Source organism: Leucoraja erinacea, chromosome 1, assembly GCF_028641065.1.
Source record: "Leucoraja erinacea ecotype New England chromosome 1, Leri_hhj_1, whole genome shotgun sequence".
In the NCBI taxonomy this organism is placed as follows: Eukaryota; Metazoa; Chordata; class Chondrichthyes; order Rajiformes; family Rajidae; genus Leucoraja; species Leucoraja erinaceus.
In genome coordinates this window covers 48827296-48952772 of record NC_073377.1, presented here as the reverse complement: position 1 = coordinate 48952772, position 125477 = coordinate 48827296, and the positions used below count along the sequence as shown (strand labels likewise).

Here is a 125477-nt window from a genome sequence, read left to right as displayed (position 1 = left end):
GGGGCCGGAGAATGGGCTGGTTCTGCCCGTGGGTGCTAGTTATAGTAATTTGTTATAACTCTGGAGTTCCACTAATAAAGGAGCGATTTGATCTCCCCAAAAATAGAAGTTATCTTGTTTACTCAGTGAAAAAACATCTGAATTATCCCACATAACTCTACCTCACCATACTGTCCTACTCTGTTCGTGGATCAATGATTTCCACTGGTAGAAATTAGAATAAAAAAATCGAAATTTGGACCAGACCTCCTCAGTCGTACGGTAGTCAAATTGCCCCTCCTTGTAACCAAAATTGATTCAAATGTGCCCCCCTGTGGGGCGTACCCGCCCCCAGGTGTTTTTTATATTTTTTGTAGGAACCATCTGACTCTATCTATTGATGAAATCCATCAATTTTCACGGCCCAAGTGTAGGAACACGTCACAGACCCGACGCTCCAGGCACGCTTCACACTAGGCTCCTGCCGGAACCTCGCTCATTCGTGATAAGATGTCATACGCAGGAGTACGCGATTCACTCCCCGTCACGTCAGCTGCCCTGCCTTAGTCGATGCCTTATGTTGTTTCTGATCTGGTCGAGCGCTCAAGGCGAACATCAAGTTTATGAGACCCGCTAGTACAATGGTACTCGTGTCCCCCTGTCCACCATTCTCGGCCTGTTCCTCTCCCGCACAGCACAGTTCCAAAGGTAGCGCTAGGGGTTCGCCATGAATTTTACCCGAACGGGTCATCCGTGCGCTATCGTACCTGGGCCACCCCACCCTCAAGCACTACTCCTCCAAGGTCCGTTCACCGGTTGTGTTCTGCGCGGCAGACAAAGCTTTTCAGACACTCAACACCCAGCGGTTTCTTCAGAGAGCACACGTTCGCGGTGGAGGTGGACCCTCAACACAACGTTTGGGGTGGCGTGGCTGTTCTATTCCACCAACCCGGGCTGACGGGGACCAGAAAGCTACTATCACCTCAAGCGCCTTGTGGTTCCGCCCGACGCTGTCCCTGCTCTTGCAGAGGGGCCATTATGGACGTTGGCAACCGAAACTGTTGGCACGGTTAAGTTGGCATGGATGGTATATTGGCGTACACCGGTGGACGGGAACCGCGCACGCTTTCTTCGGTTTGGATGACTTACAAGATACCTTGAATACCTCAGACAGTCAGGCATAGAGGCTCCACAACTCTTGTCCATCGTGCCCCGCTTGGTGCCTCTCTCTCACGAATTTACATGCTGTCCAATTTCGCCCTCTCTACCGACCTGTGCGTCTCGGTCCAGCACACGGATAGCACAGTGATGCCACTCACTCTCGGCAGCTATGTGGAGCTGCAGAGGACGTCCTTGCGTTCTGGCACCAAGACCATCCTTCCTGTCTCGGCGCACAGGGTGCAGTCCCTCACCTGGGCCAACTCGGTTGGAAGGGAGAATGCTCAAGGCGGCCTTGGATGAATTATATATGCCGGGACCCCAGCGCCATGCCCGCATGATCGCCGCGCCTTTGGTGGGTTCTCAGCACTTGCCTCTGCTGCGTCCGACTAGTACCTTACAGTAGGTGCACCACTCAGCTCTCGACTCACCTTCCATTGGATTCAGGCGACCAAGGAGATGGGTGCTACGAAATGGTGGCTCCTGGTGATGGAATCCACCAAATCGGGGAGACAGTTTGTTTTCTGCCCGCTAGCGTGTCCAAATCCCTTATAAATGTCGTGTATTATTTTCATGAGATTCCCTCTCAGCCTTTTAAACCTCCAGAGGTGACAAGTCCAGCTGGTCATTCCTATTCAGCATATGGACAGTCCCGCCATCCCAGGGAATTATGCGCTGAACCCCCCGTCAATAGCAGAAGTTCATTCCGTCAATTAGGAGACCGAAAATGCATCACAATACTCTCCAGTGTGGTCTCACTATGTATCGGTACAACTGCAGAAGGATCTCTTTGCTCCTATATTCGAGTCTTCTGTTATAAAGGCCAACATGCCATTTGCAGTTCTTCAATAGCATAATGTACCTGCATGTTATTACTTTCGAGTAGATGATGTACATAAGGACCCCGAGATCCCGTTGTACTTTCCCCTTTCCCAACTTTACGCCATTTAGTATGTAGGTAATCTGCCTTCTTGGTTTTGTGTACCAAATGGATTAAACTACACATGCTTTAATCCGCATTAATAGTCATTCTGCCCATGTATATGCCATTCCCCAAACCGGTCCAAATGTCAATCTGTGAATCATTCGTAGCCAACATCAGTACCCAGTTCACACGTACCACAAGCTTTTGTGTCATACTGCAAAATTTGCTAATGTTACTTTGAAACATTCATTAACAATCCTTTGATGTATATAGCAAAAACGCAGCACACACCCCCAGTCCGCTAGGGCACTCATGGAAGCCCGCACCTTTGCGTAGCCAACTATTGCACTGCCTGCGCAGTTGCACGTAAAGGGAGAGCCAGTTAATCCATACTCTTTTGTGTCCGGTATCGACGCAAACAATTTCTCTACCAAGGTAACAGCACTCCAATAACATATGCCCTAATTTTGACCCACTAATCTCCTACATGCCGGGATCCTTGATCGTAATTTTTAATTAATTGCTTGTGGTCTGGACGGCGACAAGTCCCTCCCAGGTCCAACCCGACATCGCCACTGGCTATAGTTTCCCGGTTCCCATTTTCCTGAGTTTACATCTTTAAAAAAGGCCAGGGGATTAGTCAGGAATGATTTCCCCTTCCCCTTTGTAAATCCATGCTGAATGGACCGATCCTTGTTATGCCTAATCCCCAATGTTTTGTCTATTTAATCGTGTATAATGACTCCAGCATAGTACCCACACCGATGTCAGGCTAACGTGTCTGTATTCCTTGTTTATTCTCTCCGCCCTTTCTTGAAAAAGTGGGATAACAATTAGCTACAATCCATTCCACAGGAAACTGAACCGAAGTTTATAGTTTATAGAACATTGAAAAAATTATCCACCAATAACCATACATACCATATAACCATATACCAAAGACAGCAGCGAAACAGGCCATCTCGGCCATACAAGTCCGTGCCGAACAACTTTTTTCCCCTTAGTCACACCTGCCTGCACTCATACCATAACCCTCCATTCCCTTCTCATCCATATGCCTCTCCAATATATTTAATTGATGATAACCAACGAACCTGGGCCTCCCCCCACTTCCACTGGAGCTCATTCCACACAACCGCTACCACTCCTCTGAGTAAAGAAGTTCGCCTCATGGTACCCCTAAACTTCATGTCCCCTTAATTTCTGAAGTCATGTTCCTCTTGTGTTAATATTTCCCTATTGCAACAAGCAAAAAGCTTGTCCACATCAACTGCTGTCAGCAGCCCTCTCATCACCTTTTAAAGACCTCTATCAGGTCCCCCCTTAACCTTCTGCGCCTCCAATGCATTCCCACGATTTCTAAAGCCCGGCTTCCTTAAGTAACCCTGGGATGCAAACCATCAGGCCCTGGTGATTTATCAGCCTTCAGTCCATCAGTCTATCCAAACACCATTTCTAAACAAATTGGGATTTCCGTCAGTTCCTCCGGACCCAGATCACTCTGGGCCCACTACTATATCAGGAAGATTGTTTGTCTACTCTTTTGTGAAGAACAGATCCAGGATATTCAGTCTGAGCTATTCAAACCCAAGGTGATAATTTTCTGGATACAAGGGGGGTTCAAGCAAAGTGGAGTAGTGCAGGAAAGATAAATTGAGAATGACAGGGAATTGAGATGAAGATTAAATTGAAGATTTAAATTAACTACAGTTTCGTTTAGAGATTTTTTTTTGTTGTTAAGAGATACCAGCGCGGAAGCAGGACCCTGTTGGCCCATTGTGTCGGTGCCAACCATGCGATCATCGAATATTAACACTATCCTACACATATTAGGGATAATTTTTACATATTTCACCAAAGTCAATTACCTATAAATCTGTACGTCTTTGGAGTGTGGGAGGAAACCGGAAGCACTCAGCAAAAACCAACGCAGGTCCATACAAGAACGTACAAGCTCCGGACAGACAGCACCCTTGGTCAAGATCGCAACCCAGGTCTCTGGCTCTGTGAGGCAGTAGCTCTACAGTGGCACCACCATGTGTCAATGAATGATGGAATGGGATCAAATGGTCAAATGGTTCACTGCTGTCTCCCCGCAACATATAGTCCTGTTTTTTTTATGACTGTATTGCGTTGGGATGGACTTCACTTGCACTATTGTTGTTGTGTGTGGGAAAACTTTGAACCTACATTGCAAACGGTTTCAGTAAAGCAAATGAACATTTAAAACATCATCATGTTATTGAAGAATGCTGTTGCAAAGCTCACTTGTGAAGACCAGTTTTGGTGGGGCACTGGGTGGGTTTCATCATTAATGATACATTCATCTGCAAGATTGAATCTCAAACCACTGGCCAACGGGACATGTGAAAATTCACATGCAGTACATTTCGCAAGGTTGAGATACACTGCAAACCAACTGCTGCAGTTTTCCAAACAAAGGATGATTCATGTTTCCTGATCATCTGCAAATAGACCTGCAATAGTTTGCTAATTTTCTGTTTTTATTGGAAGTCTCCTGCGTTAAATTGTTGAATGCTGAACATAATTTAAATTTGTTGAATAGCATTTGTTTGCTGAACAAGTTTAATGTGTTTAAACTGATTTGGTACGTGGCGGCTTTGACCATGATTAAAATGGTTGGATATAAGGAAAAGCCCCTATATTGGAATCTTGAGCAAAATGTCAAATGACAATCTGAAGAAGAGTTCCCAACCTGAAACATCGCCTGTCCATTTACCGCCATTGTTTTGCTGACTGACCCGCTTGAGTTTCACCAGCATTTTATAATTAAACTAGAACAATTGATACCCGTTGGGTCCCTGTCACAGGCAAACGCTTTGTCCCCCAAGCATGCAAGAGTGCAGGCAGCAAGTCCCAACCTCACAGCACCCAAACAGAGAGCTGGCAGAAGACAGAAAGTCCAACCTCGCAGCACTCCAAGCGAAGGGCAGGCCAGCAAATCAATTTCACAGCATTCAAGCAAGCAGCACACGCATACACTCCCACACATACAGGACACTCACACTTACAGAGACACACACAGACACACATACACACAAACGCATTACACACTCACAACATGTACATCCACTCACACACTCATTCACAGACCACTCACACAGACACTCACAACAGACACAGACACACACAGACATGCTCACTCACTCACTCACCACACACACCACACGCTCACTCACACACACACACACACCACACCACACACGCTCACGACACACACACACCAATACTCAAATGCCAAGTAACCTGGGTGAACAGACAGTGTGGTAAACCAACTGATTTCACATGTTAAAAGCCTCTGTCGAGGCTGCTGCTGAAGCAAAATGTGCTTTAAATAACTCCAACAAACACACTCACCAGCGACAGAGCAGTAAAGCTCTCTTGAATTATTCAACAATGTCTTCACTCCGTGCCTCTGCAGCCAGCGCCATCTTGAGCCACGATCCGGAAATGACGCATCAGCGCCATCTTGTCGCTAAACCAGAAATGAGGTAATCGGCAAAACAAGCTTGCCACTAAGCGGAAGTCATGGAATGAGCGCCACATTTGCAATTAAACACAGTCCTGATCTAAATAAAATGTTTATTCACGTTTAATCCATCCGAAAAATGTTGAAAAGCCTTTTAAAAGCCAAGCCAATTTGGCGAAGACATTGCAAGCAACAAACATATTTTCTGAAAACCACATCGAGGGGACTCACAGTGGAGTAGACATGTGTTGTCAGTGTTTATTCGCAGCTCAGAGAGCCGTTGACCCTCTTGCTTCCTTAGGCTTGCAGAGTCTGAGTGAGGCACAACACTTTCGGGTTTTTATAGTCCTCCCCCTGCCACCAGTGGGGAGCAGTAGAGAGAATGGCGACCTTTTTTAAAACATGAATAATTCCCAGATTTTCATTGATGGGAAAAATCCTCCACTCCAATCCGGTTTTTGGGAGGGGACTCTGAGCGAGGTGTCCAAAAATGACGGTCATAGTGACGATGTTCTCTCGGAATCATGAAACAGAAAGTCGAAAAGGTCAAGATCTTAGTTTTAGTAATATAGAGGGTATATAGTTTGGTCTGCACAACAAACCTTGTTCAAAAATTATAGGGCAGCACCATGGTGTAACGGCAGAGTTGCTGCCTTACACTGCTCACAGTGCCAGAAACCCGGGTTCAATCCCGACTACGGGTGGCTGTCTGTGCGGAGATTGTAAGTTCTCCCCATGGGACTATGTTGGTTTTTGTTGAGATCTTCGGTTTCCTCCCACACTCCAAAGATGTACAACTTTGTAGTTCATTGGCTTGGTATACAGGTAATTGTCCATATTGTGTGTAGGATAGTGTTAATGTGCGGGAAGTCGCTGGGTCGGTGCGGATTCAGTGGGCCAAAGACCTCTTTCCTTTCTGTATCTCTAAACTAAACTAAATCTGTGAGGAAAAACGAAAGCAGAAAGAGCTGAATCCCTGAGAAGGACTGTGCAATCTTATGCACTGCACCATTGCACATGCAATGAAATTGCCACACTGGACCATGCTGCCTACAGTTTCACCTGTAGAACAATGTCACAATATTCTGTGACATGCCAAATTTCTTTTAAACTTCTAAGAAAATAGAGGCATGACTTGCCTTCTTTGGGATTACATTTATGTGGTGAGCCTAGGACAGGGAACTGAGATGTTAAAAGCCAGGGAATGGGAAGCTGCTATTTCTCTCTACCACCCCCCAATGAAAACTGGTATGTAGGGAGGAACTGTTGATGCTGGTTTAAACCAGACAGACACAAAAAGCTGGAGTGACTCAGCGGTCAGGCAGCATCTCTGGAGAAAAGGAATAGGCGATGTTTCAGGTCATGGCCCTTCTTCAGACTCGTCCAGTCACACCTGTTGCATTGTGGGTTAAATTCAGCATTTAGCTCCTTAATCTGTCCCACATTTACCTCCCTCTGCCTTAGGATATCTCTTCTGAGAGTTTTGCGCTCTCTCTCAATCTTCCAATCAGCATTACCACTCACAATTGTTGCCTTTTGACCAAATGTGCCAGCACAATAATCTGGTGGATATAAGGAAAAGCCGATATTTGAATCTTGAGCAAAGTGCAAATGGCAGTCTGAAGAAGAGTTCCAACCTGAAACATCGCCTGTCTATTTATCTCCATAGATGCTGACTGACCCGCTGAGTTCTACCAGCATTTTATAATTAAACTAGACTAAGTGAGACTGGTTTCCAGAGGGCTAGTAGGGACATTGTGGGCCGAATGGATTCTTGGCTGGCTGCTCACTCACACAAGCCTGTTGTGCTGGCAGCTCCTCACTCACAGCTGGTGGATTGGCAGTTGACTCACGGCTATTCTTTGAAATTCAATTTCAAGCAGGGTGTGACCAGTTCAACCAGTTTCCTATCATTTCAAGCAGGGTGCAAGGTCCCCAAATTCAAGTGCAGTTCCATACTTCAAGCAGGGTGCAAGGCCGCTAAAGACAGCGAGTTTTGAACTCTCCCTCCTCCATCTTTTATAGTGCCCTCCCTCCCACCAGAAGGATCATGACCTTCATGGCGTGATTGACAGGAGAGAGAATCTCAACATTTTTAAAACATTAATAATTTTTTTTTTTTTCATCGATGGGAAACATCCTCTTGTCCCGCCTAGCGGAAGTGGGACTCTGGGTAAAATGGCTAAAAATCCCAGCCTGAAATGCTTGCGCTTTTTTTGAAAATCAATATGCTGTGCAAACAGGAAGTGGGCAAGATTAGACTTTTAATTATATAGAAGGCAAGGCAACTTGAATTAGGCAAGGCAACTTTAATTAGGCAAGGCAACTTTAATTAGCCAACACAGCTTTAGCATTTGCAAACCAAAGCAACACAGCTTAGCATTTCCAAACAAAGGCAACACGACTTTAGCATTTCCAAACCAAAGGCAACACAGCTTTAGCATTTCCAAACTATATTTTCAACCACATTAAGGCACTGAAAGGTCAGTAAAACCATTCACAATTTAGTAGACATGTGTTCAGAGTTATTCACAGCTCAGACTGAGAGACATGACCCTATCGCTCCGCCATCTTGCCAAACCTGACTGAGGCACTAACACTTCCGGTTTTATAGTCCTACGCCGGAAGGGGCGTGGCCTTCAGGAGAGAGAAATCTCAACTTTTTTTAAACACTAATAACTCTTTTATTTTTCGTTGATGGGAAAAATCCTCTTGTCCTGCGCAGTGGAGGGGGAATCTGAGTAAGATGGCCAAAATCAATATACAGAACAACAGGAAGTGGTCAAAATCAGACTTTTAGTAATATAGATAAGAGGTCTGTAAAGAGTAGATTTTCCCAGGGTAAGGCAGAGGAACAACTACAGGACTGTTTGGAGTTTGTAGACTGGGCAATGTTCAAGGACTCGCAACGGTCTTGAACGAATACGCCACAATCGTTACAGACTTTCTAATGAAATGTATGGAGGACTGCATCCCTAAAAAAATCTTCCGAGTGTTTCTCAATCAGAAACCTTGGATGAACTTTGAGATCCGCCTCTTCTGAAGACCAGACACCGGGCATTCATGTCTAATGATACAGTGGTCTACAAGAAGTCCAGATGTGACCTTGGTAAGGCCATCAAAAAGACCAAAAGGTATTTCTGCTCCAAACTGGAGGATGAGACAAACGTTCGGCAGCTGTGGCGGGGTCTGAATGCAATCACCTCCTACATGATGAAATCAGGAGGCAGTTCGTATGTCGGCGGAACATCACTCCCTGATGACCTCAATCCATCATCGGAATCAAATGCAACAACCAGGTCAGGAATAACTACTTCCCCACAGCTATCAGGCTATTATATGGAGTTTAAATGCTGATAAGTGTGAGGTGCTACATCTTGGCAGGACAAATCAAAATAGGACGTACATGGTAAATGTTAGGGAATTGAAGAATGTAGGTGAACAGAGGGATCTGGAAATAACTGTGCACAGTTCCCTGAAAGTGGAATCTCATGTAGATAGGGTGGTAAAGAAAGCTTTTGGTGTGCTGGCCTTTATAAATCAGAGCATTGAGTATAGAAGTTGGGATGTAATGTTAAAATTGTACAGGCATTGGTGAGGCCAAATCTGGAGTATGGTGTACAATTTTGGTCGCCTAATTATAGGAAGGATGTCAACAAAATAGAGAGAGTACAGAGGAGATTTATTAGAATGTTGCCTGGGTTTCAGCAACTAAGTTACAGAGAAAGGTTGAACAATTTAGGGCTTTATTCTTTGGAGCGCAGAAGGTTAAGGGGGGACTTGATAGAGGTTTTTAAAATGATGAGAGGGATAGACAGAGTTGACGTGGAAAAGCTTTTCCCACCGAGAGTAGGGAAGATTCAAACAAGGGGACATGACTTGAGAATTAAGGGACTGAAGTTTAGGGGTAACATGAGGGGGAACTTCTTTACTCAGAGAGTGGTGGCTGTGTGGAATGAGCTTCCAGTGAAGGTGGTGGAGGCAGGTTCGTTTTTATCATTTAAAAATAAATTGGATAGTTATATGGACGGGAAGGGAATGGAGGGTTATGGTCTGAGCGCAGGTATATGGGACTAGGAGAGATTATGTGTTCGGCATGGACTAGAAGGGTCGAGATGGCCTGTTTCCGTGCTGTAATTGTTATATGGTTATATGGTTATATGAAGAAAGTTTGTCCTCATCTCAGTCCTAACTGGCCTACCCTTTATTCTTAAATTGTGACTCCTGGTTCTGAACTCCCCCAACATCGGGAACATTTTTCCTGCAGTTACAGTAAGTGAAAATCTAGCAGGCAAGCAGGATGCTTTCTCTAACCACTCCCATTTGAAGGCCACTATCTTCCACCATTTCTACCCAGAGCTTGGTACTTATTTCCAGCAGCCACTGGTTGTCCTCCAGGATGCACCGAGCCGCAGCTTAATCCATGCCGGTCACCTGGGCAAAATCGGCACAGAGACTCTCACGGCAGCGGCGCAATGCTTCCGATGCCTTCGATGGCCTGGTACTCTTGCACTGAGGCTGCTCCATGCCCGGAGCTACAGCAAACACTCACCAGCCCCGGCTCCCTGTCCCCACCGCTGCTTCTGCTTCCATCCCTCCCTCAGCCCGGGCTCGCCAACACCCGCGGACCATGCAGTTGATATAAGTTTTTACATTTTCATTGATTACAAAATTTCCCACGACAGAGCGTGAGAAATTTGTGATCAGCGTGAGAGCGTGAGAATTGGGCAAAATGCGTGATTCTCATGCTCAATGCGTGAGAGTTGGCAGCCCTGATGGGGGTTGGGGCCGGAGGAAAGTAGGTGAGTGGATGGAGGCGAAGCGATGGTCTGGTATGGGGGTGGTGGATTGGTCAGGGAGGAGGGTGAGTTTGAGGACTATAGTGTGGGTGGGGAAGAGCTGGGGTAACATGGTTTGAGGGGGGAGGGGAAGACCCAATGGAACAATCAGTGAGGTTCCCAGTGTGGGGGGGGGGGGGGGTGGGGGGGGGGGGGGGTGGGGGGGGGGGGGGGGGGGGGGAGAGGGGGAACGCAGCACACAGTTAGACCCTGGCAGTTAGATGCAGAGAGTCTGCAGCGTGGAGACTTTAGGCCCGGTGCTGAGCCTGGGGACTCAGGTAGGGCGACGGTTTGCGGCCTGCTGGAGGGCGTTGGAGTGGTGAAGGTCGGGAAAGGCTCAGCATTGTATCCTTGTTCAGTGGAACTGTGGCTAAAAAGAAGTAGCACATGTGTTTTGCCTTTTGAGAATTTAGCATGTTCCAAAGCAACTTAACTTTTTTCTTCAAATAGCACCATTGGTATTTTATGCCTATGTGAGGAGCTAAACTGAGCCAGAGTTTAACCACCTCATGTGAAAGGCGATATCACACCAATGCAGCGCTCATTTGTATTACACAGGTCCCGTTGATGTCGATTACTGACCCTGGGATAATATGGAAGTGAATGAGAAAGATTATATGGACACAGAGAACTGCAGATGCTAGGTATTGCTCAATATGACACAAATTACAGGAGCAACTCAGCAGGTCAGGCAGAATCTCTGAAGTGCATGGATAGGTGACGTTTTGGATCGAGACCCTTCTTCTGACTCATAGATGATATGAAGTGCATTGCATTAGAACTGAAACTGATCTTGTCAACATGGACAGGTTCATTTTAACTAACACACATCAGATCACAGCTGATCCATACACCTTATGGATCATGGATTTTGATGAGTGCTCTCCACAATCTTTTGGCTTTTATGGACAAAAAGCTGCCAGTTTAGTAATGCCATTTCAATTGGACTATTTTCTTTTGAAATTAAGCCACAATAAAGTGGTTTATTGAGTCTATGGTTTCTCAAATTTAATGCTAGTTTTCGGCATCATTTATTATACATTCACGCAGGCTTGAATAAATATGTCCCATGTGCCATCAAGTTATTGGAACGGAATTTCAAGCAACATGTAGCATCTGACACACGGTACTCTCATCAGTGAGATTGCAGTCTTGACCTTCTCTCACCTAATTAGAGACCTTTAACTATCTTTAGTGTTCTTTATCGGACTTTATCTTGCACTAAATGTTGTACCCTTTAGCTGTGCACACTGGACGGCTTGATTATGATCATGCATTGTCTTTTCTTTGACTGGATAGCATGCGAACAAAAGCCTTTTACCTTCCCTCAGTACGTGACAATAATAAGCTAAACTAAACTAAAACTAAAGACCAACCTTTTGTGAACCCCCTAACATTTGATTATATGTTCTGGTTTGCTCTGAGCCTGCCACATGGTTTACAGTGAATACAGATCAGAACATTTGCAAATCCAACCTAACACCAGAATGCAACTAACATAAATTAACCACTCCCCGCTGAGTTTATTATAAATTACGCGAGAACGTTTGGCATCATATAGTGAGTCATTGCAAAAGAAGATGAAACTACTGTACAATCTGTATGTTTTGCTAATTGTCATCTTTCTAAGTCCAGCCTGTAAGTAACAAAATAAGGAATATTTAACCTTATTGTATTCATGTTATAATTTATTTCAATAAAGGTGGTACTTGTAAGTGGTGATGTTCCCATGTTTCTGCTGCACTTGCTTCCTATGTGGTCCAAGTTGCCGCTTAGGAGTGCCGATAACGGGACAGGTATTGCTCATTTCTAACTGCATTTGTGAAGATGGTAGTTGAGACACTTGTTTGAGGTGCTGAAAACATGTGTTGACCTTATTTCTACAGTGCAGAAATGTGTGGATTTAGACCTTGTGAAGAAGTAAGCATGGCAATATATTTGCTAATCCAGGATGGTGTGTGATTTGGAATGAAAATGTAATACTGCTCTTGCTGCATTCATCCTCTTTGCTGATAGAGGTCAGAACTTTCAGAATCTGCTGTTGGAAATAAACGAACTTTGCAAAAGTTACAATCTGCAGGCACAATGAGCCACTGGTGGAGGGAGTGTATATCTGGGGGGTTGGATCGCCTCTGGATCAAGTCTGTTCTTTTCCTGGAAGGTGCCATGGTTTTTGACTGTTGGTGGAACATTTGTGCTCCAAGCAAGTTGAGAGCCTGATAACCCGTTCCCGACTTGTAGATGGCAGAAAGGAACTGGGAGAGTGAGAACTGTGAGGAGGATGCTATGAGAATGCAGGGTGACTTGGACAGGTTGGGTGAGTGGATAAATGTGAGGTTATCCACTTTGGTAGGAAAAACAGGAAGGCAGATTATTATTTAAATGGTGTCTAGTTGGGAAAAGAGGAAGTACAATGGGATCTGGGGCTCCTTGTTCAACAGTCAATGAAAGTAAGCATGCAGGTACAGCAGGCAGTGAAGAAAGCAAACGGCATGTTGGCCTTCATAACAAGAGGAGTTGAGTATAGGAGCAAAGAGGTCCTTCTGCAACTGTACAGGGCCCTAGTGAGACCACACCATATAACCATATAACAATTACAGCACGGAAACAGGCCATCTCGACCCTTCTAGTCCGTGCCGAACACTTAATCTCCCCTAGTCCCATATACCTGCGCTCAGACCATAACCCTCCATTCCCTTCCCATCCATATAACTATCCAATTTATTTTTAAATGATAACAACGAACCTGCCTCCACCACCTTCACTGGAAGCTCATTCCACACAGCTACCACTCTCTGAGTAAAGAAGTTCCCCCTCATGTTACCCCTAAACTTCAGTCCCTTGATTCTCATGTCATGTCCCCTTGTTTGAATCTTCCCTACTCTCAGTGGGAAAAGCTTTTCCACGTCAACTCTGTCTATCCCTCTCATCATTTTAAAAACCTCTATCAAGTCCCCCCTTAACCTTCTGCGCTCCAAAGAATAAAGCCCTAACTTGTTCAACCTTTCTCTGTAACTTAGTTGCTGAAACCCAGGCAACATTCTAGTAAATCTCCTCTGTACTCCCTCTATTTTGTTGACATCCTTCCTATAATTAGGCGACCAAAACTGTACACCATACTCCAGAATTGGCCTCACCAATGCCTTGTACAATTTTAACATTACATCCCAACTTCTATACTCAATGCTCTGATTTATAAAGCCCAGCACACCAAAAGCTTTCTTTACCACCCTATCTACATGAGATTCCACTTTCAGGGAACTGTGCACAGTTATTCTCAGATCCCTCTGTTTACCTACATTCTTCAATTCCCTACCATTTACCATGTACGTCCTATTTTGATTTGTCCTGCCAAGATGTAGCACCTCACACTTATCAGCATTAAACTCCATCTGCCATCTTTCAGCCCACTCTTCCAACTGGCATAAATCTCTCTGTAGACTTTGAAACTCTACTTCATTACCCGCAACCCCACCTATCTTAGTATCATCTGCATACTTACTAATCCAATTTACCACACCATCATCCAGATCATTGATGTACATGACAAACAACAGTGGACCCAACACAGATCCCTGTGGCACCCCACTCGTCACTGGCCTCCAACCTGACAAACAACCATCCACCATTACTCTCTGGCATCTCCCATTCAGCCACTGTTGAATCCATCTTGCTACTCCACCATTAATACCCAACCATTGAACCTTCTTAACCAACCTTCCATGAGGAACCTTGTCAAAGGCCTTACTGAAGTCCATATACACAACATCCACTGCGTTACCCTCATCAATTTCCCGTGTAACATCTTCAAAAAATTCAAGAAGATTAGTTAAACAAGACCTTCCAGGCACAAATGGCATCCCTCCAAAATACCTCACACCTGAAGTATTGTGTGCAGTTTTGGTCCTCTTATTTGAGGAAGGACATTCTTGCTATTGAGAGAGTGCAGCGTAGGTTTACAAGGGGTTAATTCCCGGGATGGTGAGACTATCATAAGCTGAGAGAATGGAGCCGCTGGGCTTGCATACTCTGGAATTTAGAAGGTTAAGAGGGGATCTTATTGTAACATATAAGATTATAAAGGGTTTGGTCACGCTTGAGGCAGGAAACATGTTCCCGATGTCCAGAAACAGTGGCCACAGTTTAAGAATAAGGGATAAGCCATTTAGAACGGAGACGAGAAAACACTTTTTCTCACAGAGGCCGGTTCTCTGGATACTTTCAAGAAAGAGCAAGATAGAGCTCTTAAAGATGGCGGAGTCAGGGGATATGGGGAGAAGACAGGAACGGGGTACTGTTTGGGAATGATTAGCCATGATCACATTGAATGGCGGGTTGGCTCGAAGGGCCAAATGGCCCACTCCTACACCTATTGTCTCTATTTTTTATTAAGTATGATTGAGCTTTTGTAGAGTAAGATTTTTACTGAACTGTATGCAACAAAGACATTTCATTGCACCTAGGTACGTGCGACAATAAAGTACATTTGGACCATTAGTCGGACATTCAGCCTCGGAGCCATACCCTTATAACCATAATATTTACATTTTTTTGTCCAATTTGGTTTCTGGTTCTGCCACTGAATTTCAAAGAGAAACAGTAACGTTCCCTCTTCACAGACTTGGTCATTGCCAAACGTTCATGTGGTGAAATGCAATTTGTCACTTGTCAGTCCAAAGCTGTGTGCTATAAAATTCTTGATGAGTACGAGTACAGACTATGTCATTGCATGAAGAAGGGGAATTAAACTCCACCTTTCTTAATCATCAGTGGATATTGTAATGAAATCTCACTTCAACTCTTTTGGAAAGTTCTACTTATATTATTGTTTACATAACATATTGTTCAATTAATCTTGTAAAGATCTATTTAGAATAATTCATCGAACATTTTATCCGTAATCTTGTTAGGGGTGGACAATAAATGCTGGCTTTGTCAGTTATCTTCAGAGCCTGAATATGAAAAAAAAAGTTAAATATCCTTTATTTGTTCCAGATCATGGAGATGAAATTATTGGAGGGCATGATGCTGTACCTCATTCACGACCCTATATGGCATCCCTCCAAAAGTTTAAGTGGAGGAAATGGCAGTATGTACATGATTGTGGAGGGGTTTTGATCAATCGTAAATGGATTCTAACTGCAGCTCACTGTGAAACGTAAGCTTTTTTTTAAAAATATTTTATTTTATTAGAAGTAAGTACAATCATATGGCACCAAAGTACCTAATATATATTTTCATAATACATTTTATGTACAGCTTCTTATTTTTTTGTTATATTAAAGAAAGATTAGAATAAGAAAAAGAAATTAGATAGTGAAAGATAGAAAAGCGTGAGATATAAAGTGTGTGAAGAAAAAGAAGACGAATGAGTGAAGAAAGTTGAGGAAAAGAAATAGAAAAAAGAGAATAAGACATAAAGAAAAAAAAAGAAAAAAAAAAGGAGATTGTTTACAATCTTGACCAAACCCGCGACCAGTCCTGAAACAGTTAGTTTTTACAATTGTGTTGGACCATATGATTCCAAGAAGACGACGAATGGAGACCAACTCGTTATGAATTGGTCTAATTTAGCCATTAGGAGGAATCGCATTTCCTCTAGATGTGCGGTGTCCAACATATTTGCAATCCACATTTTAAGCGTTGGTATTGATGTATTTTTCCAAAATTTAAGTATTAATTTTTTTGCTATTATTAAACCATAGTTAAAAAATAAATTTTGAGATGTGTTCAATTTATTCCCATTACTCCAAATATAATCATTTCAGTATTAGGTTCCATTCTTATCTTGAATAATTTTATAAATATTTTGAAAATATCACTCCAAAATCTATAAACGTAAGCTCTAATGTGTATGAATGAAAATTTGTGATCAGTTCCTAATCCTAGCCTGTGTGGAATTATCACGTTCCACTGTTTGGTCATGTCTTCATTAATATGTAGATCACCAGGCTAATGCATTTTTTGTGTTAGAAAGACTCAATTTGAATGGTCACTTTTGCAATACCTATTTCAGACCCATGATTTCAGTACTTTAAGGGTATTACTTACTAGCAATTTGTTTTGATTGGTATATTAATGACTTTTAATTAAGAGCAAATCATTAGGTATGGATCACCCCTTTTGCATATTTGGAAGTTGCATATTTGTTAACTACGAAATATGATGTGGTATATATATATATATATATATATATATATATATATATATATATATATATATATATATACCTTATATTTCCATGAACTTCAATATTTAATGGTTGGCTTCCTGATGAATTTCTGAAAATGACCTTTTTTGAAAAAAGTGTGATTATGTTATTTTTTGATTGTTAGTGAAGAAGGCACAATTGGTGGAAAACGGAAGCTTCAAGTGGTTCTTGGTGCACATTCTCTTTCACGAAACGAGTCGAGTAAACAAAAATTTCATATCAAGAGACAGATTCCCCATCCCGAATTCCGTGGTAGTACTATGGAAAATGACATCAAGCTGCTGGAAGTATGAATTTTCTTATTCATCTGTATACAGTGCTCTGAACCCTTAATTTGTTCATTAGCAATGTTTAATTTCACAAAAGAATATGTCTTCGATGTCTTGGGGAATGATTTTTCAGATTACTTACGGTGATATCTAGGATGCCGTTTGGCCCAGGGGAAACCAGACTTAAACTTGTCCTCCTCCTTTAGGCCTGTCAGGAAGTTTTTCAGCAAGGATCATTGGAATGATCATTTGATGGGTTTTCCCCCTACTTTTAGTCTATCGCAACCTGACCAGGTGTAGGATGTAGCACATAGAACAGCATTGCACAGGAACAGGTCGTTTGGTGCCAGACATGGTACTTACTTAAACTAAACCTTTTTAACTGCACATGCTCCATCTCCCTCCAGTCCCTGCATATACATGTGTCTATCTAAAAACACCACTATCATACCTGCATCCACCACCACCCCTTGCACTGTGTTTCAAGCACCCGCCACTTTCTGTGTAAAATAAACTTGTATTAGTCGCAGATGAGATCAGATGTCTCCGTGTGAGTGTGGAGTCTTCTTGGTCAGATGGTGCACTGAACTGATGAGGAAATGTTCCTTTTATAGTTTAGGAAACTTAACATTTCGAATTAAAGAATTGACATGATAGAGGTTCCTGAAGAAAATTTCTGTATCAACATATCCTGATCTTCAAATGAGATCAAGAAATGTTCTGAATTACATATCCTCCTTCTTATCTCTATTGCAAGAAAACACCTCTGGAATAGCCAATTATTTTACCGCAATCAATCAGCAGCATCCCAGCAGGAATATGAGGGGGCAATTTTAAGCAAGCCACCCAGAGAAGAAAGGAACATATTGTATCACTCACATGTTTTACCCTGCCTTATTGTACAGTTCACTTAAGGCATTGGAAAGTAAAATGATACAAAACAGCCATGATTGTTTGAATCAAATTCATTTGATGGAAAATAACTTTTCTTTCCCAGATGAGTTAATTTATAACAAGACCCATAATATGTTACTCAGCAGCTCAAAATGCAAACAAAATGGCGACAAACAAAAATGGTGGCAAACAAAATGCTATTTGAGGAAACAACCTAAAGATAATCAAAGCGACACATAGCAAGATTATAAGTATATTTAAGATCATCCGGTGATAAGGTCATAACTGATAGGAGCAGAATTAGGCCATTCGGCCCATTCAACCCACTCCATTATTCAATCATGGCTGATCTATCTCTCCCTCCTAACCCCATTCTCCTGCCTTCCCCCAGAACCCCGGCAACCCGCACTAATAAAGAATCTATCTATCTCTGCCTTAAAAATATCCATTGATTTGACTCCACAGCCTGTCATAGAAAATAAATGACATGACATTAATGACATTCAATCTATATTATTTCTTAATCATCGTTAAATAAGCATCCAAAAAGTGCTGAAAGATTTGGATTCCCAACTTTATATTTCCATCAATTACTTTGTTCATTTTCAGTCTGATATGATATTTTTAGAGTAAAACAGCCAAAGCTAAGTTTGACTAATTAGAGTTTACTTGTTAACAAAGAAAGATTTAGATAGTGAAGAACCATGCAGGGGTGGCACAATAGCACAGCTGGGAGAGCTGCTGTTCACATCGCCAGAGGCCTGGGTTAAATTCTGACCTCAGGTGCTGTCTTTGTGGAGTTTGCAAGTTTTCCTTGGGACCATGTGGGTTTCATCCAGATAGTTCAGCTGATATTTTAGTTTAGTTTAGTTTAATTTCGAGATACAGCGTAGAAACAGGCCCTTCGGCCCACTGAGTCTGCACCGACCCAGAGATTCCCGCACATTAACACTACACACATTTGGGGACAATTTTACATTTACACCAAGCCAATAACCTACAAATCTGTACATCTTTAGAGTGCGGAAGGAAGCAGAAGATCCCCGATCCCGAAAACCCATGCAGGTCATGGGGAGAATGTAAAAATTCCGTACAGACAAGCATCCATTGTCACGATCGAACCCCAGGTCTCTGACGCTGTAGGGCAGCAGCTTTTACCATTACGCCACCTTGTCGCCAACCCGTTACTTCGTTTTGGGCCTCTGTAAATTGTCTCGAGTGTGTCGGGAGTGGCTGCGAAAGTGGGTTAAAGGTTAAACTAGCGTGAATGGGCGATCGATGTGGACTTGGTGAGCTGAAGAGCATTTCCATGCAGAATCTTGCACTCACTCACTCACTCAGTCGATCAATCGATCAATCAATCGAACGATCATCCGCGACAGTGGCGTAGGGCTTTATGAGCATCAGCCGCCCCCAATATTTTCATGTATCACATGAAGGGTAATTGACATTACATTTTATGGTCAATTTTTCTTGTCTCTTTGATCACCTGGAAAAAAAAAGAAAAAAAAAGAAACATTTAATTCTGCAAAGGACAGAACCTCAGCAAATGAAGTACTTAAATAGTTTGTTAGTTTCCCTATTTAGTCAAGTTAAGTGTATGTAATGAATAAACTTGACTTGACTAAATAGGGAAAATAACAAACCTCTTTTGAATAGAGCAATAGTTTAAGATATTTTTCATTCTTTGAAGAATAAGAATACATTATTATTGTATCACAGCTGGAGAATAATGCAATGATCAACAATGATGTGAATGTGCTCAAACTACCTGGAGGAATGGTCGATGATCTGAAGCCTGGAACTTCCTGCTTAGTGGCAGGATGGGGACAAACAAGTAAAGAATTTACATCTGACACACTTCAAGAGGTGACAATAGAAGTAATAGATCGTAAAACATGCAACAGCGAGGACTATTACAATCACAATCCTGAAGTAACCCAGAACATGATCTGTGCTGGTGACAGTGAAGGCAGAGGAGATTCGTGTGACGTGAGTGTGCTGTGTAGCATTGTTATCAGTAAAATGACCATAAAGCTATCAGAGTGTGTGCAAAAGCCCAAATGATTCACTGGTGCCTTCTATAGATTGAAACATTGAAACAAGTAGCTTGTTTTTGTAATTAAAACAAAAAATAGCTGAACATTACTATCCTCTCAAGGAAATTGTTCCACGTAAAGACTCTTTGTGAATTTGATTAGGCACATATGCTCCATGATGTAAAATCACCATCTCCTCAAACCAGCTGGACACGGGTAATAAATATAGCATTGTGATGTGTTTTCAGACTGAAAGTTGGTGATGTGTTATTTTATCTGACTCTACTGAATTGTCATCTTTATTGTTTTCTCTTCCAGGGTGATTCAGGTGGTCCTTTGCTTTGCAATGGAAAATACGCCGGGATTGTGTCCTTTGGCATAGGATGTGCAGATCCCAAAAAGCCTGGAGTTTACACTTTTGTTTCTAAATACCTTTGTTGGATTTGGAAAACCATTGCCATGCAGGCTTACAATATGACCAATGAAAAGCTGTATTGAGTCATCAGCGTGCTAATTCACTTTGCTTTACTAACTATGATGCTCAATCAATTGGCTTAGATAACCAGCATGCTTCCATCTATATCTGAGTACATTGTGTAACATTTTACCACAAAATGCAATAAAAACTAGAATTGTGAAATCCCCTGTTCTCTGAAGTAAGATTTATGGGTTGTGAAAACGAACTGAATGAATTAATAGTTTATTGTCACATGGGACAAGCCACGGTGAAATTCCTTATTTGCATACCAGAGGTATACAAATAGTTGCCACATAAAGGGCGTTGCCAAAGTTACAAAGTATCCCACGCCAGGTCCTCATTTGTTCTCCCCCCTCCCCCTCATTCCAGGTCTGCCTATGTTCACCCAGGAAACTTTACAATGCCCAAATCCAATCCCAGTTGTGGATTGCACACGCTAAAGGGAAGATAATGAGAAATAAATGAACGTTGGATGACAATATGACTGGGAAATCAGATGGGAGGACACAAGGAGTTAGTACAAGCAGTTGATTAGAATTACCTTGTAGGTCGCTGAGGAGCAGCAACCAGACCAGCGAGTGAGTGGATTGGCTGAAGGAAGCCTTTCTCCAAAGTGAGTATACTTTGGGAGCTTTAATCAGCCCGGGGTAATTACTTGTGTTTAAGAGGGAACTGCAGATGCTGGAGAATCGAAGGTTGCACAGAAAAGCTGGAGAAACTCAGCGGGTGCAGCAGCATCAATGGAGCGAAGGAAATAGGCAACGTTTCGGGCCGAAGAAGGGTTTCGGCCCGAAACGTTGCCTATTTCCTTCGCTCCATAGATGCTGCTGCACCCGCTGAGTTTCTCCAGCTTTTCTGTGCAACCGGGGTAATTACTTTGAAGGTTGCAGAGAAGCAGCAGCCAGACCAGTGGATTGGCTGAGACATCCTAATTAGATGCGTGGATATCAATCAATCAGATTTAATCATCACATACACAATAAAGTGCAGTGAAATGAACTTGCCAGCAGCGATACAATAAAAAAGAACTCACAATCTATCTATATATTAAAACTGTGTGTGTGTGCGTGTCTGCCTGCCTGCGTGTGTTTGTGGGTGCCACATTCGGCCTTTGATTCCATGCCACGCCAGCACTCTGTCATTAAACTCCGTCATGTCGCTAGCTCATTTTTACATTTTACATTCAATTTTGCACTCCTCAAAACATTATTTGTTTTAATTTACCCATTTTTTAATAAAATCCTACACCCCCCCCCCCCACTCACTCACACATTTTGTCGCCTCCTGCTGGCCAGTGAACATAACGGCTGCTGATGCCCGCACTGCCTCTCAGAAGCCGCCATTTTTCACAGCCGCTGCCCATGCCCGCCAGCAGTCTCTCTGTCTCTGCCCTCTCTGTCTCTCTCTCTCTCTCACCAGCGACCATAACGGAAGCCTCCACACGCCTGCCAGCAGTCTCTCTGTCCTCTCTCTCTCTCCCTCGCCCTCTCCGGAGACTGCCGCAGCAGGCAAAGCCCGGTTCGACGACCGCCCGCCCCCCGCCTCGCTCAGGATCCTCAGGTTGATCCCTGGTGGGGAGGCTCCTGCCTGGGTTCGAGCAGAGCCTGGAGCTGGAGTGAGCGCCAAACCCGGGGTTTGGGATAGGGCCTCCCCACGCCAGCCAGCAGTCTCTCTGTCTCTGCCCTTTCTCTGTCTCTGCACTCTCTGTCTCTCTGTCTGTCTGTCTGTCTGTCTCTCTCTGTCTCTCTCTGCCCACACTCTCCACTCCCCCCGACCCAGAAAACAGACCTGGAATTGGAAGAGGCTGAAGATCACTCTGAGGCCGACGGCTGCTGGGCGACCGTACCCTCTCCTTCCTCCCTTCTCCCCTCCCTTCGCTCTTCCCATCCATACCCCCTCACCCCTCCCCCTTCTCACCCCCCTCTCACCCTCTCTCACTCCTCCCCCCTCCTCCCTTCCCCCCCACCTCTCCCCCCTCCATTCCCCCCACCTCTCCCCCTCCCTTCCCCCCACCTCTCCCCTCCCTTCCCCCCACCTCTCCCCCCACCTCTCCCCCTCCATTCCCCCCCCCTCTCCCCCCCTCCCTTCTCCCACCTCTCCCCCTCTCCCCCTTCCCCCGACCTCTCTGCCCCCCCCTCTCTGTCCACCCTCCCTCTCCCCCTCCCTCCCTCCCTCTCTCTCCCCCCCTCTCCCTCCCCCCTCCCCCCCCCCCACCGCACGTTCGGGGAACAGACCCAACGGGTCGGCACTTGGTCTAGTACACAATGAAATTGAACACAAACATCCACAACAGCATTCTTCACTGTGTGAATGGCACAAATTACAGTCGGTTGACTTGATTAGATAAAATTAAGTTCAGGTCCAGGGGAGCGGCCTGTTGAAGGGAAGTTCGTTGTTGAGGCAAAGTGTGAGTCTTTGGCTCAAGAGTCTTCGGCGAGAAGGCTGAGGCAACGAGGCTACACTTGAATCCACTGAAGTAATGGCAGACAAGTTGCTACAGTGTCTCCCTTGCTGGATGTGGGAAGTCAGGGGCACTGCTGGTGCCTCTGACAACTACTTATGTGGTAATTGTGTCCAGGTGCAGCTCCTGAAGGACCGTGTTAGGGGACTGGAGCAGCAGCTGGATGACCTCAGGACCATCCGGGAAGCCGAGAGTTTCCTGGACAAAACCTACGGTGAGATTGTCACACCGAGGATACAAGAAGAGCACAGATTAGATTAGATTAGATAAATTTATTTGGCACATACACCTAGGTGTAGTGAAATGCTTGTTGCCAATGCAGTACATAAAAAAGAATACAAACATGACAATAATAAAGATCTTTAACATAAAAAACATCCCCCCACAATGGTTTCCATTATGAGGGAAGGCACAATGTCCAGTCCCCAACCCCAGTTTACCCATAGTCGGGCCTATTGAGGCCTTCATGGAGGCCCGATATTCCAGGCCGTTCTCGCCAGGTGATGTTGCTCCGGCGTCGGGAGAGTCCTCTCAGCGGCCTGGGAACCCTGGAACGGTCGTTTCTGTATTGGAGACCGTGGCTTCCGAAGCCAACAAGGCTGCGTCGGATGGAGCTCCACTACTGGCGATCTCAACGAGAGATCCCAGGCTCCCGGTAGAGTTCGGCGCCACCGCCCGCAGCTGGCCGCTCCACAGTCCCGCAGCTCCGCGATGTTTTTCTCGGCAGTCTTCAGCTCACCGGAGCTGCAGCATGGCCACCCAGTCAAGGCATCGCCCGCTCCACTTCACGATAGCGCTCCAGCGCTGTGCCGCCACCGAAGCCGAGGTACTGGGTGGCCCCCGACAGGAAACACCGCTCCAGGCCCGCTGGTAGGCCGCGAAGACGGGTCGAAACTGCAGCCCGGAGAAAAGCTGCCTCTCTGACCAGGTAGGGACTCTGAAAGATAGTTTCCCCTTTTCCCCCCACCCCTCACATAAAGAAGTCTAGACCTCCAGAACAAAACACTAACTAAAAATAAAAATAAAAAGATGAAAAGACGGACAGCTGCTGGCTGGGCAACCATACACAGGACAGCGTCCCAGGTGGGAGACAACGAGGAAGAGAAGTAAACCTGGAATGCAGGAGCCACTGGAGGCTATATCAATTGAAAACAGGTTCACCCTCTTGGGAGCTGCGGAGCGACAGCCAAGGCTGTGACTCCAACCCTGGTACTGAGGCTCAATGGGGAAGAGTGATGTCAGACAGAGACGTAATGGTGGGGGAATCGATAGTCAGAAGTGCGAGACAGGAGATTCTGCGGCAACAGGCGTGACTCCAGGATGGTGTGTGTTGCCTCCCTGGTGCCAGGGTCCAGGACGTCTCGGAGCGGCTGCACAGCATCCTCAAGTGTGATGGGGAGCAGCCGGAGGTTGTTGTGCATGTTGGTACAAATTATATAGGTCAGAAGAGGAAGGAGGTTCTGCACCATGTTTATGGAATTGGGTAGAAGACGGGAAAAGCAGGACCTGCAGGGTAGTGATCTCAGGTTTTCTCCCAGTACCTCGTGCAAGTGAATATAAGAACTGGAACATAGGGGAAATGAATGTGTGGCTGAGGACTTGGTGCTGGGGTAGGGATTTAGTTTTCTCAATCATTGGGATCTCTTCTGGGGCAGAGGTGACCTGTACAAAAGGCATGGGAGGAAGAAAGGTTTGATTAAACTGCACGTATTTTAATGCAAAGGGCCTGACGGGTAAGGCAGATGAGCTTAGGGCATGGATTGGTCTGAGCGACTGGGACGTTGTAACCATGACTGAAACCTGGTTAAGGGAGGGGCAGGACTGGCAGCTCAATGTGGAGGGGGGGTAACATTGTTGTTTAAGGATGATGTCATGGCAGTGATCAGATGTCACATTACGGAATGGATTCGTCTAGTGTGGCTATATGGGTGGAGCTGAGAAACAAGAATGGGAAGATCACCTTGTTGGGGGTGTACTACAGACCCCAGAATAGTCCACGGGAATTAGAAGAACAAATATGCCAGGAGATTGCAGACAGCTGCAGGTCAAATAAGGTTGTTGTTGTAGGGGATTTCATTTTCCCAATATAGATTGGGGAAATCACAGTGTGAAAGTTTAAATGGGGTTTAATTCCTCAAAAGTGTTCAGGAGAGGTTTTTGAGCCAACTGAGGTAAGGCCAACTTTGAGGGTTTGAGAAAAGGTTTTGCTCAAGTTGACTGGTGCTGGTTATTTGAGGGGAAAGGAACATCGGCCAAGTGGGATGTTTTTAAGTGTGCTGACGAATGCTCAGGATATGTACGTTATCCCCATTAGAGTGAAGGGCAAAGCAGGCAAACATAAGGAAGCTTGGCTGATGAGGGAAATTGAGGCGTTGGTCAAAAACAAGAAGGATGCATGGGGCAGGTGTAGGCAGCTGGGATCAAGTGCAGCCCTGGATGAGTTTTGGGGACTAAAGGACCTGTCCCACCAGCATGCGATATCATAGAAACATAGAAAATAGGTGGACCGCCATGCGTCTAGTGCGACCAAACGCGGTCGCTTGAGGCGTACGACCTCGTGGGGCCGGTCCCACTTCGATCGGCGGAGGTGTATGGGGTTGTGCGGGGCTGGTCCCGACATCGCGCGGGGCTCCAAAAATCTTGCACTGTCCGAAAATCCCGCGCGACAATGGCCAGTCGGCCCGCAGCCGCATTGAGGCCGTACGTAGTGCCTCGACGGGCGTACGCAGCTTCTCGATGTTGCACGCAGCGTCTTGACGCCGTACGCAGCGTCTTAACGGCGTAAACCTAGCGCGTGGCGTTGCGCTATGACATCACCGCCCGGTGTGCCGTTGCGTCACTGCCCGACCCGTGCAATGTCCAAATTCAGTCGGCCCGCCTCCTGCCCAGCTGATTGGTGAGTATGATGTCTGGACCAGCTCCGCACAACTCCATATGCTTCCACGGTTCAAATTGGGACCGGCCCCGCGAGGCCGTACGCCTCAAGCAACCACGTTTGGTCGCACTAGATGCATGCAATCGCATACTGGTGGGACAGGCCCTTTAGGGGTAAATTGAAAAAGGAGATCAGAAGGGCAAAAAGGAGCCAGGAGATAGCGGGTGGGTAGCATTAAGGACAATCGCAATAGATTTTTTAAATACATAAGGGGGAAAAGGGTAACTAGAGAGAGAGTGCGACCTCTCAGGAATCAAAGCGGTCACCTCTGTGTGGAGCCACAGGAGATGGGCAAGGTCCTCAATGAGTATTTCTCCTCTGTATTTACCGAGGAGAAAGATAGTAGGACGGAGAAACTTGGGGCAGTCAATGGAAGTGTCTTGAGTGCAGTCAGTGTTACCGTCGAAGAAGACTGAGGGTACTGTCATGTATGAAGGTAGACAAATCTCCAGGGCCTGATCTGATATATCCGAGGACATTGCGGGAAACTAGAGAGGAAATCAATCTCGTGAACCTACGCTTCACTGCTTCAATCATAAGGATGTCCTTCCTCAAATTAGGAGAACAAAACTGTACACTATACTTCAGATGTAGTCTTACCAGAGCCCTATACAACGAAGAACCTCTTTAATCATATACTGAAATCCTCTAGTTATGAAGGCCAACATTCCATTAGCATTCTTCACTGCCTGCTGTACCTGTAAGCCATCTTTCAGTGACCGGTGTACAAGGACACCCAGGTTGTCCTTGTACACCGGTCATTGAAATTTGGAGTGCAGTTACAGCAGGAAGTGAAGCCATGATCACAATGATTGGCGTTGTTGGCTCGAAGGGACGAATGGCTTCCTCCTGCACCTATTTTCTATGTCTATGTTAATTGCGGGAGTCCTGATTGAAATTTGGGAGTCATCCTTAAATACAGGAGAGGTGCTGGAAGATTGGAGGGTGGCAAATGTTGTGCCTCTTTTCAAGAAGGGCTGGAGGGAAAATGCTGGGAACTATAGGCTGGAGAGTTTAACATCTGTAGTTGGAAATTTACTGGAGATTATTCTGAGGGACAGGTTATACAGGCATTTGGATGGACAAGCGCTGATTCAGGATAGCCAGCATGGTTTCATACGTGGAAAGTTGTGTCTCACAAATTGGATTGATTTTTTTGAAGACGTGACCAAAAAGGTCGATGAGGGCAGAGCTGTAGATGGGACGTCTAACAAGTAAATGGTAGGCCTCTGGGTAGTGTTGTGGAACAGAGGGATCTAGGAGTACAGGTGCATGATTCCTTGAAGGTCGAGTCGCAGGTAGATAAGGTGGTCAAAAAGGCTTTTGGCATTTTGGCCTTCATATAACCATATAACCATATAACAATTACAGCACGGAAACAAGCCATCTCGGCCCTTCTAGTTAGGGCCGAACACTTATTCTCCCCTAGTCCCATCTACCTGCACTCGGACCATAACCCTCCATTCCTTTCCCGTCCATATACCTATCCAATTGATTTTTAAATGATAAAATCGAACCTGCCTCCACCACTTCTACTGGGAGATCATTCCACACAGTTACCACTCTCTGAGTAAAGAAGTTCCCCCTCATGTTACCCCTAAACCTCTGTCCCTTAATTCTCAAGTCATGTCCTCTTGTTTGAATCTTCCCTACTCTCAATGGGAAAAGCTTATCCACGTCAACTCTGTCTATCAGTCAGAGTATTAAGTATAGAAGTTGGGAGATCAAGTTGCAGTTGTATAAGACGTTGGTGAGACTGCATTTAGAATATTGTGTGTTCAATTCTGGGCACCATGTTGTAGGAAAGATCTTGTCAAGCTTGAAGGGGTTCTTGAAAGGGTTATAAATCTTAAAACATGGAGCTACATAGTCATATTTATATATCTGTGGCTAACAAATTTGACATTATTTGACATTGTGACCAGGTGGATGAATAATGGCCGACATTAAATAGACCATAGGAGACAACTGGATATACAGTTACTGTACAAGTTGTGCATAGAGATAAACAAAAGGATGTGCATTGTTACTTTAGTTTAGGTTAAAGATACAGCAAGGAAACAGGCCCTTCAGCCCATCAAGTCCGTGCCGAGAAGCGATCCTTGTACACTAGCTCTATCCTACACACAAGAGGGACAATTTATAGTTTTACCAAGCCAATTTACCAACAAACATGTATGTCTTTGGAGTGTGGGAGGAAACCGAAGCACTTGGAAAAAACCCACGCAGGTCACAGGGAGAACGTACAGACTCCATACAGACAGCACCCGTCGTCAGGATCAAACCCGGCGCTGTGAGGTAGCACTCTACCACTGAGCCAACGTGCCATCCTGGGATCTGCTAGAACATGAACCTCTGCTAGAACATGAACCAGTACAGCATAGAAACCACCTCTTTGGGCCATAATATCTGCGCCAAACATGATGCCAAATTAAACTAATCTCCTCCACCTAATTGTGATCTATATCCCTCCAATCCCTGTATTTCCATCTGTATATCTAAAGCCTTTTTAAATACTATCGCATCTGCTCCACCACCACCCCTGGCAGTGTGCTCCAGACATCCACTACACTCTGTGTTACAAAATAGCCCATTTAAACTTTGCTCCTCTCACCTTAAAGCTATGCCCTCTAGTCCTTGACATTTCAACCCTGGGAAAAAGCTTCTGACTGGCAATGGTTCAATGGTTCAATGATTATTTATTATTAAGTGCACCGACGTAAGTGAAATTCTTTTTATGCATTTAGTTGTATGTAAAATTGTACCTAGTGTGTGTAGGGTAGTGTTAATGTGCAGAGATAGTAAGATTAAACGAGAACTTACCAGTTTGAAGTTTGATCTGTATTTTATGAGGAGGAACGTTGAGGGAATACGTGAAGAACCAGCTTCCAACGCATGCGTGTCATTCTTCAAAGCAGCGGTGTGAGGTCACAGGAACCTATAATGACCTAACATAGTAAGATTATCAAAGAGATACCAGTTTTTGATATGATCATAAGAGGGTGGGAGCGGAGGGCACGTATTCCCTCAACGTTCCTCCTCATAAAATACAGATCAAACTTCAAACTGGTAAGTTCTCGTTTAATCTTACTATTTTACTTCGGAGTCACGTGAGTGACTACGTGAAGATTTCAAAGCTCTGTGACCTCATGCCGTGGAACGAGTCCATGCTTCACAACTGCCTTGGGTATTGGGAGAGAGCATCATTAGTAATTTTAAAACACACTTATACAAAGAGTTGGGTGGTATAACGAAAAAATATATAAATTTTTTTAATTGAAAATCATAGCCCTGTAACCTTTCGGGCAAATTATATTGTTGAACGTAAAATGGTTTCCGAACACGATGATATAGTTTGGGTCGTGACCCTTTTGTGCGGTTTCTTGTAAGAGATTAACAACGCCATTCTCTGACCTCGAATGCTCTTAGTATATTCTATGTATAGTTGGATGTGTCTTGCTATACACAGTCGTTCGTCATATGGGTATACCATAAATTCAAACACTTGACCCGATGAACCTGGTCTGTTTTCTTTTATTAAATCCTGTATGACAAACACCAGTTTCTCGGGTGAGATGATCAGGGAGTCCAGGCTCAGTTTGCTTAATGGCTGGACTCGTTGTGCGGTAACTAACGCCATGAGCATAACCATCTTCATGGTCCGTTACTGAAGTGACAATGCTGTTATGGGCGACCAGCTCCTCAGCATGTTTAGAACGACACCCACCTCCCAGATTTTGGAGTACCTGGTTTTAGGGGGATTACCATTGAATATGCCCCTCATGAGTTTTGTTACCAGGGGGTGTGTTCCCACCTTGTGCCGCTCCGTTCCTTGTGATAGGTAATTGGAGAGTGCACTTCTGGCACTATTGATGGCACTGTAGCTCCATCGATTATCATAATGGAGGCTTGTTAAAATTCCAATACGGCCAGAATGTTCTTGGCCTTTTGGTCGAGGTTGTTGTCCAAGCAGTATATGCCCCATTTCTTGATGTGTCCAAGGTACTGCTTCCGTGTTGACAGTCTTTGTGCAGATGAGATGAGATTCATCGTCCTGTCTGACAGCCCCATGCCGTGTAGTGGGTCTTTCAGACTCTACAAATCAACAAATCCATAGTCTTATGGCATGGATGACTGCCCCCAGTCACTGGATGAATTAATAAATTTGGCTATGTTCATGAGGGAACATGGTTCTAACACCATCCCCTGTATGACCGAATACCATGATTGAGTAGGCCAGTCGGGTACTATGAGAATCCCAGACGCCAAGTCTTGTTGAATTTTTCCCCTAGTACCCCATTGATGGGGCAGAACGGGGGAAATACATCACCCTATGGCTTTGTTTACGTAACAATGCCAAGCTGGTTTTAGAATTTTAGTAAATAATATTGGGGCTGATGTTTGCCCCTTTGGTAAGCTCTATATTGCCAAAGTTCCCCCCCCCATCCAGTTAAATTTCAAACACCGTCTGTGATCCCCTCTGATGGGTACTGTATAGTATGTATCTTTTGAGTCAATGCCTGCCATATAGAAAACCCAGCTGACACCAATTCTTTATCAGTAATAAGAGTATCCATCTTAAAATGAACATATTGAACGAATGTGTTTAGGGTTGAAAGGTCAATGATAATCCTGCAACCCCCATCTATTTTATTTTTAATAAATATGTTTGATACAAATTCTAATGTTCCATGAAAAGTATGCTCAATCACACCTTTTGTGTACAATTTTTGTAGCACCATGTGGGCTTTAGATTGTTTGGTTTATGTAAGGACAAAATGCTGGTGTATGTTGTACTGGTGTTATTGGGATGTATGTTGTACTGGGGTTATTGGGATGAGTAAATTCTATCAGATAACCCCGAATACTGCTGAGATTATATGAGTCTGTAGTGATTTTACACCATACATAACTGTAGTGTTGCAACCTCCCCTCCCCCACCATCGTGGGTCCCTTTTTTACAGAAGAAACCACACCCACCTACCTCCATGGTTACCGGTGGTTGTGTTATTTCCTTGGTTTTTTGAAAAGGGGGTTCTGGTTTGATATCTCTTGTTCGGGGTTGTGTGGGAGGTTGAGGCTTCCGCATCTTCCAGGGTGGCCGTCCCTGGCCATACCCTAAAAAGGACCCTGCGGGTTATATTGATTTCTGGCACTGCCACTGGTATGAGCCACATTTTTATGGCCTTGCATGTGGCTGGTATCGTGCTCCAAAATAGGCCCTTGCGCCTTTGGTTACCTCTGTTTAGTCCAGGGTGCGGGTTTATGCTGTGATCCCTTCCATCAATCCCTTTAAGGTTTTCTGGATCTTGAGGTCCTGGTTCCTGATGTTCCTCCCCATATGCTGCCAAATGCATTGGTTTACACTGGGCACCTGTAATGCCTCACCGTTGCCAAGTGGCAGATGTCTGGCCAGTCTCTGTAAATATTTCTTGTTGGAGTTTGTGGCCGGACATATAGTTAATACTATTGCCATCCTGGATCCAAGTCTACCCCTGTTTGACTTGGTTTAAAGTAATCAGCCACCATGTCCAGCAGAGTCCCTGCTGTGTTAGGATCATGGGACGCTGTATTACCAGGCTCTGGCCCATCAGGGTCCTGCCTACTCTTTTTTATAGAGTTAGAGATCTCTAGGGGTCCCGCACGGGGTACCCATGTGGGGCTTACCTCCTGCCCACTTGTCTTTTCTTCTGCGGACCCCTCTTCCAGGTCAGCCCAGAACTGACCCGCAGTGCTCCCCTCTGATGGGGTAGAAGCACTGTGCAGCCCTCAAAGAGGTACTGCTGTGGGTTTATCATAGGGCCCACAGTGACCCGACTCCATCTCCTGGAATCTGTCACGTTTGAGCAAGGCTCCATACAACGCTTCTTCCCGCTCCAGCGCTCTCGGGCGCTGGCAGCCGGCGGTTATGCAAAGTCGGACCCCTCTGAGTCTATGACCTTGTTTGTTTTGTGTCTAGTCTTACCGCTCGGCCGCATGGATCTGGCTGGTGCGGGGGCGACATCGGGCACAGCTGATCCCACTACGGGTGATCCAAGTGCCGCTGGCTGCTGCTGGGTGCCCGCTGCTCCACGGTCCTCCTTCTCCAGCTTTGTCCTTCCTTCCGTGGAGTGGATATGGCCGGTGTGGAGGACATCTGGCACAGCTGATTCCATCTAGCCCACCAGCTTTGTCGCAGCCCGTTGTTTCTGCACCTGCAATCACCATAGAAATGCAACAAAAAAACGCAGCTCTTACCTGCAGGTCCAAGTTGTTGCTACGGGTGAGCGTCATTCCAACCCGTCTGCTGCCGTTATTGACTGGTCAAATCAACGGCTCTATTTGAATGGTCTCCCGCCCGGCCGTGGTGTTCTGGCTGGTGCGGGACCAGGTCATCACTGCTCTCCTTATAACGGGAGTTAAACGTGCCTATGGCGGCTGCTACTGCCGGCTGCCTCTGTCTTCCCCAGCCAGCTTTACTAGCAGCACTATGGACAGTCCTTTGTCCAGCTTCCCCTCCTGTACAGACCCAGTGTGGGGAAACAGTTTTCTTTTTTGCTCCCTCTCCCGCCCGTTGCGGGAGCGAGTCGGGAGCGAAAGTTGGGCACAGCTATTCCTATTACGGGAACCGACTCCGGTCGCAGTTGTTGTCCCCTGTTGCGCTTACTCCACCTGGCTTAGCCACGGCAGGAGCGCAATCTCATATTGTCCCCTAATTTTTAAAAAGGGGGCAGAGCACTAATACAACCTACTGTTGTGTAGGTTATTGGCTCCGTTTTTTCTCCACCCGTATGGGGTGAAGTTGGCACTCGCTCCCGTTATTGGAGACAGTGGTGCCGACGTCCGTTGCTGGCTGCCTCCTGCCGTTCAGCGGCAGCTCGGCAGTCTTCCTGGAAACAAGAACAATACAATACAATACAATACAATACAATTTATTGTCATTAGAGCCCCAGTGAGGCTCAAACGAAATTCTGTTTCCACAGCCATACAAAGACAATTTCCTAGACATACACACAATTTAATTCACACAAACATCCATCCATGATGGAAGGCAAAGTCTTTTCTCTCCCCTGTTCTCCATGTCTCTCCCGATATCCAAGCCCCAGGTGGGCGATGATAAGTCCCACGGCCATTTTAGGCCGTGCCGGGCGATTTACGGCCCCGCTCCCGGTCTAAATGTCACAAAGTTGGAACCCCCGGCAGGCGCTGGAATGTCCCACGGCCATGAAGTAAAATTGCTGGTCGGTGCAGAGTCGGTGGGCTGAAGGGCGTAATTTCGCGCTGTATCTCTAAACTAAACTAAACTAAACTTCTATCATGTTTAACCGCAGCTTCCGATGCTCTAGAGAAAACAATCTAAGTTTGGCTAGCCTCTCGTTATGGTTTAGTTTAGTTTATTGTCACATGTACAGTGAAATGCTTTTGTTGCGTGCTAACCAGTCAGTGGAAAGGCTATTCATGATTACAATCGAGCCATCCACAGTTTACAGATACATCATACAGGAGATAACATTTAGTGCAAGATAAAATCCAGTAAAATCCGATTAAAGATAGTCAAAAGGTCTCCAGTGAGCGATATACAAGTTCAGGACTGCTTTCTAGTTGTTTTTAAGATGATTCAGTTGCCTGCTCAGTGGAAGATATAGCTAATATCTTCAAATCCAGGCAGCATTCTGGTAAACCTCTTCTACACAAAATATTCCAAATGCGGCCGAACCAAAGTCCTATAAAGCTTCAAGATTACTTCCTAACTATATACTCACGACTCTTATGGAGTTTAACCATATATTTCCTTTTCTAATGCCCATAGCATTGGTGATAATTTTCCAATGTTCTATAGACTCAGGATCAGTTCCTGTGGATTGGAGGGTAGCTAATGTTATCCCACTTTTTAAGAAAGGTGGGAGAGAGAAAACAGGGAATTATAGACCAGTTAGCCTGACATCGGCGATGGGGAAGATGCTGGAGTCGATTATAAAAGATGAAATAGCCACACATTTGGATAGCAGTAACAGAATCGGTTCGAGTCAGCATGGAGTTACGAAGGGGAAATCATGCTTGACTAATCTTTTGGAATTTTTTGAAGACGTAACTAGGAAAATGGACAAGGGAGAGCCAGTGGACCGCAGCTATTTGCAATATACATCAATGATTTGGATGAAGGGATTCAAAGGATCATTAGCAAATTTGCACATGACACAAAGCTGGGTGGCAGTGTGAGCTGTGAGGAGAATGCTATGCGTATGCAGGGTGACTTCGACAGGTTGGGGTAGTGGGCAGATGCATGGCAGATGACGTTTAATGCAGATGAATGTGAGGTTATCCACTTTGGTAGCAAAAACAGGAAGGCAGATTACTATCTAAATGGCGTCAAGTTGGGAAAAGGGGAAGTACAACAGGATCTGGGGGTCCTTGTTCATCAGTCTATGAAACCAAGCATGCAGGTACAGCTGGCAGTGAAGAAAGCGAATGGCATGTTGGCTCTTAAAAATTGCGGAGTCAGGGGATATGGGCAGAAGGCAGGAACGGGGTACTGATTGGGGATGTTCAGCCATGATCACATTAAATGGCTCGTAGGGCCGAATGGCCTACTCCTGGAACTATTGACTATTGTCTATTGTCTATTGTCTATTGTCTAATGAGGTCATGTGGCATCTAATTGAGATGCTTTTGACCAACTTTGCTGCCTATGAATTTTAATTATGTGGTAATCATTAATTATTACAACACGTGAAGGGAAGTCTTCATACATTTGTGTTTGTGTCTAAAGCCTTTGGAAATACTAATCATTTGAAACTTTCAAGGGGGGGGGGGAAACTTTTTAAATCTCTCCCCGCACGGGAGACCCGACATTTTCTCGTCGGGTTTCCGTTGTCGTTGGGGCCGCAACGAGGAGCGGCCTCCAACAGGAAGAGACCGGGGACTCTGGTGCTACGACTCACCGTCACCGTCGCGGGGATGGCCGAGTCCGGAGCGGGTGGAGCGGTGGAGGAGCGCTGCTGCTGCTGCTGCGGCCCGACCGGAGAGTCGGAGGCTCCAACGGCAGGTCTGTGGACGGCGGCACCAGGAGCCCGCGGGTCCCTGGAGGGAGACCGCTTTTCAGGGCTCTCGCAACGGCGACTTCCCCCGCCCAAGTTGCGGGGTTGAAGAGCTCCTGGAGCGGGGCCTACATCACTGCCCCGCGCGGCTTGGAATGGCCGCGGGACTCTGCGAGGGCACGCCGGGGGCCCTAATACCAAGACCCGGTGTGCGACCTCGCACCACCCGGCGTGGCTTTAATGGCCGCGGGACAATCGCCATCGCCAGCCGGGGGCTTTGACTTTGACTCTGACATCGGGGGGGGGGGAGAGTGCAGTGGAGAGATAAGTTTATTTGGCCTTCCATCACAGCGATGTGATGGATGTTTATGTAAATTATGTTGTGTCTTGGGTCTATGTGTTTTGTAATGTATGGCTGCAGAAACGGCATTTCGTTTGGATCTCAAGGAGTCCAAATGACAATTAAATGTATCTTGTATCTTGTATCTTGATGGATGTTGGGATAAAACTATTCCTGAACTGGAGGTCACAGTTTTAGACCCCTGTGAGATAGAAGAGTGAGATAGATTAGTTTAGTTTAGCGATACACCGCGGAAACAGGCCTTCCGGCCCACCGACTCCTCGCCGACCAGTGATCCCTGTACATCTGCTCTATCCTATTTATAATTCTTACTAAAGGCAATTAGCTTACAAGCCTGCATGTCTTTGGTGTGTCGAAGGCAACCGGAGCACCCAGAGAGAACCCATGTTTTCATGCGGAGAGTGTACAAACTCCGTACAGACGAGTACTCAGTAGTCAGGTTGAACTGGGTCTCTGGTGTGGTTAGGCAGCAACTCTACCTAATCACCTATGGTTTCACCCATTAAGAGTATGCTGCACTAAATTTCAGCCATATCTTTAAAATCAACTTTAGCCAAAACCTCATGTTGAATATGAATAATTATAAAGAAAATCCATCAATGCCTCTACTTCATTAGAAGATTTAGGAGATTTGGTATGTCAAAGGATACTTGTTGACATTTGCAGAGATACTTATCACACATCTACATACCTAGTTCAAGAATGTGGAATTCATTGCCTCAGAAGGCTGCGCAGGCCAGGTCAATGGATATTTATAGGTTGGAGATTGATAGATTCATGATTAGTATGGGTATCAGAGGTTATGGAGAGAATGAGGTTGAGTGGGAAAGATAGATCAGTCATGAATGGCGGTGTAGACTTGATGGACCAAATGGCCTAATTCTGCTCCAACATCTGTGTAAGAAGGACGCTGGTTTACACCAAGGATAGACACAAAATGCTGGAGTAACTCAGCGGAACAGGCAGCATCTCTGGAGAGAAGGAATGGGTGACGTTTTGGGTCGAGACCCTTTTACAATCTGAAGAAGGGTCTCGTACCCAAAACCTGAATTACTCCAGCATTTTGTATCTGCTCCCACAAGTTATGAGCTTATGAAAAGATAGTTTCAAAGAACTGCACTTGTTCCCTTTTGTGGTTGTTTTTGTTTCACCCGTATGAGAAATGCGACAAATCCTGTTATTATCACACTGCTATTTTAACAACTAGTGTCATGCATTTTATCACAGCCATCAGAAACTAACATTTTGTTTTCTGTTCTGTTCTGCAATTCTACGTTTTTTAAATTCTCTGTTCATCTTTCTTAAAAATGATACGAAGTTGCAATTACCAATCTTTCTGCACCTTTTTCTGATATCCTGATCTTTAAAAATGCTTTTAACCTGCAACTCGTCCGGGAAAGAAGAGTGAAGCAGCACATTGAACATGAAGTAGGGAATCATTTAGAAATTATTATTGATAAGTCCAGTCAGTCTTTCCTGGCCAAATACCACTAACAAATAATGTTGCAGTTTATCTTCAATGTGTTGGAGAAAATGTTGAATCCCTTACCCTGTTTTTATAGTTCCTTGTCCAAGAAAATTGTGATTCTGATTCCTTGAATACATTCAAAGCTGGAAGTTAAAGCTAAGGGGATTGGGCAGGAAAGTTGAATCAACTAAAGCTTTTATGAATAAAAGAACAAGCTCATGGGACCGGATGCTATTTTTGTTCTACATCAGAGCAAGTCAATGGTTGTCATTCCTCATATCCAACGTATATATATATATCTTTTTTATTTATTAGAAGTGAGTACAATGCATTGGTACAAAAACAATGTTAACATATTACATTCTCTGTACAACTTCCCTTTTTTTTAAAGAGAGAAGTGAGAAAGGAGAGAGGAAAAAGAGGTTGTGAAAAGTGAAGAGTAGATTAATGAGCGTGGGTGAAAAACCAATAAGGAAAAAGTGAAAGAAATGGAATGTGAAGAAGGAAAGCGGGAGGGAGATTATTCCATTACCACAGTGGGATGTTTAAAAAAAAAAAATATTCTAAGTCTTCTTTCACCCATACCTGAAACTGTTGGTTTTCATGATACTATGTCACCACATGAATCCAAGAAATCAATAAATGGGGACCAACTCCTTAAGAATAGGTCTTGTTTGTCTATTAGGAGGAGTCTCATTTCTTCCAAATGTGATGTGTCCAGCATATTACTGATCCACATTTTAAATGTTGGTATATTAGCATTTTTCCAAAATTCAAGTATATGTTTTTTTCCTGTTATTAACCCATAATTGAAAAATGAGTTTTGGTGTGTATTTAATTTGTTCCCATCTCTACTTACTCCGAATATAATCATTTCAGTGTTAGGTTCCATTTTTGTCTTAAATAGCTTTGAGAATATATCAAATATATCACACCAAAATTTATAAAGTTTTGAACAAGAGACAAATGAATGCGTAATATTGGCATTTTGAGAAAGACATTTATCACAAATGGGAGAAATATTTGGATAAAATTTATTCAACCTAGTTTTGGAATAATATAATATATGTAATATTTTAAATTGAATTAAGTTATGTCTAGCATTGATCGAACATTTATGTATATGTATCAAATATTTTTCCCAAGTTTCCTTTGAGATTTTTATCATTAATTCTTTTTCCCAGTCTTCTCTAATTGCCTCTGTTTATGGTAATTCTATATTTAAAATACTGTTATATAAGTATGATATTAATTTTGTTGACTCCGCATTGATATTCATTACTTCTTCCAGTGGGTCTAAAATTATACTTTTGAATCTTGGTATATATTTCTTCATAAAGTCACATACCTGTAGGTATTTAAAATATTGATTGTTTGAGACTCATTTCGTTGTCTCAATTCATTTCGTTGTCTCAAATTGAGACAATGACAATAAATTTTGATTTACAATTACAATTACATTATTCAATTTACAATTTTGATTTTAGTTGTTGAAATGATAATAATTTTCCCAATTCCTCACCTACCTTTTTAATTCCCACTTTTTCCCATTGTTTATATGTTTTATCCATACCAGTTGCTTTAAATACTGGGTTATTCACTATTGTTGTTAACGCTGATAAATTTCTTAATTTTAAAGTTAATTTTATTTGTTTCCAGATTCGTATTGTATTTTGTATAATTGGGTTCTTCGTATATAACATATTCTTCAGCTTTATTGGGGGAAAAATAATCGCTCCTAGATCGTAGGGGGCGCAATCCTCTTTCTCCATTCTTATCCATTCCAACTGTTGAGCAGAACTGTCCAACCAATAAATTATATTTTTAATATGCACTGCCCAATAATAGTTCCCCCCCCCCCCCCCCCCCCCCCCACCTCTTTGGGTTTGCACGTGATTTCTTTTAATTCTATGTGATAAAGCACAATCCCAAAAAAAATTAAAAATATTCTAATCTAATTTTTTTTTTAAGTGTTTTGGTATATATATCGGTATAGATTGGAATAAATATATTATTTGTGGTAGCGCTATCATTTTTATAGCGTTTATTCTGCCGATTAATGACAGTGGGAGCGTTCTCCAAAATCTAATCAGTGAGTCAAATGTATTTAATAATGGTATAAAATTAGCATTAAATAATGATTTATATCTTCTAGTAACTTGAATACCCAAATACTTAAATTTTTCCGTTGCGATTTTAAATGGAAATTTTAATAGGCGATTCGCTTTCTGGAGTTTTAATTACATAATTTCACTTTTATTCCAATTTATTCTATAACCGGAGAAAGAGCCAAATTCCTCTATTAGATTTAATAAATTCGGGATGCTCGTTTGGGAGTTTGTAATATATAAAAGTATATCATCTGCATATAGTGATATTTTATTAATACTATCCTTAGTATTATATCCCTGAATATCCGGATGCCTTCTTATCCTTTCAGCAAGCGGCGCTATCATAAGTGCAAATAGCAGGGGAGATAAAACACAGCCCTGCCTATTGCCCCTTGATAATTGAAATTTTGAAGATAATATATTATTAGTTAGTATTCTTGCCATTGGTTTATCATATAGTAATCTCACCCATCTGTTCTCTGTTCATCCTTACTTCAATCTTTCTTAAAAATGATACAAAGGTGCAATTACCAATCTTTCTGCACCTTTTTCTGATATCCTGATCTTTAACAATGCTTTTAACCTGCAACTCGTCCGGGAAAGAAGAGTGAAGCAGCACGTTGAACAGGAAGTAGGGAATCATTTAGAAATTATTATTGATAAGTCCAGTCGGTCTTTCCTGGCCAAATGCCACTAACAAATAATGTTGCAGTTTATCTTCAATGTGTTGGAGAAAATGTTGAATCCCTTACCCTGTTTTTATAGTTCCTTGTCCAAGAAAATTGTGATTCTGATTCCTTGAATATATTCAAAGCTGGGAGTTAAAGCTATGGGGATTGGGCAGGAAAGTTGAATCAACTAAAGCCTTTATGAATAAAAGAACAAGCTCATGGGACCGAATGCTATTTTTGTTCCACATCAGAGCAAGTCAATGGTTGTCATTCCTCATATCCAACGTATATAAATGACAAAGGGAGGCAGTGCCCCATGAACTATTTAATTCCCTTGCCTTTTTACACAGGATGCTATAATTCAAATGAAAATCTATTTGATCTCGCGCGGATATCTAGTTATATAAATAATAGAAATGAAATCCTGTCCTTTAATGAACTACGTATTTATGACTAAACGTGGCAACATATTATTCATATTTCAACTGATATCACACCAACAGTCAAAATTGAACCATAAGGTTGAACTGTGGTGGTAGTCCTGCTGCCTCATAGCGCCAGGAATCTAGATTCAATCCTGAACTCGGGAGCTGTCTGTGTGGAGTTTGCATGGTCTCCTTGTGACTCCATAAGTTTCCTCCGGATGCTCCCCTTTCCTCTGCCGGCAAATTTCAAAGTTCATTGACCAGTTTTATCTTATGCTCACAGTGGTGAATCAGGCCCTCACTTAGAAGGCCATAAAACATGAAATTCTCTTTCCCAGAGACCATGGATATTCAGTCTTTGCGTATGTTCAAAACAAAGGAGACAATAGACAATAGTCAATAGGTGAAGGAGTAGGCCATTCGGCCCTTTGATCCAGCACCACCATTCAATGTGATCATGGCTGATCATCCCCAATCAGTACCCCATTCCTGCCTTCTCCCCATATCCCCCTGACTCCGCTATTTTTAAGAGCCCTATCTAGCTCTCTCTCTTGAAAGCATCCGAAGAACCTGCCTCCACCGCCCTCTGAGGCAGAGAATTCCACAGACTCACCACTCTCTGTGTTTCATTGTCTCCGTTCTAAATAGCTTATTCCAATTGACTCCAGCATCTTCCCCACCACCGATGTCAGGCCAACTGGTCTATAATTCCCCGTTTTCTCTCCCGCCTTTCTTAAAAAGTGGGATAGCATTAGCTACCATCCAACCCACAGGAACTGAACCCGAGTCTATAGAACATTGGAAGATTAAATTGAGATTAAAAATGAATTGAGATGAAGTTTAAATTGAAGATTAAATTAACTGCAGGAAACTACAATTTAGTTTAGTTTAGTTTAGAGATTTTGGTTAGAGATACAGTGCGGAAGCAGGCCCTTTGGCCCATTGTGTTGGCGCCAACCAGCGATCACCGCACACTAACACTATCCTACACATAGTAGGGATATAATTTACATATTTCACCGTCAATTTGGAGTGTGGGAGGAAACTGAGCACTCAGAAAAAACCAATGCATGTCACGTAAAAGAACGTACAAGTTGTGTACAGACAGTACCCTTGGTCAGGACTTCACTTGCACTGTTGTTGTTGTGTGTGAAACTTTAACATATCATAAGCATATATATAAGCATCTGGATAAACAGGGTCTGATTAGGAACAGTCAGCATGGATTTGTGCCTGGAAGGTCATGTTTGACTAATCTTCTTGAATTTTTGAAGAGGTTATTAGGGAAATTGACGAGGGTAAAGCAGTGGATGTTGTCTATATGGACTTTAGTAAGGCCTTTGACAAGGTTCCTCGTGGAAGGTTGGTTAAGAAGGTTCAACTGTTGGGTATAAATGCAGGAATAGCAAGATGGATTCAACAGTGGCTGAATGGGAGAAGCCAGAGGGTAATGGTGGATGGCTGTTTGTTGGGTTGGAGGCAGGTAACTAGTGGGGTGCCTCAGGGATCTGTGTTGGGTCCTTTGTTATTTGTCATGTACATCAATGATCTGGATGAAGGTGGATAAGATGGTAAAGAAAGCTTTTGGTATGCTAGCCTTTATAAATCAGAGCATTGAGTATAGAAGCTGGGATGTAATGTTAAAATTGTACAAGGCATTGGTGAGACCAAATCTGGAGTATGGTGTACAATTTTGGTTGCCCAATTATAGAAAGGATGTCAACAAAATAGAGAGAGTACAGAGGAGATTTACTAGAATGTTGCCTGGGTTTCAACAACTAAGTTACAGAGAAAGGTTGAATAAGTTAGGTCTTTATTCTCTGGAGCGCAGAAGGTTAAGGTGGGACTTGATAGAGGTCTTTAAAATGATGAGAGGGATAGACAGAGCGGATGTGGACCAGCTTTTCCCTTTGAGAATAGGGAAGATTCAAACGAGGACATGACTTCAGAATTAAGGGACAGAAGTTTAGGGGTAATGTGAGGGGGAACTTCTTTACTCAGAGAGTGGTAGCGGTGTGGAATGAGCTTCCAGTGGAAGTGGTGGAGGCAGGTTCGTTGGTATCATTTAAAAATAAATTGGATAGGCATATGAATGAGAAGGGAATGGAGGGTTATGGTATGAGTGCAGGCAGGTGGGACTAAGGGAAAAAAGTTGTTCGGCACGGACTTGTAGGGCCGAGATGGCCTGTTTCCGTGCTGTAATTTTTATATGGTTATATCATTGCAAAAGGTTTTAGTAAAGCATTGAACATTTTAAAACATCATCATAAACCATTAAGAATGCTGTTGCAAAGCTCACTTGTGAAGACCAGTTTGGTGGCACTGGTGGGTTTCATCATTAATGATACATTCATCTGCAGATAGAATCTCAAACCACTGGCCAAGGGACATGTGAAAATTCAAATGCAGTACATTTCGCAAGGTGAGATACACTGCAAACCAACTGCTGCGGTTTTCCAACCAAAGGATGATCCAGGTTTCCTGATCATCTGCAAATAGACTGGCAATATGTTTTATAAATTTTCAGTTTTTATTGAACTCCTGCATTTAAATTGTTGAACTGCTGAACATAATTTGAATTTATTGAATAGCATTTGTTTGCTGAACAAAGTGTAATTGGTAAACTGATTTGGTACGTGGCTTTGACCATGATTATGGTGAAAATAAGGAAAGCATATATTGGAATCTTGAGCAAAATGCAAATGACAATCTGAAGAAGAGTCACAACCTGAAACATCGCCTGTCCATTTACCTCCATAGATGCTGACTGACCCGCTGAGTTTCACCATCATTTTATAATTAAACTAGAAGAATTGATACACATTGGGTCCCTGTCACACGGGAGGCTTTGTCCCCCAAGCAGAGAGCTGGCAGAAAGTCCAACCTCACAGCACCCCAAGCAGAAAGCTGGCAGAAAGTCCAACCTCACAGCACCCCAAGCAGAGTGCAGGACAGCAAATCCAATTTCACAGCATTTCGCAGTACATGTACATGCACTCACACACACACACACACACACACACACACACACACACACACACACACACACACACACACACACACACACATACAAACACACATACCCACACACACGTACACACACACACACACACACACACACACACACACACACACACACACACACACACACACACACACACACACACACACACACACACACACACACACACACACACACACACACACACACACACACACACACACACACACACACACACACACACACACACACACACACACACACACACACACACACACACACACACACACACACACACACACACACACACACACACGCTCACTCACACACAACTAATACTAAAATGCCAAGTAACATCAGAACATGGTGAACATAGAGTGTGAAAACCGAATGATTCACACATTTAAAGCCTCTTGCCAAGGCTGCTGCTGAAGCAAAAATGTGCATTAAATATCATCCAACAAATACACTCACAGCAGTAAGCTCTCTTGAATTATTCAATGACATCTTCACTCTGTGCCTTCTGCAGTCAGCGCCATCTTGCCACGAACCGGAAATGATGCACTCAGCGCCATCTTGCTGCTAACCGGAAATGACGTCGTCGGCGCCATCTTGCCACTAAGCGGAAGTCACAGAATGAGCGCCAATTTCGCAATTAAACACAGTTCGGATCTAATAACATGTTTATTCACGTTTTATCCATCCGAAAACTGGTGAAAGCCCAACAAAACACATTTTCTGAAAACCCTTTAAAAGTCAAGCCAATTGGGCAAAACTTTGCAAGACACCAAAACACATTTTCTGAAAACCCTTTAAAAGCCAATTGGGCAAACACTTTGCAAGCCAACAAAACATATATTCTGAAAGCCCTTTAAAAGCCAAGCAATTGGGCAAACACTCTGCAAGCCAACAAACACATTTTCTGAAGAGTCTTTAAAAGCCAAGCCAATTTGGCAAACACTTTGCAAGCAACAAACACATTTTCTGAAATCCCTATTGAGGGGACTCACAGTGGAGTAGACGTACGTTCAGTGTTATTCGCAGCTCAGAGAGTCGTGACCCTCACGCTTCCTCCTTCTCATAGAGACTGTGTGAGGCACGACACTTCCGTGTTTTATAGACCCTCCCCCCTGCCGCCAGCGGGGGCAGCAGAGAGAATGGCAACATTTTATAAACATTAATAACTCCCTGATTTTTCATCGATGGGGAAAATCCTCCACTCCAATCCTGCGGAGGTGAACTCTGAGCGAGGTGGCCAAAAATGACAGTCGTAAGTGGCGACGTTCTCTCAGAAATCACGAAACAGAAAGTCGAAAGCGGTCAAGATCTTAGTTATAGTAATATAGAAGATGGTATATAGTTTGGTCTGCACATAAACAACTTGTTCAAAAATTATAGGGCAGCACCGTGGTGTAATGGTAGAGTTGCTGCCTTACACTGGTCACAGTGCCAGAAACCCGGGTTCAATCCCGACTACGGGTGCTGTCTGTGTGGAGATTGTAAGTTCTCCCCATGACTGTTGGTTTTGTTTGAGATCTTTGGTTTCCTCCCACACTGCAAGGATGTACAACTTTGTAGTTAATTGGCTTGGTATAAATGTAAATTGTCCATATTGTGTGTAAGATAGTGTTAATGTAAGGGAATCGCTGGTCGGTGCGGATTCAGTGAGCCAAAGGCGTCTTTCCTTTCTGTATCTCTAAACTAAACTGAATTTGTGAGGAAAAACAAGGAAAGAGCTGAATAATCTTGAGAAGGACTGTGCAATCTCATGCACTGCACATTGCACGTGCAATGAAATTGCCACACTGGACCATGTCCAGTCACCTGATGCATTGTGTGTTTAAATTCAGCATTTAGCTCCTTAATCTGGCCCACATTTATTCCCCACTGCCTTAGGATATCTCTTCTGAGAGTTTGCTCTCTTCTCAATCTTCAGCAAACAGCATTAACACTCAGAATTGTTGCCTTTTGACCAAATGTGCCAGCACAATAATCTGGCTCTTTAATTAGCCAACACAGCTTTAGCATTTGCAAACCAAAGGCAACACAGCTTTAGCATTTCTAAACCAAAGGCAACACAGCTTTAGCATTTCCAAACTATATTTTCAAACCACATTAAGGGCACTGAAAGGTCAGTAAAACCACTCACAATTTAAAAGACATGTGTTCAGTGTTATTCACAGCTCAGACTGAGAGACATGACCCTCTCGCTCCACCATCTTGCCAAACCTGACTGAGGCACTCAACACTTCAGGGTTTTATAGTCATTCCGGAAGGGGCGTGGCCTTCAGGAGAGAGAATCTCAACTTTTTTAAACACTAATAACTCTTTTATTTTTAATTGATGGGAAAAATCCTCTTGTCCTGCGCAGTGGAGGGGGACTCTGAGTAAGATGGCCAAAAATCAATATACAGAAAAACAGGAAGTGGTCAAGATCAGACTTTTAGTAATATAGATAAGAGGTCTGTAAAGAGTCGATTTTCCCAGGGTAAGGCAGAGGAACAACTACAGGACTGTTTGGAGTCTGTAGACTGGGCAATGTTCAAGGACTCGGCAACGGACTTGAACGAATACGCCACAGTGGTTACAGACTTCATTAAGAAATGTGTGGAGGACTGAACCCCTACAAAAACTTTCCGCCTGTTTCCCAATCGGAAACCTTGGATGAACTTTGAGATCCACCTCTTCTGAAGACCAGACACCGGGCATTCATGTCTGATGATACAGTGGTCTACAAGAAGTCCAGATGTGACCTTGGTAAGGCCATCAAAAAGACCAAACGGGACTTCAGGATGAGACAAACGTTTGGCAGCTGTGGCGGGGCCTGAATGCAATCACCCCCTACATGGCGAAATCAGGAGGCAGTTCGTATGTCGGCGAAACATCACTCCCTGATGAGCTCAATGTGTTTTACGCACGATTTGGCTGTGATGGTATTTCAGTCTCATTCACAGAGGCCGATGTCAGGATATCCTTCAGAGGGGTGAACCCTCGAAAAGCGCCTGGACCTGATGGTATACCTGGTCATGTTCTAAAAAAACCTGTGCGGACCAACTGGCTGGAGTTTTTACGGACTTTTTCAACCTCTCACTTCTGAGGTCTGAGGTCCCCACCTGCTTCAAAAGGGCATCAATTATGCCAGTGCCCAAGAAGAGTAAGGTGACGTGCCTCTATGACTATCGACCTGTGGCACTAACGCCTGTGGTGATGAATTGCTTTGAGAAGCTGATCATGGCACAAATCAACTCCTACCTCGACAAATACCTGGACCCACTGCAGTTCGCTTACCGCCACAACAGATCAATGGTGGATGCGATCTCGATGGCCCTCCACTCCGCTCTGGACCACTTGGACAACAAAAACTCATATGTCAGCCTGTTATTCATCGATTACAGCTCGGCATTTAACACAATCATCCCCTCCAAGCTGGTTACCAAACTCGCAAAACTGGGTCTCTGCGCATCCCTCTGCAATTGGATCCTCGACTTACTCATTCACAGACCACAATCTGTTTGTATTGGTGGAAATGTGTCAGCCTCGATAACAATCAGCACGGGAGCACCTCAATGCTGCGTGCTCAGCCCCCAGCTGCACTCACTCTATACTCATGACTGCGTAGCCAGTCACAGTGCGAACTCCATCATCAAATTCGCTGACGACACCACTGTTGTGGGACGTATCACTGATGGGGATGAGTCAGAGTACAGAAGAGAGATCGATCAACTGTCCATATGGTGCCAGCACAATAACCTGGCCCTCAACACCAGCAAAACCAAGGAACTGATTGTGGACTTTGGAAGGAGTAGGAGGGGGACCCACAGCCCCATCTATATCAACGGGTCGATGGTTGAAAGGGTCAAGAGCTTCAAATACCTGGGCGTGTACATCTCTGAAGATCTCTCCTGGTCCGAGAACACTAATACATTTATCAAGAAAGCTCATCAGCGCCTCTACTTCCTGAGAAGATTACGGAGAGTCGGTTTGTCAAGGAAGGCTCTCTCTAACTTCTACAGGTGCACAGTAGAGAGCATGCTGACCGGTTGCATCGTGGCTTGGTTCGGCTATTTGAGCGCCCTGGAGAGGAAAAGATTACAAAAAGTAGTAAACACTGCCCAGTCCATCATCGGCTCTGACCTTCCTTCCATCGAGGGGATTTATCGCAGTCGCTGCCTCAAAAAGGCTGGCAGCATCATCAAAGACCCACACCATCCTGGCCACACACTCATCTCCCTGCTACCTTCAGGTAGAAGGTACAGGAGCCTGAAGACTGCAACAACCAGGTTCAGGAAAAGCTACTTCCCCACAGCTATCAGGCTATTAAACCTGGCTCGGACAAAACTCTGATTATTAATAACCCATTTTCTGTTATTTGCACTTTATCAGTTTATTTATTCATGTGTGTATATATTTATATTATGGTATATGGACACATTGATCTGTTTCGTAGTAAATGCCTACTATGTTCTGTGTGCTGAAGCAAAGCAAGAATTTCATTGTCCTATACAGGAATACATGACAAACTCACTTGAACTTGAACTGGAACTGGAACTGGAACTTTATTGTCATCTTGCAAAGCTTTCAATTTTTCATAAAATTCAGAATTGAGACCATCGGGGCCCGCCGCCTTTCCATTTTTCAAGGATCTAATGAACTCTTCGATATCTTTCATTGAAATTTTAGCACTAATAATTCTCTCTCTCTCAGATCAAATCCAGAAAGATTACATTTCTTTAAGAATGTTTCCATTCTTATAGTACGATCTGTTTTTTTGGCTGAATAAAGTGTCTGATAATATTTCAAAAATCTGTCATTGATGTCCTTAGGCAATGATAGTGTTTCTCCCGTATCTGACCTAATTTTATGAATTGTATTTTCCTGATCTAACTTGCGAAGTTGACGCTAGCAATTTTTGGGGTTTATCACCAAATTCAATTTGTAATTGTTTAGTATGTTGATAAAGTTTTATAATTTGGTCTGAATATGTGTAATTTAGTTTATATTTAAGTGCAGCAATTTTGTTGTGTTTTATCATAGAAGGAGCTATCGCATTTTCAATATCTAATTGCTATATTTCCATTTCTAGTTCATATTGTTTAGCTCGGCTCTTTTTATTATGAAAGGCTTGGGAGGAGATGAGCGCTCCTCGTACACATGGTTTAAATGTTTCCCACAGAAGCGAGACAGGTGTTTCTGGGAGATTGTTTGTCTGACGATTTCAAGATGATTTGGACAAATTGACGCTGAAAATGTTCTTTCAGTTTAAATCGATTCTACTCAGCCAATCCTTTCCAAGGAGGGTTGGTTTATTTCTGTAGCCACTATGATGGGCACTGTTACTGACTGACCATTATGCTGAACTTTACAGTTCATTTGTCCACATGTCTCCAAAACTTTGCCCAAGTAGTTTCTCAGCTTGACCTTACTCTCAAACAATGGTATCTGTGGGAACTTTGTTTCGTACAGGTCTCTGCTCATGACCGAACAATCTGCTGCCGTGTCAATACACATATCGATTAACTGTTCATTTATCAATAGTTTGAAAGTCCTTGCCTTGGCTGGTTGTAGGCTTATCGATGTTGGATGTATAAATGGTGTACAACCCAAGTTCATTTACATCTGGGTTCACCTTCAGGTTGTGAACTCCTCTCTGGTGTTGTCGCCTGATTCCCGCAGGTTGTTGGTTTCCTGTATTAAGCTTGGCCCGACATGTTGAGGCGATATGGCCTTTCTTCTGGCAGTTATAGCACTTGGCCATTTTGAACTGACAAAATTGGGATGAGTGATTACCGTTGCAACGATAACAACTGGCTGAACCCGGCTTCCCGCCATACTTCGGTTTTGGTTTAGCGCTTCTAGGTTTGGCCATAGGCACTGCCTTGTGACTGTCAACGGCCACTGCAGTCCGTGGTGAGCGAAACTCGCAAACATTCTTTGATGCCATCTCCATTGTGGTAGCAATCTTGCATGTTTTCTCGAATGTGAGATCAGTAGTGTTCATGAGTTTGGACCACTAGACCACAAACAGCTCTGCTGCGTAGTGTGCGGCCCAGAATGGTTCCAAAGTTACAGCGTAAAGTTACGTTTTTCAAGGCAACAATGTACTCATTGATTGTCTCATTCTGCTTCTGGTTTCTAGTTTATACAAATGTATAGCTTTCTGCAATTTAAAGAGGCTTTGGGTTGAAGTCCTCCTCCAACTTCTTTATAATGTCATTGAATGGCAAGTCTTTTGCCTTTAAGGGTGCAAGGAGATTCACGAGTGTATCGTACATTTCAGGACCAACCTCCGTGAGCAGAATCGCTTTCATGTGTTCGCAAATGGCCTTACTTGTTTCAGTCACTCTCTCTTCTTCACCACTAATTTCCATTATATTGTTTGCTGTGAAAAACATGTTTGCTCTCTCCATATAGGAGCTGAATGGCTCTCTTGAATGGCAGTGGTGGCTCGAAGGGCCATATGGCATATTCCTGTACTTATTTTCTATGTTTCTATGCTTGAGTATATGGCAATAAAACTCGACCACTTCATTTTTCCATCCCAACATTTAAGAAACAGTTACTGATACATGGATAGGACAGGTTTGGAGGGATCTGGACCAAAATCAGGTAGTGTAGCTGGGACATGTTGGCGGGTGTGGGCAAGTTGCACCGAAGGGCCTGTTTTCACACTGTATCACTCTATGACTACATTATACCTCCACCATGCACGAATGCTTCAAACACAAGTGGTTGAGTTTTATTGCCATATACTCAAGCATAGAAACATAGAAAATAGGTGCAGGAATAAGCCACTCGGCCCTTAAGCCACCACTGCCATTTAATATGATCATCGCTGTTCACCTAAAATCAGTACCTCTTTCCTGCTTTTTCCCCATATCCCTTGATTTCGCTAGCCCCAAGAACTAAATTTAAATCTCTCTTGAAAATATCCAGTGAATTGGCCTCCACTGCCACCTGTGGCAAAGAATTCCACAGATTCACAACTCTCTGCGTGAAGGTTCAATTGTTGGGTATTAATGGTGGAGTAGCAAGATGGATTCAACAGTGGCTGAATGGGAGATGCCAGAGAGTAATGGTGGATGGCTGTTGTCAGGTTGGAGACCAGTGACGAGTGGGGTGCCACAGGGATCTGTGTTGAGTCCACTGTTGTTTGTCATGTACATCAATGATCTGGATGATGGTGTGGTAAATTGGATTAGTAAGTATGCAGATGATACTAAGATAGGTGGGATTGTGGATAATGAAGTAGATTTTCAAAGTCTACAGAGAGATTTATGCCAGTGGGCTGAAAGATGGCAGATGGAGTTTAATGCTAATAAGTGTGAGGTGCTACATCTTGGCAGGACAAATCAAAATAGGACGCACATGGTAAATGGTAGGGAATTGAAGAATGCAGGTGAACAGAGGGATCTGGGAATAACTGTGCACAGTTCCCTGAAAGTGGAATCTCATGTAGATAGGGTGGTAAATAAAGCTTTTGGTGTGCTGGCCTTTATAAATCAGAGCATTGAGTATAGAAGTTGGGATGTAATGTTAAAATTGTACAAGGCATTGGTGAGGCCAATTCTGGAGTATGGTGTACAATTTTGGTTGCCTAATTATAGGAAGGATGTCAACAAAATAGAGAGAGTACAGAGGAGATTTACTAGAATTTTGCATGGGTTTCAGCAACTAAGTTACAGAGAAAGGTTGAACAAGTTAGGACTTTTTTCTTTGGAGTGCAGAAGGTTAAGGGGGGACTTGATAGAGGTCTTTAAAATGATGAGAGGGATAGAGAAAGTTGACGTGGATAAGCTTTTCCCACTAAGAGTAGGGAAGATTCAAACAAGGGGACATGACTTGAGAATTAAGGAACAGAAGTTTAAGGGTAGCATGAGGGGGATCTTCTTTACTCAGAGAGTGGTGGCTGTGTGGAATGAGCTTCCAGTGAAGGTGGTGGAGGCAGGTTCGTTTTTATCATTTAAAAATAAATTGGATAGTTATATGGATGGGAAAGGAATGGAGGGTTATGGTCTGAGCGTAGGTATATGGGACTAGGGGAGAATACGTGTTCGGCACGGACTAGAAGGGTCGAGATGGCCTGTTTCCGTGCTGTAATTGTTATATGGTTATATGGTTTATATGAAGAAGGTTTGTTCTCATCTCAGTCCTAACTGGCCTACCCTTTATTCTTAAACTGTGACTCCTGGTTCTGAACTCCTCCAACATCGGGAACATTTTTCCTGCAGTTACAGTAAGTGAAAATCTAGCAGGCAAGCAGGATGCTTTTTCCAACCACTCCTATTTGAAGGCCACTATCTTCCACCATTTCTACCCAGAGCTTGGTACTTACTTCCAGCAGCCACTGGTTGTCCTCCAGGATGCACCGAGCCGCAGCTTGATCCATGCCGGTCACCTGGGCGAATTCGGCACAGAGACTCTCACGGCAGCGGCGCAATGCTTCCGATGCCTTCGATGGCCTGGGACTCTTGCACTGAGGCTGCTCCATGCCCGGAGCTACAGCAAACACTCACCAGCCCCGGCTCCCTGTCCCCGCCGCTGCTTCTGCTTCCATCCCTCCCTCAGCCCGGGCTCGCCAACACCCGCGGCCCATGCAGTTGATATAAGTTTTTACATTTTCATTGATTACAGAATTTCTCACGACAGAGCGTGAGAAATTTGTGATCAGCGTGAGAGCGTGAGAATTTGGCAAAATGCGTGATTCTCATGCTCAATGCGTGAGAGTTGGCAGCCCTGATGGGGGTTGGGGCCGGAGGAAAGTAGGTGAGTGGATGGAGGCCGAAGCAATGTCTGGTATGGGGGTGGTGAGTGGTCAGGGAGGAGGGGAGTATGAGGACTATAGTGTGGGTGGGGAAGAGCTGGGGTAACATGGTTTGAGGGGGGAGGGGAAGACCCAATGGAACAACCAGTGAGGTTCCCAGTGTTGGGGGGGGGGGGGGGGGGGGGACGCAGCAAGGGTAGGCCCTGGCAGTTAGATGCAGAGTCTGCAGCGTGGAGACTTTAGGCCCGGTGCTGAGCCTGGGGCTCAGGTAGAGTGACGGCTGCGGCCTGCTGGAGGGCGGTGGAATGGCGAAGGTTGGGAAAGGCTCAGCATTGTATCCTTGTTCAGTGGAACTGTGGCTAAAAAGAAGTAGCACATGTGTTTTGCTTTCTGAGAATTTAGCATGTTCCAAAGCAACTTAACTTTTTTCTTCAAATAGCACCATTGGTATTTTTATGCCTATGTGAGGAGCTAAACTGAGCCAGAGTTTAAGACCTCACGTGAAAGGCGATATCACACCAATGCAGCGCTCAAGTCAAGTCAAGTCAAGTCAAGTTTATTTGTCACATACACATACGAGATGTGCAGTGAAATGAAAGTGGCAATGCTCGCGGACTTTTGTGCAAAAGACAAACAACAAAACAACCAAACAAATTATAAACACAATCATAACACACATATTCTTTTACATAATAAATAATAGAAGGAAAAACGTTCTGTAGAGTTAGTCCCTGGTGAGATAGGCGTTTACAGTCCGAATTGCCTCTGGGAAGAAACTCCTTCTCAACCTCTCCGTTCTCACTGCATGGCAACGGAGGCGTTTGCCTGACCATAGCGGCTGGAACAGTCCGTTGCAGGGGTGGAAGAGGTTTCTCATGATTTTGTTTGCTCTGGAGTTGCACCTCCTGTTGTATAGTTACTGCAGGGGGGTGAGTGAAGTTCCCATAGTGCGTTAGGCCGAACGCACTACTCTCTGCAGAGCCTTCTTGTCCTTGGCAGAGCAATTCCCAAACCAGATGGTAATGTTCCCGGACAAGATGCTTTCCACCGCCGCTGCGTAGAAGCACTGTAGGATCCTCGGAGACACTCTGAATTTCCTCAATTGCCTGAGGTGGTAAAGGCGCTGCCTTGCCTTACTCACCAGTGCTGAGGCGTGTGATGACCATGTCATATCCTCAGAGATGTGGACTCCCAGATATTTAAAACAGTTCACCCTATCCACAGGATCCCCATTTATACTCAATGGAGTGTACGTCCTCGGATGATGTGCCCTCCTAAAGTCCATGATCAGCTCCTTCGTTTTTTTGATGTTCAAGAGGAGGCTGTTCTCCTGGCACCAGAGTGCTAGATCAGCCACCTCCTCCCGGTAGGCCCTCTCATCATTGTCTGAGATCAGGCCCACCACCACAGTGTCATCAGCAAACTTAATTATTGAATTGGAGCTGAACCTAGCCACACAGTCATGTGTGTACAGGGAGTACAATAGGGGGCTGAGGACGCAACCCTGGGGCGATCCTGTGCTCAGGGTGAGGGACTTCGATGTATTCCCTCCCATCTTGACTACCTGGGGCCTGGCGGTGAGAAAGTCCAGGACCCAGGCACACAGGAAGGTGTTGAGCCCCAATTCCAGTAGCTTCCCAGCCAGTCTGGTGGGGACTATCGTGTTGAAGGCTGAACTGTAGTCTATGAACAGCATCCTCACGTAGCCCCCCTTCTGGCTGTCCAGATGGGAGAGAGCGGTGTGCAAGACCTGGGAGACCGCATCGTCCGTGGACCTGTTCGGACGGTATGCAAACTGCAACGGGTCCATGTTCCGAGGGAGGAAGGCGCAGATGTGATTCTTCACCAGCCTCTCAAAGCATTTCATGACTACCGAGGTAAGGGCCACCGGACGGTAGTCATTCAGGCAGGCTGGGGAGGCATTTTTTGGTACCGGTACAATGATGGATTTTTTGAAGCAGGCAGGGACCACGGACTTGTCCAGGGAGAGGTTGAATAATGTAGTGAGCACTGGAGCTAGCTGCGTAGCACAGGACTTGAGTACTCGCCCCGAGATGCCATCGGGGCCTGCAGCTTTTCTTGTGTTCACCCGTGTCAGTGCCCTCCTCACGTCGTGCTCGGACAGCGAGAATGTGTGCACATTCCTCCCTTCAGCTTCGGTAGCCAGCCCGCTGTCGGTATTGTCGATAGTCGGCAGACCTGGAGTGGTGTTTGCCCCTCTCGAAACGAGCGTAGAAGGAGTTCAGGTCGTCAGCTAGGGAGGTGCCGGCACATGCGGATGAGGGAGGGGTGCTCCGGTAGTTGGTTACAATCCGTAGCCCCTGCCACAGGCTTCTGGTGTCCTGCTGCTCCATCTGTAACTCCATCTTGTCCCTGTACCTTCTCTTTGCGTCCTTCACCGCCCTTCGCAGTCGGTAGGACTCTGCCTTGTAGACGTCCATGTTTCCTGATGCCAAGCCCGAGTTGTAGGCAGCGGTACGAGCATTCAGGGCCACACGAACAGATCTGTCTACCCAGGGTTTTTGGTTCGGAAAGGTGCTTACCCTTACCGTGGGGACGATGTTGTCGGTTATTGTTGCGATGAAGTCCATGACTGCTTCCGCGAACTCACTGACGTCACTGGAACTTGCTTCGAACATATTCCAGTCGACATCACTCAGTGCATCTTGCAGCATGGCCTCTGACTGGTCGGACCACCGCTTTACGTCCCTCGTCTCTACCGCTTCCCGAACTATCCTCTGTTTATACTCTGGCAACAGGAAAATAGCAGCGTGGTCAGATTTTCCTAGGGGAGGGAGTGAAACGGCCTTGTAGCCTTCCCTGAACGGTGTGTAGCAGTGGTCCAAAGTTCTCTCCCCCCTGGTGGCACACGTGATGTGTTGGTAGAAGTTCGGCATGACCTTCTTGAGATTTGATTTATTAAAATCTCCAGCCACCACCATAGCCGCATCCGGGTACTAGTTTTGATGTCGACATAGCACATCGTGTAGGGCCGATAGTGCCATGTCGGTGTCCGCCTGCGGGGGAATGTAGACGGCTGTGACGATCACTGAGCCGAACTCCTGGGGAAGGTAGAATGGGCGGCATGAGATCGTCAGGTGCTCCAGGACCGGCGAGCAGGAACGGGAAAGCATCTTGATATTTACAGGGTTGCACCAGTTGTTATTGAAGCAGACTCCTCCACCCTTGGATTTCCCAGATGTTCTGTCAGCACAGTGGACAGTGAAGGACTCGGTTGGGCAGATTACCTGATCCGGAATCAGTGAGGTCAGCCATGTTTCAGTCAGGCAGAGGATGTTGCAGTTCCTTATGTCCCGCTGGAATCTGATCCTCGCCCTGAGGTCATCCAGCTTGTTTTCCAGGGACTGGACATTCGCCAGAAGAATGCTGGGCAGAGGTGGACGAAAGGCTTGGGCTTTCAGCCTATTCCGAATCCCCCCCCGCTTCCCTCGATGTTTTCTCCGGGTTTTCCTTGCAGCCGAGCTCCCTTTGTTGTTGCAGCAGCTTCTGTTGATCTCTGCTGGCCATGCTGGATCAGTAAGTACAGAGTCTAAAAAGTCTCCGTTTGCCCTGGAATTTAGATTTAAGAGGGTTTCCCTGTCATACTTTGTTAGTACTAGGGAGTTAGAACTTAGAAATAAGTTAAAAAGGACCATAAAAGTAAAAAACACACACAATTTTCGCGGAGCTGCCACAACGGCGACTGGACAGGGCCGCGCCATTTAAAAAAAAAAAATTTTCATTTGTATTACACAGGTCCCGTTGATGTTGATTACTGACCCTGGGTTAATATGGAAGTGAATGAGAAAGATTATATGGACACAGAGAACTGCAGATGCTAGGTATTGCTCAATATGACACAAATTACAGGAGCAACTCAGCAAGTCAGGCAGAATCTCTGGAGTGCATGGATAGGTGAAGTTTTGGGTTGAGACCCTTCTTCTGACTCATAGATGATATGAAGTGCATTGCATTAGAACTGAAACTGATCTTGTCAACATGGACAGGTTCATTTTAACTAACACACATCAGATCACAGCTGATCCATACACCTTATAGATCATGGATTTTGATGAGTGCTCTCTACAATCTTTTGACTTTTATGGACAAAAAGCTGCCAGTTTAGTAATGCCATTTCAATTGGACTATTTTCTTTTGAAATTAAGCCACAATAAAGTGGTTTATTCAGTCGATGGTTTCTCAAATTTAATGCTAGTTTTCGGCATCATTTATTATACATTCACGCAGGCTTGAATAAATATGTCCCGTGTGCCATCAAGTTATTGGAACGGAATTTCAAGCAACATGTAGCAACTGACACACGGTACTCTCATCAGTGAGATTGCAGTCTTGACCTTCTCTCACCTAATTAGAGACCTTTAACTATCTTTAGTGTTCTTTATCAGACTTTATCTTGCACTAAATGTTGTACCCTTTAACTGTGCACTCTGGACGGCTTGATTATGATCATGCATTGTCTTTTCTTTGACTGGATAGCATGCGAACAAAAGCCTTTCACCTTCCCTCAGTACAAGTGACAATAATAAGCTAAACTAAACTAAAGTAAAGACCAACCCTTTGTGAAACCCCTAACATTTGATTATATGTTCTGGTTTGCTCTGAGCCTGCCACATGGTTTACAGTGAATACAGATTAGAACATTTGCAAATCCAACCTATCACCAGGATGCAACTAACATAAATTAACCACTCCCCACTGAGTTTATTATAAATTACGCGAGAATGTTTGGCATCATTTAGTGTGTGATTGCACAAGAAGATGAAACTACTGTACAATCTGCATGTTTTGCTAATTGTCATCTTTCTAAGTCCAGCCTGTAAGTAACAAAATAAGGAATATTTAACCTTAATGTATTCATGTTATAATTTATTTCAGTAAAGGTGTTACTTGTAAGTGGTGATGTTCCCATGTTTCTGCTGCACTTGCTTCCTATGTGGTCCAAGTTGCAGCTTAGGAGTGCTGATAAAGGAACAGGTATTGCTCATTTCTAACTGCATTTGAGAAGATGGTAGTGAGACACTAGTTTGAGGTGTTGAAAACATTTGTTGGTTATTTCTACAGTGCAGAAATATGTGGATTTAGACCTTGTGAAGAAGTAAGCATGGCAACATATTTGCTAATCCAGGATGGTGTGTGATTTGGAATGAAAATGTATTACTGCTCTTGCTGCATTCATCCTCTTTGCTGATAGAGGTCAGAACTTTCAGATCTGCTGTTGGAAAAAAACTGACTTTGCAAAAAGACTTTGCGGAATTCCAGAACAAGGAGTCACAGTTTAAGAATAAGGGGAAAATCTTTTAGGACCGAGATGAGAAAAACATTTTTCACACAGAGAGTGGTCAACCTCTGGAATTCTCTGCCACAGAAGGTAGTTGAGGCCAGTTCATTGGCTATATTTAAGAGGGAGTTAGATGTGGCCCTTGTGGCTAAAGGGATCAGGGGGTATGGAGTGAAGGCAGGTACAGGATACTGAGTTGGATGATCAGCCATGATCATATTGAATGGCGGTGCAGGCTCGAAGGGCCGAATGGCCTACTCCTGCACCTATTTTCTATGTTTCTATAGGGCAGCTTTGTATATGAATACAAGCCCTTATGTGTGTTGATAGTCAAGTACTGTTGACTCTCCTTGTCGACATTGGAGGTGGAGGGAGTGTATATCTGGGGGGTTGGATCGCCTATGAATCAAGTGTTCTTTTCCTGGAAGGTGCCATGATTTTTGACTGTTGTTGGAACATTTGTGCTCCAAGCAAGTTGAGAGCCTGATAACCCGTTCCCGACTTGTAGATGGCAGAAGGGAACTGGGAGAGTACTTAAGTATGATTGTGCTTTTGTATAGTAAGGTTTTTACTGAACTGTATGCAACAAAGAAATTTCATTGCACCTAGGAACATGTGACAATAAAGTACCTTTGGACCATTAGTCGGAAGTTCAGCCTCTGAGCTTTACCCTTATAACCATACCATTTTTTGTCCAATTTGGTTTCTGGTTCTGTCACTGAATTTCAAAGATAAACGGTAACATTCCCTCTTCACAGACTTGGTCATTGCCAAACGCTCGTGTGGTGAAATGCAATTTGCCACGTCTGTCCAAAGCTGTGTGCTATAAAATTCTTGATGAGTAGAAGTACAGGCTATTTCATTGCATGAAGAAGGGGAATTCAACTCCACCTTTCTTAATCATCAGTGGATATTGTAATGAAATCTCACTTCAACTCTTTTGGAAAGTTCTACTTATATTACTGGTTACATAACATAATGTTCAATTAATCTTGTAAAGATCTATTCAGAATAATTCATCGATCATTTTATCCGTAATCTTGTTAGGGGTGGACAATAAATGCTGGCCTTGTCAGTTATCTTCAGAGCCTGAATATGAAAAAAAAAGTTTGATATCTTTTATTTGTTCCAGGCCATGGAGATGAAATTATTGGAGGTCATGACGCTGTACCTCATTCAAGACCCTATATGGCATCCCTTCAAATGTTTAAGTCGTGGAAACAGCAGTATGTCCATTATTGTGGAGGGGTTTTGATCAACCGTGAATGGGTTCTATCTGCAGCTCACTGTGAAATGTAAGCTCTACTGTGTATGAATGAAAATTTACTTTAATATGTGATCAGTTCCTAATCCTAGCCTGTGTGGAATTATCACGTTCCACTGTTTGGTCATGTCTTCATTAATATGTAGATCACCAGGTTAATGCATTTTTTGTGTTAGAAATACTCAATTTGAATGGTCACTTATGCGATACCTATTTCAGACCCATGATTTCAGTACTTTAAGAGTATTACTTACTAGCAATTTGTTTTGATGGGTACATTAATGAATTTTAATTAAGAGCAAAGTCTTGGCTTATCATTGGGTATGGATCACCCCTTGCAAATTGCACATTTATTAACTACCAAATATGATGTGGTGTATATATATATATCTTATATTTCCACGAATTTCAATATTTAATGGTTGGCTTCCTGATGAATTTCTGAAAATGGCCTTTTTAAAAAAAAAAGTATAATTATGTTTATTTTTGCTTGGCAGCAAAGATGGCACCATTGCTGGAAAACAGAAGCTTCGAGTGGTTCTTGGTGCACAATCTCTTTCGCGATACGAGTCGAGTAAACAAATATTTCATATCAAGAGACAGATTCCCCATCCAGAATTCCGTGGTAATACTATGGAAAATGACATCATGCTGCTGGAAGTATGAATTTTCTTTCTCATCTGTATACAGTGCTCTGAACCCTTCATTTGTTCATTAGCAATGTTTAATTTCACAAAAGAATATGTCTTCGATGTCTTGGGGAATGATTTTTCAGATTACTTACGGTGATATCTAGGATGCCGTTTGGCCCAGGGGAAACCAGACTTAACCTTGTCCTCCTCCTTTAGGCATGTCAGGAAGTTTTTCAGCAAGGATCATTAGAATGATCATTTGATGGGTTTTTACCCCTTACTTTTAGTCTATCACAACCTGACCAGGTGTAGGATGTAGCACATAGAACAGCATTGCACAGGAACAGGTTGTTTGGTGCCGGACATGGTACTTACTTAAACTAAACCTTTTTAACTGCACATGCTCCATCTCCCTCCAGTCCCTGCATATCTATGAGTCTGTCTAAAAACACCACTATCATACCTGCATCCACCACCACCCCTTGCACTGTGTTTCAGGCACCCACCACTTTCTGTGTAAAAGAAACTTGTACTAGTCGCAGATGAGATCAGATGTCTCTGTGTGAGTGTGGAGCCATCTTGGGCAGATGTTGCACTGAACTGATGAGGAAATGTTCCCTTTTTTAGACAAGGAAACTTAACATTTCAAATTAAGGAATTGATCGGATAGAAGTTCCCGAGGAAAATTTCTGCATCAACATATCCTGATCTTCAAATGAGATCAAGAAATGTTCTGAATTACATATCCTCCTTCTTATCTCTATTCCAAGAAAACACCTCCAGTTTCCAGCTGCAGGAGTGTTCCATAGAGCTTGGATCAATCTTGTAATATTAATCTCTAGAATATCTAATTTTTTGCCAACAATCAATCTGCGTTCAGCCTCAGCTGCATCCCAGCAGGAATATGAGGGGTAAATTTTAAGCAAGCCACCTAGAGAAGAAAGGAACATATTGTATCACTCACATGTTTCACTCTGCCTTATTGTACAGTTCACAGAAGGCATTGAAAAGTAAAATTATACAATTTGGCAGGTCGTCACAATCGAGTAAAGTAAAATTCTTTATTTTAAACGATAATAAAGTGATTTATTCGAGAGAGTCTTAAACAGCCAAAATAACGAAGCCCCTTCGATCAGGGTGGAGCTTGAATCAATGCTTTACCAAAAGCCCGCGAAAACACTCCCGCGATCACGTGGCCGCGACAGCCAATAGCGAGGGTTTGTGATCTCCAGGCCACCACTAGGTGCTACTACAAAATCCAGCCATGTTTGTTTGAATAAAATTAATTTGATGGAAAATAACTCTTTATTTTCCCAGGTGAGAATTTATAACAAGACCCATAATATCAGTAACTCAGCAGCTCAAAATGCAATCAAAATGGCGGCAAACAAAATGGTGGCATACAAAATGCTATTTGAGGAAACAACCTAAGGAAAAGCAAAGCGACACATAGCAAGATTATAAGTATATTTAAGATCATCCGGTGATAAGGTCATAACTGATAGGAGCAGAATTAGGCCATTCGGCCCATTCAACTTACTCCGCCATTCAATCATGGCTGATCTATCTCTCCCTCCTAACCCCATTCTCCTGCCTTCTCCCCAAGACTCCCGACACCCACACTAATAAAGAATCTATCTATCTCTGCCTTAAAAATATCCATTGAGTTGGCTCCACAGCCTGTCATAGAAAATAAATGACATGACAACAGTGCAACTAAATTAATTGTTGACTGCTTTACCATTCCATCTGTAATATGTTCCACATTAATGACATTCAATCTATATTATTTCTTAATCATCGTTAAAAAAGCATCCAAAAAGTGTTGAAAGATTTGGATTTCCAGCTTTATATTTCCATCAATTACTTTGTTCATTTTCAGTCTGATATGATATTTTAAAGCAGCCATAGCTAAGTTTGACTAATTAGAGTTTACTTGTTAACAAAGAAAGATTTAGATAGTATAGAACCTTGAAGGGGTGGCACAATAGCACAGCTGGGAGAGCTGCTGTTCACATCGCCAGAGGCCTGGGTTAAATTCTGACGTCAGGTGCTGTCTTTGTGGAGTTTGCACGTTTTCCTTGGACCATGTGAGTTTCATCCAGATAATTTAGTTGATATTTTAGTTTAGTTTAGTTTCGAGATACAGCGTAGAAACAGGCTCTTCGGCCCACTGTCCGCACCGACCTGCGATTCCCGCACATTAACACGACACGACACACAATAGGACAATTTTACATTTACACCAAGCCAATTAATCAACAAATCTGTAGGTCGTTAGAGTGCGGAAGGAAGCCGAAGATCCCGATCCCCGAAAACCCATGCAGGTCATGGGGAGAATGTAAAAATTCTGTACAGACAAGCACCCATAGTCACGATCGAACCCGGGTCTCTGACGCTGTAGGGCAGCAGCTCTACCATAACGCCACCTTGTCGCCAACCCGTTACTTCATTTTCCCCCCCATTTCCCAAAGATTTGTGCATTTGTAGGTTAATTGGCCTCTGTAAATTGTCCCGAGTGTGTCGGAAGTGTCTGCGAAAGTGCGTTAAACTAGCGTGAATGGATGATCGATGTGGACTTGGTGAACTGAAGAGCATTACCATGCTGAATCTTTCAATCAATCAATCAATCAATCAATCAATCAATCAATCAATCAATCAATCAGAAATAATATTGGGTAGGCTAATGGGACTGAAGGATAATAAATCCCCTGGGCCTGATGGTCTGCATCCCAGGGTCCCCAGGGAGGTGGCTCTAGAAATAGTGGACGCATTGGGATCATTTTCCAATGTTCAATAGATTCAGGATCAGTTCCTCTGGATTGGAGGATAGCTAATGTTATCCCACTTTTCAAGAAAGGAGCGAGAGAGAAAACGGGGAATTACAGACCAGTTAACCTGAATTCGGTGGTGGGAAAAATGCTGGAGTCAATTATTAAAGAGGTAATAATGGGGCATTTAGATAGCAGTAAAAGGATTAGTCCAAGTCAACATGGATTTATGAAAGGGAAATCATGCTTGACTAATCTTCTGGAATCTTTTGAGGATGTGACAAGTAAAACAGATGAACGGGTGCCAGTGGATGTAGTGTATCTAGACTTTCAGAAAGCCTTTGATAAGGTCCCGCACGGGAGACTGGTGACTAAAATTAGAGCACATGGAATTGGGGGCAGGGTGTTGACATGGATAGAAAATTGGTTGGCTGACCGGAGGAAAAGAGTAGGAGTGAACTGGTCCTTTTCAGAATGGCAGGCAGTGGTGAGTGGAGTGCCGCAAGGCTCGGTGTTGGGGGCGCAACTGTTTACCATATATATTAATGATTTGGAAGAGGGAATTAGGAGCAACAATAGCACATTTGCGGATGACCCAAAGCTGTGTGGCAGTGTGAACTGTGAAGAGGATGTTAGGAGGTTGCAGGCTGACCTGGACATGTTGAATGAGTGGGCAGATGCAGTATAATATAGATAAATGTGAGGTTATCCAGTTTGGCGGCAAAAACAAGGGGGCAGATTATTATCTCAATGGGGTTAGGTTAGGTAAGGGGGAGGTACAGCGAGACCTGGGTGTCCTTGTACACCAGTTACTGAAAGTTGGCGTGCTAGTGCAGCAGGCAGTGAAGAAAGCTAATGGAATGTTGGCCTTCATAACAAGAGAATTTCAGTAGAGGAGTAAAGAGGTTCTTCTGCAGTTGTATAGGGCTCTGGTGAGACCGCATCTGGAGTATTGTGTACAGTTTTGGTCCTAATTTGAGGAAAGACATCCTTGTGATTGAAGCAGTGCAGTGTAGGTTCACGTGGGATGGCAGGACTGTCATATGAGGAAAGATTGAAAAGACTAGGCTTGTATTCACTGGAGTTTAGAAGGATGAAGGGGTTCTTATAGAAACATATACATTTATAAAAGGACTGGACAAGCTAGATGCAGGAAAAATGTTCCTAATGTTGGGTGAGACCAGAACCAGGGGCCACAGTCTTAGATTAAAGGGGAGGTCATTTAAGACTGAGGTGAGAAAAAACTTTTTCACCCAGAGAGTTGTGAATTTATGGATTTCCCTGCCACAGAGGGCAGTGGAGGCCAAATCACTGGATGGATTTAAGAGAGAGTTTGATAGAGCTCCAGGGGGTAGTGGAGTCAAGGGATATGGGGAGAAGGCAGGCACGGGATATTGATTGGGGACGATCAGCCATGATCATAATGAATGGCGGGCTGGCTCGAAGGGCCGAATGGCCTCCTCCTGCACCTATTTTCTATGTTTCTATGTAATCAATCGATCAATCGACCGATCATCGGCGACAGTAACGTAGGAATTATGCACATCAGCCGCACAAATATTTTCATGTATCACATGAAGGGTAAATTGACATTACATTTTATGGTCAATTTTTCTTGTCTCGTTGATCATCTGAAAAATAAACATTTCATTCTGCAAAGGTCCAAACCTCAGCAAATGAAGTACTTAAATGGGGAAACCAACAAACCTCTTTTGAATAGAGCAATAGTTTAAGATATTCTTCACTCTTTGAAGAATAAGACTAAATCATTATTGTATCACAGCTGGAGAATAATGCAATGATCAACAATGATGTGGATGTGCTCAAACTACCTGGAGGAATGGTCAATGATCTGAAGCCTGGAACTTCCTGCTTCGTGGCAGGATGGGGAAAAACAAGGAAAGGATCTCTATCTGACACACTTCAAGAGGTGACAATAGAAGTAATAGATCGTAAAACATGCAACAGCGAGGACTATTACGATCACAAACCTGAAATAACCCAGAACATGATCTGTGCTGGTGACAATGAAGGCAGAGGAGATTCTTGTGGGGTGAGTGTGCTGTGTAGCATTGTTATCAGTAAAATGACCATAAAGCTATCAGAGTGTGTGCAAAAGCCCAAATGGTTCACTGGTGCCTTCTATAGATTGAAACATTCCATCCATCCTCACACTGGCCTTAGCCTGGCATTATTGTAGCTTGTTTTTGTAAACGTTTTTTTTAAATAGCTGAAAAATAATATCATCTCAAGGAAACTGTTCCACTTAAAGATTCTTTGTGAATTTGATTAGGCACATATGCTCCATGATGTAAAATCACCATCTCCTCAAACCAGCTGGGCACGGGTAATAAATATAGCATTGTGATGTGTTTTCAGACTGAAAGTTGGTGATGTGTTATTTTATCTGACTCTACTGAATTGTCATCTTTATTGTTTTCTCTTCCAGGGTGATTCAGGTGGTCCTTTGCTTTGCAATGGAACGTACGTCGGGATTGTGTCCTTTGGCCAAGGATGTGCAGATCCCAAAAAGCCTGGAGTTTACACTTTTGTTTCTGATAAATACCTTTGTTGGATTTGGAAAACCATTGCCATGCAGGCTTACAATATGACCGATGGAGGGCTGTATTGAGTAATCAGCGTGCTAATTCACTTTGCTTTACTAACTGTGATGCTCAAACAATTGGCTTAGATAACCAGCATGCTTCCATCTATATCTTGAGTACATTGTGTAACATTTTACCACAAAATGCAATAAAAACTAGAATTGTGAAATCCCCTTGTCTCTGAAGTAAGATTTATGGGTTGTGAAAACAAACTGAATGAGTGAATTAATTAATTAATACTTTATTGTCACATGTGACAAGCCACAGTGAAATTATTTGCTTGCATACCACATAAAGGGCGCTGTCAAAGTGGAGTGGATTGGCTGAAGGAAGCCTTTCACTGAGGTGAGTATACTTTGGGAGTTTTAAAAAGAGCGCCAAAAGTCAGCCCGGGGTAAGTACCTTGAAGGTCGCAGAGAAGCAGCAGCCAGACCAGCGAATGAGTGGATTGGCTGAGACATCCTAATTAGATGTGCATATCAATCAATCAATTAGATTTATTCATCACATACACAATAAAGTGCAGTTAAATGAACTTGCCAGCAGCGGTACAATAAAAAAGAACACACAATAAACTTTAACACAAACATCCACAGCTGCATTCTTCACTGTGGTGAAAGGCACAAAGTACAGTCCTAATTAGTTGTGTGGATAGTTGACTTGATTAAATAAAATTAAGTTCAGGTCCAGGGGAGCGACCTGTTGAGGGGAAGTTCCTTGTTGTGGTAAAGTGTGAGTCTTTGGCTCAAGAGTCTTCGGCGAGGAGGCTGAGGCAAGGAGGCTACACTTGAATCCACTGAAGTAATGGCAGACAAATTGTTACAGTGTCTCTCTTGCAAGCTGTGGGAAGTCAGGGGCACTGCTGGTGCCTCTGACAACTACATCTGTGGAAATTGTGTCCAGGTGCAGCTCCTGAGGACCGTGTGAGGGGACTGGAGCAGCAGCTGGATGACCTCAGGACCATCCGGGAAACTGAGAGTTTCCTGGACAAAACCTACAGTGAGGTTGTCACACCAAGGATCCAAGAAGAGCACTGGTGGGAGACTGTGATGAGGAGAGTAAACCTGGAATGCAGGAGCCACCGGTGGCTATATCAATTGAAAACATGTTCACCCTCTTGGGAGCTGTCGGAGCGGCTGCCAAGGCTGTGACTCCAACCCTGGTGCTGAGGCTCAATGGGGAAGAATGACGTCAGACAGAGACGTAATGGTGGGGGAATCGATAGTCAGAAATGCGAGACAGGAGATTCTGCAGCAGCAGGCGTGACTCCAGGATGGTGTGTGTTGCCTCCCAGGTGCCAGGGTCCAGGACGTCTCGGAGCGGCTGCACGACATCCTCAAGTGTGATGGGGAGCAGCCGGAGGTTGTTGTGCATGTTGGCACAAATGATATAGATCAGAAGAGGAAGGAGGTTCTGCACCATGTTTATGGAATTGAGTAGAAGACTGAAAAGCAGGACCTGCAGGGTAATGATCTCGGGGTTGCTTCCAGCACCTCGTGCAAGTGAATATAAGAATAGGAAAGTAGGGGAAATGATTGTGTGGCTGAGGAGTTGGTGCTGGGGGCAGGGATTTAGATTTCTGGATCATTTGGATCTCTTCTGGGGCAGAGGTGACCTTTATAAAACGGACGGGTTGCACCTTAACTGGAGGGGGACCAATATCCTAGCGGGCAGGTTTGCTTATGCTACACGGGAGGGTTTAAACTAGATTGACAGGTGTGTGGTATCTCGAACAGGACAGAGGCACGTGAGATGCCACAAGTTGGCATGGAGGGTGGTGTGGGAAAGGTTAGTGGATAGAATAGGCAGGTGAAAGGCGGAGAGCAAGGAAGGAAGCTTTCTTTAAACTGCACATATTTTAATGCAAGGGGCCTGACGGGTAAGGCAGATGAGCTTAGGGCATGGATAGGTACGGGCGACTGGGACATTGTAGCCATGACTGAAACCTGGTTAAGGGAGGGGCAGGACTGGCAGCTCAATGTGAAGGGGAAGGGGGGGTTACATTGTTGGTTAAGGAGGATGTCATGGCAGTGATCAGATGTCACATTACGGAATGGTTCATCTAGTGAGGCTGTATGGGTGGAGCTGAGAAACAAGAATGGGATGATCACCTTGTTGGGGGTGTACTACAGACCCCCGAATAGTCAACGGGAATTAGAAAAACAAATATGCCAGGAGATTGCAGACAGCTGCAGGTCAAATAAGGTTATTGTTGTAAGGGCTTTTACCTTCCCAATATAGACTGGGAAAATCATAGTGTGAAGGGTTCAAATGGGGTTCAATTCCTCAAAAGTGTTCAGGAGAATTTTTTTGAGCCAACTGAGGTAAGGCTAACTTTGAGGGTTTGAGAAAAGGTCTCGCTCAAGTTGACTGGAGCAGGTTATTTGAGGGGAAAGGAACATCGGCCAAGTGGGATGTTTTTAAAAGTGTGCTGACAAATGCTCAGGATATGTATGTCCCCGTTAGAGTGAAGGGCAAAGCAGGCAAACGCAAGGAAGCTTGGTTGATGAGGGAAATTGAGGCGTTGGTTAAAAACACGAAGGATGCATGGGGCAGGTGTAGGCAGCTGGGATCAAGTGCAGCCCTGGAGGAGTTTCGGGAACGAAGGAGTAAATTAAAAAAGGAGATCAGAAGGGCAAAAAGGGGCCAGGAGATAGCTCTGATGGGTAGCATTAAGGACAATCCCAAGAGATTTTTTAAATACATAAAGGGGAAAATGGTAACTAGAGAGAGAGTGGGACCTCTTAGGAATCAAAGCTGTCACCTTTATGTGGAGCCACAGGAGATCGCCAAGGTCCTCAATGAGTAATGAAGAACTTGGGGCAGTCAATGGAAGTGTCTTGAGAGCAGTCAGTGTTACCGTCAAATAAGCACTGAAGGCACTGTCGTGTATGAAGGTAGACAAATCTCCAGGGCTCGATCGATATATCCGAGGACATTGCCGGTAACTAGAGAGGAAATTGCGGGAGTCCTGGTTGAAATTTAGGAGTCGTCCTTAAATATGGGAGAGGTGCCGGAAGATTGGAGAGCGGCAAATGTTGTGCCTCTTTTCAAGAAGGGCTGCAGGGAAAATGCTGGGAACTATAGGCCGGAGAGTTTAACTCTAGGGCCTGATCTATAAATAGAGGTTGAGCAGGCTAGGACTTTCAGGAGAATGAGGGGCGATCTTATAGAGGTGTACAAGATCATGAGATAAATAAATTGGGTAAATACACAGAATCTTTTACCTAGTGTAGGGGAATTGAGAACCAGAGGACGTAGGTTTAAGGTGAGGGGGAGACGATTTAATAGGAAGCTGAGGGGATAACGTTTTACATAGCTATAAGGAACGAGCTGCCATAGGAGGTAGTTGAGCCAAGAACTATCATAACATTCAAAACATGTTTGGACAGGTACATGAATAGTAAAGGTTTAGAGCGGTGGTTCCCAACGTGGGGTGTACGCCCCACAGGGGGGCAATTTGATTTTTAAGGGGGGCAATTGAGCGCGACTGAGGAGGTCTGGGTCCAAATTTTCGATTTTTTTTTTTTTGGATTTTCCATCAGGTAAACATATGTAGTTTATGTTTCAGATGTTATTTTGAGTAAATAATTTTTTGGGGGTAAAAAAGGTCTTTATTGTGTAGTTATTTTTTGAAGCTTGTTTAAACCAAGGTATTGGCGTTTTAAGCTTCTTCAGCTGAAACGGAGTTCACTTTTTAAATGATAAGAATTATATATCACCACATGGGGGGGGGGGGGGGGGGGCATCAGGATTTTAGAGGTGATTAGGTGGGGCATGGCCAAAAAAAGGTTGGGAACCATTGGTTTAGAGGGATATGGGCCAGACACAGGCGTGTGGGACTAGTGTAGATCAGTCACGTTGGTTGGCATGAGCAAGTTTCCATGTTTCCATGCTGTATATCTCTCTGACTCTATGAGTCTATGTCTGTGGCTATATTCTCTGGTGTTTATTAGAATGAGAGATGATTTCATTGAAACCATCAGTTCTTACAAGGCTAGACAGTGTAGATATCAGGATTGTTTTTGTCAAGGCTAGAATGTCTGGAACTGACATTCACTTTATTCATACAAATAAGGGGTTTGGGATGAAAATAAATTTCTTGATTCAGATGTTAGTCCAAGGTTTTTGGATGTTAAGGGAATAATTAATGTGAGGTTAGTGCAGAAACTAATACTCAGGTAATAGATCAAGATTGATTTTAGTAAATGTTGGGGTGAATATGATGGGTTTGAATGGCCTCCTGCTGTTCTTACGCTTTTGTGTTCTCAAAATGTTTTGCCCGGATTCTCTTCTTCAAATGTCAAGAGTCAAGAGTCATTAATTATCATATGTACTGAAACAGAACAATGATCTTCTTATTTGCAGCATCATACCAGGTCTGTAAACACAGTACTCAAAATATAACATAATAAAACAAACACAAAAGTTCAATAAATTAAAAGAAACTCCATTAGTGTAAAACAAAACGAAAGCCCAGTTTCTAGTGCAACCAGGACAGTTTGTAGTTCAAAGTTTAGTTGTTTTTGGAGTGTTCAATAGGCTGACAGATGTTGGGATAAAACTATTCCTGAACTGGAGGTCACAGTTTTTAGACCCCTGTGAGATAGAAGAGTGAGATAGATTAGTTTAGTTTAGCGATACACCGCGGAAACAGGTCCTTCGGCACACCGACTCCTCGCCGACCAGTGATCCCTGTACACCTGCTCTATCCTATTTATAATTCTTACTAAAGGCAATTAGCTTACAAGCCTGCATGTCTTTGGTGTGTGGGAGGCAACCGGAGCACCCAGAGAGAACCCATGTGTTCATGGGGAGAGTGTACAAACTCCATACAGACAAGTACTCGTAGTCAGGTTGAACTGGGTCTCTGCCGCTGTTAGGCAACAACTCTAAATTTGCACATCTACATATTGACTGGTTGCATCATGGCCTGGTTCGGCAACTCGAATGATGGACCGGGCAGTGTCCACCAATTTTTGCAGTTTTTTTCATTCCTGGGCATTCGAGTTGCCGAATATCAGACTATTTTCACAGAGGTAAGGGCCAATTAGGCCTAGCAAAAGGTATGAACACTTTTAAACATTTTTTTCCGACTATTTTGTCAAATGCAAATACAGGGAGAATGATCAAAGTGCTCACATGGCTCACTCTGTTAGAAGCGTTCTGAGTTTAAATGTTCCGTGTATTCCTTCTTAAAGTATAAATTTTTGTGTGGCCAGGGGTGCGATTGAGAACAGCTGGGAAAGGGCGGATGGGGCGTCACGAATAACAGCGTTTCCCTGGCCATATTATGGCCCATTCCCCAACCGTAACATTAATCAAGCTCTGTCTAACTCCGCCTTCACACCATCCCCCTGTGACATGGGTTAGTCATTGCTGGGCGGGCTGTGGGCCGAATGGCCTGCCAACGGGAGTCAGAGACTGACACTGAGATCCATTGTGCAGGAAGGAACTGCGGATGCTGGTTTTTACCAAAGATAGACACAAACGCCACCTGTTCATTTTCTCCAGATATGTTGCCTGACCTATTGAGTTACTCCAACATTTTGTGTCTGTGTTCACTATGAACATTGAATTATTTAATTTTAGGTAACTTACACTCTCTCTCTCTCTCCCCCCCCCCCCCCCCCCCCCCCCCCCCCCCCCCCCCCCCCCCCCCCCCCCCCCCCCCCCCCCCCCCCCCATGCAGTAAATGTTGGTTAACCAGTCCAAGGTTTGCAACGGTGGTTCCATCTTGGGGTCACACTAGCCCTAGCCAACAATTGGCCTATCAGGGAACCAAATATAGACATAAAGTGCTGGAGTGACTCAGTGGGTCAGGCAGCAACTCTGGAGGAGAGGGTTAGGCGACATTTCGGGTCGGGACCCCTCTTCAAAACACCCTGCTGAGGTCATCTGTTGTTGGCCCTGATTTGTCCTGGTCTTTTCTTGATTCCAGTTCCCCCCTACAATCATCCCGAAGAAGGGTCCCGACCAAAAATGGAATCTATTACTTTTCTCCAGACATGTTGCTTGGCCCGCTGAGTTACTGCAGCATTTTGTGTCTAACTTGCTGATTCAGATAGTTTTTGATTATCAAGGATTCTGCGCTGACTCTTTACTCTGAAACACACGTTGGAAATTTAAACTTGGGCGCAACTAACATCGTCTAAGTAATGTGGCATCTTCCTGCAGTAAAGTCACAGCATTAGTACAGGCATGTCTCCAAATGAGCCAATTCAACCAAGGGAGGATATTTATAATGTGTGAAAAAAAAGTGACATCATTTGTGCCACGTGACACTTCACAGTTCACAATGTTCATTCAAGATTTAACGGGAAAGCTCAGGAGAAGGACAAGTCACTCGCACAAATAACAGAAATGCAGAGTACCGTGGGAACTCTTTATCTACCCCCCGTTATATCATGTGATATCGTGCTAGACCACGACCACTTCACTCTGGTTACTTCAATCTTGCGTCAAGTCGTCCCTTGAGAATGGCCTATAAGAGTTTCATTGTTCCGCTTCGGAACATATAACAATGAAACACCCTTGACTTTTCATTCTTTAATCTTTGTTTAGGAGACAATACCTAGTTCAAGAATGTGGAATTCATTGCCTCAGAAGGCTGCGCAGGCCAGGTCAATGGATATTTATAGGTTGGAGACTGATAGATTCATGATTAGTGCGGGTGTCAGAGGTTATGGGGAGAATGGGGTTGAGTGAGAAAGATAGATCGGACACGATAGAAACATAAAAACCAAGAAAAATAGGTGCAGGATTAGGCCATTCGGCCCTTCGGCCCTTCGAGCCTGCACCGCCATTCGATATGATCATGGCTGATCATCCAACTCAGTATCCCATCCCTGCCTTCTCTCCATACCCCCTGATCCCTTTAGCCACAAGGGCCACATCTAACTCCCTCTTAAATATAGCCAATGAACTGGCCTCAAATACCTTCTGTGGCAGAGAAGTCCACAGATTCACCACTCTTTGTGTAAAAAATGATTTTCTCATCTCGGCCCTAAAAGACTTCCCTCTTATCCTTAAACTATGACCCCCTAGTCTGGACTTCCCCAATATCGGGATGGTAGTGTAGACTTGATGGGCCAAATGGCCTAATTCTGCTCCAACATATACCACAACAAATAATGTTGCAGTTTATCTTCAATGTGTAGGAGAAAATGTTGAATCCCTTAAACCCCTTTTTCACGGGGCGACTTGACGCAAGAGTTAACCAAAGTTGAACATCGTGGGAACCTCTTGCGATAACCGTACAGCATTCGTGGACCACCGTGGCGCTAACGGCAGGTACTCGTGTAACTTAGTGACTCGGGAGAAAATTCAAACAAGCTTGAATTTCTCCAAGAGTGACTTGTACACTTGTGGTTGAACATTGCAACATTATATGCACGTAGTGGCCAGTGCGATATCCGTACTGACTCTTGCGTGTACCATGGGAACTCCTGCGAACGGTGAACCCGGAAGCTGGACAGAGGGGACAGAAGGTGAGTAAAAATTGTCTTCTGTGGGATTGAATTAAAAAAATAAAGATTTGAATCCGCATATGGACATCAACTTATTAATGAGTTATGTTAATGTGATTCAAGAAAGGTAACAAATAACTATAAAACTAACATTTGGACAGAGGGGATGTTCTGCATTCTAGTTTAAAAGGGACACCATTTTCTTTAATGATCTTTCCTGATCTTTAAAATACTATTGCAACTCGTCCGGGAAAGAAGAGTGAAAAACAGACTTTACTGAAAGGTCCCACATTTTTATGGTCCGTGAGCAATTTTTCACATGTACTTCTTTGAGAGATACAGCTCGGAGTCCTCGCCGACCAGCGATCGATGCCTTTCCGAAGCAGGGTCCGGAACGCTACCAATCAATGTTCTCCAGATACCCATGTAAAGGAGTGAACTGCACATGCTGGTTTAAAACGAAGACAGACACAAAAAGCTGGAGTAACTCAGCGAGTTAAGCAGCATCTCTGGAGAAAAATAGGTGATGTTTCGGGACGAGACACATCTCCAGACTCAATTCCGATTAGGATGTCTGAAGAAGGGTTCCGATTCGAATCGCCACCTATACTTTTTCTCAGCGGGTGCGGCAGCATCTATGGAACGAAGGAAATAGACAACGTTTCGGTCCCGCTGCACCCGCTGAGTTTCTCCAGCATTCGTGTGTGTGGGTGGGAGTTGGGGGGAGGGGGGGGAGAGAGACATAAGGCAGCCTGAAGAATGGGTCGCCTGTCCATTTCCCTCCGTAGATGCTGCCTGGCCCGCGGAGTTCATCCATTCATGCCTGTGTGAGAGAGAGAGAGGGAGAGAGAGAGAGAGAGAGAGGCACACACAAGGTGGATGTGAAATCTCACCTGCCTGTTTCAGTGACAGACACCCACCGCCACTAAATGAAGACACCCCCATCTGTCTCCCCCTCCTCTCCCTCGACTCCCCCACCTTTCCCTCCCAACTCCAGTCCCGTCCCAAGTTCGGTCTGTGAAACGCAACACGCCAGCCCCGACAACCAGCCCGGTGGTCAGTGCCTCTCTCTCTCTCCCTCCCTCCCTCTCACAGGCTGAGAGACTCTGCCTCTGTGAGTGTACGTCTATTTCTCCCCCTCTCCCACACACAGTAAAGACCGAGTAACTGTGCTCACTCCATCTGTGTCTCCCACATACACAGTAAAACTCTGCTTTGTGTGTGTATATACCAATTCAACCAAGGGAGGATATTTATAGTGTGTGAAAAAAGAAATCATTTGTGCCACGTGATGATTTAATTACACTTGACAGTTACAATGTCATTCAAGATTTAACGGGAAAGCTTGGGAGACGGACAATTCACTCGCACAAATAACAGAAATGCCGAGTACCGTGGGAACTCTTTGTCTACCCCCCCGTTATATCGTGTGATATCGTGCTAGACCACGACCACTTCACTCTGGCTACATCTTGCGTCAAGTCGCCCCGTGAAAAAGGCCTATTACCCTGTTTTTGTAGTTCCTTGTCCAAGAAAACTGTGATTCTGATTCCTTGAATATATTCAAAGCTGGGAGATAAAGCTAAGGGGATTGGGCAGGAAAGTTGAATCAACTAAAGCCTTTTTTGAACAAACTCATGGGACAGAATGCTAGTTTTTGTTCCACATCAGTGTAAGTCAATGGGTTTCATTCCTCACATCCAACGTATATAAATGACAAAGGGAGGAAGTGCCCATGAACTATTTAATTCCCTTGCCTTTTTACATTGGATTATATAATTCCTTCTCTGAATTATATTCCACTGGTGAAAATCAATTTGATCTTGCGTTGATATCTAATTATGTAAATAACAGAAATGAAAACCTGTCCGTTAATGAACTATGTATTTATGATTAAACGTGGCAACATATTATTCATATTTCAACTGATATCACACCAACAGTCAAAATTGAACCATAAGGTTGAACTGTAGTGGTAGTCCTGCTGCCTCACAGCGCCAGGAATCTAGATTCAATCCTGACCTCGTGAGCTGTCTGTGTAGAGTTCACTTAGAAGGTCATAAAACACAGAATTCTCTTTCCCAGAGACCATGGATATTCAGTCTTTGAGTATATTCAAAACAAAGGTTGATAGTTTTCTGGACACAAGGGGTTCAAGGCAAATGGAGATAGTGCAGGAAGATTAAATTGAGGTAGAAGATTAACTACAGATATGATTCAATTTAGTTTAGTTTAGTTTAGAATCTCAAACCACTGGCCAAGGGACATGTGGAAATTCAAATGCGGTACATTTTGCAGTGTGAGATAATCTGCAAACCAATCTGTTGTGGTTTTCCAACCAAAGGATGATTCAAGTTTTCTGATCATCTGCAAATAGACCTGTAATATGTTTGCTAGATTTTCTGTTTCTATTGAAGCCTCCTGCATTTAAATTGGTGAATCGTTGAACATATTTTGAATTTGATGAATAGCATTTGTTTGCTGAACAAAGTGTAATTGTTAAACTGATCTGGTACGTGGCTTTGACCATGATTAAATGGTGGATATAAGGGAAAGCATATATTGGAATCTTGAGCAGTGCAAATGGCAGTCTGAAGAAGAGTCCCAACCTGAAACATCGCCTGTCCATTTATCTCCATAGATGCTGACTGACCCGCTGAGTTCTACCAGCATTTGATAATTAAACTAGAACAAGTGGGACTTGTTGGGTCCCTGTTACATGGGAGGCCTGGTCCCCCAATGCAAGAGTGTAGGCAACAAGTCCAACCTCACAGTACTCCAAGCTGAGTGCAGGCAGCAGTTCAACCTCACAGCACACCAAGCGGAGTGCAGACCAGCAAATCCAATTTCACAGCATTTCTAGCAGAGTGCACACACATACACTCACACACACACACAGACACTCACACACAGACACTCACACTCATACACACATTCACACACTAACGCACAAACACATACACACACGTACACACACTCACGCACTCCCACAGACACTCACACCCACAGACAGACAGACACACTCACACAAACACGCACTCACAGATACAGACAGACACACTCACAGACAGACACAGACAGACACACAGACAGACACACAGACATACACACAGACCAACACACAGACAGACACACAGACAGACACACAGACACAGACAGACACTCGCACACACAACAGACAGACACACAGACAGACACTCATACACACAGACACCCAGACAGACACACACAGACAGACACACCCACAGACAGACACACCCACAGACAGCCACACATGCACAGACAGACACACATGTGCACACACACACACACGCACACACGCACACGCACATGCACATGCACACGCACACGCACACTCACACACATACACTCACACACATACACTCACAAACATACACTCACACATACACACACCATACATATGGCAGTAAATGATTTTGAATATTCAAACAGTTGAGTGCAGCATCTCCACTCTGGGCCATCCGCAGTCAGCAACACTTCCACGTTCAGCACGACCTCTGCACTCACCAGAAATGATGCAATCGGCATTACCTGTCCACAAAGCGGAAATCAAGAAATGAGCGGGAATTTTGCAGCAAACACGGTTGGACCTAATAAAGTATTTATTCCTTTCAAACACAGTTGCAAAAGGCACAGTTGCAAACGCACACAGTTGCAAAAGGCACGCATTTCCAATAGGCACACAGTTAAAAACAGTGCAGTTGCAAAAGGCACAGTTGCAATAGCCACACATCTTCAATTAGCCACACATCTTCAATTAGCCGCACAGTTTAAAGGCACAGTTTAAAGGCACATAAAAACATTTATTCCTTCCAATCACAGTTCCAAATACACAACATAAAACCACATTAAACCACACTCACAGTTTAGTAGACATGTGTTCAGAGTTCAGCTGACTCACAGCTCAGACTGAGAGTCGTGGCCTCTCCCTCCCCCATCTAACAAAGACTGAGCCACGTCCACACTTCAGGGTTTATAGTCCCTCCACCTCCCACTTCATGGCGTGATTGACAGGTGAGAGAATCTCAACATTTATTAAACTTTAATAAGTATTTTATTTTTCATCATTGGTTTGTGAGATGTTCTTGCGAATTGGGGATATTATTGAAAAGACTGGCGCTTATTGCCCGACCCTAGTTCCCCCTTGAACTGAAGGGACAAGAAAGCATCAATCATAAAGATGAATCCCAGGCCGTCGCAGGCGTCGGAAGCATTGCGCCGCTGCCGTGAGATTCTCTGTGCCGAATTCACCCTGGTAACCGGCATGGACAGGCTGCGGTTCGGTGTACCCTAGTGGACAACCAGTGGCTGTTGGAAGTAAGTACCACGCACTGGGTAGAAACGGTAGATGATAGTGGCCTTCAAATGGGGGTGGTTGGAAAAAGCATCCTGCATGACTGGTCCATTTTCACTTACAGTAACTGCAGGAAAAATGTTCCCGATGTTGGGGGAGTTCAGAACCCGGGGCCACAGTTTAACAATAAAGGGTAGGCCAGTTAGGACTGAGATGAGGACAAACTTTCTTCATGCAGAGAGTTGTGAATCTGTGGAATTTTCTGCCACAGAAGGCAGTGGAGGCCAATTCACTGGATGTTTTCAAGAGAGAGTTACATGTAGCTCTTGGGGCATGCAAAATCAAGGGATATGGGGAATAAATAGGAAAGGGTGTTATATTCCGGATGGCAGAATGAATAACAACTTACACGCAGGCTGCCTGGATCATGAGAGAGAGAGGTTTATTACCCAACATTCCCTGCTTATATACACCAACAACTCATTAACATATACGTGAATATACATGAAGACATTATTCTCTTTTTTTTAAAGTATTAAATCTAATTACATGGTAACAATTTTGTTGTTGTGATACTTGATTTAAACCAGTATTTATGAAATCTTAAATGATAAACATAATATATTTATTTTACATATTTACACATTTTCATTTTACCCAGTGAGTTACTTAACTTACAAACGTAATCTACTGGTTTACGGATCCTGCCTGCTCATCTAACAGTAACAGGTGTAACAGGTGTAACAGGTTTGGGTGTTGACTCAACTGTAGGCTTGTTTGGCTCTGTTTTAGAACCCTGACTTTGACCAGAGGAATCTGTTTCTTTGTCTGTACCAACTGAACTTTGTGTTCAGTCACAGTAGTCTCTTACAACTCACTCTCAGATAAAATCTCAGGGATTAGGACTTCATGCTAAGTTTTTGGTTCATCTGTGGCTGGACTCATTTGATCAACATGAACACTTTTGCTCCTATCTCCAACTTCAACTAAGTATCTTTTTCCCAACATCCCATTTATCTTGACTGAACTTGTTGGGAGGAATGAGAACACAAACCTGCTCATCTGGATTGAAGTACCTCTCCATTTTGTGGGAGTCAAAATGGTGTTTCTTGCTCAACTCTCGAGGCTAAATTGGGTTGAACTAGACTTACGCATATTCTTAACCTTCTCTTCATCAACAGTTCTGCAGGTGAGTAACCTGTTGTGTGTGGTGTGGTTCTGTACTTCAGCAAGAAACTAGCCAAAGGATATTTCATGCTGAGCTTTGAACTACCCTGCAAAACCTGTTTCTTGAGAGCACCCTTGACTATTCTAACAGAATAGAGCCGCCCCATTAGAGGCTGGATTGTATGGGGGAACAAGTGGGTGTTTTACACCATTCCTCTGCATGAACTCTTTGAAACAATCTGAATGAAACTGAGGTCCGTTATCAGAAACAAGTTCTTCCGGTAAACCATGGCATGCAAAAATTGGTCTCAACTCATCTATGGTATGCTCAGTAGTAGTGCTTGACCCCATATGCTTAACCTCAATACATTTGGAATGACTATCTACCCTGTACTAGCAATGTTACAACATTTTGAGATTAAAAAAATCAAGTCTGCAATTTATCCCATCAGATAAAGCATAAAAATAAGTTTAATTTGACACCTAATTCACTTTCATGTCTTCAGTGTTAAAAAAGTTATGGCCATTTTCATACTCAGAAATTAGCATCTTGTTCCCTATTGATTTTCCATTGACTTCATGCAAAAGTTGTGATCAAGGACAGTCAAATGGCCATAACCTTTTTAAAAATTAAGAGAACTGAAATAAATTTTCAGTTATTATGGATTGAAGCATTCTGAAACAAATATTAAACAATCTTACTTGGATGACCTGAACTTAAAGCATATAATTAGTTAGTTACCCAATTGTAGCTAATTCCAAAATTCAATTACTAGATCTAAACATCTATCCATTTCTTAAGAAAAGATTTACATTTTTAAATAGCCTAAGAGTCCAAAGAACATTCACACAAGAATTCACAATATAACATGATTTTTAAATCTCATTGTCATTAATTTATAGGCCAAATGGAAGGAATTTAGTGTTTAATTGCTGGAAATTAATGACCATTTAAATCAGCTTGCGAGTGGGATTTTGTGGAACGCGCTGGTTTGGAACGTTGCGATAGCAGTGATTTTGAAGCCATGTCAGCATGAAAAACACTGCTTGTTCGGATGGGCCCCCAAGTCACCTTCTCGCAACTTAAAATTTTGAATAAAGGGATCTTAAGAAGCACTTTTTAATGTAAAAATAAACAGCCTACCTTGCCTTGTCCCCTACATAAGATCATTCCCTTTGTCGGCGTTCGCGGCTTTAGAGGATGGTTTTTAATCTACTATAACAATTAAATAACCCAACTTAGTTTAAAAATAACTGCAGCGAACGAATGTCTCAGCGATTTTTCGTCAGCAACTAAGCAGGCTGAACAACCTTGATTTCAACAGCCTAGAGAATATCGCATTTTCAACCCGCCCCCCTCTCAAAGGCACCAAAGTCTCGCGCACGGGCAGCGACAGAACTGCAGCGCCGCTGAAGGTAGCTTTTGCAACATACTTATATCTACTAGCACCAGAAAATGATCATTGCCCTTTTCACAAAAATCTACATGAACTCTCTGAAAATGTCTACTTGGCCATGACCAGGGTGGCAGTGATATTTTTGGTGGTTTACTCTGGCAATTTTGGCAGCCGCTACATTTGCTCACCAGTGATTTGATGTCACTGTCAATACCGGGCCAATACACAACACTTCTGGCAATTGACTTCTTGCTTACTATGCCAGGATGTTCGGCATGAAGTTCATTCATAATTTTGTTTCTCAAAGACTCTGGTACAACCACTCTGTAACCCCACTTAACGCATCCCTGCTCACATGATAATTCATGGCATCGATTATGGAAAAGCTTCAGCTCTGTTCAGAACTGAGTTAAATCCACTATCGATTTCAGTCCATCCGTTCAATGTCTGTTCATAAACCCACTTCAGCACATTGTCTTTCTCTGTGTCTGCTGCAATTTTTGTTGCAGTCACTGGAAATTCTTCATCTACAACTTGCAGTGTGTAGATTGAGTTCTCACTTCCCATGTCAGATTTCTCATGGGGCAACCGGGACAATGCATCTGCAACTGCGTTGCACTTGGAGCTTCTATACTGCACCTTGTAGTCATACTTGGACAGTAAAATTGCCCAGCCCTGCATCCTTGATGCCACCAAGGAAGGTACAGCTGACTTGGGACCAAGTATCACTAGTACAGGTGCACAACCTTTTATCCGAAAGCCTTGGGACCAGACACTTTTCGTAATTCGGAATTTTTCGGCTTTCGGATTGGAAGATTTTTAACGTAGATTTTAATGGCTGGCTCAGTGGTAGAGTGCTCGGCTCATATTCGCAAGGTCGCGAATTTGCGCCTCGATCCCGGCAGTTACTCGATCGCGAGTTTGAGTCTTCAATGTAGTTTTTTCTTGCAGAATAGGAGAGAATAGGGAGGGTTAGGCTGGGATCATTCTCTGCGAGATGATCTTAGTGCGGGAGACAAGTGTAGGGGAGGTGTACTGACTGTGTGGGCAGAACTTTGGAAGTGATTGCCCACCATTCTCAAAAGCCGCTGTGTCTCCCTGTCCCTCCAACTCCAGAGGAATCCGCTCCCCGATGCGCCGCTACGGCAACAAGTGGCAGTTCGCCCACAGCCCGAGCTGTGCCCCCTCATCCACAACCCGTGTTCCTCTGGAGTTGGAGCGGAGCTGGGCTAGAGTTGTTGCTGGCTGTGAGTCTCTGGGATCTCTGTGCTTGCAGTGGGCCTGGGGGTCGGTGTCCCGTTGGTCCTGACGTCTCCGGTGACTGGCACTGACCTGCTGGCAACTCCGTCGTGAAGACAGTGCAAAGCCCCCGCGCCGGTGCAATGGGCGGGGAGCTGGAGAGGGGAGGGAAGGGGTCACACACATGGCCAGGAAGCAGAGGGGTGTAGGTGGGGTGAAACTGAAGGGAGCGACAATCTGCTGCTGCCTGCCCGTTAAAACGTTCCCACGCAAGACTCACGATACACAGTGTATCGTGAGTCTACCGTGGGAACTTTTTAACTCAGCGGGCAGGCAGCAGCAGATTGTCAATTATTAACCGTCCCGCGCAATATACCCTCACCTCTTTTATGAATGGGGATTTAGTTCCCCTTTCTTCGAGGACCGACCGGAGGTTCAGCTGTCACCTCTGCGGGCCGCCCTCGGTGAACGTCTTCAAGGACCTTTCTTCAAGGACTGAAAAAATGTCCGCTATTCGGAGCTTTTCGTTATTTGGATCTTCGGATAAAAGTTTGTGCACCTGTAGTGGCTTTTGATCAGTCACCAGCGAGAACGGTCTGCCGAGAAGAAACTGATGGAATTTCGTGATTCCGAACATGATGCTTCCTTTTCTATCTGTGCATAATTGCGTTCACTCGATGACAGGGTGCGAGATGCAAAAACAATAGGCTTTTCCTGTCCGTCATCCATTATGTGCGAGATCACAGCACCTCCACCATAACTTGAAGCATCACAAGTAAGTTTCATCTCGCCTGTCGTATCGTAGTGAACTAGCATTTTGTCACTTGTCAAGTTTTCCTTGCAGATGTCAAATGCACGTTGCTGTTCCTTTCCCCACACCCATTTCGCATCTTTTTGTCACAGATGATGTAGTGGCTTTAGCACAGTTGCTAAATCTGGAATAAATCGTGCATAGAACGGTACCATCCCAAGGACTGATCGTAGCTCTGACACATTGTTGGGTTTGGAGCATTCACTATTGCTTAAACTTTTGCCTTCACAGGGTGATATCCGCTGGCACCTACTTTGAGTCCAAGGTAGACCACCTCTGACTGCGCAAATGCACATTTACTTTGTTGCAGTTTGACATCGTGGCAGTTCAGTCATGTGAGAACTTGCTCAAGGATTTACAGATGTTCTACCATGCCCTCTGAGAATATCAGTAGGTCATCCTGGTTGCACTGGATTATTTCTGGGAAGATTTCACACCATAGGGTTGGACAGGCTAGATGCAGGAAGATTGTTCCAGATGTTGGGGAAGTCCAGAACAAGGGGTCACAGTTTAAGGATAAGGGGGAAATCTTTTAGGACCGAGATGAGAAAAACATTTTTCACACAGAGAATGGTGAATCTCTGGAATTCTCTGCCACAGAAGGTGGTTGAGGCCAGTTAATTGGCTATATTTAAGAGGGAGTTAGATGTGGCCGTTGTGGCTAAAGGTATCAGGGGGTATGGAGAGAAGGCAGGTACAGGATACTGAGTTGGATGATCAGCCATGATCATATTGAATGGCGGTGCAGGGTCGAAGGGCCGAATGGCCTACTCCTGCACCTGTTTTCTATGTTTCTATGTTTCTATAGGGCAGCTTTGTATATGAATACAAGCCCTTATGTGTGTTGATAGTCAAGTACTGCTGACTCTCCTTGTCGACATTGAGTTGGGCGTAAGCGTGAGACAAATCCAGTTTAGTGAAGCCTCTTGCTCTGCTAAATTTTGCGTACAGATTTTGCGAGGTTGGTAACGGATATTGTTCGTCATCAACGGCTTGGTTGATTGTGACTTTGTAGTCACCAAATATTGTTGAACAGTTTTGTCAGCCTTGGGTATTGTAGATGGTTTATGCATGCAACCAATAATATAGCTACCTCAATACCACTAACCACGCCTTAGTTACCAATAATAATAACGCCTTCTTTTCCTTCTGCACAGTACAGTAGCAGACTGGAGACAGTGACTGCTGATGTGTGTTTAACCCTGTGTTCTCATTAAAGACTAGTGTAAAGCACAAGTGTGTTTGATCACTCATTTACAGGTACGGCCACAATTAGCATTGCCCAGTTACTCTGGACTGTCTTCACAAGCACTCCATTCCGTTCTAACCTGTCGAGTTCTTTCCCCACTTGTTGCTTTAGTGCATATGGTACAGGTATTGGTCGACAATACACAGGTCTCACATCTTGCTTAAATGGAAAGTGTGCAGAGTACCCTGTTATTCCCGTGTAACTGTCAGCAAAAATGTTTGCATGTTTGTTTATGACGTTTGCAAGATGTGATCTGGAGAAATTGACACTGAAAATGTTCTTCCAGTCTAATTCTATTCTACTCAGCCAATCCTTTCCAAGGTGGGTTGGTTTATTTCTGCAGCCACTATGATGGGTAGAGTTACTGACTGACCTGTAGCCATTATGCTGAACTTTACAGTTCATTTGTCCACAAGTCTCCAAAACTTAGCCCGAGTAGGTTCTCAGCTTGACCCTACTTTCAAACAATAGTATCTGTGGGAACTTTGTTTCGTACAGGTATTTGCTCATGACCGAACAATCTGCTGCCGCGTCAATACAGATATCGATTAACTGTTCATTTATCAATATTTTATTTGGAAAGTCCTTGTCTTGGCTGTTTGTAGGCTTATCGATGTTGGTTGCATAATGGTGTACAACCCAAGTTCATCTGTGTTCATCGCCAAGTTGTGAACTCCTCTCTGGTGTTGTCGCTTGTTTCCTGCAGATTGTTGGTTTCCTGTTTTAAGCTTGGCCCGACATGCTGAGACGTTATGGCCTTTCTTCTGGCAGTTAGAGCACTTAGCCATTTTGAACTGACAAAATTGGGATGAGTGATTACCGTTGCAACGATAACAACTGGCTGAACCCGGCTTCCCGCCATACTTTGGTTTTGGTTTAGCGCCTCTTGGTTTGGCCATAGGCACTGCCTTGTGACTGTAAACGGCCACTGCAGTTCGTGATGGACGAAACTCATGAGCATTCTTTGATGCCATCTCCATTGTGGTAGCAATCTTGCATGCTTTCTCGAATGTGAGATCTGGAATGTTCATGAGTTTGGACTGAACTCGTTCATCCACTAGGCCACAAACAAATCTGTTGCCTAATGCTCGTCCAAGAAAGGTTCCAAAGTTATAGTGTAAAGTTAAGTTTTAAAGGCAACAATGTACTCATTGATTGTCTCATTCTGCTTCTGGTTTCTAGTGCCAAATTTATAGCTTTCCGCAATTTCCAGAGGTTTTGGGTTGAATTGCTCCTCCAACTTCTTTATAATGTCATTGAATGGCATGTCTTTTGCCTTTATGGGTGCAAGGAGATTCATGAGTGTGTCGTACACTTCAGGACCAACCTCCGTGAGCAGAATCGCTTTCATGTGTTCGCAACCGGCATGATTTGGTTCAGTCACTATCTCTCCTTCAACACTAATCTCCATTATATTGTTTACCGTGAAAAACGATATATTGTTTGCTCTCTCCATATAGGAGCTGAACGGCTCTCTACTCTCGTCAAAAGTGCCAAGGATTCCGCTGTAGCCTGTGGACGCTGCCATCATGTCATTCTCTTTTTTTTTTTAAAGTCCGTTCAAAAACCCTGAATTCCTGTCTGTTCTGGTGTAAAAATTCACCTAAAACGTAGCTGGACAAAGACTATTCAGCTTGAGGAATTCAAAAAATAAAATCTCAGTTTAAAATGTTATACAATCCCAGGGACGGCATCTAGCCACGTAGACACAACATAGAGATACCCTACAAACTCGCCGACTTGTACGGCTGATGTTTTAAACTACAGTTCCCTGCATAGAAGGATCTGAGGCCTATCGTGTCCAGCTCGCAAAGAAATGCGACACTACTCCGTATTTACTGTTTAAGCTGTTAAACAATAATGCATGTTGCAAAACAGTCCTGCACGGTATTTAAAGGATTAGTTCACAAACTCTATCTCATCCTCATCGCCAATTTTGTTATATTCCAGACGGCAGAATGAATAACAACTTACACGTAGGCTGCCTGGATCACGAGAGAGAGAGGTTTATTATCCAACATTCCCTGCTTATATACAACACCAACTCATTAACATATACATGAATATGCATGAATACATTACAAAGAGGTACTGATTTTAGATGAACAGCCATGATCATATTGAATGGCAGTGGTGACTTGAAGGGCCAAATGGCCTATTCCTGCACCTATTTTCTATGTTTCTATGCTTGAGTATATGGCAATAAAACTCGACCACTTCATTTTTCATCTCAGCATTTAAGAAACAGTTAGACCGATATATGGATAGGACAGGTTTGGAGGGATATGGACCAAAAGCAGGTAGTGTAGCTGGGACTTTTTGGGCGGTGTGGGCAAGTTGCGCCGAAGGGCCTGCTTTCACACTGTATTACACTATGACTACATTATACCTCCCCCATGCATGAATGCTTCAAAATCGTGGTCAGATTTTATTGCCATATACTCAAACATAGAAACATAGAAAATAGGTGCAGGGACAGGCCATTCGGCCTTTCGAGCCACCATTGCCATTCAATATGATCATCATTGTTCATCTAAAATCAGTACCTCTTTCTTGTTTTTTCCCCATATCCCTTGATTTTGCTAGCCCCAAGAGCTAAATTTAACTCTCTCTTGAAAACAACTTCCAGTGAAAATCTACCAGGCAAGCAGGATGCTTTCTCCAACCACCCCCATTTGAAGGTCACTATTATCCACCATTTCTACGCAGTGCTTGGTACTTACTTCCAGCAGCCACGGTTGTCCTCCAGGATACAGCAAGCCGCAGCCTGATCCATGCCGGTCTAACTCCATCTTAAATATAGCCAATGAACTGGCCTCAATTACATTCCAGAGATTCACCACTCTCTGTGTGAAAAATGTTTTTCTCATCCCAGTCCTAAAAGATTTCCCCCTTATCCTTAAACTGTGACCCCTTGTTCTGGACTTCTCCAACATCGGGAACAATCTTCCTGCATCTAGCCTGTCCAACCCCTTAAGAATTTTGTAAGTTTCCATAAGATTCCCCCTCAATCTTCTAAATTCTAGCGAGTACCAGCCGAGTCTATCCAGTCTTTCTTCATATGAAAGTCCTGACATCCCAGGAATCAGTCTGGTGAACCTTCTCTGTACTCCCTCTATGGCAACTCATAATATAATTGTGTGAACTGCCTTGCTTCAAGTATGATGCGTTCCTTTGAATAAAATTAACGGGAGATGCATTTAAAAATGTCAGGCGTGGGCACAATTATCATTTGAACTTTGGAGGCTGATTTGTGAACATCGAAATGGCTGACGGTCCAAAGCGGAGATATTTGAAGAGAAGGCATCCAGACATACTTCATCTCAAAAGGAGAGACAAAGAACACTGCATTCATTTTTCATGCGGGTACCACTTTCCGAATGGTATATTTTAAGTGCTGATCAACTACCTATTTTTTCTCATTTCACTTTTTAATATTTTGTATGGATATTATTGCTTGGAAAAACTGCAGAAAATCTACCATATTATGTGTGAGCAGCCCATTCTATTTCATTGATACCTTCCATGAAAGAATGCTACTTAATCATATACTTTACCCGGGACTTGCACGTATATCATTAAAGATGGGCTAGGGAGGCTTGCAACGTTCATCGGCTGTACAGTTTGCAGTTAATGATAGGAAACAAACTTCATTCCAATGTACATTTTAGGGTCAAAGTTCCCTTCAGCGTTTTGAGTGCATAAAGCCCCTGTCTCACGGTGCGAGTCGACCCACGAGTGACCCCGAGTGAAAGAAAAAAATCAGACACGTGGTTGTGTACGAGATTCCAAGTTTATGTTCAAGAGTTTAACCGCATTCCCAAGGGTATGACTAAGTTTGCCATTTACTTCTCATTTCTGCGATGTTCCAAGTTCCTCTCCCGAATTACTCTTGAGGCAACAACGACTACCGATGTGTGGAAAAATCATCACATGGTAAAAATGATGCCATGCAGTTTTTTTTTTCACTATAAAAAGCCTCCCATGTTTAAATTTCTTAACGTTACGGAATCAAGGGATATGGGGAGAAAGCAGAAACTGCGTATTGATTTTGGATGATCAGTCATGATCATATTTAATACAAAGATTAAACGAGAACTTACCGGTTGAAGTTTGATTTTTATTTTATGAGAAGTTGAAGTGAGGGATTATGTCCACATGTGGGTCAATCTACAAAGTAGCTGTATGAAACCACAGAATAGTTGCTGACCTAAGCTAAAGGAAGATTAAAAGCTAGAACTATCAAATGATCTTTATGAGAATAGGGTTGGGAGTGGAGGGCACGTGATCCTTCACTTCAACCTCATAAAATAAAGATCAGACTTCAAACGGTATGTTCTCGATTAATCTTTCTATTTTATTTTGAAGTCACGTGAGTGATTACGTGAAGATTTCGAAGATCTGTGGTTTCATGCAGTGACACAATCTGTGTGTGAAACACAAACAGAGAAACCATTAATGGTAGGGAAAAACACGAGTTATTAATATCATGATGCTAACTTGCATACATGGCCATTGTTCATAACTGGACTGTAGTCCCAATAGACTTTTGAGTTAGACAATAACTCATGTAACACTGTGCATAATACTATCTGCAAATATCCAGACATATTCCACCAAATTACATAATTTATTAACCTGCACTATGTAAACTTCATGCTGTATGATGAAAGAGAAATCCATTCTATTGGCTGCTAATGAACCATCAGCAATATCTTGAGGCTATTGAATAACTAAAGAACTTTCTTCCATTTCATAGACATTAGCAACTGAGTGCACTTGTATACCTAATGACATCCCTGATCTCTGCTCTGGTGGGTATGCTGTCAATCTCAAATGTACGCAATCCTGCTCATTTGCTAATGGGATTATTTCTATAACAAGCTCCCCTAATGTCAATATGACGTAGGGACTAAGCCAGAGATTGAGTAAAAGCTGTGTTTCTTTATGCTGAGATCAGTTGCTGAAAGCATAATCAACTTAAGATACTAGAGGGATATTTGCATAACAATTTACTGATATACATTGCACATTACACTGAGTGCAGGCTATTAGAGTGGTCAAATAAAAGACACCCTGCATAACGTAGAGAATAGTGGGTAAAGAACCAATCATTTATATCCCACTTATGGTACTACAGAAAAGATAAAGCAGCACAAGCAATGTCAAGTGTGCTATCACATAAAAGCTTCTTCAGGCTCAAACTGGAAGCCATACAAACCTCTATTACTTCCGTTACTGACTGATTACTGACTGCACCCCCGCCCACCACAGCAACACCATTGTCAAATTTGCGGATGACACTACGGTGGTGGGACTCATCTCCGGGGGGGACGAGTACGCCTACCGGGATGAGGTGGAGCAGCTGACAGTGTGGTGTGAAGAAAATAACCTGCTCCTCAACACCTTAAAGACAAAGGAAGTAATAATAGACTTCAGGAAGAACAAAACGGACATGGTACCATTGACTATCAGAGGGGACTGTGTAGAGAGGGTGGCGGATTTCCGCTTCCTGGGAATCCATATTGAGGAGGACCTGACGTGGAGCGTGAACACCACTGCGCTGCTGAAAAAGGTCCAGCAGAGACTGCACTTCCTGAGGGTGCTCAGGAAGAATAACATCACTCAGAGACTGCTGCTGTCCTTTTATCGGTGCTCCATTGAGAGCATACTAACATACTGTGTATGCGTGTGGTACACCAGCTGCACAGCGGCTCAGAGGAAAGCGCTCCAGAGGGCCATTGACAACGCCCAGAGGATTGTCGGCTGCCCTCTCCTTACCTTGGAGGACTTACACAGTTCCCGCTGCACCAAAAAATCCCAGAATATCATAAAGGACATTTCCCACCCCGGACACTCCCTGTTTGAACTGTTGCCGTCAGGCAGACGGTACAGATCTACAAGGACAAGGACAAATAGACTAAAAAACAGTTTTTACCCCACTGCTATAAAAGCACTAAATGTAGCCGCCAAGGAACGCAGGGGCGATACAGACTAAGGGACTGTGGTAACTGTGGAATCGACAGAAGGATGGAGGGTTGGGTGTGTATGCGTGCTTTGTCCGTGATATTTATTTAGTTGTTTATCTTTAATATTTTACCTTGTATGTATCGTTAGCTTTTAGGAATGTTTGAATGCTGCACTGACTGGCTGACATTTTAAATTTCGTTGTACATGGTTCATGTTACAATGACAATAAAGAAACTATTCTATTCTATATTCTATTCTAAAATTAAGTCACAAATGTTGTTCAGAAGCTTCTCATACAATCATGCAGAGCTAGCTGCCCGAGAAGACAGGCTGTCCCAGTCGTCACTCATGACTGAGTAAATAAGAGTTGCTTCAGTCGCCTACCATGGCGTGATTGAATAGGCAAATTGGTACTGTTAAATTTCATGTTGCCTCATTAGTAATACCGCAAAAGATATCCACCGACAACCCATACGTTTTATCAGCTGCAATTTTGCATATACCTAAAACTTGATAACATATTGCCCTTTGAACTGAGAAGGGCAGCATAGGCTTTCACCACTAGCTTTGTTATCAAAATAGCAGAGCCAGTGCCTTATGTGTGTAGATATGAAAGAGTATGCAACTACAAGATTGATTCTCTGAGTCAGTTAAATTGCAGAACCCCAATCAGCGATCTAAAACTGGGTAAGTAAACCCATAATTCGATTAGCCTAATGCTAACCCGATTCAGCCTGCACCATATTTCTGTAATCTTGAGAAGTATCAGCAATATACCCCTCTAGTCCTGGCCAGCCCACTCATCCTCGGATGAGCTGTCACTGATTGCATTCAGAACCGCTGTTCCTCTATTGATACTACGGACGGATTTTTTTTTTTTTTTGGCTTTCCTACCCGCGGAAGATGCATTATCTGGTTATTCATACATATTGCTGATAATATATAATCAGCAGCTAATGACTAGAGCTGAAACCACAGTCTTGCTTATATGTGGGAATACAAGTTCCCTGTCAACTCTTGACTAAGAGGCACCATGAATACTTAGCGTTTTCCTTCGGAGTGGAGCTTAATGTCTATGTCTATGTTTCTATGATAATATAATGCAAGGCTGAATCAGGAATTACCTTACAGTCCTTTGACTGAAACCACATGTCTAAGTCGTCAGAGTGCATAACACAATCTCTTCGACCCGCCACTCAATTGGAACACTGGTATTGAGAGCCTATGGATATATAAATACATTGTTGATTTACAACATGAACCTGCAGGTCAGATAAAGTTATATTACTTGCCAAACGAGCTTCATGCTGGTAACCATCTGTCCGAGAGAGGATGACCGATGATGCTTCCAATCAACCAGTAACTCTACTAACTGAGGAGAAATAAACCATATGCTGAGAAAAACATCAATTACTTTATTCTATTGACCAGTCTGATAACCTCTCATAGATGATGAAGCAGTGCGTCCCTGGTCACTATGACTCCTATGACCAGCCAGTTCAATAATGGTCTACCCTGATCCAGGGTAACCAAACTGTTCCTACTTGGAACTTACAGAGGTTACTATGCAAGGCACCTTGCCAATGTCTCTACATGAAGCTGATCTTATCCCAGAGACGTTGGAAATGATTAGACAGTTCATACTGCCAGTAAATCCAACCTGGGCCGACAGACTGCTCCATTTCAGAGTTTATGGAGGTTAATCACGAGACCTTACTTACCAACGACTCTAACCCCAGGTCGATTTCCTTTGTTGGAGCTTCAGTGGAGTTCCATTTGCATACCCTGTCTATCATGCTTGTCATTACTGTGAGATAGCTGATGCCGCTGGCCAACTTCTCTTGTAGTGGCTTGTGCATTCCCGAGGGAGCAGCAATTTTAGAGGCAAGAACACACAGCTTTTCCTTACGCGATTGCCGCACATCATGCATTAAAGCATGGGATCCCAGCACATAGTCATGTTCGGGTTCATGTTTGGAGTCAGTCCGTACTGATCCCTGACACTCTCTTAGAGTGGGAGAAATTGCATCCTGGACCAGGTGTGCCATATCCTTATGCCTCGGACTGTCTGTGCATGCTTCCATAACACTGAGCATATTTTGTGATACCATCTCCAATAGTCTTTCGGGTGGGAGGAAAATACCAACCCTGAATCCAGGGCAGCTACAGGCATATGACTTGAACTGCCTGTGCATGCTTCCATAATACGGAGCATAATATTTGGCACCATCTCCATCACTTCATTCATTGGAGTGGGAGGACATATGCAACCCTGAAACAAGAGCTGCTTCAGGCATGTGTGCATATACTTTGGCACCATCTCCATCACTCTGTTTATCCGAGTGGGAGGAAGATTGCAACCCTGAACCAGGAGCTGCTTCAGGCATATGTGCACATACTTTAGCACCATCTCCACCACTCCTTTCATCCGAGTGGGAGGAAAATTGCGACCCTGAACCAGGAGCAGCTGCCTGACATGCTTCATAACATAGAGCATTCCTTGTGTTATGATTTGATTCATCAGATGTTCTAATTGAGATAAACGCCCAATCACAGCTGCCATAGATGTCCCAAAACTTGGCTATGACTTTGTCCCGACTTGGGATTGTCAGAATGTTTCCTTTAGCAGCCGAACTAAAACTAGCTGTAGATCAGAGTTCTGTTGGTATCATCATTTATCAAACAGATTGCACCTGATAGTGACTCCGAGTCCTTGCTCCCTTCTGGAGCTAACGGAGTAGAACTGGAGTGCCTCTGGCCCCCTATACGCCAGACGGACTGGGAGAAATACTGCAACCCTGTCAGGTGTTGTCATAGGCAATTCTTGTAAAATAATCTTCAATAGTCCCCTCTAATGAGCGGAAATACCATACTGCCACCAGGTGTAGCTCCCGCAGGTGTCTGATAGGCACAGCTCAAACAAGGCTTCCTAAGCCAGGAGCTCTGGACTGCAAAGGCAAGTCCAATTCCACTACACCATAGGTGTAAATGATAATAAATGTCCTTTGTTATTGCAAATAATTAAACATGACTTTAGAATGCTATTGGCTACGATAGTCACAAACGTGACCCAGTGGCAACTGTCATTAATGCAAACTCTATTATAGCCGCCCAAAATAAAGTTATACACTATATGTTGCTGCAGCACAGCTGTAGCAGTAACTCTGTTCACATTGTTAGGTGCTATGGCAGACTGAGCTATCTAGGTGATAACTCTTGGCCGCGGCTATTTTTAAACTCACCTGCTGCTGGAAATCTCTTGCAGCGAAAAGACCCGACTGCCGGCAACCACAATATATGAATTCTAGATCCTTACAGAGACCCACATTGCCTCCAACTCTGGCTGCCTGCTCCCATATGGAGCTATGATGTCGGCAGCTGTAACAACTTATCTTAGCCGGTGGTCTCTCATTTTGGGCCGTCTGTTGCCGTGCAGACTATAACGGCAACAGCCGCTATAACGGCAACAGCCGCAATCACAGCTCCGATGGCGCCTACGCCGGTCTCCCATTTGGGCCGTCTGTTCCAATTTAGCCGCCTGCTCCCGTTGGGGACCTCAAACTGCGGCGCAAAATACTTCTTACTGTAGCTCCTATGGAGCTTCCACGGCAGCCGAAACCCGCGGCCGCCTCTATAGCTACCCCAGGCACAGTCTAGAGCGGCCCGGTGAAAATTGACTTACCTGGTTAGAGCATTTCGAAACTGCTCCGACTCACGCCATGCACTAGACGAAATTGACGCGCATGTGGACGGGCGGGCTCTTCACGTAGTCACTACCGTGACTTCGAAATAATATGGCAATGCTGGCTCGAAGGGCCAAATGTGATCACTTCCATTATGTAGAGAGTCTCAGAATGTTAATAGAGGTTCCATTCCGTTTACATTGCGCTTTGTGCAGGGATCAAATCTTAGCCCAGTGTACATTAGGCTGTGAGGATTAATTTCAAAACTTCAAATTATTTCAAACAGTGTTTTATCTGAACAACGGATCAGGACAGATGCCAGCCCCTTTATACATCACGGACAGCTCAGCGGGACAGGCAGCATATCTGGAGAGAAGGAATGGGTGACGTTTCGGATTGCGGCTCTCCCGGTTGCTACCTGGTCCTACCTGATCTCCAGGTTGCCAAACACTTCCCATTCCCACACTGACCTTTCTGTCTGATGTCTCCTCCAGTCAGAGTGAGGCTAAATACAAATTGGAGGAACAGCATTTCACATTTCGCTTGGGCAGCTTACAGCCCAGTGGTATGAATATTGTTTTCTCTCACTTCAAGTAACCCCGGCATTCCCTCTCTGTCTATCCCTCCTCCACCCAAGTCGCACCAGCTGCTCGTTTTCAACCAATGAACAGTGAACAAAGGTCTGTATCCTTTATCATCATAATTGTTTTGCATTCATTGTTTTTTATCTCTCTATAATTCATCATCATCTATATCAGTCTGTCGAAGAGTTTCGACCCAAAACATCACTCATTCCTTCTCTCCAGAGACACTGCCTGTTCCGCTGAGTTACTCCAGCTTTTTGTGTCTATCGTCGCCCTTCTTCAGACTGTTCTGTTGTATTGACCGAAAACAAACGATGTGACAGTACCGGCGACTTAATGAATGAAATGGATACACGCGGAATTAAATGGACTTGGAATAACTGGGGCGGTGGGGTTTTATCGAAACACCGCTTTTAGGTCTGGCGATAGGGCTTTATACAGCACGGCCCGAGCTAACCTGAAGAGAGGCATCAGAGAGGCCAAATCAAACTACAGGAGGAAGATAGAGGACCACCTGGACAGTAATAACAGCAGGCAGGTGTGGCAGGGGATCCAGTATCTCACCTACTATAAGACCAACCTTGGAGCTGCTGAAGGTGACGCCTCGCTGGCAGAGGAGCTGAACCACTTCTTTGCTCGCTTTGAAGTGGAGCCACCCGAGACAGCCACATCACAGCACTTGGTCCACAGCAGCCTAACCCTCAAGATAGAGGAGCATGAGGTGAGGCGCACGCTGCAGGCCATCAATCCAAGGAAGGCTACTGGATCTGACGGCGTCTCTGGACGCGTGTTGAAGGACTGCGCAGACCAGCTGGCTGGAGTCTGGACGAGGATTTTTAACCAGTCTCTGGCACAGTCCACTGTTCCACCCTGTCTGAAGTCCTCCACCATAGTCCCCTTGCCCAAAAAAACCAACATCTCCAGCCTCAACGACTACCGGCCAGTTGCACTCACGCCAGTGGTGATGAAGTGTTTTGAAAAACTGGTCCGGGGTCATATCATATCACTCCTGCCCCGAAGCTTTGACCCCCACCAGTTTGCGTACAGAGCAAATAGATCTACAGAGGACGCTGTAGCCACAACTCAGAGTCAGAGTCAATTTAATTGTCATTTGGACCCCTAGAGGTCCAAACGAAATGCCGTTTCTGCAGCCATACAATACACACAAATAGACCCCAGACACAACATAATTACATTTTTACATAAACATCCATCACATAGCTGTGATGGAAGGCCAAATAAACTTATCTCTCCACTGCACTCTCTCCCCCCCGATGTCAGAGTCAAAGTCATAGCCCCCGGCTGGCGATGGCGATTGTCCCGCGGCCATTGAAGCCACGCCGGGTGGTGCGAGGTCGCACACCGGGTCTAGATGTTGGAGCCCCCGGTGTGCGCTCGCAAAGTCCCGCGGCCGTTCCAGCCGCGCGGGGCGATGATGTAAGGCCCCGCTCCAGGAGCTCTTCGACCCCGCAACTCGGGCGGGAGAATTCGCCGTTGCAGGAGCCCCGAAAAGCGGTCTCTCTCCAGGGATCCGCGGGCTCCCGGTGCCGCCGTCCGCAGACCCGCAGCAGCAGCCTCCGACTCAGCAGCAGCATCGGCAGCAGCAGCAGCAGCAGCAGCAGCGGCAGCGGCAGCGGCAGCGCTCCTCCACCGCTCCACCCGCTCCGGTCTCGGCCAGCTCCGCGACGGCAACGGTGAGTCGGCACCAGAGTCCCCGGCTTCTTCCCGTTGGAGGCCGCTCCTCGTTGCGGCCTCAACGACACCTGAGACCCGACGAGAAAAGGTCGGGTCTCCAGTGCAGGGAGAGATTCAAAAAGTTCCCCCCCCCCCCCCCCCCCCCCCCCCCCCATCCCCCCACACACACATACCCCAGCATAAAATAACAAAAAACTACATTAAAACACAGACAAAAAATAATAAAACGCGGACAGGCTGCAGAGGCCGCTGCTGACCAGAGCCGCGCCGCCTCTCCATGCTGCACTGTCTCACCTGGAGCAGCGGGGGAGCTACGTGCGGATGCTCTTTGTGGGCTACAGCTCTGCTTTTAATACCATCCTTCCCCCCAAACTGGTGGACAAACTGGGGGACTTGGGACTTCCACACTCCACCTGTACGTGGATAAATAGCTTCCTGTCGGGTCGCAGCCAGAGAGTCAGAGTGGGCCATCATACATCCACGGCCCTCAGCCTCAGTACCGGCTCTCCACAGGGCTGCGTACTGAGCCCCCTGCTCTACACCATCTACACACATGACTGCACCCCCGCCCACCACAGCAACACCATTGTCAAATTTGCGGATTACACTACGGTGGTGGGACTCATCTCCGTGGGGGACGAGTACGCCTACCGGGATGAGGTGGAGCAGCTGACGGTGTGGTGTGAAGAAAATAACCTGCTCCTCAACACCTTAAAGACAAAGGAAGTAATAATAGACTTCAGGAAGAATAAAACGGACATGGTACCATTGATTATCAGAGGGGACTGTGTAGAGAGGGTGGCGGATTTCCGCTTCCTGGGAATCCATATTGAGGAGGACCTGACGTGGGGCGTAAACACCACTGCGCTGCTGAAAAAGGTCCAGCAGAGACTGCACTTCCTGAGGGTGCTCAGGAAGAACAACATCACTCAGAGACTGCTGCTGTCCTTTTATCGGTGCTCCATTGAGAGCATACTAACATACTGTGTATGCGTGTGGTACACCAGCTGCACAGCGGCTCAGAGGAAAGCGCTCCAGAGGGCCATTGACAACGCCCAGAGGATTGTCGGCTGCCCTCTCCTTATCTTGGAGGACTTACACAGTTCCCGCTGCACAAAAAAATCCCAGAGTATCATAAAGGACATTTCCCACCCCGGACACTCCCTGTTTGAACTGTTGCCGTCAGGCAGACGGTACAGATCTACAAGGACAAGGACAAACAGACTAAAAAACAGTTTTTGCCCCACTGCTATAAAAGCAGTAAATGTAGCTGCCAAGGAACGCAGGGGCGAGACATACTAAGGGACTGTGGTACACTGTGAAATCGACAGAAGGATGGAGGATTGGGTGTTTATGCGTGACATTTTTGTGATATTTATTTTAGTTGGTTATCTTTTAATATTTTACCTTGTATGTATCGTTAGCTTTTAGAAATGTTTGAATGGTGCACTGACTGGCCGACATTTTTAAATTTCGTTGTACATGGTTCATGTTACAATGACAATAAAGAAACTATTCTATACTATTCTAAGTGACTACATGAAATCGGTGGAAGGAAACGGGCAGGCGAGGTTTCGGGTCAGCGTCCTTCTTCAGACTCCATGACCCGCTGAGTTCTTCCAGCTGTCAAATGGAGACATGGGGGACCACAGATGCTGGCATGTTGAGCGAAACACAAAGTGTTGGAGCAACTCGATGGACCGAATGGCCTAATTCTGCTCCTATGACATGAACTCACGAAGTGTCAAGGTAAGCCAGCGGGTCAGGCAGCATCTGTGGAGGGAATGGCTAAGCAACGTTTCAGATCGAGCCCTTTCTTTTCAAGCCGAGTAAACGTCTGTCCATTCCCTCCGCTGATGCTGCCTGTTCCGCTGAGTTACTCCAGCGCTGTGTGAGTTCTTCCAACACTTTGTGTGGGTTTTATGATCTTGATTCCAGCATCTGCAGTTTCTTGTCTCTACATAAACTAGGCCTCAGCAACACTGAGTGTACTGACCGGGAGATTATGTTGCTGCTGCCAAAACAACAGTTGGCAATGTATGCACGGTTGGCAATGTATTGCGTGGGAAGCGAGGTCTCCAGGGAAACAGACGCAACGTGCTGGAGTAACTCAACATGTCAGGCAGTATCTGTGGAGAACATGGACAGGTGACGTTTTGGGTGAAAGAAGGGTCTAAAGTTTGAAGAATGGTCCCGACCCGAAACGTCACCTATCCAAGTTCCCCGGTGATGACTAATCTTCAACATTTCACTTCTGGCATTCAGGCCAAACCCACAATAGACTCAAGAGTCACTACGGTGAACTCACGGGCCACTACGTTCTTACAACGAGTTTCAATGTTTCAAATTTTAACTTCAAGAGTAAATTTGACTCGTGGAAATCTTTAAACATGTTTAAAGTTTTTCATGAGTTAACAAGTTTCCCGGGTACCTGCCGTTAGCGCCACGAGTCGCTAAGTTGCGTCCACGAGTTCCACATATTTAAAAAACACTGGACATCATGCTGGACAGACATAATATACGACAGGACAAGTGGCTTGAAAGTGTCCTGTCCTGTATTATGTTGTCCAGCATGATGTCCAGTGTTTTTTAAATCTGTGGTACAGATCTGCAGTAATTGACTCATTCTAACAGTAACGGCCCCATAGTAGAAGCATCCACGTCGCGGGGCTGGAAACTGGAAGAATCCCTAGCTGATTACCACAGGGCGCACGGCTGAAGCTTCCGATGCCTCGCGTGTGTGTGTGTGAGTGTGTGCATGCGCACGCGGCCGCCAAGAAATTGTGTCCCGCCTGTCCCCCAGTCCCCTCCATGTGTTGACCGCGGTTTCCGTCTCTGATAGTGTGGGTGGGGAAGAGCTGGGGTAACATGGTTTTTTTTTAGGGGGAAGGGGAAGACCCAGTGGAACAACCAGTGAGGTTCCCTGTGTAAGGGGGGGGGGGGGGGGGGGGGGGGGACCCAGCACAGTTAGACCCCGTGATGTCAGAGTCTGCAGCGTGGAGAATTTAGGCCCGGTGCTGAGCCTGGGACTCAGGTAGGGTGATGGCTGCGGCCTGCTGGAGAGTGGTGCAGTGGCGAGGGTCGGGAAAGTCTCAGCCTTATATCCTTGTTCAGTGGAACTGTGGCTAAAAAGAAGTAGCACATGTGTTTTGCCTTTTGAGAATTCAGCATGTTCCAAAGCAACTCTACCTTTTTTCTTCAAATAGCACCATTGGTATTTATATGCCTATGTGTGGAGCTAAACTGAGCCAGAGTTTAATACCTCATGTGAACGGCGATATCACACCAATGCAGCGCTCATTTGTATTACACTGGACCTGTTGATGTCGATTACTGACCCTGGGTTTATGTGGAAGTGAATGAGAAAGATTACATGGACACAGAGAACTGCAGATGCTAGGTAAATATGACACAAATTACAGGAGCAACTGAGCAGGTCAGGCAGCTTCTCTGGAGTGCATGGATAGGTGATGTTTTGGGTCGAGACCCTTCATCTGACTCATAGATGATATGAAATGCATTGCATCAGAACTGAAACTGATCCTGTCAACATGGACAGGATTTCTAGGAGCAGTTGCAGGTCAGTTGTGGTCAGAAATAGGAAATCTGATGACATTGCATCTCATCATTGGTATTGGTCCAGTCAACGTCCCTCCCCTTTCATTCTAACTAACACACATACTCATAGATGATATGAAGTGCATTGCATTAGAACTGAAACTGATCTTGTCAACATGGACAGGTTCATTCTAACTAACACACATTAGATCACAGCTGATCCATACACCTTATGGATCATGGATTTTGATGAGTGCTCTCTACAATCTTTTGACTTTTATGGACAAAAAGCTGCCAGTTTAGTAATGCCATTTCAATTGGACTCTTTTCTTTTGAAATTAAGCCACAATAAAGTGGTTTATTGAGTCGATGGTTTCTCAAATTTAATGCTAGTTTTCGGCATCATTTATTATACATTCACGCAGGCTTGAATAAATATGTCCCGTGTGCCATCAGGTTATTGGAACGGAATTTTAAGCAACATGTAGCATCTGACACATGGTACTCTCATCAGTGAGATTGCAGTCTTGACCTCCTCTGAACCTAATTAGAGACCTTTGAACTATCTTTAATGTTCTTTATCGGATTTTATCTTGCACTAAATGTTGCACCCTTTAGCTGTGCACTCTGGACGGCTTGATTATGATCATGCATTGTCTTTTCTTTGACTGGATAGCATGCGAACAAAAGCTTTTTACCTTCCCTCAGTACAAGTGACAACTAAACTAAAGACCAACCCTTTGTGAAACCCCTAACATTTGATTATATGTTCTGGTTTACTCTGCCACATGGTTTACAGCAAAGATCTTATAGCGGAGCAAGGTAGACCACTCTTCGAAAAACGCGTAGTATGACGTGTGTGATTGTCGACGCTATTTTTTGAGGCATTTTATTGGGCTGTCATGGCGTCCTCATCTAAATCTTCATCTCACTGCTCTGCTATCAATTGTTCTAATCGTAAATCTAAACGACCCGACCTGTCATTCTTTAGGTTCCCCAATAAAAAACAAACGTAAGAAAATATTATTATTATTTTCAGTCAATATTCTGTCGTGAAAAGGTTATTTTCTTTTCCCCCATCAACGGCCATTGGGAAACTGGGTTTGTCGGTACATTGGAAAGTTAGTAGACTTATTTTTAATAGATCTTTACTTACCACAATAATAAAGACAGTTTTAACACTTCTGTACATTTTGGGTTTTGTTCTTGTAAGGGATTGGTCTCCAAAATATGGCCCGCTTGACACATTAGGCCGACCAGGAGATTTTTCGAACTCAGATTCATGTCCGGGAAGGAAGGCGACGGCTGCTACCCGTTATGTCCCTCGAATTGCCGAGACATCACAAGCCCGCCGTGAAGAAGGGTGCAATCAAAGATTATAGAACTCTGCTCTATCATCTTTGGGTGCAATGGTGGGCCGGGGGGTTCGGCGGCGGTGGCAATCAAAGATACTAGAGGAGCCCTGCTCTATAACCCTTGGTCGGAATGGGACGGCTGCGCGTTATAATGTGCTATCGTTCCACTCTCCCTCTCCCCCTTCTCCCTGTCCCCCTTCTCCCTCGCCCCCCCTTCTCCCTCTCCCCCCTCTTCTCTCAGTCTCTCTCTCCCCTCTCTTCCCTCGATCTCTCTCTCCCTCTCTTCTCTCTCCCTCTCTTCTCTCGATCTCCCTCCCTTCCCTCTCTCCCTCCCTTCCCTCTCTCCCTCCCTTACCTCTTCGTGAGAGTTGGCAGCTCTGCTATGCCTTGGGTCCAAATGAGCATTAAAAGAAAATACCTAATGGTCTTTGTAAGAAGATTTTAATAAGCTCTTCTACATTTAAGGTAAATTGACATTTTAGAGGCAAAAAGCATCTTCAATATACAGGTCTCTCCACACAACTGAAAACAATTGCATTTAAGTGATATATCATCCATTGTTCAGGCATGTAGTTATGATCATTTTATTTCTTGTTAGTTAATCCTAAATGATAGCTCCTGTAATTTCAGATGTCAACAGTGGGTCCAGAATACTTGTCGCCAAGATCTACTGCACCGAACTGCAGAGTATTTGTCAAATAACTGCCGTCTTATTTACATTGTGTGAAATTGTGATTTGTTAACTGCACAAAACTAATGCAAATGGTGATATATTTATTATTGTATCTACGTTGGACATTTTGCTCTTTGGTGAAGCAGGGGTGGGGCTATCATTGTGTTACATACGTTAAATTGTACATCACTTTCACTGGTTAGCTGATTTTTATTTTATTTTTTTTTTTTTTTTTATTAGCAGTACAGTAAATCACATTAATACATTGCATATATCTTATTACATTATGTTGTACCACTTCATTTTTTGAGCTTTAAAAAAGATAGAAATAAAAGAAGTAAGGAAAGTAAGCAAGAATCGTGAAGGTGCAGGAAAGTGTTGGGAGAAGAGAACCCCTTAGGGAAGGAATTAGAGAAGGAAGCAAAGAAAAGAAATAAGACCCTAGAAAGAGAAGAAAAAAAAGAAGAAAGGAAAATCAATCGCTCTATTGTAACACAAAACTCCGCAAAAAAGGATATACCAACCGTGTTTTTATTAAAAAATTATTTTATACCCCCCATTACCAGGTCCTGGTAGCCTTTATGTTTTAACTTATTATTGCACCTTATGCTTGTAATAGTTCCATAAATGCAGACCACGTCTTTTGGAAGTGATCTGCTTTGCCTGCTAGGAGGAGTCTCATCTCTTCCAAGTGTAGTGTTTTGAACATGATTGAAATCCACATTTTTGTTGTTGGTATTGGAGCATTTTTCCAAAATTTAAGTATAAGCTTTTTTCCCATTATTAGCCCATAATTAAGTAAGTTCTTTTGAAACATATTTAATTCTGGGTTACCTTCCGATATTCCAAAAATGATCCATTCTACTTTGGGTAGTAGTTTTGTTTTAAATAATTTTGTAAAGATTTCAAATATTTTGTTCCAGAATTTTTGAATTTTTATACAGAAAACAAAAGAGTGCGCTATGTTAGCTTCTTGTGACTGACATTTATCACAAATGGGTGAGACATTGGGGAAAAGTTTATTTATTTTAGTTTTTGAATAATATAGTCTATGTAATGTTTTATATTGGATTAGAGTATGTCGTACATTGATCGAGCATTTATGCACATATAGTAAGTGTTTATCCCAGCTCTCTTTTGAAATTTTTATAGCTAGATCCTGTTCCCAGTCTCTTCTAATATTATCTGTTGTAGGTATTTCTATATTCAATATAAAATTATATAAGTATGATATTAGATTTGCTGATTCAGCCTTTATCTTCATGGCTTCATCTAATAAGTCTGGGGGCATATTATAATAGTCTTTTGTATATTTTTTCAGATAGTCACGGATTTGAAGATATTTAAAATATTGATTATTTTTCAAGTTATATTTCAGTTGTAATTGTTGAAATGGTAATAATTTCCCTAATTCATACAAGTCTCCGAGCATTTTGATTCCCGTTCTTTCCCATTGTGTAAATGATTTATCTATAATTGAGGGTTTAAATGAAGGGTTATTGGCTATTGGCATTAGCAGAGATAGATTTCTTAATTTTAGATTCTGTTTTATTTGTTTCCAAGTTCTAATTGTACTATGTATCATTGGATTTTTATTATAATTTTTGTTATTCAGATTCATTGGTGAGAGGAGAGTCGCTCCTGTATTACACAGAGAGCAGTCCTCTCTCTCCATTATAATCCAATCCACCTGCTGGGCAGAGTTGTCCAGCAGGTGAGACATATTTTTAATATTTACCACCCAATTATAGTACACAAAGTTAGGGAGCGCTAGACCACCCATCTCTTTTGGTTTACTAAGGTGTGCTCTTTTTATTCTGTGGGATTTATAATCCCATATAAAGTTTGTGATGTCTGAGTCTAATTTTTTGGTTAGCTGATATGCTGAACACTGCAATCCTGTATAACTCACACACAGAATAATGTGAATTGTGTAAATCTTATCATGCATGTCGGAAATAAAATGTTAACCATGTTAATGGATCTCTATTATGAAATATTTAAAATTGAGTGTGTTAGCGCAATATCGGTTCCAGCCGTCAGTGATCGGTTCCAGCCGTCAGTGACTGCACTGCCAGCCCACCAGTTGTAAGTGACTGAACTGCCTGCCCACCAGCCGTAAGTGTATACGTATGTATGTATGTGTGTATATATGTATGTGTGTATATATGTATGTGTATATATATGTGTGTATAAATATATATATGCATATATTTATTATTACTATATAATTATATATATAATTGCCTTTATGGTTTATGTATATCATCTTACAAGACAAATAAATTAATAGTGATTATTTAAATCAGTTGCTTCTGATCCATGAGCATAAACTTTATTATCTCTAACTTGCCCGTTACACACAGACACACATTCATATAAATATATAAAATATATATACTTTAAATTTAATTCTGTGCAGTGTGTGCTAAAGCAATACAAGGGAAACTGCACAATACAATGCAAGGGAAACTACGCAAAGGAGGGGGCTGTTCCCTCTATAATTATTAGAGGAGCTCTATAATCTTTGCTTTGGATTACAGCGGGTGGCATACCGGATGTCGTGTTCTGTATTAAGAAATGGCAGCCGTGATGTTCTGTCACGTATTACACGTCAGTCCATTGGATTTCGGAGGAGTGGTCTATCTTGCTCCGCTATAAGATCTTTGGTTTACAGTGAATACAGATTAGAACATTCACAAATCCAACCTATCACCAGGATGCAACTAGCATAAATTAACCACTCCCCACTGAGTTTATTATAAATTACGCAAGAACGTTTGGCATCATTTAGTGTGTGATTGCACAAGGAGAAAGATGAAACTACTGTACAATCTGCATGTTTTGCTAATTGTCATCTATCTAAGTCCAGCCTGTAAGTAACAAAATAAGAAATATTTAACATTGTATTCATGTTATCATTTATTTCAATAAAGGTGTTACTTGTAAGTGGTGATGTTCCCATGTTTCTGCTGCACTTGCTTCCTAGGTGGTCCAAGTTGCAGCTTAGGAGTGCTGATAAAGGAACAGGTATTGCTCATTTCTAACTGCATTTGAGAAGATGGTAGTGAGACACTTGTTTGAGGTGTTGAAAACATTTGTTGGTTATTTCTACAGTGCAGAAATATGTGGATTTAGACCTTGTGAAGAAGTAAGGATGGCAACATATTTGCAAATCCAGGATGGTGTGTGATTTGGAATGAAAATGTAATACTGCTCTTGCTGCATTCATCCTCTTTGCTGGTAGGAGATCAGAATTTTAAGATCTGCTGTTGGAAATAAACGGACTTTGCAAAAGTTACAATCTGCAGGCACAACGTGTCACTGGTGGAGGGAGTGTATGTCTGGGGGGTTGGATCGCCTCTGGATCAAGTCTGTTCTTTTCCTGGAAGGTGCCATGATCTTTGACTGTTGTTGGAACATTTGTGCTCCAATCAAGTTGAGAGCCTGATAACCCGTTCCCGACTTGTAGATGGCAGAAAGGAACTGGGAGATTGTGAACTGTGAGGAGGATACTATGAGAATGTAGGGTGACTTGGACAAGTTGGGTGAGTGGATAAATGTGAGGTTATCCACTTTGGTAGCAAAAACAGGAGGGCAGATTATTATCTAAATGGAGTCAAGTTGGGAAAAGAGGAAGTACAATGGGATCTGGGGCTCCTTGTTCAACAGTTAATGAAAGCATGCAGGTACAGCAGGCAGTGAAGAGAGCGAATGACATGTTGGCCTTTATAACAAGAGGAGTTGAGTATAGTAGCAAAGACGTCCTTCTGCAGCTGTACAGGGCCCTAGTGAGACCACAACTGGAGTATTGTGTGCAGTTTTGGACACCTAATTTGAGGAAGAACATTCTTGCTATTGAGGGAGTGCAGCATAAGTTTACAAGGTTATTTCTCGGGATGGCGGGACTGTCATATGCTCAGATAATGGAGCGGCTGGGCTTGCAAACTCTGGAATTTAGAAGGTTAAGAGGGGATCTTATTGTAACATATAAGATTATAAAGGGTTTGGACACGCCAGAGGCAGGAAACATATTCCGATGTCCAGAAACAGAGGCCACAGTTTAAGAATAAGAGATAAGCCATTCAGAACGGAGACGAGAAAACACTTTTTCTCACAGAGGCCGGTTCTCTAATACTTTCAAGAGACAGCAAGATAGGGCTCTTAAAGATGGTGGAGTCAGAGGATATGGGGAGAAGACAGGAACGGGGTACTGATTAGGAATGATTAGTCATGATCACATTGAATGGTGGTGCTGGCTCGAAGGGCCAAATGGCCCACTCCTACACCTATTGTCTATTTTCTATTAAGTTTGAGCTTTTGTAGAGTAAGATTTTTACTGAACTGTGCAACAAAGAAATTTCATCGCACCTAGCTACATGTGAAAATAAAGGACAGTTGGACCATTAGTCTAATGTTCAGCCTCTGAGTCTTACCCTTATAACCATAATATTTACAATTTGGTTTCTGGTTCTGCCACTGAATTTCAAAGAGAAACCGTAACGTTCCGTCTTCACAGACTTGGTCATTGTCAAGCGCTAGTGTGGTGAAATGCCATTTGTCACTTGTCAGTCCAAAGCTGTGTGCTATAAAATTCTTTATGAGTACGAGTACAGACTATGTCATTGCATGATTAAGGGAAATTCAACTCCACCTTTCTTAATCATCAGTGGACATTGTAATGAAATTTCACTTCAACTCTTTTGGAAAATTCTACTTATATTATTGGTTACATAACATATCGTTCAATTAATCTTGTAAAGATCTATTCAGAATAATTCATCGATCATTTTATCCATAATCTTGTTAGGGGTGGACAATAAATGCTGGCCTTGTCAGTTATCTTCAGAGCCTGCATATGAAAATGTTCAATATCAATATATTTTATTTGTTCCAGATCATGGAGATGAAATTATTGGTGGTCATGACGCTGTTCCTCATTCAAGACCCTATATGGCATCCCTCCAAAAGTTTGATGGGCAGGAAAGGCAATATAAACATGATTGTGGAGGGGTTTTGATCAACCGTAAATGGGTTCTAACTGCAGCTCATTGTGAAACGTAAGCTCTACTGTGTATGAATTAAAATTTACTTTAATTTGTGATCAGTTCCTAATTCTAGCCTGTGTGGAATTATCACGTTCCACTGTTTGGTCATGTCTTCATTAATATGTAGATCACCAGGTTAATGCATTTTTTGTGTTAGAAATACTCAATTTGAATGGTCACTTATGCGATACCTATTTCAGACCCATGATTTCAGTACTTTAAGGGCATTACTTACAAGCAATTTGTTTTGATGGGTACATTAATGACTTTTAATTCAGAGCAAAGTCTTGGCTTATCATTGGGTATGGATCACCCCTTGGAAGTTGCACATTGTTAACTACTGAATATGGTGTGGTGTATATATATATATGTGTATATTTCTTATATTTCCACAAATTTAAATATTTAATGGTTGGCTTCCTGATGAATTTCAGAAAATTGCTTTTTTTTTAAAAAGTGTAATGTGTATTTTTGCTTGGCAGCGAAGTAGGCACCATTGGTGGAAAACGGAAGCTTCGAGTGGTTCTTGGCGCACATTCTCTTTCGCGATACGAGTCGAGTAAACAAATATTTCATATCAAGAGACAGATTCCCCATCCAGAATTCAGTCGTATTACTACGGAAAATGACATCAAGCTGCTGGAAGTATGAATTTTCTTTCTAATCTGTATACAGTGCTCTGAACCCTTAATTTGTTCATTAGCAATGTTTAATTTCACAAAAGAATATGTCTTCGATGTCTTGGGGAATGATTTTTCAGATTACTTACGGTGATATCTAGGATGCCGTTTGGCCCAGGGGAAACCAGACTTAACCTTGTCCTCCTCCTTTCGGCATGTCAGGAAGTTTTTCAGCAAGGATCATTAGAATGATCATTTGATGGGTTTTTTTTTCCACTACTTTTAGTCTGCCATAACCTGACCAGCTGTAGAATGTAGCACATAGAACAGCATTGCACAGGAACAGGCCGTTTGGTGCCGGAAATGGTACCTACTTAAACTAAACCATTTTAACTGCACATGCTCCATCTCCCTCCAGTCCCTGCATAACCATGAGTCTGTCTAAAAACACCACTATCATACCTGCATCCACCACCACCCCTTGCACTGTGTTTCAGGCGCCCACCACTTTCTGTGTAAAATAAACTTGTATTAATCGCAGATGAGATCAGATGTCTCTGTGTGAGTGTGGAGTCTTCTTGGTCTAATGGTGCACTGAACTGATGAGGAAATGTTCCTTTTATAGTCAAGGAAATTTAACATTTAGAATAAAAGTATTGATCGGATAGAAGTTCCTCAAGGAAATTTCTGCACCAACATATCCTGACCTTCAATTGAAATCAAGAAATGTTCTGAATTGCATATCCTTATTCTTATCTCTATTGCAAGAAAACACCTCCAGTTTCCAGCTGCAGGAGTGTTCCATAGAGCTTGGATCAACTTTGCAATATTAATCTCTAGAATATTCAATTTTTTGCCAACAATCAATCTGCGTTCAGCCTCAGCTGTATCCCAGCAGGAATATGAGCAAGCCACCCCGAGAAGAAAGGAACATATTGTATCACTCACATGTTTTACTCTGCCTTATTGTACAGTTCACTGAAGGCATTGGAAAGAAAAATTATACAAACCAGCCAGCCATGTTTGTTTGAATTTGGCTTTATTCAATTAATGGAAAATAACTTTTTTTTCCCAGGTGAATTAATTTAAAACAAGACCCATAATATCAGTAACTCAGCAGCTCAAAATGCAAACAAAATGGCGGCAAACAAAATGGTGGCAAACAAAATGCTATTTGAGGAAACAACCTAAAGAAAAGCAAAGTGACACATAGCAAGATTATAAGTATATTTAAGATCATCAGGCCTTTAGGTCATAACTGATAGGTGCAAAATTAGGCCATTCGGCCCGTTAAATTTACTCCGCCATTCAATCATGGCTGATCTATCTCTCCCTCCTAACCCCAATCTCCTTCCTTCTCCCCATGACTCCCGACACCCGCTCTAATCAAGAATCTATCTATCTCTGCCTTAAAAATATTCATTGATTTGACTCCACAGCCTGTCATAGAAAATAAATGACATGACAACAGTGCAACTAAATTAATTGTTGACTGCTTTAACATTCTATCTGTGATATGTTCCACATTAATGACATTTAATCCATATTATTTCTTAATCATCATTAAATAAGCATCCAAAAAGTGTTGAAAGATTTGGATTCCCAACTTTATATTTCCATCAATTACTTTGTTCATTTTCAGTCTGATATGGTATTTTTAGAGTAAAACAGCCATAGCTAAGTTTGACTAATTAGAGTTTACTTGTTAACAAAGAAAGATTTAGATAGTGAAGAACCTTGAAGGGATGGCACAATAGTGCAGCTGGGAGAGCTGCTGTTCACAGGCCTGGTTCATATTCTGACCTCAGGTACTGTCTTTGTGGAGTTTGCAGGTTTTCCTTGGGACCATGTGGGTTTCATCCAGATAGTTTAGTTGATATTTTAATTTAATTGAGTTTAGTTTCGAGCTACAGCGTAGAAACAGGCCCTTTGGGCCCACTGAGTCTGCACCGACCAGCGATTCCCGCACATTAATACTACACTACACATAATAGGGACAATTTTACATTTACACCAAGCCAATTAACCTACAAATCTGTATGTCTTTAGAGTGCGGGAGGAAGCCGAAGATCCCGATCCCCAAAAACCCATGCAGGTCATGGGGAGAATGTAAAAATTCCGTACAGACAAGCACCCATAGTCACGATCGAACCCGGGTCTCTGACGCTGTAGGGCAGCAGCTCTACCATTACGCCACCTTGTCGCCAACCCGTTACTTCATTTTCCCCCATTTCCCAAAGATGTGTGCATTTGTAGGTTAATTGGCCTCTGTAAATTGCCCCGAGTGAGTCGGGAGTGGCTGCGTAAGTGAGTTAAACTAGCGTGAGTGGGTGATCGATGTGGACTTAGTGAGCTGAAGAGCATTTCCATGCTGAATCTTTCACTCTCTTACTCACTCACTCACTCGATCAATCAATCACTCCATCAATTGATCGATCGATCATCCGCGACAGTAGCGTAGGGCTTTATGAACATCAGCCGCAACAATATTTTCATGTAACATGAATGTTAATTGACATTACATTTTATGGTCAAATTCTCTTGTCTCTTTGATCATCTGAAAAAGTAAAAGAAACATTTCATTCTGCAAAGGTCAAAACCTCAGCAAATGAAGTACTTACTGTAAATAGGGAAACTAACAAACCTCTTTTGAATAGAGCAATAGTTTAAGATATTTTTCATTCTTTGAACAATAAGAATACATTATTATTGTATCACAGCTGGAGAATAATGCAATGATCACCAATGATGTGGATGTGCTCAAACTACCTGGAGGAATGGTTGATGATCTGAAGGCTGGAACTTCCTGCTTCGTGGCAGGATGGGGAAAAACAAGTGAAGAATTTACATCTGACACACTTCAAGAGGTGACAATAGAAGTAATAGATCGTAAAACATGCAACAGCGAGGACTATTACAATCACAATCCTGAAGTAACCCAGAACATGATCTGTGCTGGTGACAGTGAAGGCAGAGGAGATTCTTGTGCGGTGAGTGTGCTGTGTAGCATTGTTATCAGTAAAATGACCATAAAGCTATCAGCGTGTGTGCAAAAGCCCAAATGGTTCACTGGTGCCTTCTATAGATTGAAACATTCCATCTGTCCTCACACTGGTCTTAGCCTGGCATTATTGTAGCTTGTTTTTGTAAATGTTTTATTTAAATAGCTAAACATTACTATCCTCTCAAGGAAATTGTTCCACGTAAAGACTCTTTGTGAATTTGATTAGGCACATATGCTCCATGATGTAAAATCACCATCTCCTCAAACCAGCTGGGCACGAGTAATAAATATAGCATTGTGATGTGTTTTCAGACTGAAAGTTGGTGAAATGTTATTTTATCTGACTCTACTGAATTGTCATCTTTATTGTTTTCTATTCCAGGGTGATTCAGGTGGCCCTTTGCTTTGCAATGGAAAGTACGTCGGGATTGTGTCCTTTGGCAAAGGATGTGCAGATCCCAAAAAGCCTGGAGTTTACACTTTTGTTTCTAAATACCTTTGTTGGATTTGGAAAACCATTGCCATGCAGGCTTACAATATGACCAATGAAGGGCTGTATTGAGTCATCAGCGTGCTACTTCACTTTGCTTTACTAACTATGATGCTCAATCAATTGGCTTAGATAACCAGCATGCTTCCATCTATATCTGAGTATAATGTGTAACATTGTACCACAAAATGCAATAAAAACTAGAATTGTGAAATCCCTTGTTCTCTGAAGTAAGATTTATGGGTTGTGAAAACAAACTGAATGAATGAATTAATAGTTTATTGTCACATGTTACAAGCCACAGTGAATTTTTTTACTTGTATACCAGAGGTATGCAAATAGTTGCCACATAAAGGTGCTGCCAAACTTACAAAGTGTCCCACGCCAGGTCCTCCTTTGCTCTCCCCCCTCCCCCTCATTCCAGGTCTGCCTATGTTCACCCAGGAAACTTTACAATGCCCAATTCCAATCCCAGTTGTGGATTGCACACGCTACAGGGAAGAGAATGAGAAATAAATGAACGTTGGATGACAATATGACTGGGGAATCAGATGGGAGGACACAAGGAGTTAATACATGGAGTATATTAGAATTACCTTGTAGGTCGCTGAGGAGCAGCAACCAGACCAGCGAGTGAGTGGATTGGCTGAAGGAAGCCTTTCTCCGAGGTGAGTATACTTTGGGAGTTTTAAAAAGAGCGCCAAGAGTCAGCCCGGGGTAATTACTTTGAACGTCGCAGAGAAGCAGCAGCCAGACCAGCGAATGAGTGGATTGGCTGTGACATCCTAATTAGTTGTGTGGATATCAATCAATCAATCAATGAATCAATCAGATTTATTCATCACATACACAATAAAGTGCAGTTAAATGAATTTGCCAGCAGCGGTACAATCAAAAAGAACACAAAATACCCAATAAAATTTAACACAACATCCACAGCTGCATTCTTCACTGTGGCGAAAGGCACAAAGTACAGTCCTAATTAGTTGTGTGGATAGTTGACTTGATTAGATAAAATTAAGTTCAGGTCCAGGGGAGTGGCCTGCTGAGGGGAAGTTCCTTGTTGTGTTAAAGTGTGAGTCTTTGGCTCAAGATTTTTCGGCGAAGAGGCTGAGGCAAGGAGGCTACACTTGAATCCACTGAAGTAATGGCAGACAAGTTGTTACAGTGTCTCCCTTGCTGGATGTGGGAAGTCAGGGACACTGATGGTGCCTCTGACAACTACTTCTGCGGAAATTGTGTCCAGGTGCAGCTCCTGAAGGACCGTGTTAGGGGACTGGAGCAGCAGCTGGATGACCTCAGGACCATCCGGGAAACCGAGAGTTTCCTGGACAAAACCTACAGTGAGGTTGTCACACCGAGGATACAAGTAGAGCACTGGTGGGAGACTATGATGAAGAGAAGTAATCATGGAATGAGGAGCCACCGGTGGCTATATCAATTGAAAACATGTTCACCCTCTTGGGAGCTGTTGGAGTGGCAGCCACGGCTGGACCCCAAACCTGGTGCTGGGCTCAACTGGGAAGAATGATGCCAGACAGAGCCGTAATGGTGGGGGAATCGATAGTCAGAAATGCGAGGCAGGAGATTCTGCGGCAGCAGGCGTGACTCCAGGATGGTGTGTTGCCTCCCAGGTGCCAGGGTCCAGGGTGACCTGTACAAAAGGGACGTGAGGAAGAAAGGTTTGTTTAAACTGCATGTATTTTAATGCAAGGGGCCTGACGGGTAAGGCAGATGAGCTTAGGGCATGGATTGGTCTGAGCGACTGGGACGTTGTAGCCATGACTGAAACCCGGTTAAGGGAGGGGCAGGACTGGCAGCTCAATGTGGAAGGGGGGGGGGGGTTGCATTGTTGGTTAAGGAGGATGTCATGGCAGTGATCAGATATCACATTACGGAATGGTTCGTCTAGTGTGGCTGTATGGGTGGAGCTGAGAAATAAGAATGGGATGATCACCTTGTTGGGTATGTACTACAGACCCCCGAATAGTCAACGGGAATTAGAAAAACAAATATGCCAGGAGATTGCAGACAGCTGCAGGTCAAATAAGGTTATTGTTGTAGGTGATTTTACTTTCCCAATATAGATTGGGGAAATCACAGTGTGAAAGTTTAAATGGGGTTTAATTCCTCAAAAGTGTTCAGGAGAGGTTTTTGAGCCAACTGAGGTAAGGCCAACTTTGAGGGTTTGAGAAAAGGTTTTGCTCAAGTTGACTGGTGCTGGTTATTTGAGGGGAAAGGAACATCGGCCAAGTGGGATGTTTTTAAATGTGCTGACGAATGCTCAGGATATGTACGTTATCCCCATTAGAGTGAAGGGCAAAGCAGCAAACATAAGGAAGCTTGGCTGATGAGGGAAATTGAGGCGTTGGTCAAAAACAACCAGGATGCATGGGGCAGGTGTAGGCAGCTGGGATCAAGTGCAGCCCTGGATGAGTTTTGGGGACAAAAGGGCCTGTCCCACCAGCATGCGATAGCATGCGTCTAGTGCGACCAAACGTAGTCGCTTGAGGCGTATGACCTCACGGGGCTGGTCCCACTTCGATCGGCGGAGGTGTATGGGGTTGTGCGGGGCTGGTCCCGACATCACGCGGGGCTCCAAAAATCTTGCACTATCCGAAAATCCCGCGCGACAATGGCCTGTTGGCCTGCAGCTGCATTGGGGCCGTACGCAGCGCCTCGACGGGCGTACGCAGCTGCTCGACGTCGTACGCAGCGTCTTGACGCCGTATGCCTAGCGCGTGACGTTGCGCGATGACGTCTCTGCCCTGCGTGCCGTTGCGTGATGACGTCACTGCCTGACGCCGTGCAATGATAGCTGGTGGGTAGCATTAAGGACAATCGCAAAAGATTTTTTAAATACATAAGGGGGAAAAGGGTAACTAGAGAGAAAGTGCGACCTCTCAGGAATCAAAGCGGTCACCTCTGTGTGGAGCCACAGGAGATCGGCAAGGTCCTCAATGAGTATTTCTCCTCTGTATTTACCGAGGAGAAAGATAGTAGGACGGAGGGACTTGGGGCAGTCAATGGAAGTGTCTTGAGTGCAGTCAGTGTTACCGTCGAAGAAGACTGAGGGTACTGTCATGTATGAAGGTAGACAAATCTCCAGGGCCTGATCTGATATATCCGAGGATATTGCGGGCAACTAGAGAGGGAATAAATCTCGTGAACCTACACTGCACTGCTTCAATCATTTTTTTTGATGGGGTATGCGTGGGTGTGTGGGGGGGGGGGGGGAAACTTTTAAAATCTTTCCCCTGCACGGAGAACCCGACCTTTTCCCTGTCGGGTCTCCGTTTTCATTGGGGCTGCAACGTGGAGCGGCCTCTAGCAGGAACGACCTTGGGCTCCAGTCGCGGAGCTGCAGACCTACTCACCATCGTAGAGCTGGCCGAGTTCGGAGCGGGTGGAGCGGTGGTGGCGCGCTGCTGCGACCCGAACCCGGGGATTCGGATGCTTACCGCAGGTCCGGTGGACAGTGACACCGGGAACCCGCGGGTCCCTGCTGGGAGACCGCTTTTCGGGGCTTCCGCAACGGCGACTTCACCCGCCCAAGTCGCGGGGTCGAGGAGTGCCTGGAGCGGAGCCTTGCATCACCGCCCGGCGCGGCTTCAACGTCTGTGGGACTATGCTAGCACCCGCCGGGGGCTCCAACAACAAGACCCGGAGCAGTGCCTTGCATCACCCGGCGCGGCATTAAAGGCCGCGGGACAATTGCCATCGCCCGCCGGATGCTTTGAATCTGACATCGGGAGGGGAATGGGGAGTGCAGGGGAGAGAGAAGCTTTTTTGCCTTCCATCACAGCGAGGAGGAGATGCGCTGTGATGGATGTCTGTGTAAATTGTGTTGTGTCTTGGGGCTTTTTTTCTTGTGTGTATGACTGCAGAAACAACATTTCATTTGAGCCTCTATGAGGTTCAAGTGACAAATAAATTGTATTGTGTATTGTGTATACAGGCATTTGGATGGGCAAGCGCTGATTAGGGATAATCAGCATGGTTTTGTACGTGGAAAGTTGTGTCTCACTAATTGGATTGATTTTTTTGAAGACGTGAATCAAAAAGGTCGATGAGGGCAGAGCTGTAGATGGGACATCTAACAAGTAAACGGTAGGCCTCTGGGTAGTGTTGTGGAGCAGAGTGATCTAGGAGTACAGGTGCATGATTCCTTGAAGGTCGAGTCGCAGGTAGATAAGGTGGTCAGTCAGAGTATTAAGTAAAGAAGCTGGGAGATCAAGTTGCAGTTGTATAAGACGTTGGTGAGACTGCATTTAGAATATAATGTTCAATTCTGGGCACCATGTTGTAGGAAAGATCTTGTCAAGCTTGAAGGGGTTCTTGAAAGGGTTATAAATCTTAAAACATGGAGCTACATAGTCATATTTACATATCTGTGGCTAACAAATTTGACATTATTGTGACCAGGTGGATGAATAATGGAATCTTGAAATAGATCATAGGATTAATAACTCAGCATCCCATGAGACAACTGGATATACAGTTACTGTACAAGTTGTGCATAGAGATAAACAAAAGGATGTGCATTGTTACTTTAGTTTAGGTTAAAGATACAGCAAGGAAACAGGCCCTTCAGCCCATCAAGTCCGTGCCGAGAAGCGATCCTTGTACACTAGCTCTATCCTACACACACGAGGGACAATTTATAGTTTTACCAAGCCAATTTACCAACAAACATGTATGTCTTTGGAGTGTGGGAGTAAACCGAAGCACTTGGAAAAAACCCACGCAGGTCACGGGGCGAACGTACAGACTCCATACAGACAGCACCCGTCGTCAGGATCAAACCCAGCGCTGTGAGGTAGCACTCTACCACTGAGCCAACGTGCCACCCTGGGATCTGCTAGAACATGAACCTCTGCTAGAACATGAACCAGTACAGCATAGAAACCACCTCTTTGGGCCATAATATCTGCGCCAAACATGATGCCAAATTAAACTAATCTCCTCCACCTAATTGTGATCTATATCCCTCCAATCCCTGTATTTCCATCTACCAATCTAAAGCCTTTTTATATACTATCGCATCTGGTCCACCACCACCCCTGGCAGTGTGCTCCAGACATCCACTACACTCTGTGTTACAAAATAGCCCATTTAAACTTTGCTCCTCTCACCTTAAAGCTATGCCCTCTAGTCCTTGACATTTCCACCCTGGGATAAAGGTTCTGACTGTCAATGGATCAATGGTTCAATGGTTATTTATTATTAAGTTCACCAACGTAAGTGAAATTCTTTTTATGCATTTAGTTGTATGTCAAATTGTACCTAGTGTGTGTAGGGTAGTGTTAATGTGCAGAGATTGCTGGTCGGTGCAGACTCGGTGGGCTGAAGTGCCTAATTCCACGCTGTATCTCTAAACTAAACTAAACTAAACTTCTGTGTTTAAGAAGGAACTGCATATGCTGGAAAATCGAAGGTACACAAAAAAACTGGAGAAACTCAGCGGGTGCAGCAGCATCTATGGAGCGAAGGAAATAGGCAACGGTTAAGGCCAGAAACCCGGAATGCTTTCGTCCCGAAATCTTCAGGGTTTTCGGCCCGAAACGTTGTCTATTTCTTTCGCTGCATAGATGCTGCTGCACCCGCTGAGTTTCTCCAGCTTTTTTGCGTACCCTAAACTAAACTTCTATCATGTTTAACCGCAGCTTCCAATGCTCTAGAGAAAACAATCTAAGTTTGGCTGACCTCTCGTTATGGTTTAGTTTAGTTTATTGTCATGTACAGTGAAAAGCTTTTGTTGCGTGCTAGCCGGTCAGTGGGAAGGCTATTCATGATTACAATCGAGCCATCCACAGTTTACAGATACATCATACAGGAGATAACATTTAGTGCAAGATAAAACCCCGTAAATCCGATTAAAGATAGTCAAAAGGTTTCCAGTGAGGGATATACAGTTCAGGACTGCTTTCTAGTTGTTTTTAAGATGATTCAGTTGCCTGCTCAGTGGAAGATATAGCTAAGGGCCAGATAGGCTGCATCCCAGAGTACTTAAGGAAGTAGCTCCAGAAATAGTGGATGCATTAGTAATAATCTTTCAAAACTCTTTAGATTCTGGAGTAGTTCCTGAAGATTGGCGGGTAGCAAACGTAACCCCACTTTTTAAGAAGGGAGGGAGAGAGAAAATGGGGAATTACAGACCAGTTAGTCTAACATCGGTAGTGGGGAAACTGCTAGAGTCAGTTATTAAAGATGGGATAGCAGCACATTTGGAAAGTGGTGAAATCATTGGACAAAGTCAGCATGGATTTACGAAAGGTAAATCATGTCTGACGAATCTTATAGAATTTTTCGAGGATGTAACTAGTAGCGTGGATAGGGGAGAATCAGTGGATGTGGTGTATCTGGACTTCCAGAAGGCTTTCGACAAGGTCCCACATAAGAGATTAGTATACAAACTTAAAGCACAAGGCATTGGGGGTTCAGTATTGATGTGGATAGAGAACTGGCTGGCAAACAGGAAGCAAAGAGTAGGAGTAAACGGGTCCTTTTCACAATGGCCGGCAGTGACTAGTGGGGTACCCCAAGGCTCAGTACTGGGACCCCAGCTATTTACAATATATATTAATGATCTGGATGAGGGAATTGAAGGCAATATCTCCAAGTTTGCGGATGACACTAAGCTGGGGGGCAGTGTTAGCTGTGAGGAGGATGCTAGGAGACTGCAGGGTGACTTGGATAGGCTGGGTGAGTGGGCAAATGTTTGGCAGATGCAGTATAATGTGGATAAATGTGAGGTTATCCATTTTGGTGGCAAAAACAGGAAAGCAGACTATTATCTAAATGGTGGCCGATTGGGAAAGGGGGAGATGCAGCGAGACCTGGGTGTCATGGTACACCAGTCATTGAAGGTAGGCATGCAGGTGCAGCAGGCAGTAAAGAAAACGAATGGTATGTTAGCTTTCATTGCAAAAGGATTTGAGTATAGGAGCAGAGAGGTTCTACTGCAGTTGTACAGGGTCTTGGTGAGACCACACCTGGAGTATTGCGTACAGTTTTGGTCTCCAAATCTGAGGAAGGACATTATTGCCATAGAGGGAGTGCAGAGACGGTTCACCAGACTGATTCCTGGGATGTCAGGACTGTCTTTCTTAAAATTCTTAAGGGGTTGGACAGGCTAGATGCAGGAAGATTGTTCCCGATGTTAGGGAAGTCCAGGACAAGGGGTCACAGCTTAAGGATAAAGGGGAAATCCTTTAAAACCGAGATGAGAAGAACTTTTTTCACACGCAGAGTGGTGAATCTCTGGAACTCTCTGCCACAGAGGTTAGTTGAGGCCACTTCATTGGCTATATTTAAGAGGGAGTTAGATGTGGCCCTTGTGGCTAAGGGGATCAGGGGGTATGGAGAGAAGGCAGGTACGGGATACTGAGTTGGATGATCAGCCATGATCATATTGAATGGCGGTGCAGGCTCGAAGGGCCGAATGGCCTACTCCTGCACCTAATTTCTATGTTTCTATGTTTCTATGTTTCTAATATCTTCAAATCCAGGCAGCATTCTGGTAAACCTCTTCTACACTAAAAATTCCAAATGCGGCCGAACCAAAGTCCTATAAAGCTTCAAGATTACTTCCTAACTATATACTCACGACTCTTATGGAGTTGAAACGTATATTTCCTTTTCTAATGCCCGTAGCATTGGTGATAATTTTCCAATGCTCTATAGACTCAGGATCAGTTCCTGTGGATTGGAGGGTAGTTAATGTTATCCCACTTTTGTAAGAAAGGTGGGAGAGAGAAAACAGGGAATTATAGACCAGTTAGCCTGACATCGGTGGTGGGGATGATGCTGGAGTCAATTATAAAAGATGAAATAGCCACACATTTGGATAGCAGTAACAGAATCGGTCCGAGTCAGCATGGATTTACGAAGGGGAAATCATACTTGACTAATCTTCTGGAATTTTTTGAAGATGTAACTAGGAAAATGGACAAGGGGGAGAGCCAGTGGACCGCAGCTATTTGCAATATACATCAATGATTTGGATGAAGGGATTCAAAGGATCATTAGCAAATTTGCACATGACACAAAGCTGGGTGGCAGTGTGAGCTGTGAGGAGAATGCTATGCGTATGCAGGGTGACTTCGACAGGTTGGGGGAGTGGGCAGATGCTTGGCAGATGACTTTAATGCAGATGAATTTGAGGTTATCCACTTTGGTAGCAAAAACAGGAAGGCAGATTACTATCTAAATGGCGTCAAGTTGGGAAAAGGGGAAGTACAACAGGATCTGGGGGTCCTTGTTCATCAGTCTATGAAACTAAGCATGCAGGTACAGCTGGCAGTGAAGAAAGCGAATGGCATGTTGGCTCTTAAAAATTGCGGAGTCAGGGGATATGGGCAGAAGGCAGGAACGGGGTAGTGATTGGGGATGTTCAGCCATGATCACATTAAATGGCTCAAAGGGCCGAATGGCCTACTCCTGGAACTATTGTCTATTGTCTAATGAGGTCATGTGGCATTTAATTGAGGTGCTTTTGACCAACTTTGCTGCCTATGAATTTTAATTATGTGGTAATCGTTAATGATTACAACACCTGAAGGGAAGGCTTCATACATCTGTGTTTGTGTCTAAAACCTTTGGAAATGCTAATCATTTGAAACTTTGGAGTAAAAATAAATGAGAACATTTCATATTTGAAAGTATATTTGAAAGTCTACCATCCGGCAGAGGTCACCAGGCCTTCTTCGCAGCACCTCCAGACTTAGGAACAGCTTCATCGCGAGAGCTATAGCTGCCTTGAACCGGTCCTGCTGAGTGCCCCCCACCCCCATGAACTGTCTCCCTCGGATGGTCACGTGGAGTAACAAAAAACCCGTGTTACTAGAAAATGACAATTATAGAAAAGAACGGGTCAGGCAACACAGGAAAGAAGAAAAAATGAAAAGCCATAAAATGCATAAAATGAAAATGCACATCGACCCGGCACAGACCTATTTGCACTTTATACTGCTTTAACTATTTTTTTAATCTTGTTTCTCTGGGTGTCTAAATTTTTAGCTAATTAAGTTATTACATCGGATGGAAGTTGCATTCTGTAGATGGTTTATACATGCAACCTATAATGTAGCTACCTCAACACCACTAACCACGCCTTAGTTATCTCAGTATAATTGTGATATCTTCCCCTTGCTCCTCCCTTGGTTCCAGTGCGCCTGAAGACTAGATGCAGTCAGTACTGGGACATGCCTTATATGTGCCTTTATTAAATACTCAGTAAAGTTACAGTGTCAGACTTAACTTCTTTACATGGTGTCAGCAAGTTAAACGCTCGTCTCCTGTTAATCGGGGTTTTATTTGCTCCTAGTTTTACTAGTGTTTAATTCCCTCCTCGCCATGGCATTCTTATGCCGCAAGCCCTCGACCCTTGTCTTTGACGCTGACATTGCGGAGCGATGGGCTACTTTCGTGATGGACAACCACTTCATCAACATTGTGCACCGAAATGACCCTGATGCGGTCAAAGCCTCACTCCTGCTGAACCTTGCCGGTCCCGATGCTATGAAGCGAGCTCAGACTTTCGCCTACAATTCAGCGGTCCTGGATGACAGCAACCAGGTCGTCGAGCCGGCGCAGTCTGCCAACGACCCGGTATGTCTCTTACGCAAGTTTGCGGAGATTTGTGACTTGCCCTCCAACCGTATATTGGAGCGGGCTAGATTCTTTACAAGGAAACAGCAGCCTGATGAGCCTGTTGAATGTTTTATCGGTGCCGTTTCGAGAACATGTGTGATCAGCTCACTAGAGATATTTTAGTCACCGCCATGCTAGATCAGAAGTTACGATCCGAGCTGCTGCGAAGACCAGATCGCACCATAACTGAAGCTATGCACGCATGCAGACTACCTGAGGTGGCTGCCCCGCTACATGGGCAGAGGGGATCTGACAGTCAGGCTATCAATCTGACTGGTGTTACTATGCCCCGTCGCAAGCAAAACAATGGTCGCGTTGAGACAACAACGTTGAGACAACGGTCGCGTTGAGACAAGACAACAACCAGACTCCAGCGCATGATGCTACAGCTCCAACGGTTCGACTTTCTGATCGTGTACAAGAAGGGCACCGAGATGCATGTGGCCAACGCGCTGTCCCAAATCTCGTTGTACCTGTGTGCAATAACAATAAATATGCATTATTATTATTTTTTTTAATTATTATTATTATTATTATTATTATTTTTATTATTATTATTATTATTATTATTATTACAGCGGTGGAATCCTCCTATAATGTTAAACAGTATGAACCTTTATTTCCCAAGTTGACATTGTAACAAAAACCTATAAGTTCTGGAATAGTTTCCATTGATTGGAAAGGCAATGAGTAACCTACCATTGAAGAGAGAGAGAGAGAATAACAGGTAGACAAAAATGCTGGAGAAACTCAGTGGGTGAGGCAGCATCCATGGAGCGAAAGAAAGAGGCAACATTTTGGGTCAAGACCCTTCTTCAGAGAGAGAATAACATGATCAGTTAACCTGACATCATAGTCATATGGCACAGAAACAGGCCCTTCAGCCCAACTTGCCAATGCCGACCAAGTTGCCCCATTTACACTAATCCCAACTGCTCACATTTGACCCATTTCTCTCTAAATTGTTCCTGTGCATGTATCTGTCCAAATTTATTTTTAATTTTGCTGCAGTATCTGCCTCTACTACTTCATCTGGTGACTCATTCCATATATCCACCACCTATTGTGTTAAAAAGTTGCCTCGTGAATTCCAGTTAAAGATGAAAACACATTTCTTAATTCAGATGTTAGTCCAAGGTTTTTGGATGTTAAGGGAATAATTAATGTGAGGTTAGTGCAGAAACTAATACTCAGGTAATAGATCAAGATTGATTTTAGTAAATGTTGGGGTGAATATGAAGGGTTTGAATGGCCTCCTGCTGTTCTTATTCTCTTGTGTTCTCAAAATGTTTTGCCCGGATTCTCTTCTTCAAGCGTCAAGAGTCATTAATTATCATATGTACTGAAACACAACAATGAAATTCTTATTTGCAGTATCATACCAGGTCTGTAAACACAGTACTCAAAATATAACATAATAAAACAAACACAAAAGTTCAATAAATTAAAAGAAACTCCATTAGTGTAAAACAAAACAAAAGGCCCAAGTTTCTAGTGCAACCAGGACAGTTTGTAGTTTGACGTTTAGTTGTTTTTGGAGTGTTCAATAGGCTGATGGATGTTGGGATAAAACTATTCCTGAACTGGAGGTCACAGTTTTAGACCCCTGTGAGATAGAAGAGTGAGATAGATTAGTTTAGTTTAGCGATACTCAGCGGACACAGGTCCTTCGGCCCACCGACTCCTCGCCGACCAGTGATCCCTGTACACCTGCTCTATCCTATTTATAATTCTTACTAAAGACAATTAGCTTACAAGCCTGCATGTCTTTGGTGTGTGGGAGGCAACCGGAGCACCCAGAGAGAACCCATGTGTTCATGGGGAGAGTGTACAAACTCCATACAGACGAGTACCCGTAGTCGGGTTGAACTGGGTCTCTGGTGTGGTTAGGCAGCAACTCTACCTAATCACCTATGGTTTCACCCATTAAGAGTATGCTGCACTAAATTTCAGCCTCATATCTTTAAAATCAACTTTAGTTTGTAATATACATGTGATTCAACCTCCTTTGTCCAAACCTCATGTTGAATATGAATAATTATAAAGAAAGTCCATCAATGCCTCTACTTCATTAGAAGATTTAGGAGATTTGGTATGTCAAAGGATACTTGTTGACATTTGCAGAGATACTTATCGCACATCTACATATTGACTGGTTGCATCATGGCCTGGTTCGGGCAACTCGAATGCCCAGGAATGAAAAAGACTGCAAAAATTGGTGGACACTGCCCGGTCCATCAGAGGAACTTGTAGAGATCTACAAGAGTCACAACCTCAAACCGGCAGCCAGCATCATCAGAGACTCACACCACCCTGGCCACAGTATCATTTCATTCCTGCCATTCAGAAGAAGGAATAGGAGCCTGAAAATTGTAACGTCCAGGTTCAGGAGCAGCTTCTTCCCTTCAACCATCAGGCTATTAAATATTACAACCTCCAAATAGGCTCCGAGCTATATGGTTTTTGACTATGCACTATTATTGTCGATCTATCTATCTATCTATCTATCTATCTATCTATCTATCTATCTATCTATCTATCTATCTATCTATCTATCTATCTATCTATCTACCCATTTATCTATCCATTTATCTATTTATTTATTTATTTATTTATCTGTCTGTTTATTTATCTATTTATTTATCTATCTATTTATTCATTTATTTATTTATCTATTTATCTATTTATTTATTTATTTATTTATTTATTTATTTATTTATTTATTTATCTATTTGTTTATCTATTTGTTTATTTGTTTATTTATTTATTTATTTTGTTATATGCTGGACTTTTTTGTTTATTCTGGGTTTATAGAGTACTGTAGCGGCCCTACTGGCACACCCGGTGTTCGTAAGCCGCGTTCACGTGACTCGGGAGGGGCTGCTTATTTTTGAGCGGATTTGCTTTTGCGCGGCGGTTCAGCGCTGACCACTGCTGTGGCTAGACGTGTCCAGAGAACATGAGTTCTGAAAATCGAACTTCTGAATAAAGATCCGTTTAAAACTTCAGTTGTCGTTCTTGAGACCGCCAAAGTACCATGTTTACACACCTGTGTGCTAATGTAAGTAAGTTTCATTGTTCCGCTTCGGAACATGTGACAATGAAACACCCTTGACTTTTCATACTTGATTCTTTGTTTGGGAGACAATACCTAGTTCAAGAATGTGGAATTCATTGCCTCAGAAGGCTGCGCAGGTCAATGGATATTTATAGGTTGGAGATTTGATAGATTCATGATTAGTACGGGTATCAGAGGTTATGGGGAGAATGAGGTTGAGTGAGAAAGATAGATCAGTCATGATTGACTGGCGGTGTAGACTTGATGGGCCGAATGGCCTAATTCTGCTCCAACATTTGTGTAAGAAGGAACTGCAGACGCTGGTTTTACACCAAGGATAGACACAAAATGCTGAAGTAACTCAGCGGAACAGGCAGCGTCTCTGGAGAGAAGGAATGGGTGACGTTTTGGGTCGAGACCCTTTTACAATCTGAAGAAGGGTCTCGTACCCAAAACCTGAATTACTCCAGCATTTTGTATCTGCTCCTACAAGTTATGAGCTTATGAAAAGCTAGTTTCAAAGAACTGCACTTGTTCCCTTTTGTGGTTGTTTTTGTTTCACCCGTGTGAGAAATGTGACAAATCCTGTTATTATCACACTGCTATTTTAACAACTAGTGTCATGCATTTTATCACAGCCATCAGAAACAAACATTTTGTTTTCTGTTCTGTTCTGCAATTCTACTTTTTTTAAATTCTCTGTTCATCTTTCTTAAAAATCTTTCCGCACCTTTTTCTGATATCCTGATCTTTAAAAAATGCTTTTAACCTGCAACTTATGCGGGAAAGAAGAGTGAAGCAGCACATTGAACAGGAAGTAGGGAATCATTTAGAAATTATTATTGATAAGTCCAGTCGGTCTTTCCTGGCCAAATGCCACTAACAAATAATGTTGCAGTTTATCTTCAATGTGTTGGAGAAAATGTTGAATCCCTTACCCTGTTTTTATAGTTCCTTGTCCAAGAAAATTGTGATTCTGATTCCTTGAATATATTCAAAGCTGGGAGTTAAAGCTAAGGATTTTGGGCAGGAAAGTTGAATCAACTAAAGCCTTTATGAATAAAAGAACAAGCTCATGGGACCGGATGCTATTTTTGTTCCACATCAGAACAAGTCAATGGTTGTCATTCCTCATATCCAACGTATATAAATGACAAAGGGAGGTAGTGCCCCATGAACTATTTAATTCCCTTGCCTTTTTACACAGGATGATATAATTCAAATGAAAATCTATTTGATCTCGCGCAGATATCTAGTTATATAAATAATAGAAATGAAATCCTGTCCGTTAATGAACTACGTATTTATGACTAAACGTGGCAACATATTATTCATATTTCAACTGATATCACACCAACAGTCAAAATTGAACCATAATGTTGACCTGTGGTGCCTCACCTGCGGCCTCACAGCGCCAGGAATCTAGATTCAATCCTGAACTCAGGAGCTGTCTGTGTGGAGTTTGCATGGTCTCCTTGTGACTCCATAAGTTTCCTCCGGATGCTCCGCTTTCCTCTGCCGGCAAATTTCAAAGTTCATTGACCAGTTTTATCTTATGCTCACAGCGGTGAATCAGGCCCTCACTTAGAAGGCCATAAAACACAAAATTCTCTTTCCCAGAGACCATGGATATTCAGTCTTTGAGTATATTCAAGACAAAGGAGACAATAGACAATAGGTGCAGGAGTAGGCCATTCGGCCCTTTGAGCCAGCACCACCATTCAATGTGATCATGGCTGATCAACATCCCCAATCAGTACCCCATTCCTGCCTTCTCCCCGTATCCCCTGACTCTGCTATTTTTAACAGCCCTATCTAGCTCTCTCTCTTGAAAGCATCCGAAGAACCTGCCTCCACCGCCCTCTGAGGCAGAGAATTCCACAGACTCACCACTCTCTGTGTTTCCTTGTCTCCGTTCTAAATAGCTTACTCCAATTGACTCCAGCTTCTTCCCCACCACCGATGTCAGGCTAACTGGTCTATAATTCCCCATTTTCTCTCCCGCCTTTCTTAAAAAGTGGGATAACATTAGCTACCATCCAATCCACGGGAACTGAACCCGAGTCTATAGAACATTGGAAGATTAAATTGAGAATGAAAATGAATTGAGATGAAGTTTAAATTGAAGATTAAATTAACTGCAGGAAACTACAATTTAGTTTAGTTTAGTTTAGAGATTTTGGTTAGAGATACAGAGCAGAAGCAGGCCCTTTGGCCCATTGTGTTGGCGCCAACCAGCGATCACCGCACACTAACACTATCCTACACATAGTAGGGATAATTTACATATTTCACCGTCAATTTGGAGTGTGGGAGGAAACTGAGCACTCAGAAAAAAACAACGCATGTCACGTAAAAGAACGTACAAGCTCCGTACAGACAGTACCCTTGGTCAGGACTTCACTTGTACTGTTGTTGTTGTGTGTAAAACTTTAACATATCATAAGGATATATATAAGCATCTGGATAAACAGGGTCTGATTAGGAACAGTCAGCATGGATTTGTGCCTGGAAGGTCATGTTTGACTAATATTCTTGAATTTTTTGAAGAGGTTACTAGGGAAATTGACGAGGGTAAAGCAGTGGATGTTGTCTATATGGACTTTAGTAAGGCCTTTGACAAGGTTCCTCATGGAAGGTTGGTTAAGAAGGTTCAACTGTTGGGTATAAATGCAGGAGTAGCAAGATGGATTCAACAGTGGCTGAATGGGAGAAGCCAGAGTGTAATGGTGGATGGTTGTTTGTCGGGTTGGAGGCAGGTGACTAGTGGGGTGCCTCAGGGATCTGTGTTGGGTCCTTTGTTGTTTGTCATGTACATCAATGATCTGGATGAAGGTGTGGTAAATTGGATTAGTAAGTATGCAGATGATACCATGATAGGGGGTGTTGTGGATAATGAAGAGGAGTTCCAAAATCTGCAGAGTGATTTAGGCCATTTGGAAGAATGGGCTGAAAGATGGCAGATGGAGTTTAATGCTGATAAATGTGAGGTGCTACACCTTGGCAGGACAAATCAAAATAGGACGTACATGGCAAATGGTATGGAATTGAAGAATAGAGTTGAACAGAGGGATCTGGGAATAACCGTGCATAGTTCCTTGAAGGTGGAATCTCATATAGATAAGGTGGTAAAGAAAGCTTTTGGTATGCTAGCCTTTATAAATCAGAGCATTGAGTATAGAAGCTGGGATGTAATGTTCAAATTGTACAAGGCATTGGTGAGACCAAATCTGGAGTATGGTGTACAATTTTGGTCACCCAATTATAGGAAGGATGTCAACAAAATAGAGAAAGTACAGAGGAGATTTACTAGAATGTTGCCTGGGTTTCAGCAACTAAGTTACAGAGAAAGGTTGAATAAGTTAGGTCTTTATTCTCTGGAGCGCAGAAGGTTAAGGGGGGACTTGATAGAGGTCTTTAAAATGATGAGAGGGATAGACAGAGCGGTTGTGGACCAGCTTTTCCCTTTGAGTATAGGGAAGATTCAAACAAGAGGACATGACTTCAGAATTAAGGGACAGAGGTTTAGGGGTAACATGATGGGGTACTTCTTTACTCAGAGAGTGGTAGCTGTGTGGAATGAGCTTCCAGTGGAAGTGGTGGAGGCAGGTTCGTTGGTATCATTTAAAAATAAATTGGATAGGCATATGGATGAGAAGGGAATGGAGGGTTATGGTACGAGTGCTGGCAGATGGGACTAAGGGAAAAAAGTTGCTCGGCACGGACTTGTAGGGCCGAGATGGCCTGTTTCTGTGCTGTAATTGTTATATGGTTATATGGTTATATCATTGCAAAAGATTTTAGTAAAGCATTGAACATTTTAAAACATCATCATAAACCATTAAGAATGCTGTTGCAAAGCTCACTTGTGAAGACCAGTTTGGTGGCACTGGTGGGTTTCATCATTAATGATACATTAATCTGCAGATAGGATCTCAAACCACTGGCCAAGGGACACGTGAAAATTCAATTGCAGTACATTTCGCAAGGTGAGATAAACTGCAAACCAACTGCTGCGGTTTTCCAATGAAAGGATGATTCAGGTTTCCTGATCATCTGTAAATAGACTGGCAATATGTTTTATAAATTTTCAGTTTTTATTGAACTCCTGCATTTAAATGGTTGAATTGCTGAACATAATTTGAATTTATTGAATAGCATTTGTTTGCTGAACAAAGTGTAATTGTTAAACTGATTTGGTACGTGGCTTTGACCATGATTATGGTGGAAATAAGGAAAAGCACATATTGGAATCTTCAGCAAAATGCAAATGACAATCCGAAGAAGAGTCACAACCTGAAACATCGCCTGTCCATTTACCTCCATAGATGCTGACTGACCCGCTGAGCTTCACCATCATTTTATAATTAAACT

At 43.7% G+C, this 125477-nt stretch overlaps 3 protein-coding genes across 6 annotated transcripts; all 3 read left to right on the top strand.

Annotated features, from left to right (window-relative positions):
• Positions 1-10948: 10948 nt before the first annotated feature.
• LOC129696359 (granzyme K-like) lies at positions 10949-64260 on the top strand. 4 transcript variants are annotated; one of them, XM_055634207.1, is made up of 6 exons: positions 54990-55029; positions 55249-55334; positions 57924-58086; positions 58553-58715; positions 63242-63511; positions 63908-64259. In XM_055634207.1, the coding sequence occupies exons 2-6, from the start codon at positions 55328-55330 to the stop codon at positions 64088-64090; spliced, it is 786 nt and encodes a 261-aa protein (XP_055490182.1). In that variant the 5' UTR covers positions 54990-55029; positions 55249-55327; the 3' UTR covers positions 64091-64259. The 4 variants fall into 4 exon arrangements, with proteins under 4 accessions (XP_055490191.1, XP_055490200.1, XP_055490182.1 ...); XM_055634216.1 differs by lacking the exons at positions 54990-55029; positions 55249-55334 and adding an exon at positions 10949-11034; XM_055634225.1 differs by lacking the exon at positions 55249-55334 and having other exon boundaries at positions 54766-55029; positions 63908-64260.
• LOC129696383 (granzyme K-like) lies at positions 11051-20555 on the top strand. The gene is made up of 5 exons (XM_055634247.1): positions 11051-12028; positions 15386-15548; positions 16726-16888; positions 19487-19756; positions 20122-20555. The coding sequence occupies exons 1-5, from the start codon at positions 11971-11973 to the stop codon at positions 20299-20301; spliced, it is 834 nt and encodes a 277-aa protein (XP_055490222.1). The 5' UTR covers positions 11051-11970; the 3' UTR covers positions 20302-20555.
• Positions 64261-101406: 37146 nt separating the features above from the next.
• LOC129696378 (granzyme K-like) lies at positions 101407-108601 on the top strand. Its single transcript, XM_055634235.1, has 5 exons — positions 101407-102104; positions 104127-104289; positions 104760-104922; positions 107618-107887; positions 108284-108601. The coding sequence occupies exons 1-5, from the start codon at positions 102047-102049 to the stop codon at positions 108461-108463; spliced, it is 834 nt and encodes a 277-aa protein (XP_055490210.1). The 5' UTR covers positions 101407-102046; the 3' UTR covers positions 108464-108601.
• Positions 108602-125477: the final 16876 nt, after the last annotated feature.

Bases quoted from the DNA above. Each gene is read 5' to 3' on its own strand.
- LOC129696383 (XM_055634247.1), top strand. From the start codon at position 11,971: ATGAAACTACTGTACAATCTGTATGTTTTGCTAATTGTCATCTTTCTA. The intron at 12,029-15,385 runs GTAAGTAACAAA...TATTTGTTCCAG, and splicing joins CATCTTTCTAAGTCCAGCCT to ATCATGGAGATGAAATTATT. The intron at 19,757-20,121 runs GTGAGTGTGCTG...TTTCTCTTCCAG, and splicing joins GCAGAGGAGATTCGTGTGAC to GGTGATTCAGGTGGTCCTTT.
- LOC129696378 (XM_055634235.1), top strand. From the start codon at position 102,047: ATGAAACTACTGTACAATCTGCATGTTTTGCTAATTGTCATCTATCTA. The intron at 102,105-104,126 runs GTAAGTAACAAA...TATTTGTTCCAG, and splicing joins CATCTATCTAAGTCCAGCCT to ATCATGGAGATGAAATTATT. The intron at 107,888-108,283 runs GTGAGTGTGCTG...TTTCTATTCCAG, and splicing joins GCAGAGGAGATTCTTGTGCG to GGTGATTCAGGTGGCCCTTT.
- LOC129696359 (XM_055634225.1), top strand. From the start codon at position 54,945: ATGTTTTCTCCGGGTTTTCCTTGCAGCCGAGCTCCCTTTGTTGTTGCA. The intron at 55,030-57,923 runs GTAAGTACAGAG...TATTTGTTCCAG, and splicing joins CTGCTGGCCATGCTGGATCA to GCCATGGAGATGAAATTATT. The intron at 58,087-58,552 runs GTAAGCTCTACT...TTTGCTTGGCAG, and splicing joins TCTGCAGCTCACTGTGAAAT to CAAAGATGGCACCATTGCTG.